Source organism: Chaetodon auriga, chromosome 4 (genome assembly GCF_051107435.1).
Source record: "Chaetodon auriga isolate fChaAug3 chromosome 4, fChaAug3.hap1, whole genome shotgun sequence".
NCBI classification, from domain to species: domain Eukaryota; kingdom Metazoa; phylum Chordata; class Actinopteri; order Chaetodontiformes; family Chaetodontidae; genus Chaetodon; species Chaetodon auriga.
Window position 1 is genome coordinate 21,047,206 of NC_135077.1, and position 142,739 is coordinate 21,189,944.

The 142,739-nt window shown below is 42.6% G+C and overlaps 9 protein-coding genes across 12 annotated transcripts in view; 5 read left to right on the plus strand and 4 right to left on the minus strand.

Moving 5' to 3' along the window:
- Positions 1–18,986: 18,986 nt before the first annotated feature.
- hap1 (huntingtin associated protein 1) lies at positions 18,987–32,476 on the plus strand. Of its 4 annotated transcripts, XM_076728163.1 has the most exons (15): positions 18,987–19,652; positions 23,536–23,612; positions 23,880–23,996; positions 24,437–24,531; positions 25,522–25,630; positions 25,717–25,795; positions 25,882–26,012; positions 26,219–26,293; positions 26,666–26,877; positions 28,526–28,744; positions 28,910–29,241; positions 29,348–29,536; positions 29,764–29,866; positions 30,161–30,219; positions 30,768–32,476. In XM_076728163.1, the coding sequence occupies exons 1-14, from the start codon at positions 19,457–19,459 to the stop codon at positions 30,198–30,200; spliced, it is 1,974 nt and encodes a 657-aa protein (XP_076584278.1). In that variant the 5' UTR covers positions 18,987–19,456; the 3' UTR covers positions 30,201–30,219; positions 30,768–32,476. The 4 variants fall into 4 exon arrangements, with proteins under 4 accessions (XP_076584278.1, XP_076584276.1, XP_076584279.1 ...); XM_076728161.1 differs by lacking the exon at positions 30,161–30,219 and having other exon boundaries at positions 19,202–19,652; XM_076728164.1 differs by lacking the exon at positions 29,764–29,866 and having other exon boundaries at positions 19,202–19,652.
- Positions 32,477–36,448: 3,972 nt separating this feature from the next.
- LOC143319974 (keratin, type I cytoskeletal 20-like) lies at positions 36,449–41,036 on the plus strand. Its single transcript, XM_076729292.1, has 9 exons — positions 36,449–36,834; positions 38,057–38,185; positions 38,386–38,468; positions 38,632–38,788; positions 38,899–39,060; positions 39,193–39,318; positions 39,926–40,158; positions 40,265–40,293; positions 40,390–41,036. Exons 1-9 carry the CDS (start codon positions 36,523–36,525, stop codon positions 40,494–40,496), a joined length of 1,338 nt encoding a protein of 445 aa, XP_076585407.1. The 5' UTR covers positions 36,449–36,522; the 3' UTR covers positions 40,497–41,036.
- Positions 41,037–47,392: 6,356 nt separating this feature from the next.
- LOC143319274 (keratin, type I cytoskeletal 13-like) lies at positions 47,393–49,811 on the plus strand. Its single transcript, XM_076728085.1, has 7 exons — positions 47,393–47,937; positions 48,239–48,321; positions 48,436–48,592; positions 48,722–48,883; positions 49,007–49,132; positions 49,262–49,479; positions 49,593–49,811. The coding sequence occupies exons 1-7, from the start codon at positions 47,461–47,463 to the stop codon at positions 49,693–49,695; spliced, it is 1,326 nt and encodes a 441-aa protein (XP_076584200.1). The 5' UTR covers positions 47,393–47,460; the 3' UTR covers positions 49,696–49,811.
- A 1,362-nt stretch (positions 49,812–51,173) lies between these two features.
- On the minus strand, positions 51,174–54,455 carry krt98 (keratin 98). Its single transcript, XM_076728086.1, has 8 exons — positions 54,063–54,455; positions 53,480–53,562; positions 53,168–53,324; positions 52,321–52,482; positions 52,070–52,195; positions 51,534–51,754; positions 51,424–51,434; positions 51,174–51,308 (listed from the first exon to the last, which is right to left on the minus strand). The coding sequence occupies exons 1-8, from the start codon at positions 54,399–54,401 to the stop codon at positions 51,208–51,210; spliced, it is 1,200 nt and encodes a 399-aa protein (XP_076584201.1). The 5' UTR covers positions 54,402–54,455; the 3' UTR covers positions 51,174–51,207.
- Positions 54,456–66,345: 11,890 nt separating this feature from the next.
- LOC143319664 (keratin, type I cytoskeletal 19-like) lies at positions 66,346–69,589 on the plus strand. Its single transcript, XM_076728797.1, has 8 exons — positions 66,346–66,851; positions 67,279–67,361; positions 67,475–67,631; positions 67,778–67,939; positions 68,108–68,233; positions 68,923–69,143; positions 69,278–69,291; positions 69,396–69,589. The coding sequence occupies exons 1-8, from the start codon at positions 66,426–66,428 to the stop codon at positions 69,443–69,445; spliced, it is 1,239 nt and encodes a 412-aa protein (XP_076584912.1). The 5' UTR covers positions 66,346–66,425; the 3' UTR covers positions 69,446–69,589.
- A 6,027-nt stretch (positions 69,590–75,616) lies between these two features.
- On the minus strand, positions 75,617–84,431 carry LOC143319947 (stromal membrane-associated protein 1-like). The gene is made up of 10 exons (XM_076729234.1): positions 84,117–84,431; positions 83,514–83,647; positions 82,666–82,751; positions 82,416–82,491; positions 81,618–81,680; positions 81,447–81,522; positions 80,241–80,371; positions 78,185–78,413; positions 76,370–76,707; positions 75,617–76,024 (listed from the first exon to the last, which is right to left on the minus strand). Exons 1-10 carry the CDS (start codon positions 84,232–84,234, stop codon positions 75,890–75,892), a joined length of 1,386 nt encoding a protein of 461 aa, XP_076585349.1. The 5' UTR covers positions 84,235–84,431; the 3' UTR covers positions 75,617–75,889.
- A 188-nt stretch (positions 84,432–84,619) lies between these two features.
- cenpk (centromere protein K) lies at positions 84,620–89,286 on the minus strand. The gene is made up of 10 exons (XM_076729081.1): positions 89,195–89,286; positions 88,813–88,914; positions 88,654–88,710; positions 87,642–87,705; positions 87,275–87,321; positions 87,085–87,167; positions 86,920–87,018; positions 85,712–85,850; positions 85,547–85,600; positions 84,620–85,347 (listed from the first exon to the last, which is right to left on the minus strand). The coding sequence occupies exons 1-10, from the start codon at positions 89,195–89,197 to the stop codon at positions 85,192–85,194; spliced, it is 804 nt and encodes a 267-aa protein (XP_076585196.1). The 5' UTR covers positions 89,198–89,286; the 3' UTR covers positions 84,620–85,191.
- A 5,447-nt stretch (positions 89,287–94,733) lies between these two features.
- lbx1b (ladybird homeobox 1b) lies at positions 94,734–97,333 on the minus strand. The gene is made up of 2 exons (XM_076729113.1): positions 96,752–97,333; positions 94,734–96,206 (listed from the first exon to the last, which is right to left on the minus strand). The coding sequence occupies exons 1-2, from the start codon at positions 97,077–97,079 to the stop codon at positions 95,719–95,721; spliced, it is 816 nt and encodes a 271-aa protein (XP_076585228.1). The 5' UTR covers positions 97,080–97,333; the 3' UTR covers positions 94,734–95,718.
- A 36,822-nt stretch (positions 97,334–134,155) lies between these two features.
- The window catches only part of slc2a15b (solute carrier family 2 member 15b), a 14,223-nt gene continuing 5,639 nt past the window's right edge, over positions 134,156–142,739 (plus strand). The window contains exons 1-7 of the mRNA XM_076728935.1: positions 134,156–134,200; positions 135,952–136,050; positions 139,912–140,072; positions 140,481–140,605; positions 141,239–141,384; positions 141,953–142,085; positions 142,223–142,410. Of these exons, the coding sequence (XP_076585050.1) occupies positions 134,156–134,200; positions 135,952–136,050; positions 139,912–140,072; positions 140,481–140,605; positions 141,239–141,384; positions 141,953–142,085; positions 142,223–142,410 (897 nt within the window). The remainder of the gene's footprint in view (positions 134,201–135,951; positions 136,051–139,911; positions 140,073–140,480; positions 140,606–141,238; positions 141,385–141,952; positions 142,086–142,222; positions 142,411–142,739) is intronic.

Below are 142,739 nucleotides of genomic sequence, written 5' to 3' on the forward strand. Positions count from 1 at the left end.
CTCCTCCCTGCACAGACAAAGTAATCACTGATGGGGAATTTGAAAAATACTCCAGGTAGCAAAAGATGTGTTTGTCTGGTTTTTGATGACTCATTTCAGAGCTACAAAGGCAAAAAGAAAAGAAAGAAATCCCTCTATATACAGTGGTGCACTTAAATGTCACACAGTAACGGAGCCTTGCTGCCTGTGTGACACACTCAGACTGGGTGACGGACTCAGATAGGTCAGGCTGTATATTATGTCCTGCCTCGGGCCATATTGTCACAGCTCTGTCCTGTGCGGCCATTGTGACAGTCATCATCTGTGCCTCCTCGAATGAAAGAGACAGGGATGGAGGAAGACAAGGCGTGCTGGACCACTGCTGGTATAGGCCATTATGTTTGGCAGAGTGAATGTGTGGACTGACAGGCCTTTCTTTTTAAAAACAGCTTCAGGGCCAAATTACACTCTTAGGTTTTCATGTGTTGCTCGAGGGCTTGATGTTTATTGGACTATTCATTGAATGTGACAGTGCCTTCATAGCTTCATACTCTCAGAACTGTTACTTTTCCTTGCATTTTGCACATCTTTGACTTGTTTTAGCTTTCTCAGATGGATAGTGGACACAGGGCCAGCACCGACATGAATGGTGTCATTGTTTTGAACACAGCAGCCTCTTTCTTTTGAAAATTAGCCAGGAATTAAAAGAGTGGGATCCGTGTGGGACTTTAGCTCATGCTGACTCTGTCAAAGACACCTATCTTTTTGGTTTCAGCACTAATACAATGCTTAGCTTTTGACGATCATTTCTTTTAATAAACAGGCATTTTTATGTAAAAACACTTCTCTCTCTTACTGAATTAGAAGCTGCTTTCTTATATTCATGAACTTATGGAACGGAAATTATCCCTTTGTTCTTTTTCTCTTTATCTGTGTTGGTAATGTGCCACATCTTTGATTTATTTATAAAGCCCAACACTGCTCCAAACAAGTTTTTTTTGCATGTCCTCTTGGCAGGGGTCAATAAGATGTCTCCTGTGGTGTCTGGCAGACTTGGCTCCTGTCTTGCCCTGTAACCTCCCAGCAAACAGACCATGAATCTCACTGTATGATCGAATCTGTCTTTCATTCCAAGGGCAGGACATGCTGATATGATGTCCGTGCTTGACAATGCTCGCCTGTTCCCTCCGCTGCCTCGCACCCCACAGGAAATGGTCCCATTGTCCTTGGGAGAGGAAGTGGCCTGGAGCAGACCACTAGCTCACTGGATTGATGGAGACTGCTGTAAATTATTAATCATCACTTCCAAATGGAAGACACAGACACTGTAGTGTTGGCTGTCCACTGAGGAATGTTTTGAACAATGGACAGTAGAGCTGCAGTTGACCACCTGTACCAGGAGAGAGATACTGTGGTCTCTGAGTATAAAGACGTGTTTTAGCAGCTGTAGCATTTACTTAAATATCTATAAATTTGACCAGATTTTGTCCAAGAGTTGCAGGATTTTCCAAAGCCACAGAGAAGCTGAGCTTGACAGTTAATTTTTGACCTTGGAAACAGCAGTTAAGTCTGAAGCTTCTGATCGTGTCACACTGTCTATGTGGAGATTTCTCACTTCTCAAGGATAGTTGGAAATTTGACATTATTTTAAACACATATACAATATTCTTAAACATCACTGCACTTCTTGTCTTTGTTGCCTTAGAAGTTGAGCTTTGAACCAGCACTCAAGGTCCACTTACATGCTTGTCTGGAGCTTTCAGTCACAACAGGCAACATTATTTTGTCAAATGCAGAGCAACATTTAATGCAGTAGTATATAAAGCGTTTGTTACATAAGACAAATCTACCAGCTTAATTGTAGTAGTTTTGTATCTGAAATATCTGAAATGAGATCTTTTATGGATTTAATAAGGTTATACACAACATTTAACACATAATGGAGCAAGAAATCTCTGATCCAGATGATAATGATGACTACAATCCCTCTTTTCATTCAGATGTTTACCACTAGAGGTAGACAGAGACTCTCACAATCAGTCAACTCTCTACACACAATTGTATGCCTGTGCACATTCTCAGACAGGCTGGGTGACTGGCTCTCAGCGTTAAAATAGCTCAGCATTTGGTCCAGTCACATGTGGGTGTCCTTTCCAGTTTGAGAAGATTCAGATAAAGTAAGAGAGGCCGCTGAAAATAACTGCAGATGTTCTTTAATTGGCACGCAAAGCAAGCAGACTGATGTTAAGCTTGTAAAGGTCGATGTTGAGAAAGGAAAGGGGTCTGACTGAGATGTATGAGGACTTTATTAGCACCTCTGTTTCATACAATGGATCTGCTAAATGATAACTCATCTTTATTCATTAGCAGTGCAACTCTTAAATTGTTTGGATATTTCAGGTAGCTCTGAGAGTTTGTCAGTTGTCACACTCAGGCTCAACGCGTGTCAGATAGGACAACCAAAAATATCAACAGGGTGTGTTGTGATTTCTCTGCCTCAAAATACTTTGCATGTGACCAGTTGCTACTATAGAACCTCTTAATGCCCAGGAGTCCATCACTCTCTCTTATATATTACAGCAGAAGCATGTATGAGGTAATGACTACTGCCAACATCTTCATGTGGACTTTTGGGTGTGTAATAGACAGTGTCAGAGGTTCAAGTTTCTCAAAAATGGTTTACTGTTTACAATCTCTGGTGTTATGTGATACAAAATTGTATTCCGTTAGAGAACTACATATCCCATGATGCCTCGCTTTCAAGATGACCAAATGGAACGCAGGGCAGACCTGCCGTAATGACAGCTGAGACCCAAGTTAGCGGAGGGAAACTTCAGCGCTGACTACGACCCAGGACAGACACGAATGAACTTAAAATGTGAGTTTAATCCGTTCCTCTCTCTTCGCCTCTTGCTGTCAGTCCGCAGGCCTTTCTCTTGTAGACCTTTCGCTTCGGTGTTTGTGTCTTGAACTGTCAGCTTGGTGAGGGGAAGTTTCCATAGCGCTGCAGGGTGGGAATCCTCCGGGGGTGGCAGTGTCGGTGTGAACATTCAAGTTGTCCCATGTCTAACATCCTCTGAACACTTTAACCTTTGACTAACACTTAATCACGACTTTGGTGACACTTGGCGTACGTGGGAATAAAGCAGTTCCTCATAATAATAATACTAATAATGATGATAATAATAATAGTAAAGCTAGCTCAGGTCCGTACTCTTGACCTCCGGGTGTGTTTTCGCTCGTTCTTCGCTGTCTGTCATGATGGCTAACGATAGCTGGCGGTATTATCTGATGGACTTAAAGTAAAGTAAAGAGTCAGTGGTCAGTCTTCAGCACCTGACATTGTGAGTTTTATGCAACGCTTTTGTGCTTTTACACTAACATGCTAAACACAGTCACTTTTTTCAGTCGCCTTTCCTTCAGCCCCTCCTCTGTCAGAACAGGGCACTGGCATCCTTTAGGCTCAATGGAAAACACTTTGAACCCAAACACAAACTAAGATGAGATCCAGGGATGATACACTGTGGAGGAAGAAGCTGTGATCACCCTTCAGTCCACACAGCCAAGGGGAAAGAGCAGTGCATCTGTCTCTGCATGGCCTCTCCACTTTGTTTGAGTCTCATAACCTTCATACAGCTTTTCACTTACAGTAGAAAATTTGCTTTAACATGAATAACAACAAAATGAATGCGAATATTTTTAAGCTGCAGTTATTAATAGAGCTGTGTGTTGGAACAGTATGTATTGAATAAAGAGTTCAGAGATCGGATCCAAACTTTTTTTTTTAAGTCTTTGATCAGACAGTTTTTGATTGTAGACACTAATTTTGTCAATATTAGACTCTATTCCATTTATCCTCCAATGAAAGTCTGGTTTTTGACCTGGTAACACATCCATATGGTTGACAAGATTTTCCTCTGCATCCTGACCTGGAGGAAACAAACTCCAGTGTTTTGCTAACTCTAACCTGTGACAGGGTTAGTGATAGTGGTTTTAAAAGCTAGATTCACACAGCTCTTCTTAACAGTATTAAATGGGATTCTGTGCTCTCACAGGTGACAACCAGCTAATGAGCCAGAAGGCTAAACAGTCAGATTGAAGGATGGCACAGGCCAACTGTCTTGAAAAGCAATGTATGCCCAGGAAAGTAGTGGAACGCTCCAAAAACACCTGTTTGGAACATTCCACAGGTAAACAGGTTCACTGGTAACAGGTGATAGCATCATGATTGGGTTTGAAAGGGGCATCCTGGAAAGGCTCAGCCGTTCACAAGCAAGGATGGAGCGAGGTTCACCACTTTGTGAACACATGACTGGATGAAGGATATTTATTCTGGAGACACAGCGAGTACGAGCCAGCGTCTTGCTTAGTTTATGTTTCTTGTGATTTGTCCCTTGACGATGTCCAAACAAATCTGCAGTTTGTCAGATAATGTTCGGCAGCCGGCCAATTACATGTGATTCATGTCAAATGCTGATTGGGCATTTTGTACACCGGGGAGAGGAACAGTGAAGAGAAGACCAGTCCTTTCAATAAATACATAATCAAACAACTCTGTTAAATGCCACAATCCTGTAAACACAAGCAAAATCGCCCTTACAAATGTCTGAATCAGCTCTCTGTCCAAATGCTGCGTGTTACTGTAAGACATATTTTAAATCACTGAATGTGTGTGTGTGTGTGTGTGTGTGTGTGCAGGGTAGAGGTAGTTCCTTTAAAGTACAAAATCAGCTCACAGAGTTGAGCTGAATCGTGAAGTTTAAGCTCCTTACTTTTTGAACAACATCTTGTATGATGTAATGAATTATTTTAGCTGTTTCCTGTGATATCATGGCTGCATCAGGTTACATGTCGGATAAGAGAGTGGGCGGTGGCCTTGCTGCTATTTTAGAACAAGTGGAATATCACTACAATGCCCTTTTTTAGTAAACATGCACTCCTTAGATAAGACGCACATAAACTCTAATATAAACATGCACACCAGAATGACCTACAAATGTCTTTTTTTTTTTTTTTTTTTTTTTCAGATTTTAAAGGTTGGAAAATGAACTTTCTCTACATTAGTATGATAAACCACTTGAAGCATATGGGAGGAGAGACAGATAGAGTTGGTCTTTGTTTTCTGATCACATCTTTTCTGTGTTCTTGTTTGTTATTTGTCTTTATGACTGAACCAGCACAATGTGATGTTGTTCCCTCCGGCATTAAGTTAAGCCAGCTTTAACAACAAGCGCCGGCCTCTGTGAGCTGTGAGTTACACTAGTTTCTGTACACCACACCGCCGGAGCCTGTCAGGCAGTCTGAGTCTTTATGTCTTTCTCAGGATGCAGTCTTAAGTTGCCATCACGAAACTGCAAATTGCCCTTCAAGTGTAGACATGCGAGATAAAGTAAGGCCCAAAGAATATCAAGGTAGACAAATACTATTTTTTTCATGTTTATATAGCTGGTAAATAATCACTGATTGCTGTCTGTAAATCAGTGACCAATAGTGCTAAAGGCTGAACTATAGGCGGAAATGTAATTTGAATGATACAGTAAAAACTACAGCTGGGAAGCTTTATAGTGTTTGTCTGATGCAAATCAGTGTGTCCATAAGGAAGAAGGAACTCCTGACCTGCTGCTGCTATAAACCGAGCGAGGCCTCTGTCTCGCTCTTCTTTTAAATTGCGTCGGTCATGATGAACCAGCATGCCTTTTCTCTCAACGTCCCTCCTCCTCCTCCTCCTCCTCTTCCTCCTCCTCCTCCCCCTTCAGCCCCACCTCCACCCTGCCTCACTGTTGCTTTCTCCCTCTCTTTTTCTGACAGGACACACTCGGGACAGGGCAGAAGCCGGCCGGTAAAGCAGCACTAGCAGCAGAGAGCGTTAAATTTGATGGAAACACAGCAAAGGAGCCAGTAACCTGTGTACACAGATAACTACTGCAGCAGCACAGTAAGTGTGTTTTTCTGTTCATTCTGTAGCTTTCTGGCTTGTCCAGTGTCTTTAGCATTTAGCATGCTGTACTCAGTCTGTGAGGGTTAGCCTTGATCAGCACAGATGCCTTTACCTGTTTGTTTTTCTCCCTTCCTCATGTCAACATGACAACAAAACTTAAACTTAAAAAAAAAAGAAATGAAGAAAGAATATGTATGTAAGTATAAATATAAATATATATATGTATGTGTATATATATGTGTGTGTGTGTGTGTGTGTGTCTGTGTGTGTGTGTGTGTATATATATATATATATACACTGACTAGATGTCTCAAGACAGTTTCATTTCAATATTAATCTCTGAATTGGGGGATGGGCTGTTGCTGGTTTGTGTTCACCTGTTTCTTATCACAACACATGAGAACACCTAGCAATTAATTCGAACAGTCACATGATGGGACATAAGGTACTCTCATCCACGGTCGAGGATGTCATGTTGACCTGTCGTTACAGCTGACTCAACAAACAAACAAAGAAACAGAAGTGGTGTGAAGTGTGAATACAGATTTTTTCCAGTTCAGTAAGTGTGAGTAAGTCATCTCGTGTCCATCCCTAACAGGGTTTGTGAAGTCGAGAATGGCCCCACAGTGTGTACAGGAATGTTTTCTGTCACTTCACAGTGTGTGAACGCAGTGCAGCTGAGCTACAGTTTAACATGATGTAAAGTTTAGATAGTTAATGTTGTGTGTGGTTTGGCCTCTGTTCTCCAGACGTCACCTACACATTCAGCTCAGGGAAGTTTGCTGCTGAGGTCAGATAAAAGACTCTCTTTGAAATTAAAAAGACAACCGGACGTGATGATGAACGACGACAAATTGATTGATCTGATTCAGAAAGGGCTTTAGATCTTTAGGTCGTCTTAAGTCTACTGCCCCGTCTGAAATCACCTGTTGTTGTAGTGACGTCATGGCACTCTTTAAAGTCTAAATCCCGTCTGACTGGGCTCACACAAGGTCTTCTGATGATATTGATGGGAATATTCAGGATTGAATGATCATTTCAACTTTGCCTCCTGATCTGTCGGTCGCATTTCTGCTTTAAAGGTTATGGCGGTCAGTAAGTCGGCAGGCTGGCTCTCTGTTGTACACTTAAACTCCGAGTGTGAACCTCAAAGCCCAAATCTCAAAGCTCTACGTGGTGATTAAGTTGGAATATGGGTTGAGTAGAGCTGTGTGCGTCCCGTACGTGATCTGAAGGACCACGTGTTGACTGAACGCAGCAGATTGCCCCTCAGAGAGTGACTGTTTGGTTTTTGGGGTTTTGTGGCCACTTTCTTCTCATGTGGATTGGACTGTCCAGATATAGCTCCCCCAGTTGTCAGGGAGACATTCTTGCTCATGTTCAGGTCCTGTGTATACCGGCCTGTTGTCTGTTTCCCATGCTCCTTTTCTCCTGTTTCTCTATTTCATCTCTATGCCTGATACTTTCTAGCTGTTAAGCTGTTTTCCTCCTTTGTTCTCCTCCCTCCAGGCCTGCAGCGGTATATGCACAATTGCTTATTTGTAGTATTGAATTCCACCCTATTAGTGTTACTTAAAAAAAGTTTATATCAAACAAACCCTTGCGTTTTCTGTCCTTAAGGGTCGTTGTCACTGATAGTTAACCGATCAGACTATTGAAAATAATCATTATTTGCAGCCCTACTCTTTCCTCCCATTCTCCATTTGTGACCTCATCTTCATCAGACCCTCTCCCAAGCCTTTCAGCTCTCTTTAATGTGGCAGACTTCAGTATTTGTTTTGTATCATGCCTCACATCCTGTCCTTTGTCATTATGCAGGCTTCGTGTTTGCATTGCGCTGACCTGAGTCTGATATTATAAAAAATACGTTATTAATAGTACAACAAATATCAGCACATGTGTAATTTTACAACATGGTTATGAAAGTCATCCATGGCCTTGTGGCAAGCTGCTATCGGGCCGCACTGCTGTGTGTTAAAGTGTGAAATCCTGGTCCAGCTCCCGTGTCTAAACTGTTCCTTTAATCACCTTTATGATTGATAGCTCAGAGTGACTAATAAACTCGTCCTTTTATGGAAACTTACTGTAACTGTTAATGGTTAACCAAGCCGTTCTCATTATCCGCCGCTGCACGACACTTCAGAATAACGGACATTTACAATAATCAGTGCGTGATGTCATTCAAGCGTGGTTTGTTGTGGTTTGAATGTATCCCAGCTGATACAGGAATTTGAGGAAGCTGAATTTACACTTAAGAGTTTAAATGCTCTGGTAATTATCGAGCAATATAAGTTTTCTTTACACGACCCACTACATAAAGAAACATTTTTTAATAAGGCTCTCTTAAACAAATGCAACCAAGAAAAGATCTGAACAGCACATCTTATCGTTGAACAATAACCTGGTGGACATCATGGAGAATGGTGACGCTGTTAGAATTCACTATACACCTTTTTAACCCCATGTATAATTTCTTCCTACGTTTGTGCCCACCTTGCTTGGATTGAAAGAGAATAAAGGGTCAGTGTGGTTGTTCAGTCCTGTGTGACTGTCAGATATTGTAACCTGAGCAGCAGAATGTTGCATTGGTTGCCAGCGCAGATGGTCAAGCATTATCTGTTCAACATCATATTGCAGCTTGATTGGTCCATAAATGTCTTGTGAATGCTAGCGGGTTGTAGGTATTATGAACTGTTTGTGAACTCAGATCGTGAGCTGATGCACGTCTGCTTATCTCTGAACTGTAACATACTGTAGACATGCCGTTGGGTCATCTGATCCTCTGAGGTGATTAGGTTCAAATGTTTAATCCAGCATGAAGTTTGGATCTCATTTTCGCAGAAGTTGCCTCATGAAAGATTCAGTGATTTTGTGTTGCACTGGCTTTGTAATGTCACACAGTGAGTCAGGTGGTTACTGTTTATTATGACATGAGATGTTTATGCTAAACTGCACAGTAGTAATATTTCAAAGCCTTTCTGTAATGCAGAGCCTCTTAGCCCAGCCTGTAAAACTCTAATCATTAAATGGCTGCAGTTCTGCAGACCATGTGAGCGTTATTCTCCGGTGTCCTGAAAGCCTGTGTAAGGTGGTGCATGCTGGAGTTAAGTGACTTCATTCTCCCCCCAAGGCTTTAAAGTACTTTCAGGCCCTGCTTACTGTTACTGTTATCGTTCAGATGTTCTCGTAGGTTTTTAAGAAGTAAACAAATTCAAAGGCGGTCTCTTTTTTTATTCAGTACTGTTAACTCTCCTGTTACATTAGTAACCCTGGAGAATGGACGCACGCTGCCCTTTAAGTTATGAAAGCAGGCTTTTGCTGCCTGCTCGTTTGGGTTCAGATGGGATGAAACAGGATGTTTTACACTTTCCTTTTTGCCTACATGAATAAATCCAGAGCCAAGGGCATGTCGACTGCCAGCTATTCATTTAATTAATGAAAATTTCCCTAAAATTGCCTTTAAACAGATTGTTGATAGTGAAGCTCTTCTGAAACAAGGACTTTTCCTCTGCAAACCTTTTAATTTCAGGCTAGTTTTAGGATATGAATTTACCAGCTGCAAGAAGCATTTGCTCAACATATCTCTCAGTTACCACTAAATTTCATTTGGGGTTTCAAGGTATGCTGTTGTAGTTATATTTTTCTGATTTCCATAGGTTAAAGATCAACACTGCTACGATGACCCAGTCATGGTAGATAATTTGGACTTTGCTGCATGAATGAATTACTTGCTTACTTTGCAGTGATAGGTCCACAGATGTAGACCCCTTCAGCTGGTTGTAGAATAGGTTAATAGAAAAGTACTAAGTTACTAAGTACCCATGTCTCAAATGCACTCCTCCTTCAACCCCTTCAGTGCATCGTCTCTCTCCCTCCCCCTCCTCGCTCCGGCTCTCTCTCAGCACTGTGTGCCTCTGCTCACGTACACACCCTCCTGGAAGGGCATTGTTTGCACGGAGCACCAACGTCGAGCTTTTCAAACACTCTTTTTGAGTTCAGCTCAGGTTCAGTCCAGGCTCCAAGGTCAAAGGCACGACTTTCAGCCACTCGGTTTCAGCTCAGCTGTGAATTCATGGCACTACTGTAGCATGAATCACCAGCCTTTCTTACTGAAGCACATGTTATTATTTTAGTAGATTAACGTCACGTTGATTCTGGTTACAGTAAACTTTTGAAAACCCTCAATGGCATTTTAAGTCTGTTTGGCCAGTTATCACGCTGTTTCTGGACACAGATGCTGGCGCGCTAATCTACTCTGCAGCTCCATTATGTTCTATACAAATGATGATCTCGCTGATTACTCAGCTAGTAAATAGTACAGTTTTCTCTCCCACTGGCATCCTGCCTCTCACGCTAAAAAGATGGGAATTCAAAGGAGGGAGAGATGGCTAATAACCACGTCCCTTAGCGTCACCCCTAAGTGGCTGACAGGGTCTCGCATGGCCGCATGGTTAACAAACCGTGTGTTTCACTCACTGCTAAATTGGAACTGACAGAGTTCAGAGTGAAAAGCTTGGACGTGTCCGTTGTTTTCTCTCCGTGAGTAAACATTTGTTTTGAGCACATGTGAAATTACCCACAAACTGAATCTACACTGAATGAATGTTATTGTCTTGTTGGTAAGTTTAAGTGAGAACCTTAACCTCTCCTCACAACACACACAGATTACTGGCAGAAATGGTCGGTCTGATGGGGTGAATGTAAAAAGCTGAAGTGTGTGCGCGTGCTTTGTCTCCTCTGACATCTGTAAGAGAGAGAGGATTGATGGGGAAGTGTTGGCCGCAAACCAGCGCACTCAGCTGATTGGATAGTATATGCAGCGGAGAGCAACAAAGACGGAGAGAAATAAAGGGCTTCTGGTGGTGATAGTGATCCTGGTGCTTGGGGGGATGGGGTATAAGCAGGTGGGTGTATGTCCATAGCTGCAGATGTGCACATGTGCAGGTGCTAACACTGTACTTACTATGGACAGGCTAGTATTGGTTGCTGTAATTGGGCGTAACCCTTTGCCCTCTGCCCAACGTGTTTTATTGACTGCGATAACTGGGTCAAAGTATCAAGTGTCCTTTTGTTACCCGTCTGGGTGAAGCCTGAAGCCTCGCATTCATTAGAGGAGCATTATTAGAATAATGATACACAGCTTTTTGAGCTGAACTGAACTGAGTGAGAACATGTTTACATTTTCAGTATCTATTATTCACTGTCTTTAAGAACGAGTTTATTAGGTACGCCAGCTAAGACAAATGCAGTCTAATAAAACAGTCCTGCAAGAAATCCAACTTTCATGAAGGTTATGATGCTCAGTTGTGGTCTGTAACTGTTTTACAGAGGTGTTAATTCAACTGTATGATCACTTTAGGGGCTGTAGTTTATGGTGCTGTTGAACTGTATTGCATTATACAGAGAGGTGCTTCTGTTTTTCAGCCTACCCTCGTTGATACAGATGGGGTGTATTAGACTGCGTTAGTTTTAGTTTGGTGTACCTAAAAATGAACTGGTCCAATGCAAAGATTGTAAATCTGACAATATACAGGATTTTTCTTTTCCACGTGTGCATGTTATTGGGCAATATTTAAAACTGGTGGCATGGTGTAAATGGCTGCGTTATGTCAGAGATGACACTGAATTAGTCACAGAACAGTGCAAATCTTTTCTTTACACCGTCTAGACACACTCCTCCTGTCTGTAGTGACTGGTGTTAATGGTGTGTGTGTTAAAAGGAGTGGTACAGTTGTGCTGAAGAACTCGATATGTGTCGCTTCAGGCAGTGGTAACTCTATCTTTGTGACCCTGAAGCGGGGGGGTGGGGTGGGGGGGGGGGCAGGCCCTGCTTTGTTTCGAGTGAACAGGCCCTTTGATCAAATAAAAGGTTTGATGCTGAGAGATTAGGGATCTCTTGAAAAATAAATGAATCTCAGTCACTTACATGATTAGATGTTTATGAAACTGCAGCCAAGGCAACAAGTGTTGTTCAGTGTATTTTTCCTATGTTGGGTTTTAAGTGTCACTTCAATGTGAGAGCTGCTTGTGAAAAAATTACCCTCCAGCAGCAATAAGTAAGATTTTTAGTTCAAAATTTTCTAAACTGAACGAAAATGATCAACAGAATTTTCAAGTAATATCAGCTGTGAAGTTATGTCAAAGATGTCAGTGTGCTATGTTGCAGAGATATCTGCTGAAGCTAACATGCTAAGCAGCTAGCCTCTGTCCTTCCTGTCTCATAATACCGCTTTGTCCCTCAAGAGGCCGTAGTCACCGTAGTGTCTAATCTGCTGTCAGTCCAACAACACCAACGTGGTTTTCTTGTCTGGTTTGGCTCCTGCCATCGTGGGGCCGGCCCTGTCGTAGCCCCTGCTCAGGCCTGAGGTGGATGCTCTCTGAAGCCTGACCTCCCTCTTGCTCCTCTCCTGCTTCACACCTGTCCTGTCCCCGCTTGAACCCATTGTTTCTTTGTCATCTCCTGGTTGGAGCTGCTGCAAATCACCTCCATACTGTGTTCGCTGTTGTCAAACCGGCCTCCATTGGTCTGTGTTCATTCCTGGTCTGGCCGGATTCACTGGGAGGCTGCTGAACCCAGTTCTGTTTGCCTGGCCTTGGTTCTGGTTCCCAATCCAGTTCTGCTCCCTGCTGACTCCCCCCACCCCAAGTCTGAAAACTTCCTCCTCCTGATGGTCCAAAGATCCTGTGCTAGAAGTGTAAACACTGAGCCTGCTCCTGTGCTCTGAGCTCCCAGTCCAGGCAGAGTCAGATAATAGGGATCTGACAGGTGGGGACACGCAGCCCACATGAGCAGTGCGGCTCATGTGTGTCTGCAGCAGCACATCATCTAGATTTGAAGTCAAGCATGTTTTTTCCACCGGTCCTCAGCAAAAATAGATCATCATCATTACTGATGACCATCATCAAAGGCAAGCTCAGTGTAGAAAGATAGGGCTGACAGCAGCAGTGTCGCTACAGCATCACTGTCTGTGTGGGCCCCACCGTTATGCGAGACACAGCAGTGCAGCGAGGTCGCCATCGCTCACAGGTAGAGGCAGGCAGTGTGTCGCAGGCATTACATACTGCACCTTTAAAATGTAAACTGAGAGGATGACAGTATGCAGCGTACATATCATGTGTCACTGGAGTTGCTATTTTTTCTTCCTTACTGTTGATGTACAGCATTAAAGAGAAGGGCTGCATAAATCATTGAAAAAAGATTTGAAAAATACAGTAAGATAAGATAAGAGAAGAGAAGAGAAGATAAGATAAGATATGACTTCACTGATCCCACACCGAGGAAATTTAGTCGTTACAGCCAGCAAGTGTTACAAACAGCAAACACATTGGCATAATGGCATAATAGGCATAGATCAGCGAGTGTAGCTCTCTCCACGACAACAGACACAGGTTGGTTCTTTGAAACGGGCGTTTAATACATGAGCTAGTGTCTTATGCGTCCTTGCCTTCACGCCGTGAGAACTGCATTAAACCAAATACAAACAGTACATGTCACAAAATAATTTCGTCATATCAAACGTGCAAATGAAGCTTAACGACGTGAAAGACTAATTAACAACTTGTAAAAATATACCTCGTTGGCTGCTGGTCGTGAAAAGAGGTCCTTCTGACTGTTGGCTTCACATTTAAACAGTCCATGTAAACAACGTGCTGTGCGTTCACAACTTCCTCCTCTGTCCTTCAGTTAATAATGTCGTAGCCACTTAGCAGCACAAAACAAGAAACTTGAGTTCCGCCATGGGAACAACGAAAACATACACAATACATTCATTAACCTGTAACTTATTTATCAGCTCATTATAATAATTTAACACCTTTTAACCTGTTTTTTAACCTTCAATGAAATAAATTATTTTTTAACTAAATCAATGAACTGATCCAAGAACCATACCCAGGGCATTTCCGTAACAGCACTTACAGCGAGTGAGAGAGATCTTATATACTTTGTTTCTGGACCAGTTGTAGGCCTGTTAAATTGGCCACGGTGAAAAAAACGAAAACTTTCATTAGATATATTTAATGGCTGGAAAATCTGAGAAGTTGAAAACAAGCTGTTGTTACATGGTATTGCAGTCCAGGCATGCAGTACTGTATATGAAAAAAAAAGAGCGACATCCCTGCTCATAGTTCTGTTAATATTCTAATGTTTCTGTTCTCCTGTCTTCTCTCTCTTTCTCATCTACAGTCATCAACTTCTCAGCTGATCTTAGCCTGAGGCCTTGTGGCTCTGAATCCTGTGTCGTCTCCCTGAACCACCAGACGGCCTCAGTCCCACAGCCGGACACCCAGCTCTGAGTTCGCCTTCACCCTGAACCCTCCAGCCCCAGTCAAGCTGTCCCACCCTGCCTCCTCTCCCCCCTCTTCTTTTGCTCTTGCTCCTATTTCTTCCCCCTCTTGGCCCCCACAGGCCCACCTGGACTCCCAGTCAGCCTTCTCCCTCCATGAGGGGCAGGGGGAGGTGCCGGGGGCCCTGGATGTGGCCCCTCAGCCTCTTCACCTTGCTTCATCTGGGAACCTCAGGGACGTGGGACAACAACCGTGCCACGATGTGTCAACATTAACCGGCAAGTCACAAAGAAAACTGATCAGTCTGCTCATCACTTATGTTGTTTCTAACCAGCAATGGCTGATTATATTTTTAATAGTTTACACTTGTCATTAAGAGAAGAATGCAGGTTCATGAATGTATCAGTAGAGGGCAGTGTGCCTTTGTAAGTGACATGTCAGCCTGGCTGTGGTTGTTAAAGAGCTGCTTCCTCTCTCTTTCGTTGTCTTTCCTCATACATGAACCCATACGACCGTCAATCTTTACACAAACACACAAATACACACATGTACTAACAACCACTCTCACACGCTCAGACCTTTGTTCAGACCTGCCGGAGTTGGAGATAGTGAGCCTCCTATCAGAGGGTCAGCCCAACTACACTCTTCGAGCAGACGCTGTGTTTGGGTACGACAATGACGACTGGCTGCACACGCCTCTGCTGCCACCAGATGTCGTTCTGGGACTCACACGCGAGCAGATTGAAGAGACGCTCAAGTACTTCTGTGAGTACTGTTGTATTTACTGTTGATACACAGTCGAGTGTGTTGCGATGGGATCACCAGTGTCCAGCTGTGTGGGTTTTATTGAAATGAAGCCTGACTTCATGTTCCCCCAATGACCTTTTGACCTTTGGTATTAAATATTAGAGCACTGTGTGGCTTGTGTGTGTGGTGTTAAAGTCTGGTGAGGAGTACTATTTAATTTTTGAACCTCATTTTAGGGCATTTACTTGCAGTTTTGTCATATATACAGTTTTTTATTTAATATTTTTTTGCTGTATTGTTGCCTTCATACTGGGCTTCAAGTTCCAAGACGTACAGCTGAGCAAAAATCACGGATAGCTTCATTTAGTAGATGAATACCAACCGTAACTGCTGTTTATCTGAGAATCTGTTGGGTGTGACCGCAGTGAGAGTTCACAGGGAAGTAAATATGAGACTGTAGGTGGTGTCCCAACAGTTCACCGCTGTCATTTTGGCTTTTGTTTTACAAATTCAGTCTTTGCACAAGTGAACTTTGTTAACCTGTCACTTTTGATGGTTGGGTCAGAAGTGAACCATCACAGCTTTGGATGTGGCAGATGCGTGAACAAATTTACAAAACAAATTTAAAAGTAACATGGCCATACATGAGAGGACGTACCTATAATACTGCACAGTATCATCACAGTTTGGTGAAAACAATAAAAAAAACCCACAGCGGCTAATACCGAGTTGCTGAACTTCATTGTGTCCTTAACTATGGGCTGTAAACTCCTCTTCACCCATTGCACAGCTCCTCATTTATGATTTCTATAAATTTGTAAAGGAAAATCAATCAGGGTGTCATGGTATCGTTCACTTCATCAGTGAATTTCAGTGTTTGTATCCCTGATTCATTAAGTGCATTTGCTTATTTCCCAGAGGCTTCACTGTGTTGTAGACCAGCTCCTCTTTAAAAGGTTGCACCTCCAATGGCGAATTGGGTAATCGATTCACAGTCCTGCTTCCACAAAAGTTGGGATGCTGTGTAAAATACAAATCAAACAAAATGTGATCATTTTCTATTCCTTTTTGACATATACTCATTTGAAAACAGTACAAAGGCAACATCTTTAATGCCTGACCTCATCGGCTTCATTGTTTTTTATAAATATGTGCTCATTCTCATTTGATGACAGCAACATATTTCAAACAAGTCGGGACAGGAGCAACTAAAGACTGGGAAAGTTGTGGAGCGAGGTTCACCACTTTGTGAAACACATGGTTGGATAAAGGATATTACGACATGGGCTTGGGAAAACATGGTTCGTAAACACAGTTCAATTGTAAATGACTGCATTCTGTTTTTACCTACGTTTTGCACAGAGTCCCAACTTCTTTGGAATCAATCAGGGTTGTATATTCACAAGTAGAGTGTGTGTGTGTGTGTGTGTGTGTGTGTGTGTGTGTGTTTGTTATGACCGGAGTGTGTGAAGCCTAATCTTCCTCTACACACTCACATTTGAGTCACAGATGTCAAATGTCTCCAAGCTGATTAACCTGCCGTCACTTGGCCTCTTAAGCAGTTTCCGCCGGAGAGCCGCAGACGGCATATCTCAGTGGATGACATTGTTGGCAAATCAGCTGCTGCAGCAACCCAAAAAGGATTTAAAGTTCGTAGCGTAGGTTGTCTAGACTCGTGGGGTGATACCAGCTTATGTTGCTGCCCGTTTGCATGAGTGATCATTTTTCATCATTGTTGTGACCTGTGATCCTCACCGGGACTAAAAATGGAGGGTCGGTCAGTGAGTGATGGAGGTTCTGCTCTGTTGTCGTTAGATAGGATCCTTTTAGTAATGGATTATATAGTGAGTGTGCAAATGTGCAAATGTCTAACTTTGCACAGCAGCTGCACACAACCAAATACCGTAGAAGGCAGGTGCTGGACCAATAGAAGACAGCGGGGAAAACATGAAAAAGGTCCGCACACTGTAGCTCCCTTACATGCAATTTAATGGTACACCCATTAAGTTGCACCATTGCACTGAAGGGGGCTACAGTGCGCGGCCCTTTTTCATGTTTTCACTGTGCAAATATTTGCTTTGAAATGATATCTTAAAAAGTGAAGAAACGTTGCTCTGTGGTCACATAAACTTTGTAACAGAAACTTTATTTCAAGGTATTTCTTACCCCTGATGACCTCACTGTACAGTGATAGGATATCATGTGATTGTATGGCTGCTTCCTTGTTATGCTAGATAGGTGATGCCAGGTCACATGTTCCTATCAGGAACAGGACAGACTAACCTGATCCACGCAGACTGTGCCATGCTGTGCCAGGCTGCGGTGTGACTCTTTTTGGCAGGTGGCATATGGTGTTGTTTGTTTTTAGTATTCTTTCGTCAAGGTCACTGCTTCCCTCTGCTACACCTGTTTTAATTCCAGTCTTCCACTACACCACACTTCCAGTCCTTTCTATGATTTCTATGATGGTTTCTATTACAGCTAGTCCTAAATATTTGTCTGTGTTATACAGCAATCTCTACATACATCAGTGCCATGCACAGTCTGTGGCACACCAGCCGATTGAATGCTCATAATGATGAACCCACTTGTGACTTGTTCCCCTCAGCTATCATGTTTCATTGAGGGAAGCTTTTGAACACTTTTAAGCCATACCAAAAAAAAAAAAAAGAACATTAATGACATATAACAAGGAGTAGATGGGAAACACTCCTGCATCCACCCAGACGTGTGGTGCTGCAGAGGGAGCTCACTTGCCTGCTGAATTTCTGAACACTGCCTGCAGCATGTTGCACTCTTGTAATGGGGAGTTGGCAGACTGCAGGCAGGGCATGTCTGATCTTTAATAAATAATGTTGTTTATTAGATCAGAAATATGAGCACACTGTGATGTATTGCTGGATTTCTATAGACACGATGGGCCAAACCAGCGTGGCAAATGACCTGTCAGGGTGTTTCCTCAGGCACATGTTGGCCAGTGATATCGCGTACTGGTGGTATGGGGCTTGTTATATCCTCGCACTGAGTTATAGAAGTGGGTTGAGTTGAGATTTTACTAAAACTGTAAGTTTTTGCCTTTTTATCGATTCTTTTCAGTCATCCAGGTGATGTGTCTAGAGAGGCGCTGGACTGGAGTGTTGATTTTATTACTGGGACGTGACTCACAGACGAAGCCCTTGTCATGTCTTTGCTTGTCATTGTGGGCAAAGTACTTGACACATCACTTCCCTATAACCTATTTTCCCTCTCTATTTTTTGTTACGCTCTTACAGTACTGTCTTGTTAACCTCAACCAGTGGAACCATTCCGGTCAATGGCGACGTGATTTTATTCTGCAGGGACTAATAAACGCTTGCAAAGACAGAACACAGGAAGAAGCTGGAAGCTAACAGATGGTGAAAGTTGTGTCTTCATTGTCTCTTGCGTGAGGGTTTTGACCTGGAAAGAGTCCGTTTGTGTGTGAAAAATTAATGAGGAGATTAAAATTTGATTATTAGAAACCTGCTGTGTCTAGAGTAGCAACTGCAAGGGCATGGGATGGACAGAGACAAGACAGTGGATGTGGTGACCGGGTGTAGAGTGACTGTGGATCATCAGCGCAATGCAGTATGATGAAGGATTGACCGGTAATTCCTTTGTCCTGATGGGATCATAATTAGAATGAAATGATACAAGGTGAAGAGCTGTCTTTGTGGTACCCTAGTAAACATGTGAATTATTATTTCTTTATTCTAAATAATTCTGTTATTATTCATTATTCTCACAAGCATCAACTTACTCTTTAAGTATTGCACAAAATGAACCATTATTTCAGTATAGATGAATAGATGGCATAAAAATTGGGTATGTTTTCTGGTGGGTGACCCTCAGTAATCCCTGTTAAAACACATCATAAAATGTGTTCACTGTGTGGCTTCCATCAGACCCCTGTAAAGTGGGTGTGGCTCTGTCTGCACCAGTGTTACGCAGAGCCTTCTCTCTGCTGTTACGTATGTGTGCAGAACAAGAACAGCCACTGGAACCTACCATCTCCCTCGACTTCACGGGGGTGGGTGGGCTTAATGCAGCATCCTTTTCTACTGCATCAGCTCTCCCATCCTGGATTATTTTCTCAATTGCAGCCATATGATACTTATGTTTTTGTGCTTGGACGAGGTCAGTGTGATCAATATCAGCCTCTGTGGCTCACGGTTTAGAATTTTCTTCCTCCTTCACCCCTCCTCCTCTTCCTCCCCTCTTTTTCTACCCGGTAGTCCAACGTGGCCAGGTGAACGGAGGCAGGCATGACGACAGATGGCCCTTACAGGCTGAGGGATTATATATTAACAGCAAGCAGCTCAGATTCTCTTGTGCACACAAACACAGGTGTATACACCCTCTCGCCTAAGCTGGTGGATACTGTTCTCCCCGACACACACAGGCCAGCAAAATGATGGCAGAGGCACAACTCGTGTGCCACAGCACAGCGAACACACAGTAGAGCTGGAAGAGCGAGGGATTTAACCGATGGACAGAGAGATGGAGGACAGTTTTTCTCCGGTCACCATGGAGGTGTGGAGCTCCTCGGCATCTGAAGAGGAGGAAGAAGAGAAGAGCACTTCCAGCCTTGCTGATGAAGCAGTGGCGGAGGAGAAGAAATGCCACAACAGCAATAGCAATAATAACAACAGCAACGACAGCCTTTGCCGGGAGGTGACCCAAGGTGAGATAAGGCAGTGTGTGATGAGGCAGAGGATAGCAGGAGACATGCACTAGAGACTGATCAGAGATCTGCAGAGGCCATGCTTGAAGAGAAATTAGATTTAAGTCTCAAGTGCTGTAGTTGTGATCCTTCTGCCCTGCAAGTCAGATGTTGCTCTCGGTGTATTTTGTTGCACAACGTATTGGTTATCTAAGCGCTTTAATACTTTATAGTGCAGTGTGTGTTCTGCAGGGTGCAGTGATGTCACCGAGGGCACATCACGCAAACGATGGCTACCATTCACAAAATGCTTGTTTTTCCAGCTCTGGTGATAAGACTCCTTTAGTTCAACATGAAAGTGCCCTGAGACATGTAAAGTTTTGTAAATTATGTCCAGCTTGAATGTTCCCTCATAGTGCCTTGAAGGTCACGGAGCCTGTGAGTGTGTGTGTGTGTGTGTCTGCACATGCTGCAGCAGCACATTCGAGCTCTGTGCACAGTTTTCATCAGTGGCGTCATGAATTTGTGTTTTCTCTTGTGCTTTTGTTATTATATGGGGTGAGAGAATTAGGCAGTGGTATTTTAATGCTACAGTTTCCATGTTTGGGGATCTCTCTGCCGCTGACGTAGTTTGACTCTCAGAGGCGAACGGAGCTTTTGTAAACAGAGATAATTGAATTGTTTAAATGAGATTGAAGGAATGACCTGAATGCTCTTGTAACAAATGACTGCTGTTGAATGTTCCCAAACCCATTACTTTGTGGTCTGTGGTTCAGAACAAAGACTGCAGGTACAGTATATTCACTGTGCTGCTGCCCTAGTTTCAGTCCATGTTGTTACTTTTCCTGTAATGTTCCTGTTAGTCTTTTGATACATTTCAATGAATATGTGCCCAAAATAAGATAGTGTAGAGTAGTTAGTACTAGCACATTTTAATCTTGTTGCAGTATTTATCAAATAGATGTATCCGTTTATAACTAAGAAAACGCTCGTACAGCTTAGGTTTAAAAAGGTGATCTTGTGCTTAAACAGAGCGGTTAATGTGAGCGGGGATTCTCCTCTATGCCTCCTCTGTGCGGGCCGGTCTTTGTCTAAGTGGGCATGTGGCTGGCACCCGCACTAACACTGCGACATGGGCACCCCTCCAGAAAAAAAACAGGACACAAATTTTTGGCCTCTCTGTTATGCAATAAGATAAATAAATTGGATGCCTTTTTCAGTGCACATGTACAGTTGTTTTGCTCAGATGTGTGGTTGCCTGTGCTGTGTATTGTGTTGATATGTCTGTACTGCATCTTTAGGCTAAAATCCATTGGTGATGAGAAAAAAATGTCCAGACAGATTTATAGTGTGAAGCTCTGTGAGACAAAATTTAGCTCCCACCTATCCTGTCAAGTCTGCACCTTCAGGATAATGGAGATCAATAGGGGATCAATATGGATGTTATCCTTGGAGCTGATCCCTGTCTGTCTGATCCCCACAACACAACACACGTCAGAAGTATTCCAAAGTGAGCCAGGTTCATCCATTGGTACAGTATTAGGCCAGCAGTTCAGGGTTCAGCTGCCTGGATTTAGCTCACCCCAAACCCTAAAACCTCTAGCTGGCACAGCGGCGTCGCTTTCCTTGATCTGCTCTCTGCTCGGGCAGTGAGGTCAAGAGGAAATGGATCAGGTTTTTCAGCTTAGATGTACGGTTTAGGTGCTCACTGAAGGATGAATTCATTCAAGTGCAAATAAGCCACCCAAAATACTACAATTTCCAAAGTAACACACTGCTTAATTAACTAAGAATTACAACAGCATGTTCCTCGTGAATAATAGAACAGCAGTCGTCCTTTACTGTGATATTCATCTTTGCTGTGAACTGGATTCTTTTGGATCTGTACACAAACAGTATCTGAAACCTGCTGACAGTCCTGCTGCTGACTTTGCTTTGATCATAAGTGCTGCAATCCTCTTTAAGTACAACAGGATTTAAGGAAGTTGAGCTACTATCTGATTAACCTTTGTTAATTTACAGAATGCATTTTGATAATTGCACAGTTAGACCTTTAGTAGTCAAGAGGACTGCTACATGAATGTGTGATTCAGTCTGCAGGAGGTTGAATATGATGGGATCTTCATCAGCAGATGGAGTTTGCTCAGGAGTGAAGGAATGTAGATGTTCAGAAGTCCATTTTTCTGAGCACTTAGAGGACCTCTCATCCACTCTGACTTTAAAATGATCATTTAAAATTTCAGATTTGATTTGATCTCAGTTGGTTTTTCTGATCTCAGATAATTTAATGATTCAGTGTTTAAGTTGATTTGCCCTGCTGTCGCGTCAGCAGACCTGTTAGATGATCCACGCTGAGCTCTGAAATTAAATTGAGAGTTTCCCACATCATTTGTCACTTTTGTCATCTTGCTGTCCCAGACTGAGCTTTTACAGGAGCGACCGTGTCACATGATGCCCTTTACTGTTTGCTGCTCTGCTCACACTTTTCTGGCAAAAATGTGTTCAAATGTTTTCACTATCACTCTTCTGTTGTGTGTTACTCTTTATTCAGTGTCATGAAGATGGAAACATGACCGCTACCTTACAGTAAATCACCTCACAGTGCTATGGATGTGATTTAATGTTTTAAAATTCATGGGCAGCTGTGGGATAGTTTACAGTGCACTAGTTCAGCCCAAGGTTAGGTTCTTTCCATTAGGCTGATTAGACACTGATACAGCGACCCAATCACTGTGTTTCCAGGCCAAATTTAAGGACCTCAATCTAATTACTTTGCTGTATGGCAACTTCCCATCTCTTAAATCCAGCTAAGCTTTCTACCAAAGTAAGATTACACAACAGATTTTGGTTTAGAGGTATGCTGCGTCTTTCAGAATCGCGTGATGGATCTCAAGTCAGTGAGTTCTGCTCCTAAAGCTTTAAACCTACAATTATTATTTATAACTTAACATCCTTCATAGATGAATAATCTTTGTTTTGTGTTTGTCTGAAGAATTTTGGGTGATTAACAAATCACAGACGATGCTTATAGTTCAGTGTTTGGCTCACACACAGTTCATAAATGGCTCCAATTGTTGTGTCAATACGAGGCTCATCTGAAGTGAGAAAATGACTCATTGACCTTCCACACGCCTTAACCTTACTGACTCTGAAGTGGACACAAACAAACTATTCTCCAGGATGTAAACAAAGCTGCAGGTCAGCAGCCAGTCACTGTTATCCCTTCCATGTTGTCCATGTCCTGCTGGTGCGAACACCTCGTCCGTTCGGCCCTGGCAGTCTCTCCCGTCCAGCTATATTGGTGTCCAGGAGAACGAGGTCTTTATTGGCGTCTTATCTGGCTAAAAAGGCTCAAGCTAAGAGGATCAGTATCTGGCTGACCACATGGAGATAAACTTAAAGCAGAAACAACATCTATTCAAGGCGCTCATTCATACAAAGAATACTGTGTGTTACTGCAGGTGAATGTCAAATATTAAGTATGTAACAAGGCCATGTTTGTGTGGGCAGTCTGTAAATATTTATAATCCGTAATTCATTTTTGTCAGAGCGGCGCATCCAGAAACGCAACAGACAACCAGAAACTGTTAACTGAAAATCAACCGGACAGGTGACTTGATGCCATGTTGTAAAATTGCCATAGCCACGTTCTGTGAAATGGTAAAACTGTGCAGAAACAGCAATATCACCTTAATAAATAAATTCAGAGTTAAAAAAGTTTAAATAAAAACTGTGCTCCTCTACTCTGGCCTGTTCAGGAGCTGGTTGAAAAGTAGAAATACTTTATTTATGTTCATCTCATGGTAAACGGTCAGCAGGCCTGTGTTGTTTCAGTGTCGTCTGTGTGCGTTTTGCAGTTCTGTGTCTTCCTCCATTCAATAAATCCCTCTCCCTCCTCCCTCAGTGCTGTGCTCAGACCGAGTGGGCCAGGTCACCAAGACGTATCATGACATCAAGGCAGTCACCCACCTGCTGGAGGAGGTAAGAGAGAGACACACAGCTGATGGCTGGGATTAGAGGGGATTAAATTATCTGCCTCACTGACCATCGCTGTTTGTCACCCTTTTCAGCACTCAGGTTTCCGTCTGTGATCACATGAAAGTCAATTAGATTTGGTTTAAAAAACATAACTGCAGTTGTGATTTCCTCATTAAAACGGTGATTGTGTACCTGCCAAAAATATGAATGTGCTATGTTGTTATGCATTGTTCAGTAAGATAAATGTAATGTTTACTGATCACTTTGCAGAAAGAGCGAGATCTGGAATTAGCAGCGCGCATCGGTCAGTCCCTCCTGAAGCAGAACCAAGAGCTGACGACACGCAATGAAATGCTGGATGAACAGCTTGAAATTGCAAAGGAAGAGGTATTAAGATAACCTAAGCTAATGATTGTCTTCATTGTCGATTAGTCTGTTGATTATTTTCTTGATTAACCATTCGTCTGGTCTATAAAATGTTAGAGAACGGTGAAAAAGGTTGATCAGCCTTTCCCAGATCCCAAGATGACACAACCCAAGGACATTCAGTTTACTGTCATAGAGGAGAGAAGAAATATTCACTTTTAAGAAGCATGAATCAGAAAATTTAGACTTTATTTTCTTAAAAAATCACTCAAACCGATCAATTGATTATCAGAGTAGTTTCCAGTGAATTTAACAGTTGACCATTAACCAGTTAGTCGTTGCAGCTCTACTCATGATACACACTGCAGTTGTACCTAAAAACATGATCTGAGTTGTGTTATGATGTGATGCTGAGTCAGTCCGCTGAGTTCAAGTGATGTTATCTCACTGGATTTTTCTAGATCGCTCAACTTCGTCACGAGCTGTCGATGCGAGACGACCTCCTTCAGTTCTATGCGAGCACTGAAGAGATCGAGAACGCTGAATCGCAGTCGCCGTGAGTTTACACACACATACACAAACATGTTTGTCTTCCTCAGTTGTGGGACACTAAATACACTAACATCCACTCAGGGGACATTTAAGATTAAGATAAGATAAAATGCCGGGGAAATTAAGTAGTTACAGAGAACAGGAATAAAAGCCATAACGTACTACTTGCTTGGCCCCTAACCTTAAAGGTACCGGGTGTAAGAATTGGTCGCCTGTCGAAGGTCACTCCAAACAAACAGAGGGCAGCATATCACTTTGACTAACAAAGCAAACAGAGGTTGTGAATCGCCTCTTGAAGTACTGACTGATATTACGAGACAGAACGGGCTGCGGTTAGCTACACAGATAGAATACATAGATGTTTAGGAGTGACACCAATGGGAACATTTAGCTTCCCAAAAAACGTATCAAAGTCTGGGTTTGTAACTTTGTCCATATCGAGATCCTTCAAAATAAACAGGAATCGCTGTAATTCATGCTCCTAATTCCTTGAGCAGTAACCACATTTAAACAGAAAATACACCTAATTTCCCATTCAAAACATACAGAGCAACCTCTGACTGTACCTTCAGTAAACAGTGTTGCACATTTTTGATGATGATGATGTCAGAAATAGACAGAAACCAATGATTTGTGCTGCAGTCTAACACAAATTCTGTCACAAAACAATTTCTTCTCTAGTTATTCAGTGATATAAAAGGGATTGCTAAATGTCTCAGTGCACGGAGTCTGTGTGCCAGTAAATGTCACAACGTCTCCACTAATCCTCAAAGTTTCCAGCAAAGCTTTGTGCTAAACTCTTTCCCCTCAGCAGTTAATGATTGTCTTGAGTCATCAATGCTCTGTTTGAATTTCTTTTCTTTGCAGCAGCTTATTTAACCGTGTTAAAGTGCATTTTCACCACTCCCTCAGTTCACGAATGACTGCATGAAGTTTGTTTCTGCTTGGATGAGTAAATGTATAATACAGACGAGTGCTTCTTTTCTTGTTGCAGAATAAAAAGGAATGAATCATGCAGTTCTCTCAGCAACTTCGTCCACTATGACTTCCTGCAGCAGAAACTGAAGGGTTTAGAGGATGAGAACCGTAAACTGCGATTAGAGGTATGCTACACTGCAAAGTTTACTAGCAGTGTCAATTACTAGAACTTTAAAAGTATGACATTGTGTCACTGATGTTATTTCCGCAGGCCAACGAGCTCACAACAGAGACGACCAACTACGAGGAGCAAGAACAGGAGCTGATGATGGTGTGTGTGGAAGAACTGTGTAAGTGTTACGGTCTTGTTTCATGATGTGAAAATAAGGCGCTGACCATCAGTTACAGGTGTATTGACGGGACCTGTGTGTGTCAGCCTCTGTCAATAAGCAGGTGGTGGACCTGTCAGAGGAGCTAGCGAGGAAGGTGGAGGACTCTCTCCGACAGCAGGAGGAGATCAGCTCGCTGCTCGCTCAGATTGTGGACCTGCAGGCTCGTTGCAAAGGGGTGAGAGAAAAACACACACAAGTTCTCCAGTCAAGGTGCCCTCAAGGAGCTTATATAAAGCCGTTCTTGACTTTATCAGTCATACTCGTTATGTAATAGATCACTTTGAATACTTATCTTTGCTGTTAAATGTCAACATGTTCTCCACGAATGGACTTATGTCACATCAGAGTAAAACTCTTCTGATTTTCTCTCTGTCCCTCTAGCTCACCAATGAGAACGAGGAGCTGAACCAAAACCTGAGTGCCTCCCGTGAGAGCCAGCTCAAACTGAAGTCAGAGGCAAGACAAAATAAACTCGCTTAGAGTTGGCGCAGGATCCTCTCACATTCTTTCTAAAGCTCTGTTTTGTTTTCTTTGTTTTCTTTTCCAAATGGCTGCAATGAGACTATGGACACCTGAAGCATGCCTTTGTGTCGCTTTGCAAAGCCAGCCTTCTGTCACTGACTGTGGCTAATAAATTATTTGATGCCAAAGCAGAAACATAAATAAAACGCGAAGATGCTTAAATGCTTCTAACCCTAACCCTCTTATCAACCTTATGATAAGAGGGTTAGGCTTGGAGAAAGTCAAGACAGGGTTGTCTGTCGTTAGGCCTCCACCAGTGTGTACCTGTGTGTGCCATTTTTAAAATTTGTGTCCCCCTGTCTGCAGCTCCAGGACATTCGAGACAAGTACTCAGAGTGTGAGGACATGCTCCGCGAGGCCCGAGAGGACATCAAGAACTTGCGGAATAAGAGCCTCCCCAACAGCACGGTGCAGCGGTACACTGCGCTGGCCTCTGTCCTCCCCATGGACTCACTGGCGGCTGAGATAGAGGGCACCTTCCGAAAAGGCCTCGACACCCCGGCTCCCTCAGAGTACAAGTGAGTCTGTGATTGTGTGTGTGCTCTCATATGTAGAAGGCTTTGCCTGAATGCCTCTTAACCAAGTCATCAAGGGTTATTTGATGCTAAAGTAGTTCACTGGTACCTTCCTTTAGTGTGCATTATACTAAGACATGACCCTCCAGAGTCTCATTTCTACTCAAAATCTGCCTTTGTAGTGTCTGAACATACACCGTCTACAAGGGCAGATTTCAAGTGTTTCACATGAGGGAGCTCGACATCATCATGGATCAAGAAGAAGGCAGTGTATATTGTCGGATTTTGGTCAAATATCATACTGAGCATCCTGCAGGACTGGTTTGAGGAGTTTCCATAGGTGTTTTTAAACTTTCTTCTCCACTGAGAAATCGTTTGTTGGCGTCTGATGTAACTGGAAGAAATCCAAATGACTACTACTGCTGCTGTCTGCATAGGAGAACAGTCATCGGATAAATATTTGGCTTGACTTGACTCAAGTTGATCCAACCCAACTGACTGAGAAAATAACATAGTCTAATCGATTATTGTTTGAACTAACATTACGCAACTCGTGAGACAGCAGATCAACATCTGTGCTGCTCAGATGTGTTGTTTATGATTTGTGGGTTTTCAAAAGTGTATATTATATATTATATATATTATTGAAAAAAGTGGGGGTAAGGTACATAAAGTAACATACATTTATCACAGCTCAGTGTTTTTTTAATAAAGCAATAAATATTTATATGTTTATATATCAAAGAGCATAGCCAGAGGCCTATAATAAGACACACACATCATCTGTCAAATCATTTCCATTCACTGATCAGGCTTTAGCAACATCTGAATTAAAATATGATGACAGTTTTGGAGTTTTTTTTATTTATGTTGCCAGGCAACACCCAAGATCTACAGTGTTTTTACTCAGACTGAAATAGAACTTATCTGCTACACAAAGGTGACTTTTTCCTCCAGAGCACACCTGATGGCAGCTCCAGTGATCCAAAACACATCAAGCTGTCCTCATTTAAAGTCACATGAGGAGTTGGAGTACATTGTAATACATCCCTGGAGGGTGGGTGGACATGTGAACTTTGCTCATGTGTCTTAGTGACCAGTGTGTAGGATTTAGTGGCATCTAGTGGTGAGGTTGCAGATTGCATCTAACTGAATACCCCTCGCTTCACCCCTCCCTTCCGATCATGGAGGAAAACCTACAGCGGCCACTAAAAACACGAAAGGCTCACTCCAGAGTTTGATTTGTCCATTCTGGGCTACTCTACAAATGTGGTGGTGCAACATGGCAGACGCTGTGGAAGAGGACCCCTTCCCTCTGCAGATATCAAGAACTCATACTAAGCTAACAAAATGATTCTTATTTTCAGGTGATTTTACACCAATGATGAAAATATACTTCTGAATGTTATACTCCATTTCTGCCAATAGATCCACATAAACCTTACACACTAGTCCTTTAAGATAATCCTAATATGGATTCAACTTCCACCCACTATGTCTTTCAGTTTGAGGGGGACCTGAAAGGTTATGACACCCCTGTATAGGACAACAGTTAGCATCCCTTCTTCCATTACCACATTTTACAAACAGGGCCTACAATCAACTTCAGTAATGTTTTCCTTGCCTCTCATTCCGTGTTTCCCCCTGGCAGGAACCACCCATGGCGTGTGTTTGAAACCGTCAAGGTGGTGAACAAAGCTGTGCGGCTGCGGTCTCGGTGCCACTCCCCAGGACTGCCTGGCTCCAGTCCGGTGTCCACCTGCTCCAGTTGTACCAGCACCCCCCGGACCAGCTACTACGGCTCAGATAATGCCAGCCTTACTCTGGAGGACAAGCCCAGCTCCAACAATGCTCAGAAAGAAGACAACAGGTGTGTTTGAGTGTGAAATTCCAGATCTATTTTTGATCATTTTATACACACATTTGGTATTTTAGCAAAACTTGATTTGAAGTCAAATGTCTTTCTAATGATTAACCCACTTTAAGGTCCACGGTGCTGAAGCAGTTAAAACATTATCACGTGTATTGACCACAGGGGGCCAAAGCGTCTGGGCCAGCCAGGCACACCAGGAGGCCAGGACCTGGAAGCCGCCTTGCGCAGCCTGTCAGCCCGGCAGCAGAACCACTCTTCTGAGCGACCGTTCTTTGAAGTGGAGCGTGAGCGTAAGCTACATGCCTTGGCAGCAAACTGCGAGGAGGGCGAGGGCTCCAGTGGCTTCCTGACACCAAATGAGAGCCTGGCCTCCAGCCCAGCAGCATCAACAGGCACCAATTACTCCAATGGCAGCTCACGGCACTCCTGCGGCTCATCAGGAGGGTCTAGGTCCTACCTGCCAGACCGCCTGCAGATCGTCAAACCTCTGGAAGGTAAAGAGTGACTACACAGCTGACTAAGAATGATAAATTGTAGTTATTTCCGACAGCATAGATAACATGTAAGCGCATCACAACACCCTCTGACTCTCATCGTCAGGCTCGGTGACTCTGCACCAGTGGCAGCAGTTGGCCAAACCAAACCTGGGAGGCATCCTGCATCCACGTCCGGGCGTCCTGACTAAAGACTTCAGGGAGCTCGAGGTGGACATACAGCACGTCTACAGTCTGAACGACCTGGAGGAGGATGAACCCGACCTGTCGCACCTCTCCGGAGCACATGGCATGGGTAGGACACGTGTAAACACACTGAGCGCATAGCCTTGTCACGCCTATTCATGTCATTAAATACCCTCTAAAATCCATGTTTCCGGCTTTCTCTCCTCTGTATTCAGTTTTGTTTTGCCTGTGTTCTATTCATTGTGTAACTTAACTTTAGTTTCCAGCTTAATTCATTCAGTGTAGTTTTCTTCATGTGTAGTTTAACATGCCTTTTCTCCTTCCATGACCTCACAGTCTCTCCATCCGGTCCCAACCTCCCTCAGACCTCTCCCACACATACCATCACCACCTGCAAAGTCCTCCAACCCTCCCTTCCCATCCCCTCCTTCTCCACTAGGTAAGAATATGGATATTATTGACATTCAGTACCAGTGGCTTTGTTTTTGAGCATGTTATGTTGTCCTTGTCTATTTTTCACCGGATTATAAAGTTAAAGTTGAGCTTGACCTTGATTTTGTTGTGTTGGACGTGAGTTACCACAAAACTCTGAGAAAGAGACTCCTGAAAAACAGTTTTCTATGTTCATTAATCCACAACTTCATTTTTATTTTCAGTGTCAGTGAATATTCCAGTTTTCCACTCTTTCATTCTGCTTTTTCTCCCTCTAAACTTCTGCTCCGTACTTCCTCAGTGGCAGAAAACGTCTTTCGAGGCTCTTTCTTCAACTCTAAAAGGGGGCCTCAGGGCAAAGTAAGAGCCGAGGGTCATGGACACAACATGAATGCCTGATTTCAACATGACAGATGCACAGCACCGTGTTTGCTTCATGTTTTGCTTAATCATTTAAGAAGCCTCCTCTGCCTGAGTTTCTCTGTGTAAAGTCAGCGGCTGAGATGTAACACATTTGCTGTGACCTAACTGAAATGCTGTTGAACCGTCCTTCTGTGAAATACACACCCTTCCTCTGCTGCTAACACTTATAGCTGCTTAGCAATTACATCTGACCTAACTTGTTTTTTCCTGGCTTGTTACACTATATTTTAATGTCTCTTGACCTTTTTCAGGTTTTCACCTCAGCAAACCACCAGATCCTGTTTCATCTCTGCCGCCACACTAACATGTTTATCCATCTTACAGCATTGATAGACACTAACAACAACTGAACCGGCTGAAACATTGTCTTGTTTTTCATTATTTATGTATGAGTTTGCATGTTTGTGCAACAAGAAGCCGCTTCGTTTTCTTGTCCACTGTGTTTGATTTTTGTTTTTAATTATTTTTTTCTTTCCTGTTGGCAGCCTTCACTCTCTCAGCCTGCCATCTTGTCGGAACTGTGAGCTCGTGAGCACTTCACCGCCATCCTACGAGCAACACTTTGGCCTCGGAGGCCAGACCACCACCACCACAAAAGTAACCACGTCATCACTGGGACTCCTGCAGCTGCTGCAAGAGCGTGGCATCTCAGCCTCTCCTTATCCCCACCACCACCAGCACGACAGCCAGTGTACAAAACCTTCACAATCCACAGCGAAAGACAAAGGTGGAGGCTCATCACCGGACAAAGAGGGAAGGAAGAACATTTTCAGTTTGAACTTGGTGAAGAAGCTTCACAGTCTGGGGCTGCACAGAGTGGTAGCTTGGGGGATGACGGGCCACAATGAAGCGGAGAGAGAGAAGCAGTCGGGCGTCCTCTGAAAGTTTGACGAGGGCTGTTCACCACTGAGCTCCTCCCTCATTCACCATAGTGACTTTGCATCCAGCCATGTGATTCCCACCGAGCAGGTCAGGGCACCACAGCTCTGAGGTCTTGAAAACAAAAGCCACAGAATGTGCAAGAGCCATACTTTAAGTTGTCTGTCGTGTACAGTAATATTCTTTTCTATGAATATGTGTACAGTAGTTATAGTGTGTGTATGTGTGTGTGTATGTGTGTGTCTGTGTGTATGTGTGCACATGTGCGCATGTGTGTGACATTTCATCTCAGGACAATCACCTGATCACCTGACCACCAGTCTGTTTGACCGCACCCTGCAGAAATGGCTTCTTTTTACACTGAAAAAGGATCACCATGAAGAAAAACATATTTTTATACTGTGTTTCGTGCTCGTCATTTTACACATTTTCCCCGCCGTTGGTTTTAAAGAACCTCGCCACCTGTCGTTTCTTTTAGTTTCCAAAGTAGATCATCACTGACAGTATGTGTATATAATGACGTTGTCATCTGGGAGATGTGCAGTAAATTATTGTTAGTTGAAACCACAAACCAAACCAATGCTGTCACACTGAAGAAAGTTCAAATGCACTAAGATACACTTTGGTTTTCCTGCTTATTAGCTGCTACACTGACAAAAGCATGTTGTACATAAGACACTGAATGAAACACTTGAGAACTTGATGAAGAAGCATTGCGATGACATCCGCCCCAAAGCGGGACATAAGACACATTGACTGAACTGAAAAATGTTGATAATGTTTATATCACTTAGCTGTCTGTCTGACAGTTCCTCACCTGCTTCCACATGGTACATGTTGTCATGGCTGCATACAGTGCCGCATCACCTGTTGGCTGTTTCTGACCTTGTGGACTTTATCCTGAGCCAAAACCTCTCACCAAAACCAGTGTGTTGTGTTTCATGTCATCAGGAATTTTGAACTTGCTGGAATGAAATCAATGTTTTGGCGGCATTCAAAGTGAATTCTCCCATGATGTCAAGGGGAATCCTTATTTAAAGAGAGGCAGAAGAGCGGTCATAATTATTTAAACAGCGTTTTTCTTTGAAATCTTTCTGAGCAATCAGCCGTAGCAAAAAGGCATAGGATACTGTGGATTCAAAAGGGAAGAAATCATCAGCACAGGTTGTGATAATTTGTGTTGAGACTTAAATCAACCAAACCACTGTTTCTCTGCACTGCTGTATGCTCTGCTCTGTGTTAGCATCACAGCTCTATATGTCAGCGTGTGTATGAATTTCACCACCTGTGAATAAAACTTTGCATTTCCATCCAGGACAGTTTGACATGTCTCCCTTATTCCCCCGTGACAGCGATGAACGAGCGTCTGACTCTTGTGATAATTCTGCAAATTAGTTTATTTATAAAGTTGCAGGGGAACTAAAACATTGACTTTATATAAAATCTGAACAAAAAGCCACAAGTCTGTGCTCTCGGGTCGCTGCCGGCTCTGTTGTCTCTCACTCTGCGTCCCGGCGTCCAAAGTCTACCCAGCCCTGGTAGTCCCGATCTGACAGGCACTCCGAGTTCATCATCTCTGTGAACAAACCAGTCCTACATGAACCACACACAAGGGTTCATTAAACAGATCTGAGCATCTGCCTGGATCTCTGCCCACACATTTATCTAAATGACACATGCGGAACAAAACAGCCAGAGAAAAACTTTCACGCCCCGACGCATGGCATACCTGAAATGGCTTGCATTATTTGTTTGGTCATAATCTCGCGTTCATCCTCCGACAGGTGTGCCCGTCTCTCCGCCCGTGCAGAGTGAGCCCGAGGTGCCGGTTCCTGTATGCCAGTCAAGACTCTCACTTTTTCCCTCTTGGCGAGAAGCTGCTGTAGTATGTTAGTCTCCTTCGCCTCTCCTGGTGAGGAGGCCGCACCGGATACGAGCAGTGCAACCAGCAGTGCACACACCAAAATAATTTTCCCTGACATGTCTGTGTGCAAGAAGAAAAGAAAGAGTTAGATTTACTTCAAAAAATTCTACCTGAAAATGAACAAGAGAAGTCACCGTTTTACCTGTATGAAGAGAATATGAAATACGTGCACAAGAAAATCCAGAAAGTCTGATGTCTCTGGAGCTGGTGGAGCAGATCGGCTCTTTTATACCACGAGTTTGGTGCAAGAAATATGGCCTAAAATCAAAGACAGATAACAGTGCTCGCTGATTGATTGGTGGACGGATGCGTTGGGAGGATGTGCGTAGAGGAAGCGATGGACCACTACATCCACAAACCCATTATTATGCTTTTTTTGCACTGCAATAACAATAAAACGAGTCAATGTGTTTACATAAGAAATGCAGTACTCCTTTGGAGACCAATACCGAGGATCTGATGTAACTACGAAGCCACTGGCTGGACGGCTTGGCTTCAAAGGCTGGAAACAGGCAGCTCCTGGTGTTCCTCAGTTATCAGCTGTTTCCCTGACTCTGTTCTCTCTACAGAGAATTTATTTTGCACTCCAGTTTTCAGGTCACACTGCATAAGTTGTTTTTCTTTTTGTTAGAAAGCAGAGCTGGTGATGATGATGATGATGATTGAAAAAAAAAAAAAAAAGTGTGTAGAATTTAATGATTGGTTGCAGGTGATTATTGCCTCGCCTTTGACTTTCCGGGTGACCTTTTCGTTAAAATACTTCAGAGCGTGCTTGACATTAGCCCTGTTTACATACTGTATAGATTTGTGTGTACAGTTTCCACTGACAGTAAGTGATGCACATACATGTTTAGAAAAGCAGAAGCGACCTGAACGCAGCCTTGAAACATTATCTGTTTTTCTAAAGCAACACCTGTCAACTGGATCGACCTTGTGGCAATGACCTGTGATTATCTGCTACACTTTGATTTATTTTTTTATTCATACGAGTGGAAGTAACAATAGCACAATGGAAAACAGTGGATGGGCCGGCAGAGCCTCCTGAAGAGAATGCCACAGGATGTCCTGACTAATGAGTAAGTCTGGGCAGCCTTACTGCAGGTTAAACCCTTGTACCTGAGACATGATCTTGTTGGAATGTTACTTGTCAGCTTTGACTTCAGTCATTAGGGCTTATAATCCTGTCGCGGAAAGACAATTACAGGCCATAGAATTTGGCATTTATGTGGCACACACCCATCAGTGAAATCTGATAAAGTCCCAGACGCCACATCCTGCAGACGGCTCGCTCCTCTGACCTGTTGCTCAGGCCAGGTTCAGACTTTATCAGGAGGCCTGCAGCAGATGCTCATCGCTGCTTTTTGTTTATTTCCATGGACGTGTCCTCTCAGCTATGTGTCAACTCAGAGACTTTTTTTTTAAACTTGTAAGACTGGTGAAAGGTTAAAATGAGTCTTTTACTTTCCGTATGAATGAATTTGTGGTTGTGTAGTGGTGTCAGTAAAACCACAATGGCTTCATCATCATGCTGCTGTAGCTGTTTGTCTCCCTGGTTAAACTTTCATTTCTTTGGTCCTGAAAAAAAGGGTTTGAAATAAAGGCTGTGTCTGATGTTTTATCAGTCCTCTGCACTTACAATCAGAACTGCATAAGACTCAGACACTGAAGACCATTAACGCTGACTCGGAAAAATCCACAACAAAACTTTCAGAGCAGACGGGCCTCTACAGAGGAAATGATGGTTTGAATTGGTTCACTGCACTAAAAAATAAAGGAAATGGCTTGAAAACCAGCCATTATTGAGACCATGATCTAAACACTGCTCTTCATAACAACTTAATTATTGATAGTCATTTAATTAATAACACATTGCTGAGGTCTGTTGTCATTTAAGTTTCACATTAAAAGAAAAATAACCAATATGATAATAAGAACACATTTTAACTATAGCCTACATTGGCATTGGCGTGCACGGTGCTATCTGACACTCTCCACTGAAGGGTGCGGTCCAGAAGATTGAGACGATTTTCGCATTCTTGTGTCAGTCACTTCAGGATGTTTTAATCGGACCACATGTTAGATATGCTTCTAATGAAAAAGGCGTGACACAGTGTTTTGTGTGTGTGTGTGTGTGTTGGGTGAAAGTTGGCCGTTGAGATCCCTGTCGTGTTTGGAGACATTTACTAAATGGTGTATTGTGTCAACATCTATCAACTCGTTAGCCTACTCCCTCTCCTTCACATGAAAAGAACTATCTTTATCCATTCAAAGGAAAACAGGAATCAGTTAAAGAACTGGTCTGTGGTTAAAAACTTGGCTCCCAAGGATTTCTTTGACACCTGTACATTATGCAAATCAAAAGTAGTGTTGTCATTGTGAAGTCACTTGTTTCTGTGGTCTGGATGAATCTGATTAATAGGCACAGTTGTTTTTGATGCAGCTGCAGGATATCTGAGGACAAGAAAGTTGCTCACATCCTTAATGTAGTTGCACAACAGACAGCAGAAAAACATATATTCATGGTATTACTGCTGCTGTTACACTTGCTTAGAGGGTCTATATGAGCATAAAGAAAGGTTGCTGTCTCTCTGTGGCGATGCTGACGTCCATTTAAGAGTCTGAAAAAATGACTCCAAAGTTGCACATCTGCAGTTTGTCAAGAATATTTCTAAAGCAAATATGTGTAACTGTATCTGAACAGCAGCCACAATCAACAGTTAAAGGATGATAGTAAATGCTAAAACAGAGTGTAATAGTTGCCCAAAAGAGTCCTAAAGTCAAAAAAGCTGACTCGGTAATGCCACTTACACAGAAACATCTATCTACATTACTTCATTACATTTGCAAAACATAGCTAACATCAGCCACCATAAGCTGCTGGTCATACCAGACCAAACAGGCTGCAACTGCAGAAACCATGAACGTAGTAAATTAAACAAGGTTTCTTTTTACTTCTATGAATCCAACTGTTCATGTGTAAGCGGAAGGTTGTGTGAATTCTGTGATCAAAGGTGACAAAGAGCTGCTTTAAATCAATTCTCTCAAACACAGGAGGCTCTGAACACTGAGCGTTGTTAAAATGCTTGAGCAGACGTTTAATTAGATAGCAGTGCACGACTCCAGCCTAAGTATAACTGGTGAAGGGAAAACAACAACAATTATCATTATGACTGGCTTCATATCAGCGAGTCAGCCATTAAGCTGCAAAACTAGATGTTCAAGTTGTCTTCCATAGTTCATTATGACTACTGTACACACCTATCAGGTTAAAAACATTATCTACATTCCACGCATTGTTGTGGCATGGGACCAGACGCTGTCTCTCTCTCTCTCTCAGAGTTCTATAAAATGCCAGGTTGTCTACGGCAGAGTCACTCCTCGGAGACTCTCCATCTCTGCTCATCACCTGCAGCTCAACTCCACCTCCACCTCTCATCATGTCTGTCTCTCGCCAAAGCAGCAGCTACAGCGCCCGCAGCATTTCCAGCGCCCGCAGCATCTCCAGCGCCAGCACCATCAACATGAGCGGAGGGATGCAGCTGGTCGGGTCCGGACAGACCCGCATCTCCACCGGGACCTTCCAGAAACGCGCGCCCAGCGTGTACGGAGGCGCGGGAGGCAGCGGGACCCGCATCTCCCAGTCAGTCTTCTCCTCCGGGTCAATGTCCTTCGGTGAGTGTGGGGTGATCAACAACGAGAAGGTGACCATGCAAAACCTCAACGACCGCCTGGCCTCCTACCTGAACAAGGTAAGACATGATGATGAAGATGATGATGACTACATGTATAATCTGCTCTACACAGCTCTGCAACTCGCACACTATATTGTGCTTTTCTTTAAGCCTTGAACACACTCTTACCAGTGCTGCTCAACCATGTGAATCTCTGCTAGACCTGCAGGAAAAATGTTTATTAACCTTCATCAAACTACGTGCAAGCACATATTAACAGTGGCTCAGTTGGCTCCTCATAAAACTGCTGCCTTCACCTGATGAATGCGCAGGACATTACATGATCTCTCCTTAAACGCACGCATACGTTCACACCTTGTATGCATACAGGGACACACCCACAAATGGAAAACTTTAAAGGGTCTTCACCATTTTTCAAGTCTGTCTTAAAACAATAGTCAGACACCCGTATGAACACTGAAAGATGTTTTCTTCATACTTGCCATTTAAAAATCTTGTCCTAATGCATTGTGATGGGAGACAAAATCCACAGAAACTCATCCATCCATCATCATACGTCACAAACCTCATTTTAGTTTAAGATAAAGTACTAAGACTTTTGATTCTTTAGATACATTTCGTTGATTATACTTACATAACTTCTTTTTAAACATAATAAAGGATTAACTAAAGGATCTGAGTATTTTTCCATCATTAACAAAGAATCAGGTCAGACAGGATGCAGTCAATGGACTTCACTACAGGAAGTAGACAATAACATGTGTGTGTTATTGTGGGGACATAAGTGTGTTTACATAGTCACATTGTGGGGACAAAAGGCAGGTCCTCATAAATCAAATAAATAAAATCATTAGTAAGTGTTAGGCTGTGTGTGTGTGTGTGTGTGTGTGTGTGTGTGTGTGTGTGTGTGTGGTCTACAACAGCCAAACAATGACAACAAATGAATAAGGGAACACCAGAGCTAACCTACGTACCAGTCACTAAAAATATGACCCATTACCTCCTTAACATAAAGGTACAGTAAGCTCGTGTCAGCATGTATTTACTCACAGTGCTTAAGAAGGATTTTTAGGATTGGTACAAAAAAATGGTTAAAAAAAAATGGTTAAAAAAAAATAATAAAAAATGGCACAATGAAAAAAAAAGAAAGAAATTTCTTTCCAAGTACCAGCCAAGAGATGTGAGGCAGAAGTGAGGTACTTCATGTGGTCGTCACATTCTGTCACCTCTCATGTGTCACCTGTCGTTGCGTGACGCCACCCTCTGATTGTGTGTGCAGGTGCGCTCCCTGGAGGCGGCCAACAGGAAGCTGGAGTTGCAGATCAGAGAGTTCTATGAGCAGAGATGTCCCAGCGTCGCCAGAGACTACACCTCCTACTTCGTCACCATCCATGATCTTACTGCTCAGGTACCGCTCACATTTTACAATTTACAGTCAATGAGAAACACATTGAAAGCCATATATGTGGCGCGCAAACGAGGACAGTTTACTGCTGAGATGTTACCAGAGTCATATTTCCCAGTTGTGGCGGTGCTCACTTGGGGAGGGCAGTGACTGTATCAGGCATCATGAATAGAGACCTGTTTTTTTCATTTTTCTCCATTTAGATCCAGAGGAAGCGTTCAGAGAACCAGAGTGTCCTCCTGCAGATTGACAATGCTCAACTGGCTGCAGAGGACTTTAAAATTAAGTAGGTTCAAGCAAAAATCCACACACACACACTCCAGTCGTTTTATTTTGCGATGCATCCACCAAATCTGAAGACAACTATGGTCTGAATAGCACACAGACTGTAGATGTAGCTGTTCACTGAATCACGCTGAATTATAACTGCACCTGGCTTCCCACTGTAGGTATGAGACAGAGATGAACATGCGCATGAATGTGGAGGCTGATGTGACTCGTCTCCGAGGGGTCCGGGACAGCATGACTCTCGGCATCAGTGACCTGGAGATGCAGGTAGAAGGTCTGAAAGAGGAGCTGGCGTTCATCAAGAGCAACCACGAGGAGGTGAGAACCGTTCAGCTGCAGAGGGATTGCTCTGTTATCATCTGTTTTCAAGTACAATGTTGCCATCTATTGGTGGAGACTGAAAGGTGCACCCCTTTTCCTCGTTGCAGGAGATGCGCCTGCTGAGGCTCCAGCAGACTGGTGCAGTTAATGTAGAGGTGGACAGCACAGAGTCTGTTGACCTGACGAAGGTCCTGGAGGAGATGAGGGAGCAGTATGAGGCTGTGGTGATGAAGAACAAGGTGGAGCTGGAGAAATGGTTCAAAGCTAAGGTGAGATGGGAAATTCAAAAACAAACAATTGAATAAAAACTACAATGAAAAGATTGACGGATGATTGACGGATGACAATGCCACTGGATTTATTGTGTGTGTGTGTGTGTGTGTGTGCGTGTGTGTGTAAAGGTGGATACTCTTCAGACGCAAATCATCTCAAGTTCTACAGAAGTGAAGACGTTTCACTCAGAGCTGTCAGAGCTGAAGAGGACCTACCAGAGTTTAGAGATCAGTCGCCAAAGCGTCCTCACAGAGGTAGGCCACAGACAAAATGCACACTTTCACCTTGTAGGGTCAACAGGGTTCGGGTTAATACACATAAAGGTAGGTTCACATTGACTTTGACTTTTTAGGAAAGTTAATTTCTTTTTGTCATGACGATTGTAAGGCAAACAGTAGAAATACGTTTCAAAGTAGTCTACCATGAATGTGTGCCTGCATGCATTTGATTGGGCAGTTCAGCCCCTTGTGTCGCAGTAAAAGCTGAGCTCGGTTCAACTTTGTTGCCGGCCGACCGTCGATGGACTGGCTCCATTCAAGTCAATGAGAGGGCGGTGTTTTTTCACACTGGGTTCAAGTAACTCTGAAGGCAGCCTTAATCAAGTCAAGTGGATGTCTTCCAAAGTTGCTGTCTTTTTAGTGCAAATTGGACTGTAACTTTGGAAGATGAAGACTGGATTTGACTAAATCTGCTGAAGCCTCATATAAACTTCTGATTAAATGTCTTTTTTGCACAGAATAACTGGCCAATGGCCAGTATGAACGGGAGAAATGATCACAGCTTCATAATTTCCTGTCAGGGCACTTCCTTTCTCTGATGGCGCGCACAGCTTTCCTAACATCATTCCTGTCTGTCCTGCAGATTCAGTGCCTGCAGCAGAGTGTGGAGGAAGCCAAGAGTCGATACAGTGTTCAGCTCAGCCAGCTGCAGCTGACCATCAACACGCTGGAGACAGAGCTGCAGCAGCTGAGAGTTTCCCTGGAGCAGCAGCGAGCCGAGTACAACCTGCTGCTGGACATCAAGATGAGGCTGGAACTGGAGATCGCAGAGTACAGGAGGCTGCTGGATGGAGAGCTGCAATATGAACAAAAAAAGTCAGTCATGAAGTGTTTCATTTCTAACTCTAACCCAAACTCTTTACGTGAAAGTCACTGGCCAACAATGAAATCTGTTTTAAAATGATGTTTCCTCTCCCCACAGGGCCGTCGTCATCCAGAAGGTCGTGGAAGGTAAGAATCCCAAATCATTCATTAAACAAACAAAATGAATTAGGCTCCTTGCATTGAAATTACATGATGCATTATGTCTGCCCTCCACCTCTGCAGAGCGTAAACCCCACATCGAGAGGAGGGTGAAGACCATCGTGGAGGAGATTATTGATGGACAGGTGGTGTCCTCCAGCGTTGACACCCAAGTGGAGGACATTCAGTAACACCTCTGCTCATCTCTGCTGCCACTAAACTTACATTTTTGCACTGATTTGGCACCCAAACGTTCTTGATTGAGCCCTATAATGCCTGCCTAATCAATAATTTACAAGAGTCAGTGGCTTTTTAAGGGGGTTACTCCGGCATGTTCTGTCTTTTCTTTTGATTCCAATCATGTTGCAAGTCTGCAGCAAGTGATGATCTTCCCTTCTCTTTACGCTCGCTCTGATAAATATGAGACCAAAATACGATTAAAAGCAAGAAAGCACGGATGAAGATGTGCATTCTTAATCACAAATGTGTGTTACAGTTCAGAAAAGTTGATTGGATACATGGATTTTTCGTTACCAAAAGCTAATCAAAGCACAACTCAGTCACTAAAAGCTTCACTTTTTGGACATATAAATGAAACAGGGGTTGTGAAAATGCTAAAAACTCGATGATATTTTCATTGGATGAGCTCAAAGTTGGTGTCTCCTGTATTTTTCCTATGCTGATATTCTGGCAAAACTCAAAATGATACCCTACAATAAAGCAAAATCATTACAAGTGACGTGTTATTTACAATGTATGTTCACTCATGACCACCAGGTGTCACTTTGTCCTTCTCTGTGAAGAGAAGTCTCCATGCAGCTTTACTGGTTTGTGTAACTTTGCTTAGCTTGAGTGGAAACTTATTGTTGCTGCACAAGATACATTTAGAAATGCAATAATTTTAACAAACTAACAGGACAATGAACAATGGTCTGCAAATAGCACAAAATTAAGGCTCAATATTAACACCATGTTGTACATTGTCAAAAAAAATAATCGTGTGATGGTGAGTGTGGCTTTCACAGAAACATGCAGAGAAGAACAGAATGTTTTCTCCAAAAAGTACAGATTTGGATGGATCAGGTTTATAGTCACCGTTGAGATGAGCTTGAGATGAGTGGAGACTTGAACTGTCCAAACATCCAAACATCAGCGATTCACCTGCCCAGTTATTTAATCTGTTGGTCAGAATGACTCATCATTCTTTCTCTGCTTTTGTGCTGCACCCTGTGAACACAATGTTGCTATTCATCATCAGTGTTGTTACATGTAATTAGTGACTCTGAAATACACTGTTTCAGCAGCTTTGTGCAGCAGAGCAATATCAAGTTTAGGCAAAGAGGACTGGATTCATCTGACTCACTGTCTAGACTTTACAATCTTAATCATTCTGCATGACTGGACAGGACAAAATCAGTTTAAAGAAAACAGTTTGTACCATTGTCGGACCCTTTCAACTTGCAACGAACATACATACAGAAAGTCGCATTTTAAGCAGAAACCCTGATGTTGAACTTCATACTTAATAGTAAAAGTAAAATGTCATATAGGAGGGGTAAATTCCTCACGCATGTGCTTTTTGCTGTTGCAGTTACACTGTAGCTGCTTGAGTCATGGACAGAAAACACAATAGGGCATGTGGCTTCATGATTGTGACTATCACATGAGGAAATCTTAGTTTTTCCCCAGCTGACCTCAATTATCTGACCTCAGTTATCTTGATGATGACCAAAACTCAAGCACTTGAGTGCTTAATGAGTGCACATGGGCTCCTCATTCAGTTCGGTTAAGTTCACTCACAGTATCAAAGTTTTTGATTCAACATATCAGTTACTTTTCTATCTTGTTAAAGACAGAAAAGCCGAATGCTGCTCTGCAGAGTTCTTCTCGAACTCTCTGCTGTAACTTTCCAGCTCTCTCAGTCATACCTGGCAGTAAAGGGTGTGGCCAATACCTGCAGGGCACAGCAAGACACAACACCAAACCAGCCCGGGCCTGAAATAAAATAAACACTGAGGCACCTGATGCTGCAGTGAGTCATGGCTGCTCTCATTCCCTCTCCTACGTGACATAGAAAGTGGGATGGCGTTGTACGCTGGCCCATGCAAGCCAGTTACACGCCCAGGTAAAAGCACTGCAAGCTATTTTTCATGTCACAGCACATTTTGAGCATACTGTTCCAGCTTTCACCTCAAGCTGTGCTTATTTGTGTCAGCGTGGCACTTTGTACTCAGAACTGAACGAGCCTTCTGAGAAGTCATTTGCATTTGCATGGAAAGTGAGATGGGGTGTGTGACACAATAAAAGTGACAAAAAAGACTTATGACAATTACTGATATGGTTTTTTTTGCCAAAAGCCCCACAAGTTGAACTGCAAGCACAGCTCCCACACTTGCCATGTTCCCTGCATAGCAGACTGTCATCTGCTATATACAGAGCATAAATCAGTTAGCCTCACTGAGGTTTGAATAGGTTTTTAAATCCTATATTCTGGAAAGCTGAAAATGTCTTTGGGTGAATGGAGAATAAAGGCGTTGGAGGAGTTTCTCAGTTAAAAGCCTGAATACCTCATTCATACTCATAGTGCTTCACACATGAAAGGCACAGTCACACCTTACTCAACACCACACATCCCACACCCACACAATCATCATTAATCACTCAGCTCAAAGCACCACTCTGTTCCTCTTTTTTGTAAGAGCACAAGAGTGTGCATGCTATGTGTTTGTTGGAGAATATTGTAGGAATAAATTCATTTTCTTTTTAAATGAATTTACATTTGATATATGAAGTGTATGTTGATTACACCAAGGGAGCATACTAACGAGGAAAAGCCTGTAAGGCAATGTGTTACACAAGTAACAGTGCGGAAACAATATACGTATAAAGTCTGCAATACTTCATGTTTTACCTCAAAAATACTGAAACAAGAGAAGAATATAAATGCTGTGCTGGTGAATGAAACACCACCGCTCTGCTTCGCACACTGTACAACCACAGTCTCACCTGAGTGCTCCTGAGCAGCAAGCCCAGTCCTGCTAAAACTAGCTAAACTGAAGTATAAAGTGGAGCTGAAAATGGGAGCTCACATGCAGCCGGGAAAGGCATCACATCCATTACTGGAATGCAGAGCAGCAAGAGAAACGTGGCGTGCTCCGGTGTGTCTGACACTGAACTGGAAGAGGAGTTAAATACGCTTTATTTAAGGTTTGATGCACATGATTTTAATCATGAAGTCTCTGAGTCGTGAGGCAGCGCAGAGGACTGTAAGTTACAGCCTGATGAAGACACAGCAGGTGAATCTTCAGCCTTTCAAAGGAGAGGAATAGTCCTGGTCCTGACTGCAGTGGGGGTAATCTCCAGTCAGTCTTTGGACCAGCAGATGGAGTCTACTGTAGCTCCAGTGGCTAAAGTCAGATCATCATGGTCATTCAATGATTATGGCTCCCTGGCTCATACCTCCCTCTAATGAAAACCTGTGAACCAGTTGTTAAAAGCAAGATGTTATGACACAGGTCAAATTGGAGCCCACCAGATTGTTCAAGGGATATTTTGAGAGTTTGAGTAAAGGGCTCACTTTCTCATACACTCTCATCTTCCACAGGGTCTCCTCAGGCCTGTGTCCTTTCCCCACGTTCATCTGTCTTGGATACAAATGATTGTATGTGGAAGACACAGTAATGGTTAGGATTTTGCGCAATCAGGAACAGAGTCATGGCCCAGCGGTGGAGCAATTTGCCAGTTGGTGGGAACAGTCTTTGACACAACTGAACATGTCTGAGTCCAAAGAGACGTTCATTGACTTTGGCTGGAATCCTGCTGCTCTTGCTCCTACCATCGTTAAAGGGGGCCTGTGACAGCAGTCCTGCAGCAAATATTTGGAACATACCTGATGACAGCTTTTGTCACTACACTGATTTTATTAATAAAAAGGCAAACCAGAGATTGTTTTTCTTAAAGAAGTTCAGAAGTTTTAATGTTGACGACTCTCTTTGGAAGGTCTTCTAAACTTCTTCCATTCAGTCAGTTGTAACCTGTGCTGTCACGTGTTGGTTTGGCAACCTCAGTGTGAAAAACAGGGAAAGATTGTGGATGAGTCCCTTTGAGTTACTGGTGTGAACTGAAATGATCTTTGCCACTTGTACAATTCAGAGCTATACAGAAAGCACAGGTCATCTTATTCACCTTTATATCACAGTGTCTCAAAGTGTGGCCTGCGGGCCAGTGGCGGCCCTCAGCAACATTTAACGCAGCCTCTGAACATGACATAAAATGTATGCATTACTTTTGGATAATCTGTGTTTTTTTTTTCAATACTTTCACTTTCAGTAGCCTATATTCAAAGTTCCTCTCCTGGTTGTGATTAAACCTCAGGAGGATTCATCCTCTAGGGACCATAAATGTCTGTAAAAATGTCATGGCAACTGCCTGACACTTGCATTAAAGCTTTACCACATCTCAGTGTTGACATCACTAACATGCTAAGCATCACATGCTGAACCTTAGTATGTTAACAGCAAACTCTAAAGCTGGCATGTGCTAATGCTAACATGCTAACAGTTGCGTACTACTAATTTAGTGCATTGTACGATTTTAAATGGTGAATGGACTGTATTTTTTTAATGCTTTTCTAGTCTGATGACCATTTCAAGTGCAATTACAACACAAGTCTGCATTGACCCATTTCACAAACCGATGGCACAGCATCGGGGGCAATGTGGGGTTCTGTATCTTGCCCAAGCATACTTCGACATGCAGACAGGTCAGGGATCAAACCACCGACCTTCTGAAGTGGACGACCTCCTCCTGAACCACAGTCACCCAAGCAGATGCATTTTGCCACTGTCACTGAAAAAAAGAGGATGTCTGTATTTCAGGACATCTGTGCTGAGCAGATATCAGTTCAATCAATGAAAACAGCTACATTTAATGTTGTTTTAGATAGCATCATGAATTAATCTTCAGGAAAAGCAAATTACACAGGTTCATGAATGACCTGCAGAGCAGCGTGAGAAGCCTCTTTGACAGTGTGAGGTATTTTGGCTGATGCTATTGTTGCCTATTGCCTGAGGAAAAATGATTCAGTCATGCTTTGCATAATCTGTAAACAGCCAGTAAGTAATAAAGTGTTGTTCAATAATGCTCTTTATATTTTCATAGATTCATTTTTATTTTTATGACTTAGCAATATACAAGTTGCATCAAATCTCATGTAACATGACCCACTCTTCCTCTTTCTCACAGTGTTGTGCGTCTGAGGTCTCTCACACATTAACACATCATTTATAATAATTCTTTTGGTTCTGGCATGAACTTACAGCAAATTAAACATTAAGTAACTCAACCAGAGTGTTTTGCAGTTATGTGCTCTGTTTAAACCTTTCCACGAGTGCCGCACCCTTATTCTATCACAAGAATGTCTGGTTACAGAAATGTGCACAGACTGTGTCGCATTACTCTGTATTATGTGTACGCATACTCACAGTGTCACTTGGCTCTGTTAGTCTTGCAAAGTGTCTATATTTGCTAAGTTAGACTGGGAGCTAAGTGTTTGAAATAGTCCAAATGTTAGACAATGACGTTCACCTCTTTGTAGTGCTACTGTAAATTTGAATTAAAGGGCAGGGTTTCATTTTTTGCAACTCAGCTGTGCTGTGAAATGAAGTGCTACTGAGCTGGACAGAGCTTTACTACTGTGTGCATGCACAAGAAGTTATCCAAAGTTTTCCAAAGAAACAAAAATGTCTTCACTCATCATATATTACTGGGGTCTCAAACCAATCAGTATCTTGGACATTACTTCCTAGTTTTACTTCAGCATTGGCATGTTTAGCACATGCACAAGATGAGTTTTGAACCTCAAAGTGAAAAGCAACAGTGAAATCAAACAAATGGTTTGCACTACACAAGGCTGTGGATAGTAAGTGTACAGTTTGTAATAGTCATTTCTTAGTTTGAGGTAAAACAACTCTTTACTAGACACAGCCACAAACAAAATGTCTGAAATAATATATGAATTATTCTTATAATTGTCAGGATTTGAAAATGAATCCAAAACAGCAATTAAAGGAGAAGAAAAAAGTGCCTTTTTTCATTTAATCAATCAGCTTCATGGGAGACAGTTGTGCAAATTCCTCTGGGTTACAGTCAAAGAAATACTGATGAAATGGAAAGACGCAAACAAGCGAGAGCTTGTTCTTGTTTGGCTATGATGCACATGCCAAAGTACACTTCCAAGCAAAATAAAGAACATGCAGGCACATCTGTGGTGAGCTTTCAAGCATTGCTGTGCCCACTCTTGAATAAGGCCAGGTATCGGCTGACATCATGCCAGGCTATAAAAAACGCTTCTACCTGGCAACACTGCAGGCTATTGTTGAGCAAAACATAAGAAAACATTTATGATTTCAACTATAGGATTAGGGAAAACAACTGAAACTATGAATAACAAAACCGCCAATACTTCACGCAAGACAATAAAAAGAGATATGACAAAGATGTGTGTCAGAAGACGTGTGCTGGCAGAGAGCCAAGTGAAAAAAAATCAAACACATCTATTTCACACTGTTTGCAATGCTTGTTGCCTCGGTGATGTAACAGGTTTGGCCAGCATGTATGACAGTGTTGCTCAACAGTTATGACATAAATTCAATAAAGACATGTCACATGTCAGAATACTGACAAAGTTGAAAGCCTGAGGGATTTGACTGGATAAGTAACCCAAAGCAGTACAGTAACGGGCGTGGCTGCTGTACAATTTCCATTATACTTTGTATAAAAGTTCACATGGATGCCCTGTCTTCATACACATTAATGTGGAGCATGGGAATAATGGATGAATGAATAATGAAGCCGTAATGTTTGCAGGTAGTTGTGAGGTTTGAATTCAGTAAAGTACCAAACAAAATTGGATCAAGTTTAATCCGGCTTTTTCCTTGGGAGAAATGAACCTGAAGAGAGTTTGTGATGGGTGGGGCAGAGCAGCCACTTTAGGTAATGCTCCTCCCTTCCGCCTGTCTTCATGCATGCCCCCACCCACTGCAAAGGCAGCAGCAGCCGCCTTGTGCAGGATAAAAAGGAAACAGAGGCAGATCTGTGCATCTCAGTCCATCTCACGCTCTCCAAGACAGACAGATCTTCTCAGAAGTCCTCACAATGTCAATGAGAATAGGCACCGTGTCTTCAGGCCGCTCCTTCGGAGGCAGTGGAGTCGGCTTTGGTTCCAGTGGAGGTGTGCAAAGGTCATACGCTAGAAGTACACATGGTGGTGCAGGTGGCAGTGGAACAAGAGTTTCCATTGCCACTGTTGGTTCTGGCGGTGGTTATGGCGGTGGTTATGGCGGTGGTTATGGAGGTGGTTATGGCGGTGGTGCAGGCAGCAGTTATTCCTTCATCATGGGAGGGGGTGCAGGCGCCTGTGCCGGTTCAGGTGTTGATATTTCAGTCAATGAGAAGGCCACCATGCAGAACCTGAATGACCGCCTGGCCTCCTACCTGGAGAAGGTGCGCAGCCTTGAGAAGGCCAACGCTGAGCTGGAGCTCAAGATCCGCCAGTTCTTGGAGAGCAAGACCTCCCCCGCCACCCGTGACTACTCAGCTTACGAGGCCACAATTGCTGACCTGCAGGGAAAGGTATGTCACAAGACTGCTGATTCCTGAATGAGATATCAAAGCATGTCATACTGCAGTTTATCTGATAATGCAACGATCAGATGAATATGTTTAAAATGATGCATTGGAACTTTAACTTACCCCAAGCGACAATGCATGTACACGATTTTGTAGGTAGTGATTGTAAGAGAAACCATTACTGTCATTGTGAAGTGTGTTTGACAGCATAATTTAATATTTGCAATGTCCGCTTGCAGTTGGAGACTGTTTGATGAAATAATTATACTAATCATGTGAAATGAAACATTGCCTCATCACACAGATCCAGGCTGCCACTGGTGTAAATGGAGGCATCTATCTGGCCATTGACAATGCAAAACTGGCAGCAGACGACTTCAGAACAAAGTAAGTAACAGGATGAGACAGAAAGTGTCTGATAGCGATATGGAAAAACTGAACAACTACTTTGAAGCAGTACATGGCAGATGTGCAAATGTCTGATCTCTTGCTACCTCACAGGTATGAGAATGAGCTAGCCATGCGTCAATCAGTGGAGGCAGATATCGCCGGTCTGAAGAGACTGTTGGATGAGCTGACACTGGCCAGATCAGACCTAGAGATGCAGATAGAAGGCCTCAAGGAGGAGCTAATCTTCCTCAAAAAGAACCACGAGGAGGTGGGTAGCAAAGCCTTAACGGCCATCTGAGTGAATTTGCAATGGATTTGCTGTCTCGGATGTAGAATAAAATCTACTCAAACAACTCAGCAACCATCCACCTTTTACCAAACTCCTCTTATTCAACAGGAACTAGCAGCCATGAGGAGCCAGATGAGTGGACAGATCAATGTGGAGGTAGATGCATCACCACAGCAAGACTTATCTGCCGTTTTGGCTGAGATCCGTGAACAATATGAGAACGTGGCTGCCAAGAACAACAAAGAACTTGAAGCCTGGTTCCAAGCCAAGGTAAGACTGGACTAAACCCTGGTGGTGACATCTATTGCCCGAGTGATTTCTCATTGCCTATAGACTTTTGCTCATATGTGTATCGTTATTCATGACACTGATGTTTTCCCATGTTTACTGCAGTCAGACGAGCTGAACAAGGAGGTGGCAGTCAGCACAGAAAATCTCCAAACGTCAAAGTCAGAAATCTCCGAGATCCGTCGCACGTTGCAGGGCCTGGAGATCGAGTTACAGTCACAGCTTAGCATGGTAAATGATAATGCAAATCTTTACCTTTACATCCTCTACCTATCCCATCCCCAGTGAAGTACAAGTGATGTGTGCATTATTTTTTACTTTATTCATGATTTCTCTTCTCTGTCACTCTTCCTCCTCCAGAAAGCGTCCCTGGAGGGCACTCTGGCTGACACAGAGGCACGGTATTCCATGCAGCTCCAAGCCCTCCAGATGCAGGTGACGGGCCTGGAGGAACAGCTGTCATGCCTGCGTGCTGACATCGAAAACCAGAGCCAAGAGTACAAACTGCTGCTTGACGTCAAGACACGACTGGAGATGGAGATTGCAGAATACAGGAGGCTTCTGGACGGAGGTGGCAGGTAATTTGCCTGAAAAGAACAATTTTGTCCTTTCATCACAAACTAATCACTAGGTCTGTAAATTGAAGCATAACACTGAGTTTTAATGCAAGCACTGTTCTCTCGCTCCACAGTATCAGCAGCAATTCAGGTTCCTCCACCTCCTCCAAGGTGATAGTGGTCACACAGGAACTGAAGGACGGCAAAGTGGTGTCCTCCTCTTCCACCACCGCCTAATAACCGGCCTCATGCAGCAAACAAAACACAAGGAGCAACAACTGAGGGCCACAAGCACAACCCGATAATTCCTTCACACTTTTGAATGCAATAAAAGTCTCACAGTGGTCTAACTACCTTTTTTGTCCAATTTGTTTGACTCATTTGTGTCTTAATTCCAGATAATGTCATGATAGGGGCATTGTTTTGGCATGAACCAAAGGTCTTTTGGAATTACATATTTGACCTTCATCCTGACAAAAGCTGTTTTAAGTATTTGGTAGGTCTGTAATATGATTATCTGACATTATTTTATGTGTGTAAAACCTGACATCATAATAGCCTGAGGCTGCAGCAGTGCCAGCCAGGTTACTGTATGTCCTTGACGAGAAATTGAGGCCGTGACTTTAGGAGAATTTTCTCTGAGATACCAGGAAGCTAAGGAGGCTACATGGTGTTTAGCAATACACCACCACACTTCAACAGCTCCGAAGCAGAGCATGTGTTCACAAACTGCACGCACGCTCAGCAGGATTTTTTTCTCTCTAATAACTACAGATTTTACAATGTGTAACTGTAGCCTTAGTGCTTCATAACAACTGTCCTGGGTTAGAAACTGCTTTCTCCTGCGGACCACGTTCATGCTCACATATGTGCAATATGTGAACATGAACTTGACTGTCTGGGTGTTGACAAGTTGTCAGACTGGACTGACAACTTGTCAGTAGAGTTTGCTTCATTTTCATCAAATGCATTGTGGGATAGGTCCCAGTCCCTATGGCCATATTTTTTTTCCCTCCTCTCCTTACACTCAATGAAGCTGCATCAGCTAACGTCTGGCCACACACGTTAAACTGATACTAGATGGTTCCCAGCGTGTTTAGCTTTTATAGGCTAAAGTAAAAACATTAAAATATAAGGGTTTTTGAAAAATTAGTAGTCTAAAGACCTTGTTTGTACTTTGATGAGTCTTATCAATAGTTTCTCTGACCTCTCTTTTATAATGGCGGTCTCGGGGGAAAACGCTTTCTGAGCCACTGGGGATTTTTTTGGTTGCAGTACCGTAGTTGGCCACGAGACAAATTGGCAGGAAGGTTGACTTGCCAGGCCTGTAGCCTATAGCTTATAGCCACCTTATCAGTCTAAGTCTACTAGATGAGATTCTGGATGTTCTTAACCAGCTACTTTCTACTGGTGCTCTACTTTACTGTTACATTTTTTGGAATCTTAAGCTTGTTGCTGAGAGCAGCGAGACCAAACCATACAATTTGCTGTAAAACTAAAAAACTAAACAATAGTGCCTGTGCTCTGTTTTTGATATAAAACCTCGATTAATACTATTTTAACAATACATTGATGAATATGTTAAAGCTAATGGCAACCAGATCTGATGTGTACTATACAAAAACACTCATTCACCAGTGAGGGACCTGAATAGAAATGTGGAATAATCTATTCAGTATGAAATAACAACACACAAAGAAGTTTAATTCAACTGCAGGATCTTTATTAATTTTTGCTAATGCTGCCAATTTATGACTCAATCTGATCCACGTCCACATCAACAGTCTTGCTGCTCTCGACGACCCTTCCATCCACAACTGTTTCCACCACTGTGATGACCTTCGTGACCACTGAGGAAAAGAAATGCAACAACAATCATGAGCAAATTGCATGTCTTAAATCAAGTTGAAATGTGTCCTTCCTAATGATAAACTGAGAATTATGTTCACATGAAAAATGTCCTACCTTGTTTTGAACTGGCAAAGGAGAGAAAAAGAAAAAGAAATCATTAGTCCAGAACATATCTACCATGTTTTGTCTTTAAATGTTAATCCCCCGTCCAGTGAGTGCCTCACCTGTCATCCTCCCCATCCAGCAACCTCCTGTACTCTGCGATCTCCATCTCCAGTCGGGTCTTGAGGTCCAGCAGTATGTCGTACTCCTGCTTGTTGCTGGCGATGTTGGCGTGGAGCTGGGACAGCTGAGCCTCCAGGCTTGTGACCATGTTCTGTAGGCTTGCCAGCTGTGCAGAGTAGCGTGCCTGAGTTTCTGCTAGGGTGCCCTCCAAAGATGCTTTCTGTTGTGGTCAGAGGACGAAGTCGTTAGGTGAGAAGGCAGTCAGTGATTAAAATGCAGAGATACAATTTCTTCACTCCAAATCTGCAGCAAGGCCTCTTGGGGTGAGTGTGTAACTGGCATCATGTGTTCTGTGTGCTTTGGGATTACCCTTATTTGCATGGCCAATATCAATCTTCTTGGCAAGAAAGTGAATAACTGCATTCCTCAAAATTATTTCTTTAAAGATCTTTCAGTGTTGTAAATATGTATAGTAGCATCATGGTTTCAAATGTAATAGATAATCAATCTTTGTTGTGGATATATGTAGACATACCATGCTCAAATGGGACTGTAGTTCAATCTGAAGCCTCTGGAGGGTGCTCTTCAGGTCCTTAATCTCTGTGCGGGTCGTCAACAGACTCTCTGAGTGTGTGATCACATCCTGCTCGACTGCAGCGACCTGGACAGATCAGAAAAACAGCATTACCCAACAATTTTTACTGGCACGCTATCAAGATAAATGAGTGCGACTGAACCCTAAAGGCTGCTGAAGTGGCTGTCTTCCAAGCAGTTGTAACTTCTCACCTTGTTCTGGTACCACGCCTCGAGGTCTTTGCGGTTCTTGGAGATCGCGCTCTCGTAGTGTTCCCTGATATCTGACATAACCTGGTTCAGGTCTGTAGACGGAGAGGCATCCACGGCCACATTGACCTGGCCGCCCATCTGACTCCTCAGCAGAGCCAAGTCCTGCAGGGGTGAAGGACAAAGCCTCAGTCAGCCGGTGAAGTAACTTCAAATCAGTCATTATTTTTTTAATCATAACAACAAGAGTATCCAATCAATTCTTTTTGTACTGTTTTGCTTGCATGCTTTGGGTTCTTTGACCTGTGTGAATTGTGTGTGTGTGTGTGTGTGTGTGTGTGGGGTGCGGGAGTTCAGCGTGTCTGAGTGTGTTTGAGACAAACAGAAGCAATGAGCTAATGGAGAGAGAAGAATACAAGGAAGTGTACAGAGAGAAGGGGTGCAGCGCTGGGACAAGGGAGAAGGCGGTGGACCCCTTTATGAAAACATTAACCAAACATGGAATTTCCTCAGTGTTATTAGAGGTAAGGCAGAGGTCATGTGTGCCAATTCTGACTGGCCAAGGACACGACATATGGTCATGATGAATGGTGACTACTTTGTCTTACAGTGAATAGCTGTTGCGTTTAGCTCCCTGCTGCTGAAAAGATGGATGATGATGAGCAGTGTTTGATCAGTCACCGGTGTAGTAACATATATGTTATGTGCATACACAGAGTGGGTGTTGGCCTGTGTGTATTGGGGTGTTGACAGATGCAAACTAATTAGTTCTGCTGCTTGTGAAACTGCCATCAGCAAACAATGAATCAAAAGCTTCAAGAGTGGATCTCCCTCATGTCTACGCTCTCACCTCTTCGTGATTCCTCTTGAGCATGATGAGCTCTTCCTTCAGACCCTCGTACTGACTCTCCAGATCCATTCTGGCCAGGTTCATCTCGTCCAGCACCTTCTTCAGTCCGGCGATGTCTCCCTCCACAGCCATCCTCATGGCCAGCTCGTTCTCATACCTGAGGGGAGCGCAGGTCAGAGAGGTTTCAGTGCATTGTTAAGATTAGAAGTTGTCAGTTAGGCATGAGTTCATGCTTTGATGCACATGTGAAGTTTCACTTATGTGGCGGGGCCGAGAGGGACAGGGGCGTAAGCACGCAGAGAATGCACTCACTTCATTTTAAAATCATCGGCAGCCAGTTTTGCGTTGTCAATGTCCAGGATGGTCTTGGCATTGAGCCTGGAGGCAATACGAATCTGAGGAGGAGAAAAGCAAACCATTCTTTGGTGCTTACAGAGCTGGAATGTAACAGTACTCATGACACAAAAATGTGAACATATACATCAACAGAATCATATGTACTACATTTTTTAATCTTAGAAGAAAAAATACACATGCAGCAAAACTGCAAAGAAACTATGCAAAATTGATGCTGTGAGACACTGGCTAGTGATAACAAATAGCTGAAATATGCAGTCAGACTCGGCTGTAAACTGTCAGTACATCCTTTAGTCATTATCACTGTAACACAGCTGGATGTGATGCACAGTTGGAATGAATCTAGTGTGTCGGTCATGGTAATTTTCTCTTCCCTGCTCTCTCTGTTATGAGCTTCTTGACAAGACTCAAATACTCAACTGTCAGTTTTCACCACCCAGCACACACACACTCAGAGTTCTGATCGTTAACATCAGACAGATGAGAACAGGCAGTTGAAAGGAAGTTAGAACACACATATCTGTCTCCTTCCTCTTACCTTGTCCTTCAGGTCATCGATGATGGCAAAGTAGTGGGTGTAGTCGTGGCAGATGACAGTTCTGGTCTGGTACCAGTCTCTGATCTGCTTGTCCAGGCGGTCATTCTCCTTCTCCAGGGTGCGCACCTTCTCCAGGTAGGAGGCCAGACGGTCATTCAGGTTCTGCATGGTGGCCTTCTCGTTGGCCCCAACGTGGAGGTCCAGGCCATCGGACAGGTTGAAGCCTCCGGGGACCGGTGCGTAGCTCATCTGAGATGAGGAGATGCGTGTGCCACGGCCGCCTGCCCCACCGTAGACACTCAGGGTCTTCTGACCGTAGGATCTGTTGCTGAAAGACATGCTGGGAGGTCTGGATCTGGATGAGGTAGGATTCCAGGAGCTAACCTGCAGTTGTAAGCATCACTTTGGTCTCCTTGGTTATATAGTGATCACACATGGATAAGTGGGATGGGCCAAGAGGGGTAGCTGAAAGAGAGGAATGTGGCTGACAGACTACCCCCTACTCCTCTATGCAATCTCTCCATCAGCGTGGGCGAGGTGAATGGTAGGTAGGGGCTCATCCGCCTTTTTTCAGGTTGAACTTGTGATTCCACTTCTTACTGTTTCTCAATGACAGGACATTCTTTGAATACTCCTCAATGTATTACTCTCCGCAGTTTTAAACCTGAAGCAGCTAGTGATTAGTGCCTTCTTTGTTTGGTTGCTTGAAAGCAGGTTTGGAGACACAAATATATATTGATTTCCTACCAGTGTTCCTATAGAAGAAACTGCAATGTGTAGCTATCTCGTAAAATGTGAACTCATAGCAGTGACAAAAATGGCACATACCAGCGACAATTTCACCTCAGTGAAACTTGAGGGGCCAAGGGTTATTTTTGTCACATAAGGCTGTAGGGAGGACATTCAACATTGGGTTAATCAAGAATTACACAGTGTACTTGTATTAATGAAGGAATGTATATCTTTATTCAAGTGTTATACACCCAACAGTTCCCAGTCTGCATGGACTTACAAGAAGCTACTTACATCATACCCAGAGAGGTGAGAGAAAATAAAAAGTATGCAGAACACATTGTACTGCATCTGTATGTGCCAACACACATCAGATAACCTAAATGAAACACATTCCATGCTGTGTTAGTAACAGATACACACAGATATAATAATCTGTTCACATGCTGCTCTCCACTGTCAGCACCACTTTACATACTGCAACATGTAGCGTGACTTACTCTAAGCTATAGTACTAATTCATTCCTGCACCTATCTGTAAATAATACTATCTGTTCTAGCACTTCTGGTCCGATGCTAACGGCATGTCTAGAATAAATCAACTGAATCTAATCTGATCTAAAAAGTGACTGAAGTCAGACACATTGTACGTAATCATGTTCTGTAATCTGTATTCATCTTTCATATCAAACAGGAGACGCTGAACACAAAGATCCCGTTAGAAGGAACAATTCTACACATTATATACTATAATAAAACAAACTAAAAACATATCTCTGCAAGCTCCCGTGTGCATGGATAGTTATTTGAACTACCTTGTCTGTTGGCCACCATCACATCATGTCACTCCTTGGTCTAACGTCACATGGCTGCACCACCACATATTACAAGGTATGTAGGAAATACGACTTTGTAGGATACATACTGCTTAATTAGATGAGCTTAGCAGCCATGTACATCGTTGTATACATACATTTAATATTACAGAAACATGGAACTGCCTTAACTTACAATGTCTATAGCATTATTTATACTTGTGATTAATAAATGAAATAATTACAGTGAACAACTGCAAACGTTTCTCTCTCAGTGCAGGCCATTTTTATTCATTCTTTGTTCTTCACATAAAAGAAACAATTCTCTGATTGTGTGATAGCCTACTTGGACGCTGAGATTTAATCAGTGCAACAGAAAGTATAGTTGTTTTTCAAGGGTGGGAGTCCCTCCCAAGACAAGCCTGACAAGTTCCTGACAAACCCAACATGTTTCACTGGTGAACCTGCACTCACTGCTCTCCCAGGCCGCCTTTAAATCTGGAAATCTGTGGAAATACTGTGAAACCATCCATGATAATCTATCTCCGCTTATAGAAGTCTGACATCAACTTATTCAAATGTTCTGACATTGCTTTGTGACTATAATTGCAGCCTGCTCGTGACAGAAGCGCCTCCTCATGCCAGCAGAAAATGATCACCTTGTTGTTGTTTGTACTGCTTATCTCTTTGAACGACGTAGCCGGACTGCCTGACTGCTGTCCTCTGTCATCATTTCACAACTTCCTCAGTCAGCTGTCATGTTGTCATGCACTGTGAAGCTTGAAAAAAAGGATGACTGACAGTTTGATTGCATCTGCAGGATGTCAGTCTGTGTCTTCAAACATAAAACCATGTGGAAAATAGTGTTAGAGGCACGTGACACACATTTAATTCCACTGACAGACATCAGGTAGTAAAATGATTAACGTAGGATGGTGTCTGTTTCAAGTCCTTGACTTGCCTTAGAGATACTGAGCTGTGATGAAAAAAAGGAAGACGAAATATTGAATGATTATCATGACTTATAGGAGGCAAATCCTCTAATAGACCTTTTACTCAGCAGCCACATTACTGAGGGCTCTGTTCCATAAGGCGGCCAGGGCTGAAGCTAATGCTGAGGATCATTTTTGGATTGGTTGTTGCAGTCTGTTTGCTGTCCAATATAAAGATGTTGTTTTTTTGTGGATTTCATGCCAGGTGAGGGTCCAACATGGAAACATTTGCATCCTCCTTTCCTCTTGAGAGATGCACCAGTGTAAAAAACTGGCATCCATCCAGCATGAGTCCTCTTCATAAATGTAAAGAGACAAAAGGAAAAATGAGAAAGTTTGCAGAAATCCTCCACAAACCAATATGTGTATATGTATCCAAAATGTGGTTGCCGTTGACTGAGTTCGGCTAGCTACTGCATTTTGACTTGCCAACATATCTGGGTACCTTTATGTATTTTCCTTATTGTGTTTGTGAATTCATCGCTGTGTCATGAGATGCATTAGCTTAAATGGTAAGTGAATAGCAGTTCAGTTTGTGTTAATAACTATGGTTCTCTGAATACCTGGTGTAACCATACAAATATGAGAGCTATTCCACAAGATTGGCTTGTAAGATTTAAGATTTATGACATTTGGAGGGATTTCATTTAAAGACATTTGTTAATTTTCAGAACCAAACACGTCCACTGTTGTGACCTCTCTGTACTGGAGTAAAAGTATCCTCTCAGAACCAATTCTTTGACCACAATCATTTTTTTCATAGCTGTTCAACCCAAGCCAGCGTCTCCTTGAGAGTTTTACAAGTTCCGCATTCTTCCTCCAAAGCCGTGTGGGCTTCACAGCAGTGCAGTAAACTGATCAGCCAGTCACGACTGGCATGTAAAACAACTGTTACCCAAAACATTTCCCTCACCTCATTGAACAAAAGGTCTTTTGTTCTCTCAAAAATGTTGCTCCACCTGCCTCCTCTGTGCCACACCGACATACTGGCGGAAATGCTTTGTTTAAGATAATCGATGGTGATGACATGTTTATTGAGAAGAATTTCTGATGTAGTAACACGTCCTTATGTACTCATGATGGTGCAAACAGTGTCAATAATCTGTCATATGCTTCAAGTAACTATATTTTAGGGCATATATTTTTTTTTAATTTTCTGCCTAATATTGTTTTTAAACATCAAATAACAGTGGAGACTTGTGAATTTTTACACAGATGAATAAAAAATGCATTAATGTCAGTTTGAAAGCAATTTTACTAATATACCTAAATTGATAATATGTATAAACCATGCTCACATTAATCAATCAATCAATATTCCTTTATTTGTCCCGCGAGGGGAAATTTCAGAATACAGCAGCATCAGTAAAGATTAGTAAAGATTAATATAAGAAGTGCAATGCAGATTAGAAACAAAACAGTATATACAAGAGAGTGAGGATTTAAATACAAATAAAAAGAAAGAAATTGTAAAAAAAAAAAAATTGTAAGAAATTGCAGATCGTATTTACAGATTGTTATGTACATGTATTATTGCACAGCTTATTGTCCAGACTATTGCACTGATTACTTGGGGTTGTTTTTATTGTACAATCTGACAGCTGCAGGGAGGAATGACCTGCGATACCGCTCTTTCACACACTTTGGATGTAGCATCCTGTCACTGATGGAGCTCCTCAGTGCAGTGAGTGTGTTTTGGAGGGGGTGGGAGTCATTGTCTGTCATGGAGGACATTAGTAGTCACTTTCTATGCAAGACATATACATGCACAGAACTAGTGTACAGAGACAGTAAACAAGCAGTTTATTACACAAGTAGCATGGACCTGTTGCTCACTGTCCATTGATGTGCTGTGTTGAATGAGTTTTATCTCATAGTTCAAATAATTTGATGCATAAGTGAAAAAATGAACCTCTGTATTATTGATCAGTCCTCATTTAAGATAATCACAGATGAATCAAAGAGATGATCCTGCAGATCACAATGAAAGCAGTCCAAGAAAAAGGTGTGGTCCATGAGACATAGTTTCTGAGTTATAAACTGGTGTTTAGTTCTGTTGTGAAATAAAAGAGGCCAGGTTATGCTGTCAGTCGGTGTGCTGCTGCCATATTATCTTATAAACTGGATTTAGTTTATCCTGCAGTAGTGAAAATGTGTTTAAAATGTCACCAGCGTTTAGAGACGCATGTGCGCTAAAGGAAAAATAGCCCAGGATATATGACCCAAGAAAGTTACAACACTCGGACCAATCCGGACCAAGCACACACTCACCACCTCCCGTCAGCTCTCCACGCCCACTTTCTTTGACTTTGAAAATGGAACAGCAGGCAGAGGCATCGAAGTGGACCCAAAATGATCTGCTGCTAAGTACAAGAACAAGTACAAGAATGGCTGCATTGTGCCTCTCTCTGTTTTTTGCTCAGTTCATACCTCTTCAGCGATTCACAGACACATTCTGCAGCTGTTTGCTTTCATGCGCGTTGTATGCATGTGCGGTTGTGTGTATTGGACAGCCACTTTGAGTGTGTGTGTGTGTGTGTGTGTGTGTGTGTGTGTGTGTGTGTGTGTGCAACACATGTGGGAACATTCAGTTGAGTTTGAAAAGCCTTGTAACCTGCTGACATTCAGTGGTGGAAGAAGTATTCAGATCCTTTGTATCACTCTGTGAAAATATTCCACAACAAATTAAAAGCACGTAGGTATGATCAGCAAAATGTACTTCAAGTATCAAAGTAAAAGTACTCATTACCTATGTTATGCATGTATGCTGCATCCATGTGTATGTGGCATATTGCTGCTGTAGATGTCGAAGGCTGAGCTCCATTTAACTGCTTTATAGACGGTCGGGTAGTTTAATCTACAGCAGTGCATCATTTTCTAGAAGATCATCATTTTGTAGTGTTGCTGTCCCGTGAGAACCACGTATCTCTAACAAGTCAACTTTTCATGAGCTCAGAAAAACAGCCTGTTTTCAGCTTTGTGATGATGCATTTTCCAGCTTATCCAAGAGGATTTTAATAGTTTACTTAGCTGAAGAAGCAGGAGACTTTTCTCAAGCCTTAAGGGAGCGCTTAATCCTTCAGAAACATTTGCATTCAAAATTACAAAATTTGGAGCTACACAGTTTTCTCTGGACAAGAAGGCTATGAAAAAATGTGACCTGTTACATAACTAGTATCTAAAGCCACCATACAAATGAAATTGAGTGAAAAGTATAATATTTTCCTCTGAGATCTGGTGTAGAGGTATATTCGTACTTAGGTACAGTACCTGAGTAAAGTACTTCTTTTTTTCTACACTGTGACGATCTGATGAGGTCAGATCGTCTTTCAGAAGAAAGAAGAAAGTGTGGTGCACCAGCAGTTTCAGCTCTCAGTTTGCACAACTTTCACAGCTCCCTTGGGTGTGGCATGGTGATTCACTTGTGACTCCTGCACAGAATACAGGCTCCATGTCCACGGTAAGCAGTTTTTGCAGTGACTATCGCTAGATGGTGCACTTTGGCTGTGAATCTCACCTGCAGAGCTCAGAAATCTGCTGTGCAGGAAGGGTGTGGCTGTGTGATAATCTGTCACATTTGTCAAGTCAACTGAAGTCATATATCAACCCCTGTTTATTGCATTATGTTTTGATTCTTTTTTCATTTCTAGCAGTTTCTTTCCATATCTAAAAGTCACTTGTCTGTAGCACAGTTGGTCAGCTCAGAACATGCCTGCTGATGGTTTTTAAAAAGTCTGTGGAGGAAATGGTTTATTCTTCAGTAACTGTTATTGTTCTTTACATACTTTATGAACGGTTTAATGTTCAAATAAAATGGAACAACTGCAGAGCAGCCCAGGTTACATACTGACAGCATTTACTTCAGGAACTTTTATTCTAAATGTGGTATTTATTTGTGCTGTGTGAAATCCCATAAAGTAACACCATAATATGACACCTTTCTTTAGCACATACACCCTTTACCACTGCCCATCACTACTTGATTCACTACTACTTGAGCAAAGGTACGTTTACTGACACAGCAAACTTCTAAATGTTCACAGAAGCTACAAAGAGTCAGTACCTACAGCTGCTTATTCAATGTGCAGGTGAATGTTTAACTCTCTCCACAGGAAGTATTCCCACATCGATAGAACCAACATCCAACATCAATATGTCACACCATAACACATGCACGCACACACACACACACACACACACACACACACACACAGGATGAGATAATGCCTGTGGAGGGGTGTGGTACGTTGAGAGGAGGCTCCCAGGAGCGTGTTACTCCATACAGGCTCACATCTGTGATTCATTGTTACTAACTCTGCACAGAGCTGCTCTTGCGGTGAAGCATTACATCTGTCGGTCTGTAAGCTGCACTTTTCAAAAAGTTTCTTAAAACTTTCTTAAATGGTTGATTATTGAGCAACAGGGTGAATTTAGCTTTTCACTAAAAGTCGTGTAACTTTGGAATTGATTCACTGAACACTATCAAACACTCAGAGAGTGCAAGCTCTCTTTTATTGGCCCAGACAAATGCACAGAGTAACAGAGGTCAGTCTTGGTTAACTCCTGAGCCAATTTTTCCAGAATGTGGTGCTATGGGCTGCTCAGTGGTTACTGAAAAAGTACAGTGCTGTTTGTTGTTTGTTTTCCCTGAAACAGAGACAATAAAAAAGACAGTTCTCTGTGGGAAATAGAAAAACCTAAAAATCTCATAACTTATTTCTTTAATTTACCTGACTTTGAGTTCATTTTGAGCTTTGAGCTAAATGCTAACGTCAGGATGCTAATGTCCTGATGTTAAGCTGGTATAATGTTTACCATGGTCATTGTCTTAGTTTAACATGTTAGCATGCTAACATTTGATAAGTAGCGCTAACCACAAAGTACAGCTGAGGCTGATGATGGAGATGTCCCTTCTTTGCAGGTACTGGAAAGAAAACCAAGTAATTGGACGAATTCAAATTTGGTCTGACACCCTGACATTGCCACCTCTGAAGCTGTGCTGCTAGCGTGGCTAAAAAATCGCTGATGGGGACAAAAAAAGTTTCAGCATTTGTCAGTCCATTAAAATACATCAAAATGAATTGTAAAACTCATTAAAAAAATCACTTTATTGTTACTATTTTTTTGTGAATAATCCCCATAAATTAACAAAACTATGAAAAACAAACTGATGAAAAACAAACGGGTAATGAAGCAACAGCACAGCTCTGCCACCTAATTTAACGTGAACTTGACAGCTGCATATTGCTGGTGGGTGTATGAGCTCCACATGTGCCAGCAGCAGTGACAAACATCAAGGTGCTAAAACAAAGAACAAAAACGCGCTGATGTTATCTTGACGTGACATGATGTACCAACCAGTTTGCGAAAGACATGGGAACACCAGCCAACTCTCATTCCCACTGCACCACTAAACTGATGGTGAGGATGGTGAATTCATCTGCGCTCAGGTGCAGGAATCCAGACCATCCTGACCTCAAGACAATGCACGAGATTCAAGTATGAATGGTGACACCTACACTCTCCCAGTTGCTACGTGGTAAACAAACAGTGGATTATTTTGAAGTTGTTGTGAGACTTTAAAGTGGTCTGTATGCCCAAGGGGGAAAGAAAAAAGAACAGTGGACTTCCTGAAATGTCTCCTCTTTGTTTTTGCATTGAATAGAAACAATCCCTCTATTCTTTACAGCTGACAGAGGGAAACTCAGACCAGAACAGATGATCACAGATAAAGTATATCAGTGTTGTTATAGTTATAGTTATATATATGTATATATATATTCTTGTTATAGTTCATTGTGAAAATATTTCAGTGCCACCTTGTTACAAAGAACCTGTCATTAATCACTGGGTTGCTACTGATTTACGAGTGTTTTTCAAATTTACTTTTGACACATTTATCACTTCCCTGTTTGTTATTTGCTCTGCACCTTGTCAATTACAGTAGAGTGCACTGTAATTAACATGACATCATAACACATTACACAAGAATTAATGAGTCGCACCATCGAAGTGCAAAAAGTGTCGCGCAACCTCCTTCACTAAAGGTTGAAGTCTGTTTATCAAGGGATCGTACTTTCAGTTTATCTTATCTTTATCTTCATAACACACAAGAAACTCAGACGATGGACAGGTGAAGACATGCTATGATTTAGATCAAGTTCGAAGGAAAGCTTTAAAAAATAATTGGATTTAACTGTCTACATCAGTGATTAGACAAAAAAATAAATGATGCATTTATTTTCACTGCATTCAGTATCATAGACTCTGTCCAGGCACCAAAACGTACCTTAATATGAGCTTGAAGCTCTCATGAGAAGCTGTAAACACACAGTCATTACGTGTCCTACTCACTCACCATTGTAATTACAATATAACTGAAAATGGTTGCATTGCTACAAATAAAAGAGCTGAAAAGGAAAAAGTGGTGGCTTTTCTTGTAAGATTGTAGAGAAGATTTCAGTCAACCGCATGTATGAGTCAGAAGGATCGTTTCAGTGAAAACACCCATCTATGGTGTCCAGCTTTGCTCTGACACGGTGATAAAGTGAGGCAATATATTTTACAGCCGACAACCTGAGCAGCCAGGTATTTCTCAGCACCTGTGATATGACTGGCACAGATTCAGCTGCCACACAAGGAAGTCTGAGCACAAAAAGGTTTCTTAGACCTGTGATGAATTCTTTTACACAGCATGCTGGATCCTGGATCGGTGCACTTCATCTTCTGTTGTGGGCGACAAGCAGTAAACATTGTACTAAGGTCTCCACAGTCTTTGTCTCTTTCTGCACCAATAGGACACCTGACTGCACCTCCCAGGGCTTTGTGTACTTTCCCCCTCTGAGCTTGTGGTGGGAGTTTGTCTTGTTCTCAGTGAGGGTCTTAGTTTAGAGGAGTCATTTTTCAGTCACTGTTTTCATAATGTGGGTGCTCACAGGCCCACAGAGACCATACATAACAGCGATGAAGGGCTACACAAATAAACTTGACTTGTTTTTAACTCCAACCAAGGCAAGACCAACCTGGGACCCACATATTGAACATTTTGGTCTTTGGTAATATTTATAAGATATTTGACTGTTTCCACTCTTCAAATCACAAAAGCAAAACCTTTTGCAATTATTTATTTCCTGTTAGAAAAATGGTTTCCCTTAAAAAGACGTTTGGTGAAGCAAGCTATGTTCAGAAGTCTAAAAAGGTCTTGACAGGAATTAGTTTGGCTGCAGTGCACACACATACTTCCACTTGTGTGGGCCGTTTAAGGGAATAGTTGGGCAATTTGGGAAACGTCATTAAACTCTCTTACCACTCTCATGACTGTTTGCTAAATATGAAGCTAGAGCCTGTAACCTGTAACTAGTTAGCTTAGCTTAGCTTAGTTTAGCATAGCATAAAGACAGAAAGCAGTTTTGGTCAGTTTCAGTTACTACTGAATTCTCCACCGGTTGCTTGGCGGTCTCACAGCATCGACCAAACTCCAGGACCTTTCAACAGAGCCAGGCAAGCTGTTTCCTCCCACTTCCAATCCTTATGCTAAGCTAAGCATCACCTGGCACAAAGCTCATGTTGGGAGACTCTCAGAGGCCCACTATGACCACCAAAGTGAATGTCAAGTGACCAACGAAGGCAGCTGAAGCCGTCAGTTGGCCAATTTTCAGCAGCCTTGTTTGCTTGTTGTACTGCAGAAGAAGGTAAACGTTGAATAAACCAACTGTCTTTGGAAAAAATACTAGCAGTCTGTACAGCAGAGTTTATTAACAAGCAGGAAAGCTTGTAGCAACCTAACCTCCTTCCAAAATCTGACACGACATCCATCATGAAAATTCATGCAAACATAACATCTTGCTAAGAAAAGGAAGATAAATTTCTCTATTACTGTTCTATCATCACAGAAACTTCCCTAATTCTTTGGTGTGTGGGTCAGTTCAGAAAAACACCGTCCTCCAGCTCTTTGCATAAAGTCTAAAGACGTATCTGACAGTATTGGATATACAGCTCAGTGTCATTGCGATAAATAGCCTGCACAGCAAACACATTTTTCAATAATCCTACTGTATTATATTAAATGAATATTACAAAAAACTTAGTTACAACTTACTTAGAAAAATTGCAGTACAGTGTTCCAAGTGATTAACTGAAGACAGTATTTCTGATTAGTGCACCATAGTTAAAAGTACAGGAAAGGTTGACAATATGTGTTTCTGGCTTGCAGACAAGAAGTTTAAATGTGAAATGGGCTTTCGGTTTACACTTTATATCTTATTAAAAGAAACAGTTCTCTGATTTGCTCACACATATCTATGATCATATCTATAATCCCAAATTGTCTTTGGTAGGTCTACATTATGTAATGCAGTGAGGTATATACACAGTACATACATGTAAGAAGCATGATTCACTTCTCCCTCTGACTGAGAGCTGACCCAGCGTACCTACCTCGCCTCCCCCCAACTGACACCAGATGTTACGCTATAAGAGCACAGAAATAGGGCAGAGCTCAACACTGAGATAAGGACACACACACAAAACACACACTTGTGTATGCACACACACACACACACACACACACACACACACACACACACACACACACGCATGCACACACACACACACACACACACACACACACACACACGCATGCACACCCAACCACCCACACGTTTGCTTGTGTATGTGAACACAGAAACCACACAGATTCCCTTGAGGCAGTCTGCCTCATCCCTCACACAGCCCGTGACACGAGCCAAAACCAACAAAAAGAACTGCGCGCGCACACACACACACACACACACACACACACGCACGCACACGCACACACAGGATACAGGACTGAGGGGGGATGTGATGTGTGTGATATGGTGAACAATGGGGGGCTGAGGAATCCTTAAATGGGCTTGACTGAAAATATGGAAAACACTGCCGGTTTGTTGTTCAAGGCTACAAAGTCTTCATGCAGCAGTCAGTGCATAACAACTTAATCAACTACAGGCTCATTTTATCTGGTTGACCACAATGCCATTCAGATAGAATTAGCACCTAATTAAATAGCAAAGGTTGTAATTTTAATTGTCTTCTTTCAATTAGCATTTCTCAATAACTGCCTAAAAACCATAATTGCTCACACAGTAACACCATGTTGCTGCTATCATGAAGCAACAACCCCGACCCTAACCCTAATGAGGCAACAAATTATTATTTCACAAGTACAACAAGTAATTCTTTAAACCAGTATGCCTGTATATATTTATTAAGATACATAATGACTTTGAAATTAAATGTTTTGTCTGGATTAAGTCGACAGTAATGTGATCTTATAATCGTGGGTGATTTCTAACAAAAGAGCACTGACGAAATTTGTTATCTGAAAAGTGCTTATGTGGACTTATGACGGGACGCTAAAACAATAACTGCACGCCTTTTCTGCTTGCTCAAAGATACCAAATTACTAGTGAGATCAAGACTAGATCCTCAGGTATTTATGAAGAAATCCACAAATCATGCATGCAGATGGGCACACACACACACACACACACACACACACACACACATTCCATAACAGTTTCCTCACAGGAGTGGAAAGAAACTGAACCCTGGTCCTCAAAGGAAAACAAATGGGGGTTCTGCCAAGCCAGTGGCTGAACTGTAGAGGAAAACTCCCTCCTTCCCTCTCCACTTCCCTCCTCCCAGTGAGGCCCGCCCCAGGTCCAGCACTATATCAAGAGCCTGCCTCCCTCTATCAAGCTCCACAGTCCTGCTAGAGTCTACAGCTGTATAACGGTCTTCTCTCCTCGTGTCCTGTCTTGACCAGCAGACAATCAGCCATCATGTTTTACAGCCAGAGCTCCATCAGTGGTCCCAGCATGATCACCAGGCAGAGCCGTAGCTACACATCAAGTGCTGCCCCGCACAAGGCTCACAGTGTGTCAGGATTCAGTTTAAGAGGAGCCCCTCGTATCTCCTCTTCTTCCATTCGCAGCGTCTCCTCCGGGTTTGGAGGTGGCATGGGGTTCGGCAGCGGTGGGTTCGATTTGTCCAGTGCTGTGGACCAGAGCAGCTTGCACCTGAACGAGAAGGCCACCATGCAAAACCTGAACGACCGCCTGGCATCCTACTTGGAAAAGGTCCGCTCTCTGGAGGCAGCCAACGCCAAGCTGGAGACTCAGATCAGAGAGTACTACGAGAAGAAGGGCCCTGCAGCAGAGAGGGACTACAGCAACTACTGGGCCATTATCAATGACCTGAAGGACAAGGTATAGTGGATGATTGCTTCAACAGTTTAAATACCAGACAAGTCAAATGTTTGCTGTGCTGTTAATGATTACCAAGGGAGAGATTTAAAAGGGTACAGACATAACTAGTCTCTGCATGATCCCATGCGCTCCTGAATCCTTGGTCTTCTGATGAACAGTTAATGGTTTATGAGTTGTAAAAGCTCAAAATGACCAAGAAACGATTGTTAAGTGTGAAGGGGAATACTGTTAATGGTAATATGACTTCAAATGCTGATGCTGCTGATGCAGCTCTGCATGGGAAGCCACTCACTGATAGATTTGTGTGTAATTCTAGGAACAGATAAAAATCAAAACCAGTCTATGCTGCTCTATCTAACTGCTCTATTAACTGTTTATTTGAGACTTTTGCCTACTGACTAATGCCCATTGTTGTTCTTCTCTGAAGATTGCTGCCGCCACCATCGGCAATGCCAACATCCTTCTCCAGATCGACAACTCCAAACTGGCTGCCGATGACTTCAAAACCAAGTAAGTATGAATCTTCATCTTTGGACCTATCTTCATCTCGTTAATGTCAAACAGGAGGGCTTGAGGGTTACACTTGTCTCACATCAGTCTTCTCGACTCTCCAAACTAATTAGATATGATCACGAGCTGATGATGCGCCAGTCAGTTGAGGCTGACATCGCCAACCTGCGCCGCCTGCTGGACCAGACCACTCTGACTAAGGCTGACCTGGAGATGCAGATCGAGGGCCTGCAGGATGAGCTGGCTTACCTCAAGAAGAATCATGCAGAGGTGACTGATGCACATCCTCTAGCTATGATGAATTCTGCTCGCTATGACAATAGCAGCTTCATCACATTCACATTCATCACATAGAACTGTTTGAAAGCCTGCAAATAGATCTTGATGCTGACTTCTTTTTCCCCTTGGATGTTCAGGAGCTGGCAGCAATGCGTGCTCAGCTTACTGGCACAGTCAACGTGGAGGTAGATGCCGCACCCCAGCAAGACCTCAACAAAGTCCTGGAGGAGATCCGCGCCCAGTACGAATCCATCACTGACAAACATCGTCGCGACCAGGAATCCTGGTTCAATGAGAAGGTGAGAAGGTTTTTCCATAAACAATGGCATCGTATCCCACACGTTGCAAATGACTGGGTTTACTTCCTCAAGAGTCTAACCTGCAATTAAACGTAATTTTCTTTGAAACTAAGATGAGTAATCACCAAGACTTCTTCTTCACAAGTGTGTCTTTGTTTCTTGCTCTAGTCGGCAGTTTTGACCAAGGAGGTGGCCAGCAGCACAGAGTCAATCCAGACATCCAAGACAGAGATCAGTGACCTGCGGCGCACACTGCAGGGCCTGGAGATAGAGCTGCAGTCTCAGCTCAGCATGGTGAGAAAAAACAAAACAAAACATCTGTTCACGTCTCACTGCTCTTGCCTTATAAGAGCAAAATTCCCAGATCGCTGTCTTGTCAGAGGAAAAAGAAAAAAGACAGGAGTAGAGGGAGAAGGAAGGGAGGGTAACGGGGTGGGGGGCTTTATTGAAAGAATGAAGGGAGGGGGAGAAAGATAAGCGTGATGGGCGCTTTGGAGAAGGGAGGGAAGGGCTCTTGCCGAAGAAAGCATTTCACAGACATCTGCTCAAACTCTGGAAGACATAAAAGAGCTTGAAGAAAGCTGAAGGAATGCTGAACTGGATGACCCAAAGGTTGTACTCCCATGGATTATCTGTGCCCAGCTGGAGCAAATCATTTAACCCTCCCCGCAAGAACAGCACACTGCTCCTGTGGAACAATGGTGGAGCAGCTGAAAGGCACATACATTCAAAACCTTACACGTAACATCTCAGCTCATTATCTTTTCAGAAATGAATGGAAAATGCTATGCAAACACAGACACCCTTTGTGTCTGTCTGATGTATATAATCCAGGGTGTGGCCGGTGGTTGCAGACTATAGCTTTAAATTGTTAGAACCGTCACAAAGGATGTACAACCGTAAACTGGTTTGCATGTATGAACAACAAACTGTATGTGACACAAGCATGAATTCAGCTCCCTTTCCCTCCCTGTCTCTAACAGAAAGGGGCTCTGGAGAACACACTGGCGGAAACTGAGGCTCGATACAGCGCCATGCTCGCCGGCTTCCAGAACACGATCAACATGCTTGAGGCAGAACTCGCCAACGTGCGCTCAAGCATCGAGCAGCAGGGCCAGGACTACAGGATGCTGCTGGACATCAAGACCAGGCTGGAGCAGGAGATCGCAACCTACAGGAGCCTGCTGGAGACAGAGGAGTCCAGGTAGAGACAATGATACAGAGACATGGATTTATGAGGCCATTATGAGACCAAATATGCTCTTTTTTTAAAAAAAAGAAAATGATGCACGTGCCTTCTCACTGATGTTTTCTCTATTTTTCTCTTCCTCATTATAGAACCCTTAGTACAGGTAAGTGACATATGTTTTAAAACAGACATTACATAACAACAGTGCAGGCAGTGTAATAAAAGCTTTAAGCTGGTCATCATGGTTTTTTTCCTACTTTTTTACAGGGGGCTCAAAGACCACAGTCACAACCACCACTGTGCGCACTTCCAGCTAGGAGATCCAACTGGCAGGACAGGCTGTTCTCAGACGCACACATACACACACACACGCACGCACGCACACACACACACACACACACACACACGTACACACACACACACACACAGTTTGCCCAATAAAAGCTGTTACATGAGATGAGTGAAACTGTACTGAAAAGAAAAAAACCCTGAGAATGAGAAAACTGAGAGTGTTGAAAGTGAAGCCCGTGCTAAAGTTTAGATATGAAACAACATTTGCAATGTGGAATAAACGGCTGACCAGTGTGTGTGTGTTTATGTGTGTATGACCCGTCTGAAAAATAAAACTGCTGGTGACTACAAGTCGTGTTGTTTTGGGACTTTACTGGTCTTTGTGAGTGCCTACATCTTTTTCAATAACATCACTCTATTTACACGGCTGTCATGGCAACTGCATTACATGCTGGGAGGTGGGATGTGGAGTTTGCGGAAATGTGTGTTATGTAAGAGGGCTGTTGTCAGGAAAGGGTGAACAATGGTTAACAGCTCCAGTGTGGAAAGCATTAGGATTGTGAGAAAGGAGTGCTGAGAGAGCTGTGCTGAACTTGATGCTCTGAGGGCTCAAAGAAAGACGACTTGAAAAAAAAAGGACCTATTATGTGACCAAATACAGCGAATGACCTCGGGGTTTGCCTGAGGAGGTTTTTTAAACAAGGCACACCCAAAGGTTGACTAATCTTTGCCCTGGAGGCTTTCAACACAGTGTTACATGAAGCCTTGTCTGTCTAGCTCCTGTCACTTAGTAACAAGAACACACACGGCCCAGGATGGAAATACTGAGTGAGAATGCAAACGCTAACCAAGCAAACAAAGAGGGTCATTGTGGAGACAGGTGCTATCTGTACGGCACTTTGGCCTCTTTTATGAACTCTGACTGATAGCAAATGACCAATGAGCCGTTATGATAACGTGTCACGAAGGGTGGGGCTCCTCGGCTGCTGGTGGCTTCACGTATGTTCATGTGGCATGTGTTTGCTTGTGGAGGATAGAGAGGCAGAGAGGAAGAGTCTTTGCACTCTGTACAGGTCAGCAGTTACAGCCTCTGAAATTACAGTGAAATCCTGTCAAGAGATCATAATTCTTAAATGATGGTGTCATGTTGGTTTTGGAGAGGAGAGAGATTAGAGTGAAGATCAAGTTGCAAAATCCAGCCCCCTCTGAGGAGCTTCACTCACCCATATTTGGACCCATTTTGTTGCACATCAGCATCTCCCCCACACTGTTATAATAGTAGTTATAATAGCTGATGACAAAGGCCTTCAAGTTGAGCTCAATCTTTGACATGAAAACCCAAAGCAAAGATCATAAATAGACGTGGTGAACCATTTTCAAGGGATCAGTGTTAAACCCAGTGGGCCTGTCAAGACAAAATGTGCAAAACAATAACTAAACATATTATTATGTGCAAACTAATGTCAAACCCTGTGAGTTCATCAGTGGCGTCACTTACTGACATTTGAGACATTTGAGACATATTTTGTCTTTTTAAGTATTTTCCCATGTTTTATCACTTTCCTTTATGACTGTGCAAACATGGGCACTTTCTCTGTGAAGTCACCCACAGGTTTCTGAGGAGCCAATATTAGGCTCAGTGTAAATGAGGGGACACCATCTTGGCAGTGCCTGACTCTGCCAAACTCGCCGCTAAACCAAAAATGGGCAAAGAGGTGGAGCGTGGGTAGAGCTGAGGCGAGCTGAATGAAGCCTGGTTGCTGAAACCTAGCAGCTAGCTGTCACTCAATGCAGCCACGCAATTTCAATGAGTTGTATAAAAATTCACCGTGTACAGTTGTCAAGAATGGGGAAATCAGTTATAGAGACCAAAACCAGGTTGTAAACATGTTTATTTCTGCTGTAAAGTTGGACATTTTAATATGGGGGTCTATGGGGACTGACTCGCCTTTGGAGGCAGCCTCAAGTGGCCAACTACAGTTTTTGGCTCTTTGTGTTAGCTTCAGTTTTCAGATGTGGAGGTTGCTGCGGGATTTTTCCAATCCAAGTATGTTGAGAGCAGCTCAGCCTGGACAAAACGAAGGAGCTAGTGATGGATTTCAGAAATGCCAGGACTGCTTTTGTCCTTTTATGGAATCTACAATATGATGGTCTGATTAATGTCAGTGTCATGCTAAATCATACCTGGAAGAGGGAGTGGTCAGAGAATTTGCTTCACTTTAAGTGCTGTCATCACAAAACAATAAACTATAAGGATATGCTGGTTAATGATGCATTTATTAGATACGAGGAGATATGAGAGGCTGACAAGAAAGCAACAAGGCTGACACTAAGTAGTTGTCAGGTTATTACTGCGGCATAAATAGGCCAACTGTCTGCACGTGGTCTCACAAAGGAATAATGATGTGCCAAGTTGCCAGTAATCATGTCTACATATTCTCCCTTTCATGGCTGTCTGCCATCCACGGCTAGCCTGAGGCCAGCAAAGAGTGAGATCAGAAAGGAAAAGAAGATGTTACTGGTTTGATGTCATTAGATACTTGCCATATAGAGAGTTCATTGATCGGTTAATGACGAGTTTCACGGTCTGAACATAAAAGCGCCGTCGTTTGGCCAGTTTGGACTCTGTCTGCCTTGACATTGATACTGTGGAAGCAGCGGGGACTTTCCCTCTTTGCTTTTCCTCCAACCAAAGCCCTCATCTGTAAACACTGTCACAGTATGTTGACAACTTATTCAGTGCAGTAAGCTTCAGAATTACACAGAAAATAGCAGAATGGTGATAGGAATATGTGGACATTTTTGGGAAGATATTTAGTGTTAGTTTGTATGGTGGGTGGATTTTGATACATCTGGACAGAGCCAGCTGTGTAGCTGTCTCCCCACACATTCCAGCCTTTATGCTTTGATAAGATAAGCAGCTGCCAACAGTAGCTTCATATTTAGTGTACAGATATTAGAGTGACATCAGTCTTTTAATCTACCTCTGCAAGGAAGTGAATCATATATCCCTATCAGCTATTTCTGCTATCAAGCCAATTTAAAGTATTATTGATTAATCAAAAAATGTAAAAAGTCTACTCAGAGAAATCCCGTTGAATGTGGGCCTGCTGTATTTCAGAGTGAACATTAAGCTTTCATATCAGTGAATTGTTTAGTTATAAGTCATGTCTGTAACAGTAAAACCGGAGGCTGACGTCGGTATCTGCAGGAATGTTGATGTCTCAGGGTCAAAAAGTCCATTACGGGGCTGCAGAGAGAAGGAACATTCTTCACTCGGCTGGCGGACTCTATTCTGGAGCAGTGTTAGGTTTGACACACAAGCGGAGAGGAATGCCTAACCTCTTTGCTAAAGGTCTCAGACGCTGTATGGCATCAAACCTTACTGTGAAACTTTTCAAACTGCGCCGGAGCTGCAGCGAGGCGTAGGAGCAGTTTAGACGTAGAGAGTGGAACAAGACCAAATACACTTCAGGGGCTCTCAGGCCCTGCCAAGCATGAGAGAGATGTGACTTTTCCTCCATTTGCGTGGCTGTGAGTTTGGTCCTCCTGTGTAAGCACGCTGTCAGGCCAGTCTCAGTGTTAAATTACAGACACAGAGTACAATCTCCTGTTTTAATAAGAAAGCATCCGGTTCTGACTGGGCAGTGCAGGATGGCTGAAAGGTGGGGGTTTAACAGGTAGGGCTGGTTTAAGGAACCACACCCTACATACAGTTCCAAGAGCACGTCGTCCAGGATGGACCTGCTTGGGCAGGGCACACAGTGCTTACAGGAGCATTCGATGTATATACAACCCACATCACCACAACAGAGTGGGCTCATACAAACAATAGGTTGAACCCTGTTGCATTTTTCTGAAATGACTGTAAAAGTGATCACATCCACCCATAAAGCTTCCCATGGGCTGGGTGGATGTGTACTGGACCATACCCCGGCATGCACTGGGTGGAGAAACTCAAAGTTTGATATAGTGTGAGTTTAAAGAAACATATTCTTTTGAAATCCCAGTCAAGATACCCAGAGCTCACAGGGCAGCAGCCCAGTGAAAGCTCTGCTGCTCGGAGGCACAGTGAGGCACATTTTCCCTGTGAAACTGCTACTGGACTGTAAACACGTAGTCTGACTCCAATTTTCCAAATTCTTAAAGTTTGTGTGAATGCGCCTCAAAGACTCACAATTAACTTGAACAAAAGAGCATTCATTGCAACAGCCATAAAAAAAAGAGAGAAAACGGCAGCAGTGATAATAAAACTTGATGTTCTGTGTGCAGCTAATGTCAGGAAGAGGAAAAAGCTCCAAGAGAACAAGAGAAGAGTAGAAGTGAACAAATTCAAATCAGTAGAAGCAGATATGTAAAATATGGTATAGACAGCATTCGAGGTGGCCACAGACTCAACTGGGCAACTCCCTTTTTCTTCTAAAAGTTAATGCCAATACTGCCATCATGTGCTGGTTTCCCGCACATTTAAGAATGAGCGCATCATATATGTGAATGAGTTTCACATTTTAACAACAGCTGGGACTCATTTTCAAACCCATAGAAAGACATTTGCTGCACCTTGTGAAAACCAAAACCACACGGACATTTATCACATCTGAAATCATCTCTGTACGCAGACGTCTTCCAAAATGAACATCATAAATCAGGACTCTTTCTCAATACTTTGGTTACTCATAGAGACTTTGTTAATGTGTCAGTTTGATGAAAACATCCAGTAAAATGTTGGCTAACAGGTTAAGGACTGCTGTGTGTAAAACATGTATTTGAGAATCTGTTAATGGCACAAAAAAGTTCAGTTTTGTGTTAACATCATGAGTTATGACATGGTTGTTACTGTAGGTGCTGCTGTGCTTTTTGCTGTATTTTTTAAATTTAAGGACGATGCCAAGCAAAAACTTTCAAAGTGACGTCAGAGGGATGAATGATTTGGCTCTGCTGGCAGGGGGAACAATGATGGTACACCACTCAACAAGAGTGCACAGAGAGGAACAAATAAGCAACTCTGACATCAGTTAACCCTAAAGAGGCCACCGTTCTCCACAGACAGTGTGACACAGCACAGGAACTCACTGTGTTGGGGTCTAGTCTCGATCCACGAAACCTTTAAAAGAGCAACTTCTACAAATCACTTCTGCGTGATCATATTTGTAGTAGGAAGCGTTTCTGTGCTGATACTTTTCCCATGAGTATGCTGCCATCTAGAGGGCAGGAGCAGCAATGGTCTGTCTTCAGCACAGAAATGACATGCTTCCAGTATGATGTGTTCACCGTCAAACCTCAGAAGCTACACTTCAAAATGGAGTTTCAGATGAGGCTCTCCTCATGGTTTGCACTGGCCCACATTTAGTTTGCTTCATGTCGTGTTTTCACTTTCTGCTTAGAACAAATACATTGTGTTATCTGTAGACTTTGTTCATTAACCAACACCTTGTGTACTCTGCAATTTGAAACAATAAAACTGGATGTTCAGATCCCTTTTCTGCAGAATGAAGAGGAAGAGTTCTGTTTAACAATGGATCTGTTGTTCAGATTACAGCACTCACTGTGCCAGTCAGCCAGCGCCTCAACAGAAACCTCGATCGGGTGTCAAAGTGTGTCACTGCAGGTATGTTTCAGTCATTACACCATACACACGGCTCTTCCTTCCACAATGCTTCCAGCTACATTCTCTACCGACACAGGATTGAGCATTACAGTGACATAAAAAAGACATACTATTCATTCCCTCTGTTCAGTTTGTTGTGGTTGACACAAATAACTTTAAGTTGACACGAAAACATAAAATCTGCTGCCTGCTAACGAGTGTGAGATGCAAGCGAAAGCCCTCTAATGGCCTTTGAAAGGTTTAACACCAAACCTCAAACATAAAACTTCATATCGAGTCCTAAAAAGCTGTGCTGCACTTGAATCATAGAAGACACATCAAAGCAAGTCATTTATTATCACTTTAATTTTACAGGGGAACCACAAGTACTTTAAAAGAAGGTTATACAGCGCTGTACATCTGGGAGTAGTACTGACAGACTTGATAGTCATATCTTCTCCCGTTAAATACTATTCATTTAAATGTTCTATAATCTTATAATGATACAGTGATACAATAAAAGCTTGTGTAACTGGTCCTGCAGCTTTTCTGATATGTCGATATCATTTTTGTTGGGACTGTTATTTCCTTGTAATTTTTTTCCAAAAAAGGAAAATAAGAGTTATGATCAAAAACCATACGACAGGCAGAAACTGCCAGGCTGTAATCCTGTATGACTCCCAATTCACTCACACAATAGAGAGAAAGAGAGACAGAGAAAGGGAGATGGGAAAAAAAGAGATACAATTTTCATGTTCTGAAGGCTGGTCCGTGATGGAAAAGGGCATCAGTTCATAGTGAGGCGCAGAGCAGCGCAACATATATTTTGCACTTTCTGCAACCTCGACTCTTACTCTGCCCGACCATCAACCTGCTCGAAGGCTCACTTCCATAGCTGCGTGCTCAGAGTCTGGCCAGATCCAGTGGCGGCCCACCCACCCATAGCTGACGGAGGCTGCCCGAAGGCCATCTGGCCACCTGCACCGTTCAGAGTCAACCCTGACATCTGCTGATTCACCTGAGGACGACAGAGAGACGTGAATTAACATTAGAACATACTATCATGAAGTGAAACCGGCAGTATCATTATAACCTTTACCAACGTTCAAACCTGCTTAGAAATGTTATTCAGTATGAGTTTGGGGCGCAGCTTCTGTTTCAAAGCCCTACATGTGCTGCCATCTGGTGGCTGGTGGATGCTCTGTCCACGCCCTGCATAGTAAAGCTCTATCGTGCAATGCATCGTCACAGCTGGGTGTGAGATAAAGCACACATGTGTCACACGCTCGAACAGGACGCTCAACGTCAGCTTATTATCAGCGTGCAGTTGCTTTTTAAATTACCTCTTACGATGTCAACATACCTGACCCATGTTCCACGCAGCCTGTTGCCCGGGCTGGATGGCGTACATGCCCTGAGCAGGCATCATGCCCGCAGGCATTGCACCGGCCTGCGGTCCCATCATCCTCGGCGCCATGCCCATCACGCCGGTGGCTGGGGCGTTCCCCATGAAGCCATTAGGCATCGTCATCCCGACCATCATACCCGGACTGGGCCCCATCATGGCTGCCCCGCTCTGAGCCATCATGGCACCCATGACGGTTGTAGGCGGCATGGCCGTGCCCATGCCAGGGAAGGCCTGATAACCAGCAGCGGCCTGGACAGGAAACTGCATCTGGGAGGGGCCCATGAACATGCCAGCTGAGGGGAGAGGAGGACGGAGGAAAGAATGTTATGGGAACAAATATAACCTTCAGTATTTTAATGTGAGGCGTGGATTTCCAAAACAAATGCTTTTTAAAGTTAAATACTGAGTTTTGTTTAAGGCGCCTGTTTGTCAGGCATGAAGTTAGGAAAGCTCTGTGGGACTGTGTTAGGACAAACAAGCACGTATCTGCCTGATCCTTGTGGATTCTGTTCACCACATCCACAGATCTCAGCGTTAGCTCGGGGGGTAAAAATCGAGAGAACTGCACCCCCGAGTTTTGGTTCATTTACAGTTTCCATAATCTGGAGGTTTTGGGGGGATGTAAACAGGAAGTGTTACGTGAGTTAGCTGTGGGCTACGCCTGGAGCTGGGACTTTTAGCCTACATTTGTTCATATTTTGGCAGGTTAGCATAATGAAAAGCAGGGATGACCTGATGCCAGCAGCGTGTCTGATACTTTGCACATGTACTTGTACTTATAAAACCACTCTGACATTACCGCACCCGATACCGCTTCACGGCAACATGGCATTAACCTCGTCAGTTGAGCGTGTGGTAATGTCAGCAGTTTGGAGATATTTTAGGATAAGTGATGGTGAGAAAAGTAGAGCAGGCTGCAAACTATGCTCTGTATAATTGTCAAGAGGGGTGAAAAGTAGCTCCTTTAACACAAGCAATTTGATCAAGTGTCTAAAAAAAACAACACACCGCAGAGTTGAAGGAGCTTGCTAAGGCTAGCTGCAGAGGGCACTCGTGACGCCACTGCAGAATGAATGTCGGGGAAACGCTGGTCGTGGCACTCTCATCACGTCAGACAACATCGCTGAGGTTGACTCATGTTTTGGAGCAGCGCCACACAGAGGCAGTAATTTAAGGCTTAAAAATGCGATTCTTTTGGCCTGACTGGGGTCCTACCGGGCCCGTGCAACTACAGGGGAAACACTGCACTGACAGGAGCTCTGACCCAGCACACTGGTTTTAGTGACCAGCCGTTGTCAGTTGTACATAATATGGGATTTCAGCGTCTTGTCAGTGAACTGGAGCCAAGGTATGAGTTTCCCAGCAGTCACCACGTCACACACACCAAACTACTAAACAGTGTGTCATCGAGCAGCTCTGGAGTTACAAGGAACATCTGTTTTCTATGATTTCTAAACAGATTTATGGATGTTTATTTGTGACGGAGGAAGGGTTTGTTATCAAACCTCAATAGTTTTTGGTACAGACCACACATAATCTCTCTGGCTCAGTCTTTGATCAGATAGTTCCTGATTTAAATCAAATATCATCTTATGTTTAGACAGTGCTTAACATAAAAAAAGCATTTCATTTCCGATGTATCGAGTGAAGTAATGTAGATAAGACAAGATTCAACAATCAGAAAATTCTTATGTCTTATAAACAAGACAACAGCACAAAAAAAAGACTTATACAGCATTTCACAGTGAAGTGAAGAGTTTGCGTCCTCACCAGCAGGGGCCTGTTGGGACATACTGTTGGTTCCATACAGGGACAGGATGGAGTCCTTGGACAGGGGCTTCTTGGCCATGTCGTCAGTTTTAGTGGTGCTACTGCTGTCACTAAACAAGTCCAGGTCTCCCTGTCCTGACCCTGAGCTGACTCCTCCTCCAGCTGCTGCTGCTGCTGCTGCTGCTGCTGGAGCTTGTGTGGGAGTACTGGCCACGTTACTGGAGCTCACCTGAGAGGAGGAAACACACGGCCACTTTCTGAAAACTTGGTGATGAAAGCATGAAATAACAGAGAAAGTGTGAAACAACTTGTTTAAAGCTGCAGTAGGTAAGATGGAGAAGAGAGCAGACCTAGCCTGAAAATTTGAACCAACACAAGAGTTAGGATTCACGTCACTCCCCTCCCTCTCCGCTGCACTCATGCCCTGCCTCCAAGCCCCTCCTCCCTGTGCCGTGACAACCAGTAACGTTAGCCTTAGCATCGGAAACAAGCTAACTCTGCCCAGCCGCTACATCACAGTCGCTAACATACCGTACGCGCTGTGGAGTGTCACTGTAACAATCACCATATTAGCTTTGTGGTTACTTGTTGTCTTATATGTTTATTGTTGCCGTATATGCTGTCATTGGCAGCAGCAGTTTGGGCAGTTTCTCCTTTGTGGGTGGCTGTTGCTCTGCCATAGCTTTCACTAGCCTCCTGACACCGCTCACAGAGCTGTTTGACTGAGCGGCAGCCGGCAGCATGAGCGGAGGGAGGGGGCGGTTCACAGCGTGTGTGAGTAGTGATTGACAGATGTCAGACACTCCCTCAGACGCTCCTCTGGCTCTGATTGGTTGTTTTGTGTCGGGCACGGTGGATTTTTGCAAATCGCAGTAGGAGCAGTAGGTGGGACCAATGGAGCTGGTTTTTTCCCACAGATTACATGTTTCATGTACTGCTGTCTGCTGACAGTTTTAGCAAATATGACAAAAAATTACTTTTATACAAGTTACCTACTGCAGCTTTAAGGTGACAGCAGCTCAAACTTTGTGCCGTTTTACTCATGGAATAAGAAAATAGTCCTCACACATCTGCTTTGACTCCCTGTGTGCTGCCCTGACATGACCCAACAAACTGAACCATCAACAAAGCTTTGATGATTAAATATGAGACACTTCTCACATAGCTGTGAGACTAACCAGTTTACGACCTGGTTACCACAACGGCAAACAGCCGTCAGCTGTTGCTGTCATGTTTTATTCATTTAGAAATGGAGCGATAATGGCCTGTCCTGCATAATGACGCTGCACCTTTCAGTTGTGGCCCGTTGGCAGGATGTTAGCAGCTGGTACAGCCATGAGGCGGTGAGGTGGTGATTAAATGTTCTACACCTGACAGCAAGTTATTTTCCAACACTATCTGTGGTGTGACACTGCAATTACAAAGCGGTGGCACCAGTGGATATTTTATATGATAGAAATGTATTTTATGGTTTCCATAAATACCTAAATTCAGACTTGCTTGGTAATGTAGCAGCAGGGTTAGAGCAGAAGGCGACTTCATGCACACTCGTTAACATTGATGCAGTAAATAAGGAAAAGCTGGACAAGGCTTCTGAGAGCACAGCAAACAATATTAAAAAGCAAACAATTACTCTACTAATTGAAGAGTCAATTATCAGAAGGTGAATCCATAACACTGTAAAATATCTTTGGGTTCATGTTTATAAACACAAGACATCACTTACGGGTTATGAAGACCCTGATGAAGGTTATTTATCACCGCTGTACGTTGAACGATTAATCAAACCAATAACAAATGAATTGCTGCTGACAATGATGACTGGTCGCAGCCCTGTTTATAATGATTGCCTCATTAGCTGCGTTCATCTTCATGTTCTCTCAGCACTGCTGTTGCCGTCTTGTGTGCTATTGATGTTGATGGTTATCATTTCACTTTAGATTTTTTACTGCACGCTTCGTCTCAGTTTCTCAGCTAGACGACCATTACAGTCAAGCTCTACTTAGCAATATTAAGAAGTCCAAGTCTGGATGAGGGGCCTCTTGCTTGGTTTTACCTGAGAAAACTGAGCTGCGGATGTGGATGCGGGGAGGGGGTTGGACACCATGGGGCCAAATATATCCAGGTCGTTGTTGTTCTGGCTTGTGCTCGTGCTACCATTGTTAGTTGATGCAGCTGCCGGCGCGTCTGTGACAGAACAGTGAAAAAGGCGGTTTTAGAGGTGGAAAATATGCTTACACTGTGAGAACAAACAACCCTGTGGGACTATTGCAACAGAACAAAGCTTAACTCACAGACGAGTTCCAACAATATTCTACCTGAATTCACTGAGAACTGATGAAAGATCATGAATAAAATCCTTCCACAATAAGTAACTGCTATGAACAGCTTGTGTTTGTTAATGGGAGAATATGTGCTGTCTTTATATTCATTGAACTGCAGTGCCCTCCCAGAGCTGCAGATCTGCCCACACAGTAAGTGTACCGTTAGAATGATAAAGAATTAATCAGCTTACCTTTATTAGCTCATTGACCACAAAAAAAAACAATAAATCCAAATAATGTAAAGCTCCTCAATGCCAATCAGTAGCAGAAATGTATTGTTTTCTTTCACACTGTAAACAAAAACACGTTATTCCTATGATATTCGATCATTAAGCTCTCTCTCATTGAAAAGACAGATGGACACGTACACGGATGCACAGACAAGCAATAACCTATCGCTCTACACCACCATTTGACCATGAGAAAACTTGAATAGAAGCAACTGCATACACGTCAAGGCAGGAACATCCACATAGCTGCTACTTGTACACTGCTGCAAGTGAAGCTGGACCACAACATCTCAGTTTAGCACAGCTGCCCCCTGCTGCTGTGATGCCTTGAAAAGATTTACATCACTGCCATGATGTGCCACAGCACCAGCATGCTATATCGAGCCGGCCGCAGGCACCCCGCGCTCATCGGATATACAGCAAAATTCCAATATACTGTGGTTCATAAATGTTATATACATACTAAATATCAGTAATCAAGAATTGCACGGCACCGTGAGCCCATAACACCTCAAAACTCCTGGCTGGATGAGTTTATAGTCATTCAGTCATTTATTAGATCTGCACAAGTGGCGATAAAAGGAAAACGATTACAAGCTGAAACCTTATTTAGCCTGATTCCCTGAATATCTCAGTCAGCACCACTCATGTGACACAATTCAGATGACTTTTATTTTCCAGTGATACAAGAAGCACGCAGACTCTCACCAAGGCCTAGCAGGTTCACAGAGGGTTCCGAAGCCTTAGCAGGGCTGATTTTGGGAAGTGGCCTTGACTCTTCACTCTATAAAAACAGAAATAGTTTGTTATAAAACAGCATAGAAAACAATGCTGGGCGTCATGTTTCTACAACTCACACAGTGAATGTGAGACGCTTACCTTCGTGTAGGATGACACCTTGCTCCCTCTGTCTGGCTCCCTCTCCTTCTTACCATCTTTGGGCTGAAAAAAACAAAAGACACTCAAGGTGACCAACAGAAGAACTGACGCAGTTTAAACCCCTCCAGAGGTTCCCGGTGCCAGTCAACGTGTCCTGGAAGATTTCCATGTCCCAGACAAACAGGACAGATTCTTCTCAAATATCATCTGCGTTTATGGACACTATTTTTCCATATTTTTGGGTGTTCGGTGACTAAGAGGTACAACAATCTTTGAAACTGAGTTCAACAGCAGGCAGCTGCGAAATGGGCTGCAATATAATCCCTCCAGGTGTTTGCACAACGGCAAACTACGTCCACTAAAAGGGTTTGTTGCAGCCACTGACAGGCTCAGATTGTTATTCTAAGTGTCTAATAGCATTATGGAAAGGATCCCAACAGAGAGAGACCTTGTTGTTAAAGTGTAAGATCCTTTTTCAAAACCAGAAACTGCTGCGATATCGCTCTCCTCAAAGCCGCCAGACTCCACTCAAACATTTTATCATCGCAAACAGGCTTCATTCAAACGCGACAGAAACAAATAAAACTCAACAAAACCTTCTCGGTCAGTCTTTCAACTGTTCCAATAAGTCTGGTTTGATGAAAATAAAATATCAGGAGAGGAAGGAGAGGGAGGGCGGACATCAGAGATGCAGCAGAGGAAAACAGCGTGTAGAGGTGTGTAGAGAAGTGTGTGCGCTGCTTTTACAGGCATGTACATAAGAGCTGTACAGTATGAGAAAAATGAAGTGATACATACACTGTTCCCATTGGTCACATTCTTGCTGTAGTATTTCTTCTTCTCATATTTATCCCTGATGAAGAATTCCACAGCTCTAAGGTCAGAGTTAAGGGAAACAACATACCAAGACGAAAACATCCTTTATACATATATACACACACACACACACACAGAAGTTACAGACAGACAGACAGACAGGCAGACACACACGCACGCACGCACGCACGCACACACACACATTTATAATAGTGCTGACAGTGAAGGATACTGGTCTGTTTGAGGTCTTCTGAAGCTTTCTGGAAGGTTGGCCTCATAAAGCTGCCTGGCCTTGGTGTTACCCATATCCTGTATACTCTGAAAAAGGACAGAGGCTGTTCATATTTAGAGACTGAAATATTCCAAAGGGCCCTCCACTGAATTTAAACATGGCGATTCCTTTGCTCATCTTGGGGAGGACTACTCAGTCTTCTACTCAGTCTGAGAGCAGTGGTCGGCTGTCGTCTGGGGCCCTGGTGGAGCTTTTGTTGCGTATGAGAGGTGTATGATGTCATCATGGCTGTCTTGGATTGGGTTTAGGAGTTCAAAGATTTAATCAACAGCCTGTGTTACAACCTGGGGGTCTGGAGTTTGTGTAAGTCAGGCAGAATGTGGGGGGGGGGGGGGGGACTTTCAGAAAAGTGTTGTAGTTGCAGTTGTAATTATGACTTGGATATTCATTCATTCATTCATTCATTCATTAACAGTCATTTCCAAATCGAACCCTGTTAATTATGGTAACTTATAAATGACATGAATGCAACATACTGACAGACACTGTCAATTTACATTATGGGAAGTGTTGAATCCAGTGTGTTTGAAGCTTGACCCACGCTAGGGACAAAAAGTCCCTCATGAGAGCTAAATTATTGGGCGTAAAACTAGGAAAAAGTGGAATTTTTTTCACAGGTATGAGGCACGAAATAGAAAGGCTGGCTGTCAATGGAGGACAACTAAGCACAAGTAAAACGAAGATGAAATCAGTCTCCTTGTGTCACATACAATTAAGAACTACTGATTTAACCTCTGTGTGATTAGAGGCGTCTTCTTCTGGAATTGAACCACTGAAGGAAACAGTACCTGGATTTGTTCTGAGGTCCATTGGTCCAGGTTGACTGATTTAACTCTGGATATGTGTACTCCCAGGTTCCTGTGGATGCCAGCACACCGGATGCAGATAAATACTCCCAGATTCCAGGATGCCCATCTTGGACCTGAGAAAGCCGTAACAGCAGACGGTGATTTGAACGTGGAAAGACGTCTGACGGAAAACCATAAACGTGCACGATCCTGTAGTGACTTTAAGTGCCAAAAGCAAGCTCTGCATTCTTTAACAATGACCTAACATGAACATCGGAGTCGGGACCATGTGAGGGAGCTGCCACGGTTTGTTTCACCCTTGTAGGAGCCGACAGCTGCGCTGAAGGCGGCGGTAAGGGAGAGGCACTGTGGGGAGCTTATATAGATTTAGAGAAGTTAGCTTCCTGGTTAGCCACTTAGTTTAGCTGAAGGGGAAGAGGTGTCAGCTGACTCGCCTGAGCTAGTTCCACACTAGCGAGTTAGCTTTGCTAAGCTAACTACCGCATATGCTACGTTGTTTCTCACCGTTAGCGGCGGATTATGAGTGAAAATGTTAGTTTTGTGTGGTAAAATGTGATATTGTCGATGGTGTGAATGTCGCACCTTTCGCCTCGCAGTCGGCGCAGTACTTGTTGTCTTCCTCTCTCAGCATTTTGGACAGGATGGCCTGGTGCTGCTCGTTCAGTTTCTGGGCCTTCTCCCTCTCCGAACGGGTCGTCATATTAGCGGCTTTAGATGGACTTCCTTAATAAAAGCAACTCTACTTCAATCAGTCGTTTGTCGAAAGAAGTTTCCGATAAAAGACCATAATCAGAGGGTTGAACGCCTCCGAGTGGGATATGAAAACACCCGGAACCGGAATCCCCTCTCCGCCCACAGGCATTCTAACGCTGACGCGGCGGCCGCAGCGGATTGGACGACAGCTCTGACGTACATTCTTATGAATTAACTTTCACATTTTCATAAAAAAAAAAAAAAAGTAATTATCTACGCCAAAGGTTTACACATCACTCCCCAGAAATAATTTGGACTGGAGAGATGCCTCCTGATTGCCTGGATAACCGATAATCACTGATTACATGGATTTTGTCTCTGAACACAACATTCGCAGTTCCCCAGTTTATTGAACATGAACAAGGAAAATATATACAGGCAAAAAAAGAAACAAAATTTACATATTTACAGTACAGCCCTGGGGTATGTGACGGCATCAGAAAGTCAACTTGAAAAATGGATTAAAGAACACAGATAAATACTGACATACATTGCTCATTGCAGATTAAACCTTTCCAATGAAAATAGGATGAAAGAATTTGCAGTTCAGAGGACTTCAACTCTGAGAATTAATGAGTTTACATGAAAAAACATGAACTTTTTCAAGAACCCCCCCAAAAAACTACTTCTAATACATTTGAATACTCTCATAACGTAAATTTCTGTGTTCTGTGAATTTTCAAAGGACCCATGGTTACTCTGTACAAACAAAACAGTTCCTAACCTCACAAATTTGAAGCCTAAACGTAATAGACAGATGCATTATAGTAAATCACTAGCCCAGCTGCTTTCCCAGCACAGTTAGTCCTCATATCAGCATACATAAATATATATATAATAGTACTGAAATTAGAAACACTAGCAGATAAGTGGTGCTTGAGATGCCTAATGCACCACAGCCTTCTCAATAAAAGGTTTCCAGGCGAATCTTGAAGTTATTCTCTTGGTGCCTCACTGCAATACCATAACGGAGCAACATTTCTATGTACGGTGGCCAGAATGTGCTGTCTATCGTCACATAGGGGTCGTGTGGTGTGTTCAAGACCTTGTTCATAAGAAGCTGCCGGGGTACAGAAGACAGTGGGAGACTGGTTAAGTAGAGGTGCAAGATGATGCAATTTATAAAGTATGCAGGCAGGCAATTACAAAGACAGTTTAATAGATTTTGGTTCGTGTTTCTGTTTACACTCAATACACTCTGCAAAGAGACGCAAGGACAGAGATGACGTGACAAAAGTATGTAGTGCATCAAAACCCACCTCAAGAATTTCATTAAGTGAAATCAAGTCTTCATCTAACTCCTGGGTCACGTTCTGAAAGTGAAAATAAAAGATGGTAAACTGCACTGAGGTAGAAACAGCACAGATGACTAAACAGGCTGCAAAAGCACAGACGATCATCAAACACAAAACAGGTCAGCGCACCTTCTTCTTCTTGTTGTTTGTGTTGGATTTATCCTGAGGGAGCGGGATGTGGTTCTCCAGTATGTCCCCAAGAGCTTCCATCAACCTTTCCCCATAGACCTTCATTTTATGGATTTTCTCCTTGGTGTCCTGCAATACACTGTGGAAACAAACCCACCAGCACACACCCACAGGGTCGCATGTCACTTTTTGAGACATTGCATAGACATAGATTCATCTCCTGGAGACTTAACCTCACCATAAACATGACCAGTGCCTAACGCTGACCTTAACTGGAGCTTCCACCCTAAAAATTTAATGACTTACATCACGGCTGGGAAACCTCTAATTCATAAATTAAAGAAAAAGCAACTTCAAATTCTCTATACAGCAATTTTTTTCAGCGATAAAGAAAATAACAGGCAATGGTAGATTAACATGTCCTTCCAGGTGGTCCCTAAGAGCAAAGTGTACGTAGTACTTGATGTCACGTCAGTGCATCATGGCGACTGTTGCGCTTTCTGAGAGAAATTACCAAATGATAATTTTTTTGTTAAAGAAAAATGGAAGCCAGTGTGCCTACGTTAGTCTGTGGGGAAACACCCGCAGTAATGACAGATGCCAGTCTCAAGCTGCAAACATGCTAAGCTGGATATGATGATGAGTGTGAAAACCCCTTCAGTCATTTGGTGAGAGGTTTCAGGACATGGAAAGTAACCAAAAGGAACTGAGCATATTTGTAGCCGTTCAATGCGGAACCAGCTCACATGCAACCCACAACACAAAATCATTGAGCTGCAAAGCAACAACTTCAAAGCAGTCCTTTCCAAAACTGACTCTTGCAAAGATTCTGTCCCACTAAAGTCAGACAGACCCAAACCTGGAAAACCAACTGCAAGTAGCATCATCATGGCCCCAAAAGGATGTTGTAAAAATTGAACATTAACATTTTTGGCCCCATAAGGAAGGCGAGTCCCCACAACGTGCCATTTATGTCCCCACAACATTAGTAATACACACAGTCTACACACACACACACACACACACACACACACACACACACACACACACACACAATCTTGGTTCATACACACATTTTTTCATGCTTTAAAAGTTAGAGTATATTCACATTTTGTGAATGTTTGCAGAACTTCATTTTTTCCCTTGTTCTGTGATACACCTCAACACCTGAACTGCTCTGTTTAGTGCCACTTTGCCTTCAAACTCACCTGTGCTCTGATAATTTCTCCTTTTCCATTTTAAGCCGTTCAACATGATCACTGGCAGCCATCAGCGCCTGTGTCTTCTCCTCCAGCCACTTCTGCTCACTGAAAAACATCAACTTCAGAACAATACAGAGGAAACAAATGCACTTCACCTAAAAGGTTACGTACAGTTCTTTGGTTTCTCTCAGTTTGTCTCTCTTTGCTTCATAGCAGGAAACAATCATCTCCAGTTCAGAGCACAGCTTCAACATCTGTGGACAACAATGTGGAAAAATGGATTCCATAACTGGAGCAGTGCAGTAAAATAAGGAGCTTCAATGAGACACATTATTCCATGCCGTATTTCACACACACATACCTCCTCTTTTCCAGCTTGAAGCAAAACTTCTGAGTTTGCTGCCAGTACTGGATGGGACAAAATAAATAAACAAATATACTGTATGCATTTTACAAATGCAACTTTTCACCAAAAAACATGAGATATAGCCGATATAACAAATACAATTTTATTTGAAACGCTGAGATCACAATTTGAAACAGTCACAAAATTAAATCTTGATTAAACAGTAATGTTTGTCACAACAGACTAAATCGTTTCTTCTGGCATTAAACTGTGACTGTGGCATAAAGCTATGGTGCTGATTTGTGATATTCATACTTCAGTCGTAAGCACTTGTATTACATTACGGTTACAGCTTCTATCACAGTGTGAATGAAGGACTTACATTTTGGCTCCACTGTCAGCCACTGCTTCAGTTCAGCTTCTGTTGCCATCAGCCTGTTTACTGACTATTGGAGACAAATATTCAAAACGGACAGAACAGACAAACACAACACGCTTGTGAAGGATATTTAAGTTTCTGATAGCTTATTGAATGAAGTTATGTACATGCACAAATATCACGTTTTATAAATGAAAAACAATGTGCCTGAGAACATTTTTAGGAGTAAAAATTAGGTCGGCTTGAGGACAAGTTCAGCTAAACTCTGGCCAGTGGAGACGAGTCAGAGTGAGGCTGTGTGGTAGTATGTGGTGTTTCTGAACTAACACTGAAATCCTTTGCTGTTAACAGCTGAAACACATTTATGGCTTATTATTGACATTTGCAGCACCACTGGGGGGACGCCTCTTTGACAGCTCTCTCCCATTTTGCTTTATGGTGTTTTCCCTTAATGCACAGAGGGTTTAAGGGTGGTGGTGTTTGAATAGCAAATCTGATGAACTTTTTGTGTTCTGTCCTGAATTTCATTGTCATCATTCATTAGTCAGATAAATATGTAGTCTTGCTTGCCTCTGTAAATACCTTTGATCTACATTATGCTTAAGATAATAACTGAAACATCCTTAATCATAAACTGTCTCTATGCTTCCTGTACAGCCCTTCATGTTGTCCCTTCATTGCTCTTGTTTTTTGTGCTCTTGTTAGTTTGTTTTTTCTTTTTCACATTAACTTTTATTGTGTTCTGTTTTTTTGTGTTCAGTACCAATACTTTTGTTGTTTTCAGATGTGTTACTGTGTTGTTTATTGTGCTTGTTTACATGTTGAGATATATATATAAAATAACTTAATAACTGAAGATAATGTTTGTGGTTTGTAACTTATATAACTATTTTTGTCGTCTCTCATCTCATGTGACCATGATACCTCAGAAAGAGCAAATAAGGACATTTAAACTTTCTGACACATTACACTTCTGAGTTTTCCATGTATATCAGTAACACTGGGATCATCTCACCTGCTCTTGCGGATTCTCACAGAAATCTGGTTCACACAGTATAATCTCATTCTGGAGCTGCAACACACACAGTGAGAGAGACACAGTCTGCAGTTTGTACCATCTGTGCGCATCCAGTGACTGGTTGGAAAGGACGGTCAGGTCCAAACACGGCTTTACCTTTTCCAGCTGAGCAAACTGGTCCTCACACAGGTCGAACAGCTCGCTCCGAGCGGCCTCTGACAGCTCCGCTGCCTCCTGACCACCGAGCTTCACCTCAGCCTGAACACGGACACATAAAAGGTCAAAAGCGGTCGAGTTTGATTTGGGTATGTCTTTGAAAACTAAGCACAGCGCAGACAAAGTTGGCGCAGTGCATGAGTTAACGCTAGCTCTTACTACCTGTCAGCTAAGCGGCTCGTGACGGAGAAATGAAAAGTTTAACTTTAGCTAGCTAGCTAGTTTTCGTGAGCAGGGTCGATATTCTTGGTAAACATCACACTCTTCATTATTGTGCAGTTATCTGCACTCCGAGAGTTAGTCAGAGGTCGTGTAGTCTTACCATAATTTGTATATTTCACTGTGTTTTCTCCACGACGCGGACCACCACAACAGTCGCTTCGTTTTCAAAATACCGCCAACATTGATGACGTCACGACAGTGGCGGAGGAGTGCCGAGGAGCGCTGATGCTGCGCGAGACTGCGCACGTGCCCTGACTGAGCTCTGCGCAGGTCAGGTGTTCAGAGCTGTGAGTGCACTCGTGCAGGTTTCTACCTGCTTTCATCGTATCAGGGGAAACACTGCTGCTCCCTCTGCTGAGTGCTGATCAGTCTGAAAACATGAAGCTTCCTCAAAGAGATGAACAAACCCTGCAGCAATTAAGACGCAATCTTCTTACACTGAGAGGTTTATTGTGTTCTCTCTTCAGCAGACAAGCATATTTCCAACCAAGCCGAAGACAGTCATAATGTTGGTGTTTTGAATAATAAAAAAATGAATACACAATATGTTCTTATGTATAATTCTGAGGCACTGGTGCTTTACTGCTTCACTACATTTCAGAGGGAAATATTGGACTTTTTTCCATTACACTGCTTTTATCCCCACTTCATTTATTTGACAGCTGTACTCACTAAAGGCCTACTTTAAAGCTCAGTATTTTACACACAAACGCACATCATCATCTGTTAAACTATGTTGTTACAGAGGTAACTTACCCAGCATACAAAGTACCAAAGTTAAAACGAGCTCATTCTCACCCAGCTACAGCCTCAACGCTCTGCTTACAAGCTGATGCATTAATAATAACAATCCAATATTGTAACATTCTGAATCATTCTGTGCATTACTTTTTCTATTTTTACTACATTTTGATGATAATATCTCTGCTCTCTCACTTTTACTCAAGGTTTAAATGACATATAAATAAAGAGCTTGTACTTGTGGAGTAATCTGAGGTATTTCTACTTCAGTTAGTACTTGTTTCTACCGCAGCAAAAGAAACAGACTGACATATCTTTACTGGAGCCTGCATTAAGATGTAGGAACCAAATTATTACCCACATCCAACTCACTTACCAAGAATTTTTATCAGAACAAAATTCAGTATTTTCTTGGATAAAAAACTGACATGGGAGCACTAATCTGTCAGAGCTGTTCACGTGAGTAAAATAAGATATTGTCTTTGTCTTGTTCGGCGATAGTTGTTTTTCTTTTGTAACATTATGTGCAAACCGTTTTTTGCCTTTATTCTTTTGTTGCATTTCCCTTACGTTATTACACTGTAAATCTTGTACAATCTGTCCAATTAACCTACAGCAAATAAGGCAAATTTGAAAGAGAGCGACAGAGAGAGAAAGGAAAACCAAAATGTGTTGAGGATTGTTTATGAAAACAATTCAGGATGTATGTTGTTATCTTCACCTAACCATATCCATAACCACCACCTGCCTTACACTAACCCTTACCTTAGCCTTAACCTTAACCTTAACCTCGGTCTCCATCCTAAAATCTAATGATTTACATTACAGGGACCTGCATTTCCCCATAAGAAAGGCAAATCCCCACAGTGTGACTGTGTAAACAGATTTATGTCCCCACAATGTGATGAATGCACACACACACACACACACACACACACACACACACACACACACACACACACACACACACACGGCTGGTTAACTGCTCACTGTGGTGGAGTCCAGTGTCTTGTGATCACCAGCAGGTGTCTCTGCTTATCTCTCTCCTCGGTGGCCAAGCAGCTGACTGGAGTTTGAAGCTTGTCAACATCTGCACTTCATTCCTTCCTCTTCCAGCTCCTTCCTGTTTTTTCTCTTTCATGTTCTTCAGACTTTCACGTCACAGTCTGAACATTAACAGTTTGTCATAGGCAGTATGTTTTGGTCTGACGCATGATTCAAAGGATGACTCCATCAGCTTTAGATGTGCTTCCAGATGACTGCCATCAGGACTCCTGAGCTTCATTTCACTTTATTCACCCATTTGTCTGTTTATTTTGGTGTGTTTGCTCTGTGCATATAATTCCCCATTACTTATATCTGGTAATGTTACCTCATAATTATAACACGTTTGCCTTCTTTATTTCTTGTCTACACTCTACACCCATATTTACTCAGAATATTTATTTGAAATAATATTTATGTGCTGTTAATGGCTTGTAGGATTATATCTGCAAGATTTTCCGTCACATTACATCCCTGATGACGAATACTAACTTCATAATGCTGGTGCAGTTTTGACCATATTCACTGTGGACCTTAACCAGCAAAGGATGATGCTTATCATGTAAAATATTTAAAGATTCATTTAATAACCCTTAAATCTGCTGGTTCAAACCTGCAGACTGTGCACCTGCAGCCTCTCTGACTTCTCACAGTGTCTAGTTGGAAGCTGCTTTAACATTTCTAAGAATCATTCTTTCTCATCATTGTGCTGCCTAACTAGTATTTATCATCCCTCAAACTCAATCTGTCCGTGATCTGAAGCCTGATGCCACTAAGACTGTAGCAGCAATGCCGATTAAAGACAGTCTGGGATCTTTTTGGCTGTTTTTTTTTTTTTTTTTTTTAAAATCTAAATAAAAGTGCAAAAATGTTCAAAATAGACTAATCAATCTGCTTCCCTTTCCCCTCTCTTGTTCAGGATCCACAAAACTGGACAAACAATTTAGTCCAAATGGTCAGTGAGACTCGTCCTGAGTGTTTGCAGAAGCAGCAGCAGTATTAGAGAAAATAAATACATGCACATGTTTACTGATATGTTTCCAAGATATACCCCCAAAATCACACAGCCTGGATTATTTGAATGATCAACTAGAATTTGATTAATATGCAAATTTCCGAACAAACTGTTCCATTTGAGCCTTCAGCACAGCCTAATTAATCAACACTTAAAGGAAATTAATACATACATCAATTCTGTCAGGAACATGCTTAGTTCAATCGCCCGTAAAATTGAAGTTTGAAGTATTAACTGGCTCCACAGGAAGGCTATGATTAAAACTCTACAATTCAGGCAATCCAGGCAAATATAATTCACTGATCTCCTTTTTATACTTATTCAGTAATAATTATAATAATAATGATAATATGATAATAACAATAATACACTGATGGGCCATATATCTTCTATGTTTGAGAAGACAAACTAGAAGCACTAACCCAATTAATATATTTTATGGCTTGTCTTAAATGCTGTCACTCCAACAGTGTCTCAAATATTACTTTACATTTGGCACCTGAGACTGTTTTCCACAAGGTGCAAATAATAAGAGACAGAGAGAGAGAGAGAGAGAGAGAGAGAGAGAGAGAGAGAGAGAGAGAAGGAGGGAGAGAGAGAGAGAGGAGGGAGAGAGGATAAAATAGGGGAGGGGAACAGATGAAAAGAGAGAGGGCTGTACTATTGTTTCAGTAGGGACTCATGCATCAAACTTCAATTTTCCGGACGATTGAAGTAGTGATTTTTTTTTTTTTCCATCTTGAAGTGAAATACTGAAATACACTTAAGACCTCCAGATTAATTACCACGAAGTGGTCCCACAGACTGTAGTATTACTTATCACCGGGCCCGCCTGACAAGCCCTCATAAAATAAGCAAGTGAAATCCATAAACTTAGTCTGCCTTAACACTCTCTCCCTTCATAAATATGCTTGATTCAGAAGAGGCTGAAGACAGAAGGACGCACACGCTCACACACAAACACATGCACGCGCGCGCACACGCACGCACAGTGTTGTGATATACGTCTCAAAAACAAAGGATCTTTTTTTTTTTCCTTCTATGAAATACGTTTTTAATCGACATATTCATATTTGGGGATACCCGAAAAATCAAGGCTTACCTTCAATTCACACTTTATCCCTCTCGCCTTATTTAGCATTTACCGGCAAGACATAACCACTCTAATAAATTACTGTATAAACACGCTACAACGCAGTTTTAAGTAGATATGAGGACACTTTATCCGTTTATTGATGTACAGTATTTGTCAGCAATTATAACCTCTCCTATGAAGACATATTCTATATTATAACGACTGTTCATCCAGCAGCACCCACTCAGAGGTGTCCACAGGGGGTTAGAGTTGTTGAAAAATACATTAAGAAACACTTATATCTGCCTTCAAACGCATTATATGTTATAAACCATTTATTCATAATAATGTACTGATATATACTGAGCAATACACTGCTTATGAATGCTAAATTGGGGTTAAGGTAAAGTGTAAGTGAATTTTACATTTTTACTAGGACAAATTTTCCTACAGAGACTCAACAATAGCTTCAGCCATATTAAGAGCTTACAGGTCTGTAAACTTATTCAGGTTGTCTTGACTAAAAAAAGAAAAAAAGAAGAAGAAGTAGAAAATAAAATAAGGCATCAGTGTTCGAGAAGTCACACGACGACAGGCCTACTTATCATTTCTTTGAACAAAGAGAGTTAAACGGGAGGTAGCCTTTAGAGTTCCTCTCTTTCTCACATCGCCATGTTTTCAGCTTCATTAAACTCCTTAAAGACAAAAGAAATAAAGAGGCAGAAGAAGAAGTGGGAAAAAAAAAAAAAAAGAGAGATGAGAAGAAAACAAACAAAGGACTCCCTAACCAGACTTTGGCATAAATGTCACAGTCGAAACTCTTTATGGCTCCCTACTTAACATTAAAAACACTTCCAACAAAATCCATTTCTTGTTTAGAAAACCTTCTTGGACAGAAGTCAAACATATTCTTCCAGAGCTAAAAAGCGGAGAAACACAAGCGGCTCACAAAAAAGGGGCAGTTTCATTGTAATTCATTGACTTGTTCAAAACGCCAGGCAAAGAAAAGGGCTAGACATTAACAGCCGCAGATGCCCTCATGAAGGGAGAGTCTATGTAGGCATTATGGCCTTTGTTCGCGCCCAGTTAAACTGTTTAAAAGGAGGGTTAACTCAATCCATCAAATTGTCTGAAATTGTGAGGAAATTTCAAAAACCATATGGCCTCCAAACGTTTGCGTCCTTTTTGTGCGGTGGGACACACTTGTCTCAGTATTGCTGCCTGCGGGGGACCGGCCCTGCTCCTTTGTGGCTCGTCCCATCAGGGAACGCTGCTCATTTGTCCCCACTTTTCATGCTTTACGCTCAAAATTACGGCCCAGTCCCGCAGAACAAAAAAGGTCTATAAAGGCCCGGAGAAACTGGCCCAAAACTTTGTGTTTTTGTGGCATCCTCGTCTTTTTCCCCCCGGCACCAGATTTGTGTTTCTCACATAAATTTTTGCCACGAATGGAGAAACACGTCTAAGGGTCAAGAAGCCACGATACGCATTTAGGATGTGAAAGGAGATGTGAGATTCCGGGCCACAAAATGTTTAGAGCATCCTAATAGAAAAGGACACAAAGGGACAAAATAGTTCAGTATAATAACTCTAAATAGGCCGCTTTTCATAGGCTTATACACGCCCAGATCTGGCAACCAGAGCGTGTTTCTAATGATTAAAGTCTCGAGTAGAAAAAAAAGGAAAAAAAGAAAAGCTCAGGCTATTATATCCATAGTCAAAACCTCGATATTAATTCAAGAATTACAACATAAAAGATATATTCAGAAAAGCCATTTTATTCCCATGTAGCCTATATACATTACAGTCTGTGCATTGGTTTTCAAATAATGTCCTGATTTTAGAAAGGCACTTACAGGTGTACAAAACATAACAAATTTATAACTGTAAATCTATTGTATCCAAACAATAAATCTAAAAAGTAGCATATAGCTCGTCAAAATCACCGCAATATTCATTTTTGTTTGTCGCCATCGTTTTGAGCATTCCCATGAAACGCATAACTGTGAATGTCCGAGTTTGCCTTTCCGATCATCATCATCATCATCACCATCATCATCATCATCATCATCATCATCATGCACTGCAGCATAGGGACGCAGAATATGAGCTGAAGTCAAGGGTCACAGTCATATGAGGAGGAGGAGGAGGAGGAGCAGGAGGAGGAGGAGAGACGGCAGTGACAAAGTGACTCAATGGCGATTTGGCTCACAGAAAACACAAAAAACAATTAAATTAAAAAAAAAATAATAAGGTAAAAATAAATAGATAATGATCACAAATCAAATCATGCATCTACATGCAAACAATATGAAAAACTGGAGCACTTTCATAGTGGCGTGTGAGGGTACAGGCCTTCCAGGAAAAGCGATGGAACAGGTGTGTGTGTGTGTGTGTGTGTGTCGGTGTGTGTGTGTCGGTGTGTGTGTGTCTCAGTGTGTCGGTGTGTGTGTTGGCCTATGGTGTAAAAAAAAATAATAAGTTACTCATGTCCTTTTAGACCATATTGCTTTGATTGCAAGAAGTAACAGTTTGCTAATGAATACATTGTAAAATACCACTGCATATTTCTTGTTCTGTGTTCATGCTTCACTATGAATAGGTCTATCTGTGCCGATATAAAAGTCATACATTTTGGTACATGTTCTGAGATATGGTATACAATATAAGCAGTAAGTTACAAGTCCTCGGTGGGATTTTTTTCAACGTCTTTTTGTGTTTGTCGACCTTCCAGCCCCATGCTGCGCCATCAGTCATCCACATCAATCTCCACGTCCTCGTCCTCTGAGCACTCTTTACTAGTTGTGTGGTCTGAGAACGGAGACAGCGGCGACGTCCGCAGTTTCTGAGCGAGCTCGTGCTCCTGCTGGCCGCCCCGCGCGGGGGACTCGCCTCGCGGGTGGCCCAGCGTGCCGTTGGCGCATTTCTCCAGGTCCGCAAGCTTGGCGAGCTTGTCCAAGGGGACCTGACCGATGGCCTTTGCCGACTCCACGTCGGCCTTCATCTCCTCCAGGTCCCGTTTTAGCTTGGCCCTCCGGTTTTGAAACCACGTGATGACCTGCGCGTTTGTCAGGCCCAGCTGCTGAGCGATCTGGTCCCGGTCGGCCGGGGACAGGTACTTCTGGTACAGGAAGCGCTTCTCCAGCTCGTAGATTTGGTGATTGGTGAACGCCGTTCGAGACTTCCGACGCTTCTTCGGGGTGCTCCTCTGGCCGAACAGAGTCATCCCGTCCCGGCCTGTGAGGGAGAGACAGAGGCTGAGTGAAAATCATTGAATCCTGCAGGTGCGGGGCTTCCTCCGCACCGCTGCAGCGTGCGCGTAAAAGTGATCCTAACGCAAAAATAACAATGAAAGTGACACTATATATGAAACAGTAAAGCCTCCAGCTCGCGTGGGAACGGGCAATTACAAGAATATTACACAGACACCACTGGGAAATATTGAGCACCACACACACGAGACCCTAATATTAAAGAAAAGCGGTGGGGATTTATTTCGTTTGGGAGCAGCCCAGAACATTAACACGCCTTTGTTCGATGGGGCATTTTTAGAGGAAAAATATGCATTCGCAAACAGAAAAGAAATGTTTTGCTCTGACTGTTAAACAAGCACGTTTAATGAATGGATTGCATGAGAAGGTGCAAAATGTAGTGTGGAACCAAACGGTGATTTTCTGGCAGGTGCAGGCCAATGAATAAAAAGAGAGAGAGAAAGAGAAAATACCCAATATGAAATTGTGAAAAGGTGTATTTCAGTTGTATTTCTTGGGGTGTGGATGTACCTTCCGCAGCCTGTAAAACGCTGACTTCCAGCCCTTTGAAGGTCTTGCTGGCCAGCTCCTCTAGCGCGCAGAGCGGGGAGGTTTGGGTGAGGAGAGCCCGGCTGGACAGAGGGATGCTGGACGGACGGTGCTTCTCAGAGGACGAAATTAGATGAGCCGTGCCGCAAATTGTGTAACTTCGTTTCACAGACGGTTTGTTGAGGATGTCCTCGATGCTGAAGGGGGTCAGCGGCTTGTTGGAGTTTGCAGGAGGCGGCAAGTGGTCCAGCGGACTTCGCCTCCTGTTTTCCACTGCATCACATTTGGCCACTTCTTTGGATGTCATCATCGGCTGTGTGCAGAGTTTTACGCAGGACTTCGTTGAAATACTCAGGTTAAAAACGAGGGAGGCTATTGAGGGGGAAAAAAAAAACTCACATAACAGTGAGGAGGTGGAAACAAAAAACAAAGACACGGAGGAGAGGACGAAGAAAAGAAAATCTTATTCCAAAATGGGATGTCTTCAAAGTGTCGATCCTCGGGAGCAGCAAGTCCGCAGGAGTGAGATGCCTCTCTGAAAATGGCGAGGTCCAAAGAGTTGACGATTACTAACAAGTTATCATTGATTGGTAGGTAATCAATTATCTCCAGTGGCACTTTCGCCCTCTTCCCTTTCACTCTTTGACTATGTTGCAGTCCAGTGCGGGGCTTTTTGCGACTGGGGGTGTCCCATTAATTAGGACGCATGGCTGGAAGGAGGAGGAGCCCGGAGGAATTATAATGCTTTGTGCTCTTATCATCTTTGGTCTAATTTAGTCGTGTGGTGAGATACCAGAATAGGTATGTGGGGTAAATGAGGGGAAGCAGAGAAAGAGAGAGAGAGAGAGAGATTGAGAAAGAAGGAGATGAGGAGGAGAGAGATTACAATCCGCAGCCCGTTTAAGCGTTTTTATGCGTAAAACTTTGGTTTTAGTTCAGCTGGAGTTGCTAGCCTTTTATTTGAAAAGTATTTGGATTATCCGGATGTTGCCAAAAAGACAAGTCGGCTCAGGTGTTGTGTTAGATGTCAGAAGGATATTTTCCTCGACCCAAAGCGTGGATGATCCTTTGTTTTTGTAAAGGTAATGTAGAGCTGGGCCATATATCAGCTCTGATGATACCTCCTCTGGGGCGGAGGAGAAGGAGCAGCATGCATCCCTCTCAGCAACGCCAAAACCGGGCCATAACTCAGGCGAAAGGGCTCCTTTTATATCATCCGAGAAATATTTCATCTCCTCTCAAATTTCCCCGCGTCCTCCAGGTTAGACATGATGAGTTTATCTTGCTGGTGGTCGGGAAAAAAAATTGGCGACGGGCGATTTGCATCAAAGAACCGAATTTACGCTGAGGATTTTTTTTAATACTATTAAAATCATTTTATCTGAGGAAAAAGAAAGTAAATGCCGATGAAAAGAAAGGAAAATTGCAGTTTTTCATTTCTTGACAATTCAGTTGTAATTTTGTCGTTATATTAATAGAGTTGCCAATAATTATACAGTGGAAAAGGCAATTTATTATTATTATTATTATTATTATTATTATTATTATTATTATTATTATTATATTGGTATTTTGTTGTTGTTGTTATTGTTGTTGTTGTCGTAGATGCTGATATAATAATGCGATTTTTTTCACTATATTTATTTACCGTAATGAATGAATGAATGAATGTTCACAATGTTTTAAGTTAATAAGATTGGCTTCACATCACTGATGGACCCGACAGTGATGATGATGATGATTACGATGATGATGATGATGATGATGAGAGAGTGAGTGTGTGTGTGTGTGTGTGTGTGTGTGTGTGTGTGTGTGTGTGTGTGTGTTGGGGGGGGGGGGGGGGTAAATAAATGCATGGTCACCACTATTTCCAATTAGCCTGCTTAGGTATTTAAATGTTTCCTACATTATTCCATTCTTTTATTTTATTGACTGTATGTAATCCGTCCAGTGATGTCACGCTGCTTAAGCCATTCAGCCTTAACATCATGTACAGACTTCAGTGTCTTTTATGAGACAGGACTGAAAACAACGGAAAAAAAAGACATTTGATTAATACCACAGCCTGCTATCAGCTTTCCTCGCATCACATTTCTATTAAAAGAGCAAACGGACAGAGTGACACCTGGATTTCACCCAAACCTTCATGTATTTATTTGAGTTTCAATGTGAAAAACGCGAAGAAAGATCTCTGACTGTCAGTTTGCAAAGGGCTTCTGAAGTTATGTGTCCGGCTGAACTTTATTAGGTTATGAGGAGTAAAAAAAAAAAGCAGGCAGTTTATATTTGCTGCTGGTGGGGGTCAGATCTAATTTCAGAGGTAACTGCTCTGTGGGTGTTGTGTTGAAATATGACCAACTCTGGAGCACGTTTCTCTCACATTAGGCCAGGAGTTTCTCTCAGCTCCCCAATTATTTTTATAAAGCCATTTTCAAAAGAAGACAACAGGATTAAAAACTCACTGGAGGAGGCCAGAAAGAGAAAGGAAGAAACACCAGAATCCAACAAATTAACAATATAATTGTAGAAAGCTTATAGATGCTCTTAAAATTACATTCCATCAGTGCAAAAACACTGAAATAATAAAAAAAAACAGCCCTTATTGTAGTATTTAAACACTTGTATTGTAGCCTACCTAAATGAATCTAATAAACAGATAATATGTTTCATCATTCAAACACATTTATAACACAGTAAAAAAATATACAGATGACAGAGCATTAACATTATATACAGTATTGCTTTAGAATTTGGCAAATATTCTAAAAAACCAAACAATAAATTGCGTTAAAAGGCACAAAGGTTGGTCCATCTTATCTAAAACAACATGTTTTCACCTTTACGTCAATGTGTTTGTTTCCAGCCAGCGGTGCTGAGGTTCAGTGCTTGTTTATTAAAGACAGATATTTGTGGTGGTGTCATCATCTCTGTGTCTCGCTTGCCAAGGTCAACGACACGGCCTGCCTCTCAGCTCTCCTTTAGCCACAGAACTTAATCTCTTAAGCTACTAGACTGTGCAGGGGACGTTCCCTGGCAGGGGACAGTACAGACCACATCACTGCCTGTCTGGAAAATGACTCTCTGATACAGTATTCACTCTCATACTAATGCCTTCTGGTGTTTGTTTGCATTTTTTTTTTGTTTGTTTGTAGTTTTGATTAATGAACCCTGAGAAGCTCTGGTTAATCATCATCCACCAGTGTTCGTTTACATTTTTACAACACGCCCGTAATCTGCCACTTAAATGCATTTAAAGAACACAAGAGCCCCTTTTCTCTTGACAACCAGGTGTTGATTTAGGCCTTCCACACTGCGGTATCTTAGCTTAAAGTGCCATCCTGCAATATGTGTTAGTGACCTCATGCAGGAGGAGACACAGCGCTCACTGCAGGCTTAGACTGCGATTAGACAGCTGCAGGGGAAACTATCCACATTGTAGCCATTTTGTGAGACCCCAAAGATGGGTGTCATGTCTCCCCTCTCCCAAAGGCCTGCCTGTTATCTCACATGACACCAGATATAGATACAGAGAGAGAGAGAGGGGGTGAGATGTGTCAGATGTGTCTCTCAGTTTAAAACATATACTGTATAAATCACACGTCATTACCAGAGGTCACCGGCTGAGGTACACCATTGGCTGGTTTCATCGCGGGGGCCAGTCTGGTTGGAGGAGAGTGGATTTATCTAGCTGTTGGATCTCTGGAGAGGCAGCCATATTTTATGTGACTAGAGATGTAATAACAGGCCTCTGACAAATCCCTGACGGCCCGGCTTTCCCTGCCTCCCAGTGCCAGTGCTGCTGGAACAGCAGATCATAAGCAGCACCATTATCACTGTGATACACGTGGACCGCACTGTGCACCTCAGCAAACCGTTTTCTCCAGGGTTTGGAGGGCTTTGCTGTCTGGTTAAAGGGTTAGTTCAACCAAATCCAAAAAAAAAAAAAAATTCAGGGCCATGCAGCTATGCAGTCATTGTTTGTGCCAGAACATTCACCAGCAAGTCTGCAGGTTCAGACCTTTATTCAGTCAAGACCATAATTACATAGTTTGGAATACAAGCAAGATGTACAGTAAAATTATGACAAAATAATGGCGGCCAGCAGGAATGAAACGCGACAAAAAATACTTTAAAGAGAGACTATGTCACTTTTAAAGAAGAAATAACTTGTTCTTCTTCTGACAAATGAAAAGTCAAAGTCATAAGCAATAAAACTCACCTTTAGACACACACTCAGGGTTTTGCAGCTGCAGCCAAACTTGGTCTGGTATGACGCAGTAGCTTATCGCGGCTAATGTTAGCTGTAACATCATAGGGTCACTTAGCCGACTTTTCTCTCCTTCCGTGACTGTTACACAACATTTTAGCATTTATTAACATCATCACCTCCATCTCATAATTGGTACTTGTGGCCACAGTTTAGCAAAAGTTTCACAGGATTGCTTTAACAGAGGCAAACAATAACTGTAGGGTTAAATCAGCTGAAACATAGATGAACGGTTTGAATAGGACTTTAGCGAATACGTCTCTATTATTCTGGAACCAGTTTCTACCCAAAAATTAGACACAATAATAACTGTTCAGCGTGAGATCAGGATCTGGGACTTGGACAAACATGTGTTTTACTTCTATTTATTATTTTAACTGCAAATTTTCATTTTTCTGGCACCACAGACAACATTTTCTTAATTTCCATTGTATTGAGTAAGAGGCAGAAATCTGTCAGATGACCTCCGAGGACAAACCCAAAACTATCTGTCTCGCATTCCAAATTTTACTCAGCTGAAATAGTACAAATGTTATCATCAAATTATACTTGAAATATTAAAAGTAAAAGTATTCATTACTGCATTAACATGATGCAGCATTTTAATGTTGTGGCCAGTTGTGGCGGAACTAATTTTAACTAATTTGTTCAATCTTTGTCCAGTCTTCATTATTATAATAGATAGACAGAGATAATATTGTGATAATATACAGAGGAGAAAATATTTCCCTCTAAATGGTAAAGCAGGAAGAAACAGAAAAACCGAAGTACTTCAAAATTATCCTGTACTTAATAACCTTTAACCACTGACAAATATACCTATATATGTTAATTTTTGGTGAACTAACCCTTAAAAAAACTAAAGATCAGCTGCACTCTACCTGTCAACAAACTAAAAAGAAAATTGTTGTCTTTCATAAGGTTTGATTGGTAAAAAAAACAAAAAGGTCGACTGCTTTCAAACTCACACAAACTGCAAAATAAATAAAAAGAAACATAAAAACTGAGTCAAACACAGCAGTCAATAAAGTCATGACATTATCCTCATGCAAGGAAAAGCAAAAACAGGTGCACAGTCTCCAAAGAAACACAAGAAGTGCTGAAGTTACCCCATGGGGAGTGTATAATGCAGAGCTACTCTCTCCTTAAAGAAACCTTTTCATGGGTCTGTGGCTGAAGTAATACAAAACACACTCACTGCTGTGGACTCCATACAGAACCATTCACTCAATAAATAGTTTGACACCAGTGTTTTAATGCCAAGAGCGTGGCAACATTCTTCTCCCCCTCATGATGACAATAAAAACTGAACCTGCACCCCATCAGATCTGTTTTCTGTGTCTTACCTGGTGGAGCAGTTGCTCCTCTTGCACTCGCCTGCCCTGCCAGCCAGTAACAGACTGGCTGCACGCCCCTGATCATACTGGTGTGGTTTGGGGCCTGTACACTTGTTGGCGCAGCTTGAACATAAGCATTCCTAATTTACAGAAAGCGCACTTTGAAACGGCACATATGTGGCCATCCGATATGAGTCCACGCCACGCCAACTTCAACCGCTTTCACCTCCTTTTTAATTCATCCTCCCTCAATCTGTTCTCTTCATTTAAAAAGCCACCAGTTTAACAATTATACAGCAGCCACAGTGAACACTTTCCCCCTTTTGCTTCTCTGCGTTCACAGGCTGCTGATGAATCCCTCCACTGCACTATGAATGCCACAGAGCAGCAGTAGATAGTGCTTCATCTGAATGTTCTTCCTTTCTCATCTACGCTTCACCATAAAGCACAGTAAGCAGTGATGCTGAAGGATTGTGTTATTTGGGATGGCCAGGGTGGAGAAGATTATTCACTGCCTTTGGTAATAAAAACTGCCCGAGGAGAACTGGGGAGAATTATGACAGCAATCCCTCCGTTTTCGTTTGTAGAGGCTGTTTTTTTTTTTTTTTTTTTTTTTTTGATTTGATGCAAAGACTTGCAAAGGAGGATAAAGAGACCTTGAGGTGAAAAACAACAGAAAATCCAATTTGTCACCTTCAGACGTGTAAATACCAGCTGCATTTCTGTTGATTACTTGTATGTAAAATTATAGATCAAGCTGGATTTTATTATTTATCACTTACTGTTTATTGCAGGCCGCAATTACCCGCTCAACATTTTCTGGCCTGTGATCCATCCAAGATATCAGCTCAAGCTTTCATTATTTGAAAAAGGAGCTACGTCTGGCGTCTGCATTTCTGAACCAAATCACAGCTTCTAAGACTCAAACATGTATTTAAAATAAGATAAGACCACGAGGCCACTCTAATTACATGAAGTGGGTTTGGGTTGTGTTAATTCAATGCCCACAGGGGTTTTTCCAATATGGCCGCCTGGGAACAAACGCTGACAGGTCAGCTGTTCTTTCTGTGAGGAGAGGAATGTCTCCCTTTCTCCTCCTCAGCCCCTCTTCTTCATTCTCTCCATCCTTTGTCAAGTGTTTTCCTGTCTTTTCCTTTCTCTCTCTCTCACTCTCTGTCAACACACACACACACACACACACACACACACACACACACACACAAACATTGTCTTTGAGAGATGGCCTCTGTCTTTCAATTAGCCTGCAATGGCCCTCTTACAAGGCTGGCGTCTGGCGAGTTAGGCCCGCAGCAGATGCTGCTGTGGATTGGCCGTTCATCTGCAGCCTGCAGACTGTATTGAATAGTCATTAGGGTGGAGCTGACTATTCATGACAGAAGAAGTGGCTTTGTGTGGGAGGGGATGCTACTACATCAGGTTATCTTTATTCTCTTGTTCTCTGTGGGGTTTTTACAGTGTTCAAAGTAGGGGGCTCTGATTAGCAGGATAAACAGATAATGAATGGTGGCTCTGCTTGACAGTCATCTCAAGTGTGTTTTCTTTTTTTTTAATTGTTATGGTTTGTTATATAATTCTGATCAGAGGTAGAGAGGAGAAAGCACAGACGGAAAGAAAGAAAGCAGAAGAGACCGACAGCTACAGAGAACCCCCCAGTGGGCTGAAGAGCCACAAGCCAGTCTGTTGCAAATGTGTATGATTTGTCGACTCTCAGTGGGTCCGTTCATGAAGCACCTGGCAACCCTGCGCAGAGGAATATGGTGGCTGCCATGACCATACACCAGCACACACACAACCATATGCCCCCATTGTCATTTCAATGAGCTCGGACAACATTCACTTTCCCCTCCTTTCAGCAAACGCTATCAATGCAAACCCCATGTGGAGGGGCCCGGGTCAACAGGATGACTCACTGCAAAGTGGCCGCTGACACACAGAGAGGCACAAGCAGACACACACACATGCATGCATACACACACACACACACACACACACACACACACCCTGCTGCCTCCCTCTGCTCCCCCTCCTCTCCTGAACCCCCGTAGGCTGGACTGAGGAAATGTGAATTAGCTTCATCAATGCAGAGGTTAACATTGCGCAAAGACGATGTTGACCTCTCGTTGTATTCTTGGTTTGATGTCTTTCTTAGGGCCAAATGCTTATGAATAAAAATGGCAAGGGGAGAGGCTGACAAAGGGATTTGCCTGACTAATGCCAATGAAAAACCCCTCAGGGAAAGCCTGGTTAAACCCAACACCACTGAATCCCCCCTGATGTATTATCAATCATGGAGTGACTCACACAGCGCTGTTATTGTTTTTGCCATAATTGTGTCACAATAGCTTTCATTTGTCTCTAATAAAAAGTGTCTGCATTCATCATGTTAATGCAGTGACAACATAAATATTACACATGGCAACCTATAGTGCCTTCTTAAACATGTACCATGAGGAAACATATGTGCTGCCTGGGTTTGCCTGTATGATAATAAATAATTTCTCTTTGATGTGTAAAAATTAAATTACAAAAAACATATTTTCTCACTTACAGCTGGTGACATCAGGCCAAGCAGCTAGTTTTGGTTTTATTTGTCAAGGTTTCGAGATATTGTGACGCCACTCACTAAAATGGAGGTGAATGGAACACAATGGAAATTGTGATGCTCACAGCTTTGAAAAATCACATTTAAAAAAATTCAACAACAACATTCATCTCAAGAAACAGTGTCTCTGGATAATCAACTAAACAAGCCGCCAACAGTTTTCATAGGACTATTTCTCTGGTTGAAAATAGATCCAATGAAAACAGATTCAGAACAACTGAGAAATAGCTTCAAGAGAGAATTTTTTTAATGTAGTCTTTCAGAGCTTTAAGCACAATTCCATACACCTTCATTTTATTGGTGCAGAGGCAGAAAATTAAGAGAAAAAACCTCAACAAATAAATATATGCGCATGGTGTAATTCCCCTAGAAATAAATGACATTGTATTTGTCTTTTTGTAATTCTGGTGAACCGGCCCTTTAAACAATTAATGGACAAATGTGCTGGTATTCTTTCTAATGTGAGAAAAAGAATTGATCTGTGAGAAACGGCAGATTATCCAGCATTTGCCATGACGGATTCAACAGAATCAGCACTAATTTTACAAGCAATTTAAAAAGGACTTGATGGCATCCTCCATAAAAGCACTGATGGCGACAATCATTGGTAAGAACATAAACAACAGAAAACCTGCGGCAAGAAGGGCGAGGCAGGTTCTCAACCTTTAACCCTGATATAATTGAAAACCATGTCAGCGTTGGGTGGTTACACAAGGATTCAAAACGGTTGAGTGACACTAAAACATGAAAAAAAGAAAAGAAAATGAACATTCAGAATTGGGAGCTTGTTTCACATTCAAAAATCCCTCTTGGTGACTTTTTGTGTGTGACTGTGTAGATGCACGTGCTCATCTTGAGTCTTTCTGTGTGCAAACAAATTAAAGACTGCACACTCCCCCACACACACACATTATATGCTCCACAGGGCCTGGGCTTGTCTTTATGAGTTTATTAAAAGCGTCTTGTTTTGTATCATGCTCTCCCAGCAAAGAACCATATACCCAATATATCACACTGTTATCGTAGGTAATTAAGTCCAAAACTTGGTGTTGCATGGTGCCCGTTGTGCATAAGCAAAATTGACCATTTTAATTGCAAGAGAAATATTTGCTTGCACTTTATCTAGCATGAAAGATAGTATTACTCTTCTTAATATTGAAGGAGGAGGAGGACCCTGAGTAGATAGCACAGGCATTCATTATACTAACAGTCCCCTTTAAAAATGAATGGTAATGAGACACAACAGCTATTTACTTTGCTTTAATGCTGTGGCAAGTAGCTAGAAAGACCCCCCTCCTTCCTGCAAATACGCCTGCTGCTGCCCAAAGCTTTTTAAATCCTCAGACTTGTTACACTGCAAAATACAACACTACATTAAAAATTTAAGAGATATGGGTTGAGCCCAGACGGGTTCACCTCGCGCTGATTATCCTGCTAATCAGTGCAACACATGCAGCTTTCTACTGCTGCTGCCTGCCATGCACCCTCACTCTTTTTTTCACTGTTATTATGGAGGAAAAATCTCCCTCATCTGTCAGTCATAGCTTTGAACCTCACACTCATCCTTTCTTTCATGTCCGTCTGTTGTCGTGTCTTCCTCTCCGTCTCACTGTGCAGTGTTTTTCACTGGTGAGCCCAATAACCTGCTTCTGTCTCTCTCTCTCTCTCTCTCTCTCTCTCTCTCCCCAACAGATGAGAGTGGCCTGAAGGAAGAGGGCTGCCATTCATCCAGATCTGTGCCTGTTCCTGCCGTTTAAACCCGAGCAGGCTCGACTAATGCCCCTGCCTCACTTCTCCGCCGCACTGCTGCTTTATAGGCTTTGTTCGAGGCAGCTCCTTTATTTCCCCCCTCTATCTATCTTTTTCATATTTCTCACCCCCTAATTCTCTCCCCCCCTCCTCTCGCTGTGATCTCTTTGTTTCTGCCCTCTAATCACCCACTTCTACCTCTTTCTCCCTTTCTCTTGTGCTTTCATTTACCTCTTTTACCTTTCACATCCCTCCTTAGCAATTGCTTTTTCCATCTCATTCTACCTCTGTAAAAAAAAAAAGGGGGGGGGCCTTAGACGAGAAGTCGGTGGCGTTGAGCCGAAGAGGACACACTCCACTTAGATAAATATCCCCATCGCTCTGAGCAGAGCCAGGGAGATTTATTCATCCGCCGAGCTGGCAGAAAATTGACTTGTTTCATGGGGGCAGGCTAGTGACGCATCGCCATGAGAGGCAAAGAGACAGGGGGGAGGGAGGGAGGGACGGAGGGAAGGAGAGATAAAGAATGAGAAAGAGAGAAAGCGCATGGAGAGGGAGAAAGGGAAAGGAGGGAAAGAAGCACGGCGGAGAGAAACGAAGGGAAAAACAGGGAGAAAGTAAAGCGATTTAGGGAGTCGGGTGGGAGAAAAACGATAAAGAGAGATGAGAGAGAGTGATGTCCCTCCCCTTGTACCAGAGGATAAAGCCAGTGGGGTGGTGAAACAGTGATGAGGGAAATGGTACAGCTGACATTTATATAAGAGGATATTGATGAAGCAGAGACAATAGCAGACTCAATCCACTCCTCCTCTTCCTCTTTTGCCTCCTTTCTCTTGTTTACTACTTCTCACTCTTACTCTACTTGTCTTTTCTCCTCTGTCTCCTTCAACCCTCTCTGTCTTTGGACTGACAAAGCGCCGTTATTGGCCACTACATCCTCATTGAGAGAGAAGGGCCACAACCTTGGGTGACTTAAGACTACGGCCACCAATGCATCACTGTGATAATCTCTTATTTCCTCCCTGCCACCACCACATACACACTCCAGCCAGCATGCAGCAGCAGCAGCACCGTCCCTCTACAGAAAAACTACAGTGTGCCCGTGTTTCATATTGCGCCCATGCTAACACAGCAAATAGAGAGGAGACGAATGCTGCCTCCCCTCGGCTTTTCTGGAGAGGTGTAGTGAATGGAGGTGTGTGTGTGTGTGTGTGTGTGTGTGTGTGTGTGTGAGTGTATTTGTGTGTGCTTACTTTGTATGTGTGTGTGTGTGTAAGTGCGTATGTGTTCTGGGAGCGATGGGGCGTGGAGGATTTCTGCTTGTATCAGCACCTGGGCTGCACTGAGAGAGAGGTATACAGGGAAGAAAGATGGGGGAACTGGGAGCCTGTGTGTGTGTGTGTGTGTGTGTGTGTGTGTGTGTGTGTGTGTGTGTGAGAGAGAGAGAGAGAGAGAGAGAGAGAGAGAGAGTCGGGTGGGGGTGGCTAACAGGGAGTGGAGTATAATTTAGTCGCACCAAAGCTCAAGGCTCATGTCAACCTTGGATAGGGACCCAGGATGATAATTTGAATTGGGAATTAAGTCACCAATCAATGGTTATACTTATGCTGAATCAGTGGTTTATTAAGGGAAGAGAACTCAATCATCTGATTGTGTGTGGGCGTATTTGTGTGGGTGCGCATGTGCAGGTACAGCTATGCAAGTGTGAGAATTTGCAGGCCTATTTTCTGTGTGAGCACATGCAGATGTTTTATGGCGTATTTGTTTGACCATGGAGTAAACCACTGTGTGCTGACAGCTTTATTTTAACGTGGAGGCCCAGGTCCTCACACAAAGGCCGACAAACAAATCCTCCAAATAAAATGATAATATGTTGTTTGTCACTGCGGCCCAAAGCACGTATAACCATTAGAACAACGATTGGTAAGGTGCAGGCACAACAGCAGCTTCATTCAAATATGGGAAACATCGTGGCTAAAAGAGCAGCTTAGTTTAGGTCAGGGAAAGATCATGGTTAAAAGAATTAACCGCTGATTGTCGGTGGGAAACAGGAAGCTATGTTCATCCTTCTTTCCACTCTGACCCAGTTCCTATGAGGTGACAACGTCACGCTTCTCCTGCCATCGCTCCTTACAGACATCAGTAATAATTCTCATGGAGCTAAACTGGGCTGAGCCGTGCCGCTGGTGGCTTTTCTCACCAAGCTTTATCATTATGGCCATTATAATATACATACTTTTTTCAATACTTTGAGGAATCTATGTAGGAGATTTCTATTTTTCTGCAAACCCTTTTTGTTCATTTATCAAAATAAGCTCAGCCACATTTCTCAAGTGCTAATGATGTCTAATCAGAAGCAGCTATATAACTTAGCTAAGTAAAACACAGTCTAACGTCAGCAGAATTACTATTTAAGTGAATATTTCACCAAAAATCTGTTTTCAGTATTGAACATTCACTGTCTGTGGGCTGACAAGGTGACTTTACAAAATTTTTTATAGTAGCTGCCAGCTTCAATTTGGTTTATCAACTAATTTCACTCTGAAAATCAAAACATCTCCAGAAACTCCTCAAACCATTACCACAGCATCCACCTCTCTGTCCATTCACATGCTTGGTATGTCCCAGTATTTCAGCCAGAATATGGCTTCATACAACTTCTTTGTCCCACTCGTGTGATAAGCTAGTCACGACCAACGTTAGGAAACGCTGAGTCCAACCACAGTTAGTGCTATCCACAAACCAAAGCTGTAAGCTGCATTCACACAACAGGCAGCAGAACATATTCTGACTCTGGAGAGTTAATACTTTATTATTCCATGTTGTAGTGACATCATTTAGTAGCATAAATTAGCTTCTTTTGTTGTGTTGCATTTGTAGTGGTGTAGCTCCTTTGAAATTAGCCAAACTAACTCTATTAAGTGTAGATGCTGGACTTTATTTAAACATGACTGCCGGCAATGGAGGCTTTGCCGCCATGTTGCCAGCGGTTTGCTAACACTTGTGCTTTTAGCAGAGTGGGAGATGTTACCACTGTCAAAAACTGAAGATGTCTCTGACTTGTAATTACAACTTGGAGGAGAATGGTTATTCCCACCTGGCTGCTTGCAATAATGATCTGAAGTGACATGAACGCACCATTACTGTTGAATATACTTATTACAGAGATGAACATTAGAATTTGAGAAGTTTCTAAGGAAACTGTTTTTCAGTGTGGTTCACCGTGTCTTTGTAAAGCAAGCTACCAACTTCGCAGAGCTACATTTCCTTTCCAGGCAAAGACTGTGAGCGTTGTTTTATAGTGTGAAAAGTGCAGTTTTGACTAGAGTATTTCTTTAACTCAAAGAATAAGTAGACAAGAGTACAAATCTATAAATAGTTTGGCTGCTATGAACACATTTTACTCAGTATCCAAAATCACAGCAATACCTCCACTCGAATCTAACATGGCACAATTGTAAAACAGCCCCGAACAAGCAACCTATACACACACACCAGTTTCAAATGACCTCAGGTTTCCTTGAGGGAGTATAAGGTGTGTGTGAATGTAATTTCCACATATGAGAGTGTTTGTACCTCTGGAGTCTGGGCAAATGTGAGTGGCAGCCGTGTAGGAGAGGCACCGTGACCTTCTCTCTCTGGACTGTAACTCAATCAGAGCTCAAGGCGTGACACCGTAACCCTGCGTGGCAGGAAGCAGCTTGGCTGCAGCACTCTGCTAATGCCTTCACTAACGGCCGTGACCGCAGCGCGCTCATATCTCCCCGGAAAACAAAGCCAGCTCCTTACGAACGAGAGATAAGCCTGTTTTTGTGATTCACCGCAAAATGTGTGTTCAGGATGACAAGTTCACAGGTTAACATCTCTCAGGTTACAGGTTCATTAAGGGAATTAATGATGCTTCTTTGGCAGCTGGATTAAGGGAGTATCTGCTTTCCTTCCAGGCATGCTCTACAGAAAGTCCTCTGGAAACAATCTGTATTAACCATGATTATTTTAAATGGCCTGTAAATGGACAATGGCCACTTTAAAGAGCATGAGCCTGGGTGTTGATTTTTCTCAGGCTATAAGGTGGCATTAGTTTAGGTCAGTAACACTTGTAGATGTTTAGATAAGGGAAGCTACTTAATCTGATTATGTGAAGTTCATCTCTGACTCTCAAAGCAGAGGCTGGCTGTGTTTCATCAGCTGCTGAGAGGAACCGCACAGCTTATGTTGCTCTGCTTACAAACACCTGTATACTCACCGAGTAGGTTGTGTGTGTGTGTGTGTGTGTGTGTGTGTGTGTGTGTGTGTGTGTGTGTGTGCGTCTGAGTGTGCTTGTGTGTGTGTCTAGCTGTATCATCTTAGCCTACTTTCTTTATCCTGCTGTTGGGTTTGTGAGTGTTTCATGTTTTTCAGGACACTGACTGAATGTAGATTCACATAATAAAATGTGTATGTGTACTTTAGCATAAAACACACTTCATAACTTGTGATTAATGATGTTAGAATCATGAAATTGAAAAATGCTTGATCTTTCAGTAAAAAGCCATTCATGAGAAGACCCTTTGGGTGGTCTTCTGGCTGTACAGCAACCAGATTTTAGCTCTTTAGCTGATTAGGAAGACTTCTTCTGGATTGTTTGACCACTCTAGTGCATCCTGACCAAAATCCCTTTCAACTTAACACTGACCACTTGCTGTATTATTGTAGCTTTTGGACAATTTATTTAAGGATGAAAGATGAAGCTAACATAAGGTTTTTTATTTTTGCGTCAAAAATGAATGCTGGGAAAAGGCCAACACCATCAAGGCCTTAGTCGATGTCCGACAACACCAAAACAGTAATAACTAGTGCATTTGTTGGGGACTATTTTCAACTATGGATAAATACACATTTGGCACTGTAGTGACTGTGTGGGCTTGACTCAAAATAAACTACAGTGCCCGTGTTCATCGTAATGAGGGAACATTTCACCCGGTGCAGCAGTGTTTCTCACTGATGTCTTTTTAATAGTTTTTGGAAAACAGTGGAGGAATTACATATTTCTTGTCTTGGATACATGGACAGTACTTGTTAGTGATCAAATCATTGGTGGTTTTGGTCTCTTCATGAGATCTTATGACAATAAGAAAAATAGAATCTCACCAGGTGATCAGAACTGCAGACCTGATCATGACCCCTAATCAATGACTCATCCACTGTCTAAAAAACACTTAAAGTGCCTTAATAGAAGGTGGAGGCATGAAATCCTTTATATGAGTGAGTTATTTTCTATTGATTCAAGTATGAATGATTGAAACAGAAAGATTTAAGGGGTTATCATCAACAAACAACAGCAGACCAATGAACAAAATCTTAAGTTTAAAGCTCATGTTCAAAAAAACAAAGACAAATCCTGTGCTGGTTTTGCACTGTTATTCCAATTATGCCTAAGTTGCATGTAAAAATAGATTATCAGGCCGTCTTGCTCATACATGTGGTGGAACAGGTGCAGCTTTTCAAACGAACCCATTCTTATCGCTTCTGACTCCCTGTGAGTCAGAAATCGTGAGAGGGGAGAAGGTCACTCCAATGAGACGAACAATCTTGACCCGGCTCGTAAACTCGGAGGTGTGGCGGATTAAAAAAAATGTCAGAAATTCACGTTTGGAAGCGATGGAGAAGTCTGGTGTGCTGTGTGTCGGTATGTGCCATCGGCGTCCCTGTGCTATTTCAGTCCACTGTCAGTTTTTGGTGGATGCACATGCAAAGTTTTGAATCAGATTACATGCAGCAGAACACAGAAAACACATACAGAGAACTGTTAGGTTGTGCAGGCATGCAGCAGCACATGAACTCGCAGCTCCACAGTGATGTGCTCCCCGATACTCATGTTTATTATGTGGCCGGTGTTGGGGAAAGGGCTTAGCCGCGGGTCAGAGGTCATGGCAGTGGGATTTCATGGCTAATGCAGAGATGGGGGCCACTTGTGAAAGAGCGTGGCCTCGCAAAGTTGCAAAAACAAAGAGAATACAAAGTGAACAAACAGAGAGGAACAACAAGGGACAACTTCACAGAGAAAAGAGAGCCTGTATGTTCTGTCTGTCAGTGAAGAAAAGTCCAAACCAAGAAATCTCAGCAGACTAAACAGAAAAGAACTGCGTTCAGCACAAAGCGCACAAAAAGAGTAAAAATATTAATATTATTTACTGTCCTTATTTTCCTATCCCCGTGCTCCCCCGGATTTGCATCTGTTTGAGTTCTCCATTTGTCTTTGCTGGTAAACACAATTTAATATTAGAATAAATTACAAATGGAAGAGTGATGCCTGGGATAGATTTTTCTTGCGGGAAGTTCAGACTCCGCCAACATTAATGTCCCTCGCCACCGTTGGAGGCATAAATCTCTTTTTCCCTCTTTTTGCCTTGAATCATATAGGGATATTGAATTACTCCCCTGCTCCCCACACATAGAGGCATTGTGCATTACATTGACTGATAAGCTGTCACCAGCAGTTTAACTTAGAGACATTCAAAGAGTAATACACCAGTTGAGGATAAACTAACCCCAGTCCCCTTAGAGTAAGCTATGGCGCTGTCACGGTGAAAAATACGATGGGGGCATTTCATATAGCATGCAGCATCTGGCATCTGAAAATGGAGGAAAATACCTCTGAACAATGCTTGGTTTATGGCTGTTTTCATACTGGGCGACAGTTTTACCCTTGAACATAAGGGAAAGCTTGGATCAGAGAACCAAAGCACTATAAAAGGCTGATATACAAGCTCTACTGTAGACTTTTGACTCTGGAGGAAGGATCGCACCATTTCTGAATCAGAAAACTTATAATATTAAACATGTACTTTGTTCCATCAATAACCATTATTATTATATTCTTCCTGGTTACAACATCACCAGCGGTTATATTCTGAGCCCATGTGTGTGCAAACCTTCATAACGCCTGTGATGGATCAGTCTTATTTTATTTTATTTTTTTTACCTCTTTACCATATTTATGAGAGCAGCTAAAGGGCCTTTTCATGCTACAATCTGGGAACAACCATTAACGCTTGGAGATGGACCAATGGGAGCGAGCCATGTCTCACTCGTCGTAGCTGGCATGAGAGCGGGCCGATCCATCACGGCAGGTTTGGCGGCAGTGTAACTCGTGGTACTGTCTGCCCCTGCACTTCAGGGTGGTCTGTCCAATTCAACATCTGCATGAGACTCCAGCAGAGCAGCTGTGTGTGGGGCGGCTCCTGTGTGTGTGTGTGTGTGTGTGTGTGTGTTTGTATGTATGTGTGTGTGTGTGTCCTGGTTGTTTTGGTGTTAAAGTGCTGCATTGTTACTGTCTGGCCTTTGAATGGGCAGAGAGCAGAGACAATATTACACCATTAATAAAGCACTGCTTAGATTAACGCAGGAGGAAGAGCGAGTGGAGACTGCAGTGTCTTGTTTTTTTTTTTTCTGGGATCTCTCAATTAATGATGATGAAAATCAATAATCACATTAAAGCAAAGGCTGACTGATTTCAAGGCATTTCAAGGGTTCTGGGCTGTGAGTGTTTACACATCCAGCTGTGAAGATAGAGAACATATAAGGGGGAATAAGAGAGTCATAACCTCGATGAAAAATGAAGGATTTTCACATATTAAGAGAAAAAAGCTTCTTTTTAGCTTGATAACTACAACAGGTGCGAACCTTTAGAAGAAGTTAGGTGGACATAAGGCTGTTACACACTCCAGAATCTGTGTGCAAGTGATTTTATTTGCACATGCAGGACAGAAAAAAAATATGAAAAAAAGAAGAAAATGGTTTTATTTTTAGCTTGACAATCTCGCTTAGGTGTTGAGAGCATCTATTAAGCACGCCAGGTTTTTTCTAGAACAGCAGCAATATGTGATGCACATACAGTAGAGGGCTTATCTTTTGAATATTGCTGCAAAGGATTAATTCAGTATCTTTAAATCCAAGGCTCGGCGTGACAAAGAGCCGCTTAAAGGTAAGGTCGTAAAAATGTGATATAGCAAAGGACTGCCACTGACTGAGAGGCTGAGCGAGGACATAAACAAGACGGATGCCCGTCCCCTTTAATATAACATAAAGAGTGAGCTGGAGAAAATAAAACACCCCATTGTAATGAAATGCATTTACTGCAGCACAGGCTTGAAATCAGGCAGAAGTGAGCACAAATGTCAAAAGAGCTCTCCTGTTGAGCAGAGCGGCAGAATTAAGAGGCCTGATATCTAATCCATTTCCTGTGAAACCGGCGGTGTAGGGGACATCAAAGAGAGTTAAAGGGGATTCAGTGAGAGCTGTTGGAGTGGCGAGGCAGTGAAATATGGCACATTTGGTTTCTTCTCTCCCCCGGCACTGGGCCTTTGGAATAATTAGAGCCTAATTCTGTCTAATTAACGGACTCAATTACTCCTGAAGAAAGCTCATCAAAAAGATGGCGGGAAAGCAGGGAAGAGAATGGTAGCGTTTTTTCTTTAATTAATGAACTGAGTTGAATAACGGCCATGGAATTAAACATTTCCCCCAATGTGTATGAATTGCAAATTGGAGCATCGTTTTTTTCCGAGACGGGAGCCCAGGGGCTAACGCTGCTGTCAAGTAGCTTTCTAAAAAGTCAAAGCGCCGATGCAGCACTAACAAATTACTTAAGATTACCATCTTTAGCACATGCGGAGGTCCTAACGAATAGCGATGAATTAATATGCCGTCTGTGTTCCAGCGCTCCCATTGGCTATGAGTTTCACTGATCCTAAAAGAGCCAATAAAGCAGGCACCAGTGTGAACTTTATGGAACACTTTTCTTCCTGTACAATTGGTTGTCTGTCGATTGCATATTTCACATCCTTGAGACGTTGATATAAGTCTTGTTAAATTACTCAGCTGAGATAGAGCTGTGCATACACGAGTGTTTTCAGGGGTTGAAAACTTTTTATGTGCTATCAGGGCCGTGTGTATGTGTGTATATGCGTGTGTGTGTGTGTGCGTGTGTGTGCACAAAGTGCTGTGCTGCGCTCAGCAGCTTTAAAGGCCCAAGGGTCGGCTAAGCTAACTCACTGCCTCAGCACTCTTTAGCTCAGCTCCTCAACACATTCGCTGAGGCACTGGGAAACAAACTTAAAGGCCCAATATTATCACCCATATGTAGACAAGGAGAGCAACACATCAGCACAGGAGACATTTGTTGTTATCCTCAGTGAAACCAGCGTTTTTCTGCAAACGAACATGTCTTTTGCTTCACAATAGCTACTCATACATCTAGCTATAATTTTATCATACAACCTTGAACAAGTAGGGTTTTTTTAAATGTCTACGTATTGCTTTTTTTTCTGTCTGTATTCCATAATTTATCCGCTTTGACGTTACATTCCAGCTGGCACACAGTTTCCAGCCCTTGAGACGCCGGAGGAGAAGAGTCTGTGAAGCTGGATTGTCCCACAGCACAACAAACGTAGGTGTTGAGTTCTCAAATCCACACTTTGAATTTCAAAATGCATTCATATAGAGACTGTTAGTGTTGTTCATCTTTATTTGGCTCAGGGTTTGAGTCTTGGCTGTGGTGCTCAAGTATGTGTTCTGTCTGCATAACATGAAGAGAAAAATGCAAATGACGGTTTTACTCTCAAACGACGGCAGCTGCAGCTGGTAGTTAACTGATTATAGAGCATTTTCTCCTGTTTTGTCTCTTCTGCCATCAGTGGACAAGTTATATCATTGCCTTATAAAAATGACAGGATGCACCTTCAACAATGGTTTCCCATTTTTTTCACTGACTTCCATTTAAAGGGCCATAATGAAATGCACAATTTTAAGCCACTGGAAGTTGAAAACTGGCTTTCCATTTTTGTTATTTTTCCCTTCTTCTTTCATTACAGGAGGTATGTTCAGGAAATGAAGGATTTCTACTTCTTGATGTAAAATCAGAAGAATTCTAAAAAGATAATGTGTGTAGCCTGAAGTAAAATACAAGATGCAGTTAACTTAGGACAGTTTTTAACATACATTATAGCATGTAGAATATGTCACTTTCAAACAAAAGCTCCCCAATCATGACATTTGACAAATAATTTTGTGATGCTATAGAATAAGAAAAAAAGTTCATTTAAATCTGTAATATGAGATATCAGTGAGGTAAATCTAACATGACCGCTCAGGGAACAATTTTCTCTTCTCTCAGTGAATGAATGTATGTGCTTTTACACTTGACATGCAGCTTTTACATCTATTTCACTATAATACCTTACATTCAGTTAATATCGATCTAAGTATAACTTAACTCCAATTATTATTATTATTAGTATCGATAATAATAATAATAATAATAATAATAATAATAATAATAATAATAATAATAATAATAATGTATTATTATTTGTATTATTTTATAGGCTACAGAGAACAAAACTGCTTTTGGTGAATCTAATCAATAATTCAGTGCTTCCAAACACTGACTCATGCAGTAGTCCATGTCTTTCCACAAAAGGGATGGAATGGAATAATAATAATAATTAAAAAAAAAAAAAAAGATCAGTCAACTTTTAGTAATAGTCAATCAAATGTTTATTTATTAAATTAAAGTCATTTGATGAGCCATTTATTTGTTTTATTTTATTTTTTATTTTTCTGCATGGTCCAACTTCTTGCCAGGATTTACAGCTTTTCTTTTTAAGTCACTGTAAATTGAATGTCTTTGGGTTAGGCTGTTGGTAGGACAAAACCAAGACATCACTCAGGGCTCTGGAGAGTTGTGATGGTCTTTTTTCACAATTTTAAGGCATTTCATAGACCAAATGATGAACTGATAAATAAATAAAATCTTCTGCAGGTTAATCAATAATAATAATAATAATAATAAAAACATTGTTTGCAGCTCATGTTCCTGTTTATTCCCTCATTCCCCAACTGATGTGTCCAAAAAGATCCAGCTGCGTCGCTCACACTCAGAGTCGTCTCATGGTAGGCTAAAGACTTGCAGACATGTTAACTGATTGAGTGAGTGGGCTGAGTCCTGCCTCTTGTTCTCTCTCTGCTTTGCCATTTTCCAGACAACAAGACAAAATACATGGATGTGTGTTACTATAAAAAGACAGGAAAAAACAAAAAAGACCAAAAAAGAAATAAGACTGTTAAACTTCTGAGAGGCATTTTCAGGAGCTTTCTTCATTTGGTGGTAGATGTGCCATGACACGCCTTGTTTACATTTGGAATTGGGAAAAAGGACTTTCAGATCATCCAATTAAAGTTGTACCCCTCCAGAGACCCAATGCCCTTCCTCTCCTCAGCTTATTGGGCAGCACCCACTGAGAAAAAGCATTTGACTGCATTAACAGTAAATGAGGCCAACTTCGTTTTGTTCATTAAAGCACCATTCTGAAGATGATAAAACTGATAACAGTCAGCGGCATGTATTTCCAAATTTGCACTCTTAATTTGACATTTTTCATATTTTGGGAGATTGGTGGTGGTAATTGAAAACATTTATAAAAACAAAAACAGATATTGCCACGGTTCGACTAGCAATATAAAAAAGATGTATGATAGCCTGCTATTTCTTCTCTGTCTCCAATGATCATCGTTTAGGAGCACCTACTGTGTTTTTAATATCCTGTAAATCTAATTAAGAAGCAATACTGTGGTTTTGGGGTTGTGTGCAAACAAGTCTTGGCCCACGATACCATTGTGAATGCAGAAATTGAAATTAGAAACAATCGAAAACAAACGAATCCGAGCCCTCATAATTGTTTATGTCAAGATGTTAAAATCAATAACAAACGTGTTTATTAATTTAATCACTTTCTGCTCATTTTGTTTGAACTGTGGGGCTCGTATCTCTGAATACCCCTCGTGTTGCTTTAAAGCAGCTGAGGAAGAGTTAGCAGGTAGACTGTGTTGAGTCAGATCAGAGCATTTGTCAACCTAAACACACTTAAAACGCTGGAGAAAAAAAAAAATACAGATGGCTGGGGCATCCCATCTGTTAAAGAAATGGTGCAATCTCAATCCTGAGGGTTGTTTCACTTTTAGACTGAATAGCATGTGGCAGGACATAAACAGTATCCTAGCTTATAAAAGGCTTCACTGGTTTTACCATTTGTAATTAGCAAAAAATAGACACCAGTAATTCGCCCCCTTGTAATAGTCTGCAAGAAGTCATTAGTTCATCACATTAGTTTGCAAAGTTCAAAGATAATTCCGGACGATGGAGAGCGCCATACATACCTCTGACTGATAATGAGGCTCCAGCTAAGAGAGCTGAGGTGCTGATGGAAACGAAATGTTTGTTGGGAAAAGAATAAAAAGTTGCCTCCTCATTTTATCGCATTCTATGCACCGCGAAAGCAAAGACACACAGCGACAAGCTCGCAGATGCACACAACAACACGCGCACAAAGGGGCAGGTTCCACTGGGGGGCATCCATCTTATGGTAAGCACAGCTGAACCATTAACCTCATTAGTATAATGGTCACACATGAGTGGAATGCAGCTCCATGCTTCATGATGGCAAATTGATGCTGATACACTCCTAATGTTGCTTTGATAAATATAGGCAGGAACAGGGAACTCACACAAAACTGGCATATATCATTGTTAATGAAAAGAAGCAACTGCGGCCATTAAAGTCTCCTGGCTGCTGATGGAGGTCTGTTTACAGACGGGGAACACGGCGAGGTGACAAAGAAAACGAATGAAGCGTCCTGAGCTGGCGAGAAAATCAGACGGGGCGTCGGGGGCGCTCGTTTTCATGGATTCGGTGAGTTTTTGACCTACCTGTGTGAACAGAACTCACTTGACATTCGTTTTATACTTCTAACAAGCTCGCCAAACTTATAAACCGCCCACAAAATGTACTCACACACACAGAATGACCTGCAAATCCTTTAAACCCATAGACATTCTTTGCTGCATCCGTAGCCTTTTGAAACCAACCTGGGTCCAGCATATTGAGTCAGAGTAAGGGCCTCAGAAAGACAGTCAGTGTGTCCACGGTGCGGTGCGCAGGCCGTCTGCCATGACGAGGAGCGCATGGCTCAGGCTGCGCCCCAGTGTCCTGCAGGCACCCTGTTAAAAATGTCACTGCAGGGAAGGAAATGGCCGCCCCGGGGCGTCACGGCCCCCTTTCTTCCACGGAGATAGAACACAAATTGCATCCTGGCAGTCACGATGGCTCTCCAAATGTTAGATTTCAGAATCATTTCCTCCGCCCAGTGGCCTCGGAGAAAATAAATAAAGAATATGTTTATAAATATAAATACATTCAGAGGCGGCAAAACGTGTCTGATAGGGCAGTAAATGATAACACAGTAGGGAGCCATGTGGAATGTGTGTTTATCCCTTTGGAAGGCAATGACCTCCATTCCTCCTGACATTTCCCCACCGCCCATCCCCAGTCAACACCAACGGGGGTAGAGTGTATGTGTGTGTTTGTGTGTGTGAGTGTGTGTGTCTTACTGCTTTACAAGAAGCTAACACAACCTGCCCCCGAGAGGTACCCTTTTCAGCGCAGGCCATAAAAACCACCGGCTTCAGCAGCCTTTGGAATCATTCAGGATGAAACATCGGCAGTTCGGTATTAAGTGTTTTTGATAAATCACTTTTATGAGAAATGCTTGGAAAACAAACCGGGGATAAACTGCAGTGGGCAACGGCGAGTGAACTGAAGGAGAAAAATGTCTCCACCACATTTGGATAGACATGTTCATTAGTCTTGCTTACTAACATATGGCATGAGGATGAAACAGAGCTGCTCGTCCCACGAAAAGTGTAGCTTAAAGATGCTAAAGCACTCGCATCTTAAAGGAATTCACAGCAGACAAACAAGACAGAACAATGAGAGAGGAGTGTGAGGTGATAATATGAGAGAGAGCCAGGGAAGATAGGTACAGGAAGTTGTTGCACCACTCCTCCTATTTGGCCTTTTGCCAAGGCTCCAGTTTGGGTTGGATCCCTGAAGCATTAGCATCACACATTCAAGCTGTTCCAACAGCCTGAGCGCTAACGGGCTAATGGGCTAATGGCTAATGGAAAGACTGCATCATGGGCGCCAGCTCCGTCTCACCAAACCTGCACGATAATACAGACACACGACAACATGGCAACAAAAACTGCTCTATCATTAATGAATCTGTGGGAATACCAAAATTAGACTATAAACCTGTTTTGCTAACATCTGCCCGGCTAATTTTAATTACGGTAGACAAAGTCAAAAGAACACTGAAATGTGGCTCAGTTGATTAATTTACTTGTTTACAGTCCCCAGTTAACTTTATTATCGCTGCACTAGCTGTAAGAACAACATGTAAACCTGCACAAACACCTGCCTCATGCATGGTGGTGAGACAGACGCTAGCCTTTGCACGGCTTTAACGCTGCTTTCCGAACACAAACACCACATCGGTTGGACAGCTGCATTTAGAAAATGGAATAATTTGTTTTTTATTGCAATAACTATTACAACCATGTTTATACAGTAGTTTGTGACTAATGTCTCTAATGATTTATTAATGATTTATAAATCATTCAGTGATGCTTTATAGATCAGTTCTTAGCCATTAATACCTTCAACTTCGGTTTGCCAGATTGTGAAAACTACCTTTTACAGGTTAGACTGTTTATTTCTAGAAAAGGACTGCAGACAATTTGGACCAAAATTGATTTATGAACAACTTATAAACAGTTTGAACTGCAGACTCAGTGGCTTTTTAGAAAGTCAGAAATCCACAAATATTTATTAATGAATTTGCAACATTTATAATTGCAATTATAATGACAAAATAGTAAAGATGAACACCTCCCTGTGAAATGTTTCACAACACGACAATACAAAATTTCAAATTAATAAAGTGATGAATAGAACACTGATACATTAATTATTGATGCTAACAAAGCCATTAGTTTCTGCTTGTAAGCCCTTTATGAATAGTGGCTTTTTAAAAACTGGAAACCATTTCCTACCTCTAGTCATTTCATTTTGTAATATTAGCAAAGACACTTAAAGTCACATTATTATTATTTGACACCGCTGATGGCAACTTGACTAATAAATGTAATAATGTGCAGTCTATGAGCATGATTAGGTTTCTCATACCATGAACGATGATTCATTTTTTATACTTTCATAGTTACTGCAAACATTCAACCCACATCAAATCACTTGAACCTCATTAATTTTTGGATCATGTAATGGCAGCTGCTGGTTTAGCTGAGTAAGGTAATGTACAAACCCTCTCTTTTTGGGGCTCTTTAAATCCTCTTAGAGTTCATTCATTCATTCATTCATTAAGCGGTTGGTGTGGACTGCTGTGTATTAACTGAGTGGACTGGTTAAGTTGTCAGTGGTGTAAACTACTGCTATCTAGTGGTGTGAGGATCCATTACACTGCAGGCAGAAGCAGTTCCTCCCTCAGATGACCAGAGTCACCACTGCTTGAACAACCGTGTTAAGAGAATAGTGCATTCATTTTCTCTCTTGGTGTCTATTCTTTGAGATTTTTTTATCTCATGTGTTTAAATTAACAAATAAAAGCAGCTTCAAGTGTAATTTCCCTCTTTTTTTGACTAATGGAACAAATCATTTCTGTTTTTGTCTAAAGAAAATGACGTGTAGGCCAGACCCTGCCTGCTCTGATGCGAGCGTTTCCTTTCCCACCCCCCGACTCCATTTGGATCTAATGTTAATGTCACGTACAGACAGGGGACAAAAAACAGGGAAAACCAAAATAAGCAGCAATCAAAGTCAAAGGTTATATTTAGTAAGAGTGTACTATATAAATAATTTGCTTTATCAGGAATGCGAGGGTGTGGTTTGATTTTTCAGATGTTACTGACAGCAGCCAACATACTCACACAACCCCACAACTATCATCATACTGGAATAAAAATGTTGCGAGAGTCTGATAGGCGCATGGAAACACAATCAGAGCTTCACACCAGTGAGAAGAGAAATCTCTCACCTCTCACCAAAACTGTTGTCATGTGACCTGATCAGAGCGAGGAGCTGATAGAGAAAATTGATTTTCAGGGGCCTTCAGTGAATGCAGATGTGTTCACACAGGACGGGAGGGGTCACTGAAGGGATTGATGGTGTTAAGAACATGTGAGCTGCCTTTGTAAAGACCAGATCTCAACCCAATGGAACATCAGTGGGAGATTTTGGACAAGGTGCCTTTAGACTGTGCGACAACAATGATCACATGACTTTATTTCATGTGACAAAATGGGCCTGTGCAGACTGTGCGGTATCAGTGTGAGGCCTGCAATGAATGCTGTCATATTCAGATTATCTGATTTCTAAACGTGGGTTGAGTCACATGAGAATCCTTAATTTCTGACGCTGTCCGAATTCTTACCCGGTCTGTTCTCGGTCACCAAAGCTCCAAATGGGCCGTCTCACAGAGCAATGTAGGAGCACCGTTCTGCACTGGCGAGCAAAGATTTCACCACTTTTCCCTCATGATCTTCAACTTTTGTCTCAGACAGACCAAAAACGCAGCATGTAAAGGGGCCTTCAGTCTGTGCTCTCCTCCGTCTTCCAGTAGATTTCACTTCTAGTTTTTTACTACGACACTTGATCTGTAACCCATCTGTATCCTCTATCACTATGAACAACTGCTGCTAGCACAGGAGTCACGTCTCACCTCGCACATGCTCCTGCTCTGGCTCAAACAATGCTGTAGTATAAAGTGTTGTAGGCTTTATTTGATGAAACATCTGGGACAGGAGCTTAATAATGTAACTGCTCTCACTCAAGCTCTTTAATGAAACACTGATGCCAGCTTTCCTCAGTGGCAGCTCCCTGCAAGGTAAATTACAGACTGGTTAGTTATATCAGATCATGTCTATAATGTTTAGAATTGCTGCCAAAACAGTACTGATACAAACTCTCACCGTCTCTGATACCCACACGTCACCCAACCGCCACCACACCCCCACCCGCAGTGACATCTCCATTGTCCCCCATTGTCCCCCTCCTTTCCTCCCCCCCTTTGCTCTCTAACTGAAGTGTGGCGGGAATGAGTGATGAGCCAGTGTTTGGGTTAACGACAGGGACGGGGTGTTAAACCTGAAGTGTTTAATTAACCCCACAATGGGCCTGCCTGTCAGCCCGTGCCCATTCCCTCTTGATGGAGACTTCAGCTCACCCACCAACTCACACACACACACACACACACACACATACACACACACACACACACACACTCAAACACACATATATATGCATGCACACACACGCACACAATCAGAGGCAAGTGTGCGCAGTCATACAAATTCACATGAACGCACTCAGGCACATAGGCCATTGGAGACACACATAATAGCAGGTGCACACGTGCGCGCACACACACACACACACACACACACACGCACACACACACACACACACACAGACCAGCCCGGGAGGGGAGAGGATGAGGGGAGGGGAGTAAAGTGATAATGCTCCGCCACAAACGCAAGATTGCTTTTTTTTTCTCTCTCTCCTTCTCTAAAGTCCATTTTCTGGGTCACTGCATTGCATTCATTACTGTCTTTGAAGACATTGGGCTGGGAAGGAATAATGCTTCCCTTTCACTTGCACTGAGAGAGAGTAGAGAGTTGTGAGCACCGGAGTCAGGGCCAGAGGCCCGGGAGGGAGGAGAGGAGGGCGGGGACGCGGTAATATGTGACATCTTTATCTGGTTTTAATTTCAGTCATAAATATTGAATGCTTTATTTGCTCATCTGCAGCTGCCTCCACTCAGTCAGTGTTTGTGTCTCTTGTCTTTTTTTTTTCTGCTCTGCCAGCACACGCCATGTTTCTTATGTTGTTGCTGGGGGCCAAAGCAATAGGATTAGGTAACGATTTTTCCATTTTCAAATGAACTCCAAAATGGACTTTAGCCGATTGAAACACTAAAAATCCAGCCTGTGGATCCCCTCCAGATTGAGTGAATATGAATAAAGCATGATTTAAAATACTCTTTTGTTGGATCTACATCAACAGACAGGGAGGAGAGAGGCTACCGGCCGCTCTCTGAGAGGGTGACACTGACATAGCGAGCATTATGAGAGTCATCTTGTCCCCTGGGTGAATCAATAGGTGCCATATGACAGTGGCTCACCCATCAAGTGGCGCAGTGACTGGGGGTGCTGCTGGAAATTTGCTTAAAGCCTACACCAATTAACTTCAACATGACAGATTCAGGCAGCCAATGAGTGAGCGCTTTGCATTCTGCCGCCTGCCTGACTCTGTGGGTACAGAAGGGAAACCTCAGCTGTTAGACGGATGGTGGGCTGCTTTTGTGTGTGTGTCTTCCTGCATCCACACAAGCATCAACCCTTGTACACGTGCGTGTGCGTGCCAAGAGGTGTGTGTGTGTGTGTGTGTGTGTGTGTGTGTGTGTGTGTGCGTGTGTGTGGGAGGGGGGTGGTGGTGATGGCGGCGGTGGTGGAGTGGGGGGAGTAAATCTGCAGTGATTCAGGCCCTGCTCTCACTCCTTAATGATGATGTCAATCTGTGAAAATGCACGCACACATTGGAGCTGTCAGGGCCTCATCAATCAGAGAGGGGTTTGTCAAAGGAGCCCAGGCCCAGATTAACGAGGCGGGGACAATGACGGCGGCCCATTTGCATAGAAAATTACCCTCATCTTTAGGAAAGTGATAGAGCCAAGGAACAGAGGCTGACAATGGGGATGTTAGCGGGCGTTGTTGAGGCGGTTATTGAGGGAAGAAAACACTTTGATCTCTGTTTTTGTATTTAACTCGACTGTAGGAGCGTAATTAGAAGATTTGATTGCAAAGTATTTCAATGAATTTACCCTTGGATACAAACAACAAACTTCTTCTTACATTTCAGCTGTGATATATGGATTTAATAGCTAACATGGAGGCAAATAAACTGAGGTGTTTTGCACTTTCCACTGCTGACTCCACATTCAAACCTCCCCACAGAACACACCAGCACAGTGTATAACCCCCTTCTGTCCATTTGCTTTCCTGCCCAAATGAGACAGTGATGAATCAAGTGGGTTTAAGCTCCGTTTTTATGAACTCCTCCAAGAATACATGCCGAGTCCATCTTCAGCTGCAGCTCCAGCGAGCGCTCCTCCCTCCCAGCTCGCTGCATTGTCAGGCGGAGGAGACAATGGTTAAAGCTACATATTAACTCGGCCTGTTGTTCGCAGCTATTCTGCTCCGCTGCCATCTGGCTGAATTGACTCCTCTCTCCCTGACACACAGGACAGTAAGGGTCAGGTCACCTGCAGGGACGGGCCAGAGTACATTAAGGAATAATGGTTGAGCACCAGTGTGTGTGTATTCATGTGTGTGTGTGAAAGACGGAGTCAAAGGAGAATTATTTCTGTTGTTAGCGTAGAGAGCTTGTGGTGTGGGAACTGGGATTCAAAGACAGCTTGTGTGAGTACCACAAACTGTTTGTGAAAGTGTGTGTTTGGCGAGTTTATGCACCCATGTACACGTGCACGCATTTACATTTGCACCTGTGTAAGAAAGGAAATTGACTGCGTGCACTCTCTGTCATTGTATTTGTCCTTTCACCACCACAAGAGAAAGTGTGTGAGGTTGAATGTGTGTGTGTGTGTGCATGTGAGTGTGGTGGCAGGGGGCCTTCCTCACTGAGCGAGAGCAGGACAGTTAAGGTGTCACCACCATGATGGAGAGGGTCCTCCTTCACAGGAGGCCAGCAGCTGCCAGGTTTTCAGCAGCTTGTGCAGAAGACTCCACATAAGTTAGTGGTCAGAGGTTTGGGTGGTGAGTGAGGAAAAAGCCGAAAACCTCAAGATTTACAGCGGAGGTCGAAGGTCGGAGGTCAAAGTGTGGAAGGTCAGAAGGTGCACTTTCTCTCGCACATACACACACTTCACTGATGAACGCTGAAACAATGCTGTAATGCAGTTCATTCTGTTTTTATTATGTGGCCTAAAGGGTCAGTTCACCCAATTTAAATGACATGCATGCGTTTCCTCACTTAAAAGGGATTCAAATACAGATGTTGATGGTGACGTCTGTGGATTTTCCATAGAAACAATAAAGCATGAATTGTTCATTGTATGACAGACCTTGTCAGATAAAGTCAAAACTATTGTGAGGGCCAGGATTTTAGAAATCCCCATAACCACCACCCCCACTGCAAAAATACAGTTTGTAAAGATTGTTTGTTTTATTATTTGGATTTTTCCTGTCTGCCTAATTGTATTTTCTGTTTGTTTCATTTAAATGTAACATTTGCATCCCGAACTTCCTCCTGAAATCAGCTGGTACTGCTTTCTCAATAGGAAATAATTAGAAAAGTGCTCACCTGTAAAATATAGTTGTCTGTTCCTGGTGGGAAAATATTGAATCCTACATCATCGTGTTTATTTTGTTGGCCTGAAAATGGCAAATACAGAACACAAGACATCAGTGTTGTCAGTGTTAAGTATGACCCTGCTATCTGCATAGCTAGATCCCAGGAGAAGTAAGAAGGTTTTAATAATTTGGTTGAACTAACCCCCTTAACAACATAGAAATTTAAATAGAATATGCTGCATTTACAAGTTAAACCAGAGGACCATCCTACAGCTTTCACTCATGTGTCCTTTTTACATTTTACTTTTTTCAAAGTCACATAAGACCCACAAATAGATGTTTGAATCCTTTCTACCCTATTTCAAGGCTGACCTTTAAATCTACTTAGAGAAGAGTATCTCCACAAACTGTATTTAAGGTCAGTAAATAAATAAATAGCCTCATTAATCACCACCAGATCAGAGTAGACACTTTAACGCCCTGACAGTCGACTTGGCACCCACCCTTATTACACTGTCATGGACCAATAAACACCCGTGCCAGCACCATTCCACCAATCAAACATCTGGCATTTGCAGGTCGTTAGGGAGGACGGCGAATCAGATCCCTCGCTCAGGCAGGGGAGGGGAGTCGGCTCCATGCCCGGACCGTCCTAATCTCACCAATGGGAATGCAGCACTCCTTGTAATCCAATTAAAGGAGCGTAAGCGGTTTGTTAGACACTGTGTGTTAATGTAAGCACTATCCAATATACTCTGGGCTGGTAACAGCATGACTGGGGATACACTGTGGTCCATGGAACATAGGAGCAGTATACAGCTGGAGGGGCTGTTGTGGTAATATCAGGATACCATCTCAAGTGAAGGGAGGGGGGTTGATACTGCTGACCTGTGGTTGTTCCTCTTCAGGCATGATGACGAAGGCAAAAGAGGTCTTATGAGAGGAAGAATAAAAAAGGTCATCCACAAAGACACTAGACGTACCTGTATAATACAGTAATCTAAAACGAGGATGCATGTAGACCTCTGAAAACTGAGGGGGATGGTTCCCTGATTCTCATTGTTATTCAGCCCCATTCCCTGTGTAAATGTACAGTTGTGCATCTTAATTGCATTTTCTAAGCAGCATTTAATAACTGTAGATTTGTACCATTTGCAGTCATTGCAGATGTAAGGACGAGTTTTTCTCACACTGGCGCCTCCCATTTCCTCCGATCCGGCAGCTGCAAGTGAACACGCTGCATCTGACACGGAGGAACTTAATCATATCTTCTTTTTTCTCTTTCCCAGATGCACCGAATTGAACTTAATTAGATGCTACATCACCTCAGTGAGGGGCTGCTTGGCAAATCTTATTAAGAAAAAGCAGTGTGTTTCTCCATTGCTCGCTGATTCCTTTACATCTTGGCGTCTGTGGGAGAAAACCCCGCTGAGGCGTATTCTCCAGCCCCTGTAACTAATGACGGCGTTGCCCAGATCTGACAGTGAGCTGTGTCTGTATATTGTGCTTAATATCATAATAATAATGAGAGCAAATTAGAACAATCAATTTCCATGGCTGGTTGTTGATTGGAGGAGGAGGTGGAAGTGACAGGGGGTGATCCATCATCCTCGGCCAGTCACATTAAGGAGAGCGCTGCGGAGCAGGTGGGCTGGGCTGGAGGCCAGCCGCAGCCAATGGGAATGGGCGGGAGTGGAGGAGGGAGATCCATTACACCCAAATCAAGTGCTAATGTAGCTGTGAAGTGGGAAAAATACAGAGGAGGAAAGAGAGGAGAGAGAGGATGACAGGGTGTCGCTGAGACTTATGGCTGCTTAAAGTGGAGCTCTTGAGTGTGTGTGTGTGTGTGTGTGTGTGTGTGTTTTGCCCAAGGATTTGTCTATTTACACAACAGTGTGTCCATGTGCCCTTTAGCTAGAACCACTGACATTTCACCACATCACCTCAATGCTAAAGCAAAGCTAACACGAAAATACACAGCATTTTGTCCATTGTGTCAGTCCATAATCACAGTCACGCAGCCATCATGAACTGAAGCTCGAGTCCCACAAGGGGTCACTAAAATCTCATTTCCCTCAAACCCTGAGCTCTCCGTCTGTCAGATGTGCATCAGCACAGTGAAGCAGTTATGTCACAGAATCCTGTGCAATTTGCAACCATGCAGTATAAATGCAGAGCCTAAATATGCATGTGGAAATTCTACCTTTCCTGCCGCTGTCTGCTGACCTTACCATTCACGCACAAGGTGATGAGAGAGTTGTGGGAACACTGTGAAGAACATAAGAATGGGCTTGTCAATGGCAGTCACTACACTTCAAGGGTTCTAAATGTATAAACCAGGATGAGTGACCTCACACACACTGATGATACACATTTCATTACCCTAACCCACTTTCATCACACACACACACACACACACACACACACACACACACACACACATCAAGACACACCAGCCATCACTCAACAGTTAATGTCCCAGACTCCTGTTGGAGTTACTCGACCACAGCCAAAACTCGTCCATTTCAAAAATCAGAGAAAGCAACATTAAGTACATTTCCACCTTTTATCAGCTCGTGTTGGAGTCTTTCTCTCTAATGCTATTTCTGCCAAACGATGGCATGGGGCGAGTATATTAGATTTCATCAGCAGCCATCAATCATGGCCGCACTTAACACGATCAGCTCCCCAGTTTATTCAGAGCGAACAATGGGGGACAGGCACGTCCCGCCTGCAACAGAGTAAATGAGGAATTTAAATACTGCACAAGAGACTACGGCGGCTCGGAGGGGGCTGACTGATTAAAGGCCACAATATCTGCTTTTCTAGGCAGATGATCTGTCAACGGGATGCAAGAGGAGCTTTATTGAAATAATGGGCTGCTAATGTGAGGTTATACTGCGCTTGGAGCACACACACACGCAAATGCTTGTGAGGATACTCCTTGTGGCAGCACATCTTGTGTCTATGTGCGCACAAAAACTGACTCCACAGCAAACACACACGGTCTAATTTTCACACAGGGGCACACACACATGCACATGCGCACGCCATGTTTCCCGGCACAACATCCCCTACTGTCTGCTATTGATGGGTAATTTATCAAATGACATCTCGTTCACTGTTGAGAGAAAATTAAATCATGTAGTTCCAGATCCTGATTATGATCATGAGATGTCCCTCTTGTAAATTATGTCAGTGAGACGCTCATTTCTTTTCACAGCTTTTTATTTGCCAACATGGAGGTCTCTCTCTGGTTTTTCACCTAATCATTGCGTTAATGAGCAGATACAATCAGATACTGAGGACGGTAATGGAGGCAGGACAGGCTGGAAGAATGTCCTTGTGCCAGAAAGGTCAACACTTTAGATCGCTATACTGCAGGGAAGTTTGGGTGGGGAAGAGGGATGAGTTATGCAGTTGTTTCCTGTTCCAGAGCAGAGAAATGACCACCCACAAACCCTGAAGGCACACAAGCCCTGCTGTGTCTTCAAAGACAGAGTATCTATATCAGTGGAGGAAGGAACGTATGATAATGTACGCAAAAGAAAAGCTGAATTTAGGGTGGCGTTCTTTACAATGCAATTACTTGACCATGAATAAATGGCTAAAGCTGCACTACTCAATATCGATGTATCAACGATGAATGAGACGACAAAATCCACACACTCCTTCACTCTCCTCCTGAGGTCCCTTCAGCTCTACACGGCCATCTTATCATCTTTCAGCTCATTGTTTTGGTTTTGTTGCCCGCAATTTTACAGTTTTCATCCACTCACACCGCTTTCATGATCCTCATTTCCAGACACAGCAGGCGGCTGTTTTCTTTGAAAAGCATCCAATAAAACAACTTGGCCTGCCACTCACTAAAAGCAGATAAAGTTAGCTAATACATAACACAATGAACATAGTGGAGAATTTAGCAGGTAAAGAGTCGGACGATGCCCTCAGGAGCTGGTGGAGACCAAAAACAGAGCTTATTAGTGTGACATTCAAATAGACTGTGAACACAGAGTGACAGTGAGTGAGATGTTCAGGCTCTAGTCTCATTATGTGGAAGAACAGGACTCACAACACAACAAGCAGACAAATTCATAAAAAGTTTGAAGTCTGTCAGTAGCAAAAAAGACTGGAAGAAAGGATTGAAATAAAACACAAACAGTGGAATCCAATAAAGCAGTCACATAAATTAAATTATTTCAAAATTAAAATGATTTAGTCGATTCATCTTTGTTAAAATGATTTCACAAAAAAGATCAGTTTATCTTTCTGATGTTGTCAAATGTGATGTAGTGTAATCCTGCATCGTACACCTGTGATCAATTGACTTTCTTAAATTAAACTCTGTGGTCATTTTTGAGGTCATAATTGATGTTAGTTAGCTTAGATTAGCATGTTGTTGTACAAGTTTACCAAATGAACTGAAAACATTGTCATCTCTTGTGAAACATCACGTCTTTCCACACTAATCCAGTTTTGCTGTCATCAGAGGTGTTTGTCTTCTTTTCGTCCTGTGAGCCATCATCCTTGTGAGCTGGGTCCCTGTTCACAGCACAATCCATTTTTCACACAAGAGCAGCATGATGTCACAGACATTTTCCAGTGATAGAAGTCATATGACACAAGCCATTTGACTTGCGTGATGGTCTCAACTTGGCTCGCTGGGTTAAAGTTAGGAGCACAAAGCTAAAGGTTCATTGATTGTGTATTGGATATACAGAGTCCTGCAGCAAGAAGGAACAGCAGGAAGTTTAATGGAGGCAGCATCATGTATTGTTGTACTATGAAGAAAGAACTGCCATTGATTTCCACAGGTTATTTTCATGTGATGTAATGATCTAATTATATCCCACTACCGAGACCTCCTCCTCTGAATTTTCTCCTGTTTTTCTGCAGATCCTTACAAACACCTGATACACATCCCTCCTCTAGCAAATAGAATTCCTGGAAAAGTGTTCGTGTTATGATCCTGCCACTCCTGGCTCCGAATCCACACACACCTTCATACAGAAGTAGCAGCTTTTGGGCCACAAAAAGCCATAATTATGCATGTGACGTTATATGAAGTGCTATTGCTCTTTTTTAGGAATCTGGGCCACATTTGAAAAATAGTGTTGATGAAAAGCAAAAAAAAATCTGATCTGAAAAATAAATCAAAATTGAGCGCTTTGGCTTGCAGTGTGAACGTAGCCAAAAATCAGCCACTAAAGATCCGTGCTTGGTGCTTTGAAAGACACATGATCAAACTCTCACTTGAGGGGCAGCTTTCAGTATCTACCTCTCATATGAACTGTGGGTGGCGACATCAATGTGTCATTGGCACAAGCAATGATAAATGGTGCAACTTTGAAACCTCTGCCACTTCAAAGCAAATGAAAAATGCATGTGCATCTATCTTGAGAGCCCTTTTCTCGAAAGGTCATGTGGTTGCATTACAGAAAATGAAAACTAAAACATTTTACCATGAAATCACCACAGAGCTGCAGTGCAAGAGTCATATGCGAAACAAGAGTCACTGTGACCAAAGCCCAGTTAGAGGTGACCAAACAGGAACGCACGCAAGACAGTCATGTGTAAGGAGCTGATGCAGAGCAGATCAGGTTTGTGAATGAATTTGTAAGCACAAGACAAAAGCTGCTCCTACTGAGGGGTGGGAGAGCAGCTTTGGCAGCGTCTCACTTAAATTGAACTTGAAACCTGTAACTGTCCTTGTCAGTGGTGTTAGTATGATGCATGCTGAAAATCTGAGGTTATCATAAATGAAAATACACATAGAATCAAAGACGATCACGGCTCGATAAAGAGAGATTATCGTTCTCAGAGGTTTAACTTTAAAATGCATTTTCTGCTTCACTGAATGGAGCTTTTTTTTCTTCTCGCAACTTCTAATAGTCAAGAGGATGACAAAAAGCCTCACATATCATTGACTTAGTAAACTTAAAAAGCCTTTCACACCGCTGTGGACGGGCCTTTGGACGTCCACCAGAGACATCTTGTGGTACGTTAGGTCTGTGATGCTGTAATATCATGCGTTTATGTGACCCCTTCATACAATTTCATGTGTACCACCAACCACTTACATTTTGTCAGAGTTGTTTTTTCTCACACAGTAACCATCTTCCAACTCCTTAGAATAATTCAGCTGCCCACTGTAGGGTCCCGACCCCCAGTGTGGGAGCCATTGCTTTATACAATAAACACAGACTTACATCAAACTATGAATAAAGGAATAAAAACCTTGTCTCACTAGCTCTTATGATGTACTTGAACATGGCTCATATAATTAACAAGTGGTCCATCTACTGATGACAGTTATGGTTATCTCTTAAATTATACAGTAAGGGTGTTTTTATGAATCAAGAGGCAGAGGTGGAGGTGGTGGAATCTGTTGGTACATTAAATCACCTTCTGTAATTTTTGGAAATGACAGTTGTCATTATTAATGAAGCAACAAACAAAATCACAGAAGATACCCACATTATTTTGAACGTCTTTAAATCAGGCCCAAATAACATAATTAGATGAATGTTAGCAAAAAGGAAATCATATACCCGGAATTACATGCTCATTTCATTTTGATTTTAATTTTAATCAGTGTTTTCATTTATAGAGCTGCTGACTGAAATATTGCTAGACATTTTACTTTTTGCCTGTTTGTGTCTATTTTGCTAAACCTTGTGACTTAATTTTGATCTCAAAGTTCATCATCATCAAGCCCCAAAAAAGTGCTTAAAGCGTAAGACCCCCCCACCTCGTCTCCTGGGTGAAGGTGGCCCTGAAGGTGCCCCTGGGTCTGAGCCAAGCCCCCAATGTTCCCTAATCCTGAAAACGCCTCTGGATACAGTTAGTCATAGGCTATTTAATAACAACTGCGGGCACTTTGGGACGCAGGATGAAGCACTTGGCTCATGTGATCGCTGATGGACCGGGGATAACGATGCGAGGCTCTGCGATGCGCTCCGATGATTGGAGATTGGGAGTTTGACAAGCTTGTTAATTCCGCCCATCAACACGACACGCCTCCTCTCTGTGACAGCAGCGTGGATGGAAACTACAAATGGAGACGCGGAGACAAGAGTTTGAAAAGTTGTGCAGATGAGCGGTTTTTAGTCTCAACACACACGGTGAGCAATTATTCATGACTTAAATGGCGGAGGAAGTGCTCCTGGGAAACGATGCAAAGATGGACGGGGTGAGTGTTTGTTTCAGAGTTTGAGACCCTGCAGAGATAATTCACATGTAGATCAGCTGTTTGTCCACTTGAACAAAGTATATATCATGTATTAGTCACAGCATTTGGATTGTGTGTGATCCTTCTGTTTAAACCATCCAGTGACTCCAGCACTGTCAGTACAGACAGGCCAGACCAACATACACAGTGTGTTTGTACCAACCATGGAACAATATCCACCTGTAGTTCAGGATCATGCTTCACTCTGGGATTTTGAAGCTACACACATCCATAACAGCCTGTCATAGGACTTGAAAAGTAAACCAACAAAAAGACGAAGAAAAACAGAGAAAACTACAGAAAAGTCTTAAACATAGTTGCTTATAGTTGCTTGAACCGAAGTGGTGCAGCGTGTCAGGAGCTGCACATCTGACAGATAATGGTAACTAGATTGAATGCAGACAGGGCAGCATTCTCTGCCGTGAGCTGCTTTCACGTGTGGCTGTCTAACTCTGTCCGTCAGGTTGTTACAGGCTAAATTAGGTTTCTTTAAGCATCTGTACTGTTACTGTTCAGTCAGAGTAGGGGGTTTCTCCTCTGTCTGCTCTTTGTGCTAACATCCTACATGTTCACATGAGTGGAATTCCTCTGGCTTCCTGATGTGTAAGAATAGTGGTCCTTTTGTAAACCCTTATTCTATTGAAATGATTAAAAGGTATGGTGGACTTCCACTGACTTTCTACCTTGGAGGTCAGCTTCGCTCTGTGTGCTAGACGCCAGGATGGCAGCTCCAGGCCACTCCTGATGAAAATACAGTAGACTGCTCCCATGCCTTTGAGTGGGACTCGTGTGACTTTGGGGGTTTTGGGCCGTCAACAGAAGCCATCAGCTCATTCTTTAACATTTGACATCAGTTTGTGTCACTTCTGACTCCGTCACGAGCTGCTCACTGCCTGTTCAGCTCTGCTGTTTCGTCCAGAGATCAGACTCCTAAGCAACAACTTATTATTATAATAATATTTAACACTCTACAGAATGAGTTCATCTCTTTACAGGCTGCAGATAAGTCTAGGAAAAAGACAAGGCATACATACATGATATTTACTTTTGAAGCTTTAAACTAGTCCATATAATGTACATTTCTACCTGGCCAGTTATGAATTGTGAATGTTTTCCTGTTTTCAGATCATTTTTAACTAAGATGCCATGAAAACAACCAAAGAGATCATGTGCATTATGAAAATTTATCTCATCTTTTTTAATATTTTGACTGTAAAATTCACAAATCTGCATATCTACATTTAACCACCTAAGACCTGAACTCTTGCGTGGCTTGCATTTTTAATTTCACTTTGCTTTGGGCTGATTGGGACCTGATGAGTGTAAAAACAAATAATTATTATTAATGATTATTAGCAGTATAATGTCCTCGTATGTGGACACCAGGCCTTGTAGAGCAAAATTTAGTATTGTGGTCTAGACGACCCAAAATGTGATGTCCACATGTGGATGCCAGGTCCTAGGTGGTTAACTGTTCCACTTTTTATATTTTGTATGGGAAAAGCCACGGGTAGCTCACAGTTCTATAAAAATCCAAAGACAAGCAGGTTGAGCTCATACCTAGGTTATGTTGAAAACTTATTTCTGTGTTTTCCCTTTAAATTGGGGTGTTCCTTGCACTGCTGTAAATGCTGCTCTCAGGCATGCGGACATGTTGCTGTGTAGTTTTTGCTGGTATCTGACTTGTTTTTCTCTCCTCATTTCCTCTTCAGCATCTTACAGTGCCTCTGCTGGTGGTGGCTTTTCTGGCCTCATTCGGTAGCTCCATGCTTTACGGCTTCAATTTGGCGGTCGTCAACTCTCCTGCACAGGTGTGTGTCACTACCACAACGCCAACATCATCATCACTATAATCATCATTCTCACTGCTGCCGTCCTCCAAGTATTAAAATAGTTTTTAGTTGGGGTGATGACTCTTAGATGTTAATGGACACAGTAAAGGTCAGCTTGATTTTCATTGTCATGTGAGGTCTTGTGGGTTGTGTGTCAGGTCTAGAGACTGCTGTGTGCCTCATTGGTGTTCTGCCCTTTTTATTCATCATGTGTTGGATGTTTGATTTGCTGCAGTGCAGTGACTGTGCTGTCCTGTTCGGCCATGGACTGCCCCACATTGAAGCGTGTGGGCTACAGTGCCACATCTCATGTTTGTGTAGTGTGCTGTTCTGACGAGGGAGTTATGGGAAAGAGCTGCACCTTTGGGCCCATGATCGGCCACTTTCCAAATTTCTCATTTCTCTGTGGTCGTTCCTCAGAGGAGCAGAATGGAAATGACCCTGCTCGGCGCCTGTCCTTCAGAGCTATTATTGGTAGAATGTTCAAGCTGTCTTTCAAATATTTTTGCACTTTTGTTTGCTAAAAAATGTGACAGGTGCACTCTGTGTTTTCAGCCCATGCTGTCCCCAGGTTGGATGTGGGTCAGACATTAGAATGCATTGCTGCTTGTTACTGCCTTTTTTTATAGTACATCTGCTCATTTGCTCATTCACTGTGTTGCTAGTAGTTAGATAAAAGGTGAATACACTCATATCTGAGTACAGAGCTAAAGTGAGGAGATGAATAACTTAGCTAAGCTTAGCATAAAGACTTGAAGCAGCAGAACGCAGCTAGCCTTCATCAGTCCATAATGCTGGGGCGACCTGCAGATTCAAGAGATAATTCTCTGTAAATTTGACCTCTTTCACATAGGGCTAAAAAATGTCCACTACAGCCACTTCAATAAAGGCACAGGCCGTATCAGTGCTATGAAGGCCTCAGATGAGATACAGAGCAGCTTCCACGTGGCTCTTAACTTGCAGCTCTCATCTGTAACTTGTAGATTTCATCAAACTTAATAGCTTAATATAAGAAATAGACTAGCAGCAGCTGAAACAGTTCTCAAATGTGCTGCATTTCCTTTTTTTTCAATTGGAGCCAATTGCTTAGTGTCACACATATTCCAAATTGCTGCTAATGTGGTGAGCTGGAACCTTTAACCATGGTCCATGTGACTTCAGTCATCTTTGTAGGATTCACTGTTGACTTCTGTGTGTCATCTGACATGAGTTACACCCGTGCTCCAAATCAAATCTTAGACGTGGCAGAAGATTTGTCTAAAGAGGTTTTTAGATGATATCTCGAGAACTGATGACCTGCGTTTGTATGTCTTAGTAATCAGATTACATTATCAAAGAGCCAAACTTGCAGCCAACTTCTTTAACTGTTTATTTAAGATAGATTGTCATGGGAACACAGTGGTAGTGTTAGTGTTTTTAGTAACAATACTAACATTTTTTGAACCCTTGAAATCATGTGTCCTTCAGCCTTAATTGACTAGTGTTGGCCTTTTAATTTAATTGTGGCTTAAAGGTTGAAGGAGGGAAGCAGGATCTGTGTGAGCTTAGGGTAGATAGAGCCCAACTGACTCATGATGCCCTCACTGACGCATGTACCTACTTGTGTTTCAGACAGCATTGCATATACCCACTTCTGAATCCCCTCTGATGTGCATCATTCAGTAGTGTGCTGCAAGCCAATTTTTTTTAACTAGGATGGTGAAGGCATGACCTGCTCCACTCTGATTGGTTACGACTCGCTGCCTTTGTTGTTTGGGTTTGGTCAGGTTTAGGCATGCGGAGTGATGATTGGTTGGGGTTAGGGTAAGAATATCAGAGTTAGCCAATCAGAGGCTTAGCAGGACAGGTCATACCTTCACCATCCTAGGCAGAACATAGTAATGCAACAAAATATGGCCTTTGGAATATATAATGAATGAAATTAATAGGAAAGATTGGGCCAATTGCTCAAATAAAACTTTGCTTTCAGAATTACAATCAACCTCACACACACAGTAGCATAAACCATGAAATCAAGAGTATATATACTTCTCCAGCCACCACTACAACACGGGGCACAGGCAGGTACTGAGTACTGATCTGGCATCTTTTTTTCACGCAATTTAAAATGTGCCCCTCACTGCATGAAACTGTTTTGGATCATATATTTTCGTGAAAGGTAACAGGAGATTATAACTGCACATTACTTCTAATCTGTAAGTGGAAGTTACAAGTTTTATATAGTGACATTAAGTCACTGCCATAAATGAACAGAGCAGAACAGACAGCAGTGTGATTTCCTGCTGTGAGAATACAGTTCAAGTGACTAGCTGTCAGCTGCTAGTAAAAATAAGGCAATATTATCCACCAAGGATTGCTGTGGTGCTCAGATTTCACCAGATGCGAGTGAATAAATGTTGAATTGCTGAACTTTATAACAAGTGTGACAAAGACACAGTTTTCAGCTAGGATCGGTCTGTCTTGCTGATACCTGATCCGCTTAATGAGATTAACATCAATCTCAATACAGATATCCAGCGTGTTGGATCACTATGTCCACAAATGCAGCAGCACGCTGTAATTTTTAAGAACGTCCATGCTTTCCACCATCTACATGGGAGGTGCACCCACTTAGATCTTTCGAAAACCTCTTTTATGTTTGTTACGCTGATCATTTTCACTTTGATTCATACTTCAACCAGTAAAGCCATCTGAATGGACAAAATAAGACATATTTGGCAATAAGGCCATCAAGGCTGAGTAAAGATCCTTGTCTCATTATTACCAGCATCTGTCATCCACAACTGCCTGCATGTTGTATGAAGGCCGTCCCTTTTAAACAGCAGGTATGTCTTCAGTCTGAAGCCTCATTACACACACAAGATCCTCTGGTTACCTCAATTAATTCTTGCTCAGCCTGCGACTGGTGCAAGGTAATAATTACAAACATTAAAGTTATATGTCAGAACTGTACACACACACACACACACACAGTGAGTTTATGCAGTTTCCCCTGCACATGGTGGAGATGGTCATGGACAAAACTGGACACACACACACTGTTCAGAACTCCATGACAAATTGACTAATTGCAACCTCTCTTAGGCCCACTCATTCACTCATCACTCTGTATCCTCACTATTTAACAAAGTAATTCATTCAGTCGGTCGATAAGTGAAAATGCTAAAAGCATTCATACAAATTAAAACTAAATCGTATTACTCTGTCTCCTGTTTCGGTTTTCTGAAGTTTCATCTCTTAGAGAGTGAGTGAATTGTGTCTCTTGAGATAAATAAGGTTTCACGTGATGGATTCTCCAGCACAGTTTGATCTTCAGTTCAGGTTCTACAGATGAACCTGAGTGAAATCTGAAGAACGTTGTTGATCCTCACAGTAAATTGTGTCGGACCACAGGACAACAGCTCACTGAACTTCCTGTTTAATCTAAATAAAATCACATGCATATAGCCGCCTCATGTGCCAAGTGAAACATCTCTTAATCTCATCCTCCATGTCACTAATGTTGACGTCTGGATGTGTGGAACTGTGGGAAATAGTTAATCATGTGATGACTTTCAGTGATTTAATTATAGTCACCATTTTTATGCTCCACTGCTGTTTGATATATGGGAGGGTATATTAATTAAATCATGTTCAACTTTCTTCTCTTTGCAGTGTTCTTAAGTGATTACATACTGTAGGGGTATATTTTTCACCTTTGTGAAGCTAAAAAGGGATTTATTGGATGGATATTTAGGAAAAGGGGACAACATGTTGTAATTCCACGTGGTCAAATATATCGTAATGTTTTTTTTTTTTTACCTCCTGTACAATGTTCATTATTTTTCTCTCTTCCACCAGTACATTAAAGACTTCTACAATGAGACTCTGATAGAAAGTTACGACTGGAGCCCGGATGAAGAGATCCTCATCGTCCTGTACTCCCTCACCGTGTCTATCTTTGCTATTGGTGGGATGACAGGAGCCCTGCTGGTGGGCAGACTCGTTACCAAATATGGAAGGTTAGTGTGTGTGTGTCCATGTATTTCTCATGTTGAGGGGACATAAATGTGTTGACACAGTCACTTTGTGGGGATTCGCCCTACTTGTGGGGACAAAATGTGGGTCCCCATAATGTAAATCATTGAATTTTAGGGTGAAGACTTGGGTTTAGGTTAGGGTCAGGGTCAGGCTTAGGCAAGTAGTGGTTATGGTTATGGTTACGGTAAGTCTCCAGGAAATGAATGCTACTCTATGTAATGTCCCCAAAAATGATGGAAACACAATCATGTGTGTGCATGATTTTTGGGTGTACATACATACATGCTGTTTGTGTGTTTGTGTTTGTAAAATGCCACCACCCTGTGCTCCTGATGGCTCTCCTTCTTAGAGACAGTTGAGTAATGAGGCATCGCTGTTTGTCCAAACAGGAAAGGGACGCTGGTGCGAGCCACTGTGCTGGTGTTTGTGGGAGGAGCTCTGATGGGCTTCAGCAGACAGTGCAGGATGCCTCCCATGGTCATTATTGGACGCTTCATCACAGGAGTGCACTCAGGTAGGCTGGCCTGTTTCCTGAATTCCTTACAATAAGTAGAGTTAGAATAGACGTAAAGCTACAATCGCACATTCCACAGATGGATCAGCTACATGGTTTGTGCATTATAGCTTCTGCGGAGCTGTTTAATGAGCTTTTGTGGATTTGTAGTTGTTTAATTGGAATTATTCATCCTTTATTTTGAAAGTGCTTCTCATGTCTTCTAATGATTTTGTTCATTAGGCCTTTTTGGATTCCATTCCCTTTTTTTGTCAGATATTCAGTGAATTTTCATTCACACATATTAAGCTCTTCCTCCTCAGAAACTAAACTATATATAAATGACAGTGGAAGTCAAGCTTGTAAAATCCTGAGCGTATCACACTTTGTCAGGGATGGTGCGATAAAGTCATGGACTTATATATCTGTTTGTTGATGGGCATTTAATGTCTGACATAAAGAAAAATTAAACTAAAAACTAGAACGTCAAACCTTTTCTTTCCCTTTCTTTCAGGACATATACAAGTTAAAAAAAATGTAGCTGCAGCTTGTGCTTAACCTTCACTCAAGACACAGATTTTCATGAATATTAAACGTACATAAAGTTAAACACATTTAAGCTCATGGTAATCGCACTCTTCCTTCCCCCCACAGGTATCTCCCTCAGTGTGGTGCCGATGTACCTCGGTGAGATCGCCCCCAAGAACCTGCGAGGCTTCCTGGGCCTCGTTCCCAGCATCCACATTTGTCTCGGAGTCTTCATCGCACAGGTCCTGGGACTCCATGAACTGCTGGGAAAGGTACTCGTATCGTGGCTCTCAAATGCTGCACAGGTCTGCTGGGTAACACTTTGAAGGAAATGCTTTGCAAGTTTCACTCTCTCTGGACTGATGCTGTACCAGTGCATGTGTGAGCGGATTCATCTTTAATCTGTCAGTAACTGCTGACACAGTTCAGATGTGAATCACAATCCGGTCATGAATCTGAGGCACAGACGTTAGCTTCTGCTTGAAACTGTTACAGTACGTTAGTATATTTTTCTAAACTACAGCGCTTTCACTTACAATCACTTAAAGGCATGAGTCAGCAGCATGATAAAGTATATGAACATACAGTTGTGCGATTATTTATATACGATGTCCAGCTGCTCCTGTAGCTTTCCTCCTTCCATTCTGCTGGAAAAAACAATGGCTGGAAAACAAATTCTCTTTCCATCCCTTGTTTCCTCTCTGCTTTTTGGTTCATCTCATATTTCCATCCTTTTAACAGTTCATGCTTACAGATGTTGATTGTGTTGATTTGTGGAAACTGCTCATTGTTACATTTGGTTAGGTTTTTGTAAGGCTTCATGTTTTTTTTTGCCCACAGGAAGAGTACTGGCCTTTGCTCCTCTCCCTGGTGGTGTTTCCTACCATGGTCCAGCTGATGCTGTTGCCATGGTTTCCAGAGAGTCCACGGTACCTGTTGATAGAGAAGGGAAATGTTCATGCCACCATCGCAGGTTAGAAAATCTTCTCTCCTGAATTAGTTTGGTTATATTGGCTAAAGTCTGTGTCGTAATGTCTCCTAACCACCTGTACGTCTTGCTTCTCTTCTTTCAAAATGATCTTCATTTTAGTTTTTCTTTCTTTCCTTTAGCCCTGAAGTGGTACCGCTCTAAAGGAAACATCCAGGCGGAAGTTGAGGAGATGCTGGAGGAACAGCGCTCTTTGTCCTCCATCCAGACCATCTCTGTCCGCAGCCTTCTCACGGACCGCTCTGTTCGTTGGCAGGTCATCACCATTGCAGTGGTCAACATCGGCATGCAGCTGTCTGGCATCGATGCAGTAAGTGTGAAAAGCATTGTGGGCCTGTTGTCCTGTCTGTTTTTGTATGCATGTGCGGTGACATTTTGGATGAGCAAAGACTGTGCAGTTATTATGCGAGAGGGAGAGCTCATATTTCTATAGTTCCCAGCTGTGCTCCACCCATCTGCACCTCCTTCTGTCTATACATCACAGTCCCACATGCAGCCACTGAGTGACTAAGCAGGGGGCAGCAGAACCACGCCTCATTATCTCCTGGTCTTCTCTGTTAGTGTTACCCCACATAAGACGGTCCACCCATCCACACACAAAATCGAGCACATCTATGCTCTGTGAGGATGATAGCTCTG

Coding starts and splice junctions, on each gene's coding strand:
- hap1 (XM_076728161.1), top strand. CDS start 19,457: ATGGACAGAGAGATGGAGGACAGTTTTTCTCCGGTCACCATGGAGGTG. Junction 23,997..24,436: donor TTGAAATTGCAAAGGAAGAG/GTATTAAGATAA, acceptor GGATTTTTCTAG/ATCGCTCAACTTCGTCACGA. Junction 29,242..29,347: donor GATCGTCAAACCTCTGGAAG/GTAAAGAGTGAC, acceptor TCTCATCGTCAG/GCTCGGTGACTCTGCACCAG.
- LOC143319974 (XM_076729292.1), top strand. CDS start 36,523: ATGTCTGTCTCTCGCCAAAGCAGCAGCTACAGCGCCCGCAGCATTTCC. Junction 39,319..39,925: donor GCCAAAGCGTCCTCACAGAG/GTAGGCCACAGA, acceptor TCTGTCCTGCAG/ATTCAGTGCCTGCAGCAGAG. Junction 40,294..40,389: donor CATCCAGAAGGTCGTGGAAG/GTAAGAATCCCA, acceptor CCACCTCTGCAG/AGCGTAAACCCCACATCGAG.
- LOC143319274 (XM_076728085.1), top strand. CDS start 47,461: ATGTCAATGAGAATAGGCACCGTGTCTTCAGGCCGCTCCTTCGGAGGC. Junction 47,938..48,238: donor TTGCTGACCTGCAGGGAAAG/GTATGTCACAAG, acceptor CTCATCACACAG/ATCCAGGCTGCCACTGGTGT. Junction 49,480..49,592: donor CTTCTGGACGGAGGTGGCAG/GTAATTTGCCTG, acceptor CTCGCTCCACAG/TATCAGCAGCAATTCAGGTT.
- krt98 (XM_076728086.1), bottom strand. CDS start 54,401: ATGTCTTTCAGCAACAGATCCTACGGTCAGAAGACCCTGAGTGTCTAC. Junction 53,563..54,062: donor TCGATGACCTGAAGGACAAG/GTAAGAGGAAGG, acceptor TCTCCTCCTCAG/ATTCGTATTGCCTCCAGGCT. Junction 51,755..52,069: donor TACAGTCCCATTTGAGCATG/GTATGTCTACAT, acceptor TGACCACAACAG/AAAGCATCTTTGGAGGGCAC.
- LOC143319664 (XM_076728797.1), top strand. CDS start 66,426: ATGTTTTACAGCCAGAGCTCCATCAGTGGTCCCAGCATGATCACCAGG. Junction 67,632..67,777: donor TCAAGAAGAATCATGCAGAG/GTGACTGATGCA, acceptor TTGGATGTTCAG/GAGCTGGCAGCAATGCGTGC. Junction 68,234..68,922: donor TGCAGTCTCAGCTCAGCATG/GTGAGAAAAAAC, acceptor TGTCTCTAACAG/AAAGGGGCTCTGGAGAACAC.
- LOC143319947 (XM_076729234.1), bottom strand. CDS start 84,234: ATGACGACCCGTTCGGAGAGGGAGAAGGCCCAGAAACTGAACGAGCAG. Junction 81,681..82,415: donor ATGTGACCAATGGGAACAGT/GTATGTATCACT, acceptor TGTTTTTTTCAG/CCCAAAGATGGTAAGAAGGA. Junction 76,025..76,369: donor CTGCGTGGAACATGGGTCAG/GTATGTTGACAT, acceptor TGTCGTCCTCAG/GTGAATCAGCAGATGTCAGG.
- cenpk (XM_076729081.1), bottom strand. Junction 88,711..88,812: donor AGTTTGCTCAGCTGGAAAAG/GTAAAGCCGTGT, acceptor TGTGTGTTGCAG/CTCCAGAATGAGATTATACT. Junction 85,601..85,711: donor CAAACAACAAGAAGAAGAAG/GTGCGCTGACCT, acceptor TTTCACTTTCAG/AACGTGACCCAGGAGTTAGA.
- lbx1b (XM_076729113.1), bottom strand. CDS start 97,079: ATGATGACATCCAAAGAAGTGGCCAAATGTGATGCAGTGGAAAACAGG. Junction 96,207..96,751: donor CGTTTTACAGGCTGCGGAAG/GTACATCCACAC, acceptor TCTCCCTCACAG/GCCGGGACGGGATGACTCTG.